We start from the raw sequence: 144,179 nt of genomic DNA on the forward strand, positions 1-144,179 counted from the left end.
TCTGTGTGTGTGTGTGTGTGTGTGTGTGTGTGTGTGTGTGTGTGTTTAGTGGGAGAGAGAGGACCCTGCCCTTATTTGGCAGCATGTCATTGTAGGGTTTAAATTGAATATAGTTAGACTGGTTGACTGGATTAGAGCCTGTGTTTGTGTGTCCCTCTGTGCATTTCTGTTTCAATATGCCTCCATATTTGTAATTTTGTAAGTTATTACTATTCTGCTAAATCATAGTATTTCTGGTACTTTTCGGTACTTGTGCTAAATACAGTATTTCTGCTAAATCATACTATTTCTGCTTTTCATAAGATTTGTGCCTAATATAGTATTTCTGCTAAATTATAGTATTTGTTCTTTTTATAGGATTTGTGCCTAACATAGTATTTCTGCTAAATTATAGTATTTCTGCTTTTTATACTATTTGTGCCTAATATAGTATTTCTGCTTTTTATATGATTTGTGCCTAATATAGTATTTCTGCTAAATTATAGTATTTCTGCTTAATATACTAGTTCTGCTTTTTATAGGATTTGTGCCTAATATAGTATTTCTGCTAAATATAGTATTTCTGCTTTTTATAGGATTTGTGCCTAATATAGTATTTCTGCTTTTTATAGGATTTGTGCCTAATATAGTATTTCTGCTTTTTATAGGATTTGTGCTTAATATAGTATTTCTGCTAAATTATAGTATTTCTGCTTTTTATAGGATTTGTGCTAAAACATAGTATTTCTACTAAATGTAGTATTTATGCTTAATCATAGTATTTCTATATATTTCTGCCAGGTCCCCAGGCAGCCAATCCTCTGTGAGGACTGAGACATTAGAATTTTCAAATCAGGGCCTGCACGGCTTCCCAGCCAATCATATATGTGTCCTGAGGCATTCAAATTTGCATATTGGGGCCTTCATGGCTTCTAAGCCAGCCAATCATATCAGGGCTGAGGAATTCAAATCCACAAATCAGGGCCTGCACGGCTTCCCAGCCAGCCAATCATATATGTGGCCTCAGCCATTCAAATTTGCATATTGGGGAATTCGTGGCTTCTAAGTCAATAAGTCATCCATGTCATATATCTCTAAAAATTCATATGTTAATGATAAATTGTAAACACTGGAAGATTCCACCATCTCTTCTGAACAAAACGGTGTAAGAATGACCGCTCTAGCCCCTACGGTTAGGAAATTATGGTCATTTGTTTGAGGGGAGTCGTCACTATGAGAAATAGACTGCAATAATCCTGTGCCTCTCTGTGCTGCGTGTGTAAAAAGATGCACCTTTTTTGGCGGGAAAACGTAAACAGCCACTGGGATTGGTGGATTTAAATTCGGCAGCTCTCTCCCTCTGTGTCTGTCTGTGTGTGTTTGTGTGTGCGTGTTTGTGTGTGTGTTTGTGTGTGTGTGTGTGTGTGTGTGTGTGTGTGTGTGTGTGTGTGTGTGTGTGTGACAGAGAGAGAGAGAGAGAGAGAGAGAGAGAAAGCCTTTTAATGGGATGATCTCATTGTAAGATTCAAATTCAATATATTTACACTGTTTGACTGAATTGGATCTTGTGTGTGTGTCTCTCTGTGCATGTGTGTTTCCTCATGTGTGCATATTTGTAATTGTGTGGCTGTCATAAATTTTTTTTGCAGATTTTTGTCATTTAACTAGTATATTTGAGTGAACCTCAGCATGTTCAGCATTTTTTCAGCTGTCCATTTTGCTTTTCCAATTTTTCTGTTTAACTTATTACTATTGTGCTAAATCATACTATTTCTGCTATTTTATAAGATTTGTGCTTAATATACTATTTCTGCTTTTATAGGATTTGTGCTTAATATAGTATTTCTGCTTTTTATAAGATTTGTGCTTAATATAGTATTTCTGCTTTTCATAGGATTTGTGCTTAATATAGTATTTCTGCTAAATGTAGTATTTCTGATTAATTATAGTTTTTCTACTAAATCATAGTACAGTATTTCTGCTTTTTATGGGATTTCTGCTTAATATAGTATTTCTGCTAAATTATAGTATTTCTGCCAAATTATAATATTTGTGCTAAAACATAGTCTTAATTTAAAATTACAATATTCATAGTTCATCACAGTGTCTCTGGTAAATCACAATATTTCTGCTCTGTTGTACTATTTTTCTAAATCATAGTGTTTCTGTAATGTTTAAGTATTTTTGGCTAAATATATTCTTTCTGTTATCTTATACTATTTCTCCTAAATTCTTGTATTTTTGAGAAGTTATCATGTTTCTGGTAAGTTACAATATTTCTGCTAAATTCTGCTATGCTATTGTATTTCTGCCAAGTATTATGTTTCCTCTAAGATATTGCAGTTCTGCTAAGTTATTCCATTTTAGCAAACTTCTTTTGCTTCTGCAAAGTTTTTACAATTTCTGCAACTTTTCAGCTTTTTCAGCTACTTTTTGCATACAGCTTCAGCTTTAAGCATCCACACTGCATTTTCGCAGGAAATGCAAATTTTTCTAGTTGTGTGGATGCTTTAAGCATCCACACTATTGAGTTCCTGTTTCTCTTTATTCTTTATTGTGTGGATGCTTAAGCATCCACACTATTGAGTTCCTGTTTCTCTTTATTGTGTGGATGCTTTAAGCATCCACACTATTGAGTTCCTCTTGGGACTTCCGTACACTTTTTGGCACTTAACTACTTCCGCAATTTTCAGCCGATTTTCACCGTTCAAATTTTAAACTATTCTGCTATTTCTGCTAATGTGTGCTATGTCTTTTGGTATTTTTCACTATTATACTTTTTAAAATATTAAGCTTAATTTGTCCCATTGAAATGAATGGGAAACTTCTGCAATTCTGCTAAAATTTGCTTGTTTCTGAAACTTAACTACTTCCTCATATTTTCACGTAGAACAACCATTCAAACTTTAAAATGTTCTCAAATTATTGGGCTATTCAGGTATAAATCAGCTTTTTCAAATCTTTTACCGTTTTACTTTTATGCCTCTTAAAGTTTTCAGTTGCACAATTGTGATTTTTCACAAAATACATGCGTTGTTATGGTTGCTATGCACTTGGCTTCCAGTGTGCCACTGAAGGTTTTGCAGTCTTCTCTTCATGTCCGAACAACTTCTTGCTACTTGCTCAATTTTCACTCAACTTTCACAAATTATACATCAAAACGTAGGTATTTTTGCTGGCTTTCCGAAAATGTCACTATCATTGTTGTGAGATTTATAGAATTTTGCCAAATCTCCTCAGACCAACACAAAGTCGCAAAGCTCTCCATAGAAAGTCAATGGAGAGCTTGTTCAAAATCACCGCTTGATTTCTGTAATGAGAGGCATATTCGAATCGTCATATCTCCTTAACGAAGCAAAGTTAAGACATAAGGCTTGTCCCAGTATATCTTCAGACACTCCTGACGCTCACAATTCAAGAATTATTTTCTCACCTATTACTGTTCTGAGATGAGTTAGACTTGTTTGAGGGTAGGAAATTCGTCCTTCGCTCAGATTTCTTCAGATTTCAAACTCTGGAAATGAACCACTTTTTTCTCTCGTCATATCTTTTTAATGGATTTCCACAGAGACCTGAAAATTTCCATGATTGTTCACCAAAGCCTGCTGTCTCATACAGTGAAAGAATGATATCGATACTCCAAATACATTTAGAGTTAGAAAGCGTTGTTTGAGGGAAAGTCAAGGCAGTTTTTGCTTTGCTCTACTCAGTTATGGTGCATTAGAAGTCAAATATCTTTAATAATTCATATTTTAATGATAAATTGTCAACACTTTAAGATTCCCCCATCTCTTCCGAACAAAACGGTGTAAGAATGACCGTTCTAGCCCCTACGGTTAGGAAATTATGGTCATTTGTTTGAGGGGAGTCGTCATTATGAGAAATAGACTGCAAAAATCCTGTGTCTCTCTGTGCTGCGTGCACCTGTTTTGGCAGGAAAAAGTGCACAGGTTCTCTGATTGGTGGATTCAAATTCAGCAGCTCCCAGGCTGCTTGACTGAGCTAGAAACTTACTTCTCTCTCCCTGTGTGTGCGTGTGTGTGTGTGCGTGTGTGTGTGTGTGTGTGTGTGTGTGTGTGTGTGTGTGTGTGTGTGTGTGTGTGTGACAGAGAGCGAGAGAGAGAGAGAGAGAGAGAGAGAAAGCCTTTTTATGGGATGATCTCATTGTAAGATTTAAATTCAATATATTTGGACTGGTTGACTGAATTGGATTGTGTGTGTGTGTGTGTGTGTGTGTGTGTGTGTGTGACAGAGAGCGAGAGAGAGAGAGAGAGAGAGAGAGAAAGCCTTTTTATGGGATGATCTCATTGTAAGATTTAAATTCAATATATTTGGACTGGTTGACTGAATTGGATTGTGTGTGTGTGTGTGTGTGTGTGTGTGTGTGTGTGTGTGTGTGTGTGTGTGTGTGTGTGTGTGTGACAGAGAGAGAGAGAGAGAGCCTTTTTATGGGATGATCTCATTGTAAGATTCAAATTCAATATATTTAGACTGGTTGACTGAATTGGATCTTGTGTGTGTCTCTCTCTGTGCATGTGTGTTTCCATATGTGTCCATATTTGTGATTGCGTGGCTGTTATATATATATTTTTTTTTTGCCGATTTTTTTCATTTAACAAGTATACCTTGGCATGTTCAGCATTTTTTCAGCTGTCCATTTTGCTTTTCCAATTTTTCTGTTTAAGTTATTACTATTGCGCTAAATCATAGCATTGCTGCTGTTTTATAAGATTTGTGCTAAATATAGTATTTCTGATTAATTATAGTTTTTCTACCAAATCATAGTACAGTATTTTTGCTTTTTATAGGATTTTTATAGGATATTTATATTGCTTAATATAGTACTTCTGCTTATTATAGGATTTGTGCTTAATATAGTATTTCTGCTAAATGTAGTATTTATGCTTAATCATAGTATTTCTATATATTTCTGCCAGGTCCCCAGGCAGCCAATCCTCTGTGAGGAATGAGGCATTCAAATTTACATATCAGGGCCTGCACGGCTTCCCAGCCAGCCAATCATATCTGAGGGATGAGACATTCAAATTTACAAATCAGGGCCTGGACGGCTTCCCAGCCAGCCAATCATATATGTGGGCTGAGGCATTCAAATTTGCATATTGGGGCCTTTGTGGCTTCTAAGCCAACAAGTCATCGATGTCATATATCTCTAAAAATTCATATTTTAATGATAAATTGTCAACACTTGACGATTCCCCCAACAAGTCATCGATGTCATATATCTCTAAAAATTCATATTTTAATGATAAATTGTCAACACTTGACGATTCCCCCATCTCTTCTGAACAAAACGGTGTAAGAATGACCGTTCTGGCCAATACAGTTAGGAAATTATGGTCATTTGTTTGAGGGGAATCCCCACTATGAGAAATAGGTCGTGTCCAAATTCATGGGCTGCATCCTCCTGAGGCCGCATTTGTAGACCGATTATTTCACAGCGACGCGCCAAAGGCTGTCCAAATTCGTAGACTCCTCCGAATGCAGCCGACAAATGCGTCCTCCTTTTCCCCGAATTTGAAGGATGGGTCGGGTGTGTCCTTCGTGGCCTACCATATCCCAGAATTCATAGCGCGGCCCAGCCAAACTCCAGTTTCCAACAATGGTGGCCGCTACTAAGTTTTAAAATTACTCATACTAATCTTTCTGGGTCACAAAAGAAACTTTTAATATATTTTCAGGCGAGAAAGTAGCTGTGTAAACATCAAATATCTGCTCGGTTTATCAAGATATCGCATATTTGCAAAAGTGCTTCGATGTTTTCGGAGACGTCTGCTACCCACCAGCTCGATAGCTAGCCGGGAGCTCGAGGGTTACTGATGCGGCCGAGAACGGCACAACTCCCGGCACATCATTTTCAGATCACCGCGGACTTTCGCTGCTCGAGTTAAACGTAATATATAAGTCACTTAGACAACCTAAAAATGTTATTGTTGGGCTTTTTTTCAGTGTTTTGTTTGTTCGTGAGTAAATCGGTTTGGCTGAGATTAAAGTTATTGGATTAGATTAGATAAAATAAAACTTTATTAATCCCCCGGGTGGGTTCCTCCTTGGTTTTTACACAGCTGACTAAACGTGAAACAGAAAACTGATTAAACAGAAGTGTGAGACGGTCGAGAATTTACACCAGTGTCCTGTTATATTTTAGATAGCAAGGAGCAGACGGCTGAGTTTATTAAACTCCATCGAGACAGCGGTGACGCTAATCAGAAGGCTAGACCGTCCAATTTCATGGCCGTTTACTTCCGGCCTACCCGACCTTCTGAGGACCCGGCCCACGTAGACCACGAAGGCCGGGTCCTCAGGAGGATGCGGCCCATGAATTTGGACACGACCATAGACTACAAAAATCCTGTCTCTGTGCTGCGTGTGTGCACCTGTTTTGGCGGGAAAAAGTACACAGCCTCTGTGAATTCAAATTTAGCAGCTCCCAGGCTGCTTGACTGAAAACATGCTTCTCTCTCCATGTGTGTGTGTGTGTGTGTGTGTGTGTGTGTGTGTGTGTGCGTGAGAGAGAGAGAGAGACCCTCTTTAGGACAGCATCTCATTGTTGGAAAAAATTATAATATATTCAGACTGGTTGACTGGCATAGACCCTCCGTGTGTGTCTCTCTCTGTGCATTTGTGTATACATATTTGATTTTGTGTGTATCTGTTGGCTGTTCCTTCTTGTTTTTTAAATTTATTTTTATTTCTTTATTTTTTTTCACAGGTGAACAACAATTAGTTTTGAGGGAACTTAACCATGTTCCGTTTTTTTTTTTTTTTTCAGCTTGTCATCTTGCTTTTCCAGTATTTTCTCTTAAGTTATAACTATTCTGCTCAATCATAGTATTTGTTCTAAATCATTGTTATTATGCTATATTGTAGTATTTCTGCTAAATCATACTATTTCTACTATATTATATTTTTCTTTCTAAATATAGCATTTCTGCTATATAATTGTATTTCGGCTATGTTATAATTTTTGTGCTAAACCAGAGTATTTGTGCTGAAACATAGTATTTCTGCCAAATGATAGTATTTCTGTCAAATCATAGTATTTGTGCTAAAACATAGTCTTAATTTAAAATTACAATATTCATAGTTCATCACAGTGTCTCTGGTAAATCACAGTATTTTTGCTATGTTGTACTATTTTTCTAAATCATAGTGTTTCTGTAATGCTTAAGTATTTTTGGCTAAATATATTCTTTCTGTTATCTTATACTATTTCTCCTAAATTCTTGTATTTTTGTACGTTTTGCATACAGCTTCAGCTTTAAAGCATCCACACTGCATTTTCGCAGGAAATGCAAATTTTTCTAGTTCTTTATTATTATTCTAGTTGCTTCCGTACACTTTTTGGCACTTAACTACTTCCACAATTTTCAGCCGATTTTCACCGTTCAAATTTTAAACTATTCTGCTATTTCTGCTAATGTGCGCTATGACTTTTGGTATTTTTTGCTATTATACTTTTTAAAATATTAAGCTTTTTTCCTTTAATTTGTCCCATTGAAATGAATGGGAAACTTCTGCAATTCTGCTAAAATTTGCTTGTTTTTGAAACTTAACTACTTCCTCATATTTTCACCTAGAACAACCATTCAAATTTTAAAATGTTCACAAATTATTGGGCTATTCAGGTATGATTCAGCTTTTTCAAATCTTCTACTGTTTTACTTTTATGCCTCTTAAAGTTTTGAGTTGCAAAATTGTGATTTTTCACAAAATACATGCGTTGTTATGGTTGCTATGCTCTTGGCTTCCAGTGTGTCACTGAAGGTTTTGCAGTCTTCTCTTCATGTCCGAACAACTGTTTGCTACTTGCTCAATTTTCACTCAACTTCCACAAATTATACATCAAAACGTAGGTATTTTTGCTGGCTTTCAGGAAATGTCACTATCATTGTTGTGGGATTTATAGAATTTTCGCAAATCTCCTCAGACCAACACAATGTCAGAAAACTCTCCATATAAAGTGAATGGAGAGCTTGTTCAAAATCACCGCTGGATTTCTGTAATGAGAGGCATATTCGAATCGTCATATCTCCTTAACGAAGCAAAGTTAAGACATGAGGCTTGTCCCGGTATATCTTCAGACACTCGTGGCGCTCACAATTCAAGAATTTCTTTCTCACCTATTACCGTTCTGAAATGAGTTGGACTTGTTTGAGGGTAGGAAATTTGTCCTTCGCTCAGATTTCTTCAGATTTCAAACTGTGGAAATGAACCACTTTTTTCTCTCGTCATAACTTTTTGTTGGATTTCCACAGAGACCTGAAAATTTCCATGATTGTTCACCAAAGCCTGCTGTCTCTTACGGTGAAAGAATGATATCGATACTCCAAATAGATTTAGAGTTAGAAAGCGTTGTTTGAGGGCAAGTCAAGGCAGTTTTTGCTTCGCTCTACTCAGTTATGGTGCATTACAAGTCAAATATCTTTAATAATTCATATTTTAATGATAAATTGTTAACACTGGAAGATTCCCCCATCTCTTCTGAACAAAACGGTGTAAGAATGACCGCTCTAGCCCCTACGGTTTGGAAATTATGGTCATTTGTTTGAGGGGAGTCCTCACTATGAGAAATAGGCTGCAATAATCCTGTGCCTCTCTGTGCTGCGTGTGTAAAAAGAGGCACATGTTTTGGCGGGAAAAAGTACACAGGCTCTCTGATTGGTGGATTCAAATTCAGCAGCTCCCAGGCTGACCTAGAAACTTACTTCTCTCTCCCTGTGCATTTTCTTGCTGATTTTTTCATTTAACAAGTATATTTGAGGGACCCTCAGCATGTTCAGCATTTTTTCAGCTGTCCATTTTGCTTTTCCAATTTTTCTGTTTAACTGATTACTATTGTGCTAAATCATACTATTTCTGCTATTTTATAAGATTTGTGCCTAATATAGTATTTCTGCTAAATTACAGTATTTCTGCTTTTTATACTATTTGTGCTAAAACATAGTATTTCTACTAAATGTAGTATTTATGCTTAATCATACTATTTCTGCTTTTTATGGGATTTGTGCCTAATATAGTATTTCTGCTTTTTATAGGATTTTTGCTCAAACATAATATTTCTACTAAATGTAGTGTTTATGCTTAATCATCCTATTTCTGCTTTTTATAGGATTTGTGCTTAATATAGTATTTCTGCTAAATTATAGTATTTCTGCTTTTTATAGTATTTGTGCTAAAACATAGTATTTCTACTAAATGTAGTATTTATGCTTAATCATAGTATTTCTATATATTTCTATATATTTCTGCCAGGTCCCCAGGCAGCCAATCCTCTGTGAGGACTTAGACATTCAAATTTTCAAATCAGGGCCTGCACAGTTTCCCAGCCAATCATACATGTGTCCTGAGGCATTCAAATTTGCATATTGGGGCCTTCATGGCTTCTAAGCCAGCCAATCATATCTGAGGGCTGAGGAATTCAAATCCACAAATCAGGGCCTGCACAGCTTCCCAGCCAGCCAATCATGTATGTGGGCTCCAGGTATTCAAATTTGCATATTGGGGAATTCGTGGCTTCTAAGTCAACAAGTCATCCATGTCATATATCTCTAAAAATTCATATTTTAATGATAAATTGTCAACACTTGAAGATTCCCCAATCACTTCTGAACAAAACGGTGTAAGAATGACCGCTCTAGCCCCTACAGTTAGGAAATTATGGTCATTTGTTTGAGGGGAGTCGTCACTATGAGAAATAGACTGCAATAATCCTGTGTCTCTCTGTGCTGCGTGTGTAAACAGAAGCACCTGTTTTGACGGGAAAAAGTACACAGCCACTCTGATTGGTGGATTCAAATTCAGCAGCTCTCTCCCTCTGTGTGTGTGTGTGTGTGTGTGTGTGTGTGTGTGTGTGTGTGTGTGTGTGTGTGTTTGTGTGTGTGTGTGACAGAGAGAGAGAGAGAGAGAGAGAGAGAGAGAGAGAGAGAGAAAGCCTTTTAATGGGATGATCTCATTGTAAGATTCAAATTCAATATATTTAGACTGGTTGACTGAATTGGATCTTGTGTGTGTGTCTCTCTGTGCATGTGTGTTTCCTCGTGTGTACATATTTGTAATTGTGTGGCTGTCATAAATTTTTTTGCAGATTTTTGTCATTTAACAAGTATATTTGAGGGAACCTCAGCATGTTCAGCATTTTTTCAGCTGTCCATTTTGCTTTTCCAATTTTTCTGTTTAACTTATTACTATTGTGCTAAATTATACTATTTCTGCTATTTTATAAGATTTGTGCTTAATATACTATTTCTGCTTTTATAGGATTTGTGCTTAATATAGTATTTCTGCTTTTTATAAGATTTGTGCTTAATATACTATTTCTGCTAAATGTAGTATTTCTGCTTAATCATACTATTTCTGCTTTTCATAGGATTTGTGCTTAATATAGTATTTCTGCTAAATTTAGTATTTCTGATTAATTATAGTCTTTCTACTAAATCATAGTACAGTATTTCTGCTTTTTATGGGATTTGTGCTAAAACAAAGTATTTCTACTAAATGTAGTATTTATGCTTAATCATACCATTTCTGCTTTTTATAGGATTTGTGCTTAATATAGTATTTCTGCTAAATTATAGTATTTCTGCCAAATTATAATATTTGTGCTAAAACATAGTCTTAATTTAAAATTACAATATTCATAGTTCATCACAGTGTCTCTGGTAAATCACAATATTTCTGCTCTGTTGTACTATTTTTCTAAATCATAGTGTTTCTGTAATGTTTAAGTATTTTTGGCTAAATATATTCTTTCTGTTATCTTATACTATTTCTCCTAAATTCTTGTATTTTTGAGAAGTTATCATGTTTCTGGTAAGTTACAATATTTCTGCTAAATTCTGCTATGCTATTGTATTTCTGCCAAGTATTATGTTTCCTCTAAGATATTGCAGTTCTGCTAAGTTATTCCATTTTAGCAAAGTTCTTTTGCTTCTGCAAAGTTTTTACAATTTCTGCAACTTTTCAGCTTTTTCAGCTACTTTTTGCATACAGCTTCAGCTTTAAGCATCCACACTGCATTTTCGCAGGAAATGCAAATTTTTCTAGTTGTGTGGATGCCTTAGGCATCCACACTATTGAGATCCTGTTTCTCTTTATTCTTTATTGGGTGGATGCCGTAGGCATCCACACTATTGAGATCCTGTTTCTCTTTATTCTTTATCCTTTATTATTCTAGTTGCTCCGTTTCTTTGCCGCTTAACTACTCCCTCAGTTTTCAGCCGATTTTTACCATTCAAACTCTAAACTGTTCTGCTATTTCTGCTTTCGACTGCTATATCTTTTGGTACTTATTACTATTATACTTTTTAAAATATTACACTTTTTTCCTTTAATTTGTCCCATTGAAATGAATGGGAAACTTCTACAATTCTGCTAAAACTTGCTTGTCTTTGAAACTTAACTACTTCCTCATACTTTCACCTAGAAACTCCATTCAAACTTTAAAACGTTCTCAGATGATTGGGCTATTCCTGTGTGATTCAGCTTTTTCATATCTGTTACCGTTTTCATGTAATGACTCTTTAAGTTTTCAGTTACAACTTTGTGATTTTTCAGAAAATACATGTGTTGCTATGGTTGCTATGCAATTAACTCCCACTGCACACTCGTCCGTTCTGAATTTTCTCTTCATGTCTGAACAACTCCTTGCTACTCGCTCAATTTCCACTCAACTTCCACAAATTATACATCAAAACGTAGGTATTTTTGCTGGCTTTAAGACAGTGTCACTATAATTATTGTGAGAGTTACGTTTTTTTCACAATTTGCCTCGAAGTGACACATGGTCTAAAAACTCCCCATTCAAAGTCTATGGGGAGGTTGTGAAACTCAGAGCTGAAATACTGAAACTGAAGGCATTTTCAAATCGTCATATCTCCTTAACGAAGCAAAGTTAAGACATGAGGCTTGTCCCTGTATATCTTCAGACACTCCTGACACTCACAATTCAAGAATTATTTTCTCACCTATTACCGTTCTGAGATGAGTTAGACTTGTTTGAGGGGTGGAAATCTGTCCTCCTCTCATTTTTCAAATTCCGAAAATGAAGCCGTTTCTTCTCTCGTCATATCTCCGCGACGGAGATACAAAGAGCTATGTAAATCGCAGTCAAAGTACACCAAAGTCCGCTGATTCACCCAGTGCAAGAATTATGCTTCTATCCCACCTAGTTTTTGAGTTACACGACGTTTTGTAACTCCAAAAAACGGCGTTTTTCGCGTCTCACCGCGATCTAATTCTGACTCCTCATCACCCTTTTTTTCAAAGCGCCCGCCCCCTTAGAGGTGGCGCGATTGGTAATGACACCGCTCTTCAGACCAGAGGTCGTGGGTTCGATTCCACCTTGGCCCACATGTTTTTTTTTTAACTACAAATTTATACACTATCACAGACCGGTAATTCATATTGATAATTTATTACAATTCTGCAAAGTTTAATGATTTTAGCAGCTTTTCTAATATGGACCTCAGATTCTGGTTAACAGTCTATGGCAGAAATACATACAAGTACACAGCCTGATGAAGCAGACAGAAGCAGTACCTCTGATTGGTTCCGCAGTTTCACCTCTTATCAGCACAAATCTCACCCTCTTCTGCTGTTTTCACCTCTTTTCTGCTAATTTGAGCTTCTGTTCCACAGTGCACTCAGCCTCTTCTGCTGTTTTCATTAGAATTTTAAGCTTTTCCACCTTTTTTCAGTTACGTGAGAACCAGTTTGGCTCAATGAGTAGCTGAAAAATATCAGCCTCTTCTGCTGTTTTAGCAGGATTTCAGAGTTCAGCTTTTTCACTTGTTTTAAGCACAAATTTCAGTTTCTTTACCTCATTTCACAACAAAGTTCTTCCTCTTCACCTCTTTTCTGCTAATTTGAGCTGCTGCTCCACAGTGCACATTTTCCCTCTCATCATATCTTTGCTTGTGACCAGAACTCATTTGGCTCAGAGGGTAGGGCATCTGTCGTGAGACCCGGTGGCAGAGGTTCGAATCCTACCTGTGACAGCTGCTACACATGTGCACTCTGCTTTCTTGACACTCTCCAGTGTGTCATTACACATACAGCCATCTTCAGCAAGCACTTCTGCTTCTACACTTCTTTTCAACTCATCTTTTTGCTTCTTTACCTCTTTTCAGCAGAAATTATTCCTCTTCACCTCTTTTCTGCTAATTTGAGCTTGTGCTCCACAGTGCACTCAGCCTCTTCTGCTGTTTTCATTAGAATTTTAAGCTTTTCCACCTTTTTTCAGTTACGTGAGAACCAGTTTGGCTCAGTGAGTAGCTGAAAAATATTAGCCTCTACTGCTGTTTTAGCAGGATTTCAGAGTTCAGCTTTTTCACTTGTTTTAAGCACAAATTTCAGTTTCTTTACCTCATTTCACAACAAAGTTCATCCTCTTCACCTCTTTTCTGCTAATTTGACCTTCTGCTCCACAGTGCACATTTTCTCTCTCATCATATCTTTGCTTGAGACCAGAACTCATTTGGCTCAGAGTGTAGGGCAGCTGCCGTGAGACCCGGTGGCAGAGGTTCGAATCCTACCTGTGACAGCTGCTACACATGTTCACTGCTTGCATGCACTCTGCTTTCTTGACACTCTCCAGTGTGTCATTACACATACAGCCATCTTCAGCAAGCACTTCTGCTTCTACACTTCTTTTCAACTCATCTTTTTGCTTCTTTACCTCTTTTCAGCAGAAATTATTCCTCTTCACCTCTTTTCTGCTAATTTGAGCTTGTGCTCCACAGTGCACTCAGCCTCTTCTGCTGTTTTCATTAGAATTTTAAGCTTTTCCACCTTTTTTCAGTTACGTGAGAACCTGTTTGGCTCAGTGAGTAGCTGAAAAATATTAGCCTCTACTGCTGTTTTAGCAGGATTTCAGAGTTCAGCTTTTTCACTTGTTTTAAGCACAAATTTCAGTTTCTTTACCTCATTTCACAACAAAGTTCTTCCTCTTCACCTCTTTTCTGCTAATTTGACCTTCTGCTCCACAGTGCACATTTTCTCTCTCATCATATCTTTGCTTGAGACCAGAACTCATTTGGCTCAGAGGGTAGGGCAGCTGCCGTGAGACCCGGTGGCAAAGGTTCGAATCCTACCTGTGACATCTGCTACACATGTTCACTGCTTTCTTGACACTCTCCAGTGTGTCATTACACATACAGCCATCTTCAGCAAGCACTTCTGCTTCTACACCTCTTTTCAACTCATCTTTTTGCTTCTTTACCTCTTTTCAGCAGAACTTCTTCTGATTCACCTCTTTTCTGCCAAATGTTTAGCCTTTTCACCTCTTATTAGCACAATTCTAAGCAGCTTCTGCTAATTTCACCAGAATTGTCAGTCTCTCCACCTCTTCTTTGTAAGAATGAGTTTGGTCCAGTGAGGTGAGTCGCCGCCTTTAGATCAGAAGGGCCAGGTTCGAATCCTGCTCAGGGCAATGTTTTTTGTTTTTTTTCAACTTTTTCAGCTTTTTTCAGCAGAAATCTTCAGCGTAAGGCATCCACACAGCATTTTCGCAGGAAATGCAAATTTTTCTAGTTATTATTATTATTATTTTCCTTTTTCAGCCTGAAATTTTCGCGCGTAACTCATCCCACAGTTTTGACACAAGCTTCATATATGTTATATCATTTTGTGCGGCTGGATCAGGAATGGTGTGCTATGACTTTTGGTGTTTATTACTTCTATAGTTTTTTAAATATGAATATTTTAATGCAAGTTTTTGCCCATTCAAATGAATGGGAACGAACGAAAGTGAAACTTTACTTACTTTGTGGTGTGTTTGCTCACTCACTTAATTTGTGGTGTGTTGGCTCACTCTAGTGGTATGTCCCCGTATTTGGATTACCATAATGACAACAATATGAACGGCGCGCACAGCGTCGGTGCTTTCAGGAACCATTGGAATTCTTAAGGTTGCACGAAGCATTGAATAGTTACGGTAACGGCAAGGGTGTATGCTTGGTGGAAAACTGCATATCCCACAATTCAAAGCACGCCTCTACCAGTCAAACAATGGCGGCTGCCACTTGGTTTAATATATTCCTCTTATTTGTGTTTCTAGGTCACAAAGCAAACTTTTAAGATATTTTCAGGTGAGAATGTAGGTGTGTAAACGTCAAATATCTGCTCGTTTTGTCAAAACATCCCATATTGGCAACAGATTTTTCACGATGTTGGCTAGCTAGCCGGCTAGCGCCGCTTCACTCAAAAGCACCCAGGCTTGGCTTTCAGTGAGGCGTCTCTAACTCCTTTCATCCTCGATAGCTCCGCAAACAGTCTTTGTCTTAGCTGGACTTATTTTTCGTTTATATGGGCCGATGATGCTGGTCGATGAGGAAAAACTAACTGAGTTGTTTGGTGGTGGCTAACGCAGAGCTAGCTAGCCACCGGTATGTGTCTCTTTCCCCTCATATGTTGGGAAAGAAACATGTGAGGCGGCCGCCGATTGACCGGTTTTCAGGTGAGAATGTAGGTGTGTAAACGTCAAATATCTGCTCGTTTTGTCAAAACACCCCATATTAGCAACAGATTTCTCACGATGTTGCTGCTAGCCGGCTAGCTAGTTCGGCCGGCCGGCTAGCCGGCTAGCTAGCTCGGCTAGCTAGCGCCGCTTCGCTCAAAAGCACCCAGGCTTGGCTTTCAGTGAGGCGTCTCTAACTCCTTTCACCCCCAATCGCTCCGCAAACAGTCTTTGTCTTAGCTGGACTTATTTTTCGTTTATATGGGCCGATGATGCTGGTCGATGTGGAAAAAATAACTGAGTTGTTCATATACCGGTGGCTAGCTAGCTCCGCGTTAGCCACCGGTATATGTCTCTTCCCCTCGTATGCGGGGAAAGAAACACCGATCGACCGGTGGTGGCTAACGCGGAGCTCAATCGTGGATAAGGGAAACCCAATGCAGGAGAAGCAGGCGGCTGGTGAACTGAATTTCAGGTAAGACGTTATTAACTGCACTCTATTTGGGTCAGATATAAACCGAGTTTAGGTGTAGTTTATTTTCGTTGTGCTGACAGTTACAATAACTGTACTGCGTGCTAGCTAGCACGACGGAGTTTCTATACAGCTGTGCGCGCTAAGTTACTGATGTTGAACTTTATGACAGCCTCCCCTATTTTCAGGCGAGAATGTAGGGGTGTAAACTTCAAATATCTGCTCGTTTTATCAAGAAGTCCCATATTTTATCAAGAAGTCCCATATCTCTCACGATGTTACTGCTAGCGCCGCATGGCAGCTAGCTGGCTAGGGCGGCTTGGCTGACACCTAGGCCGGGCTGACTGATACCCAGGCCGGCTCACGCTCTCGTTTCACCGCCGCATGGCAGCTAGCCGGCTAGCTGGCTAGCGCGGCTTGGCTGCCGCCCAGGTCGGGCTGGCTGACACCCAGGCTGGGCTGGCTGACACCCAGGCCCGCTCACGCTGTCGTGTCACCCCTAGTCTTTCGTGATGACTCTTGGTTGGCTGCTGGACTTATTTTTCATTTATATGGGCTGGTGATTCAGTATGAGTGTCCGGTGAACTGAATGTCAGGTAAGACGTTATGTATATGTAAGGTAGTGACTGGAATAAGTCACAAGGTGTCGCTGTTGAGCTGCATATATGTTGTAAATTTTAGCAATTTTGACCATTTGTCCTCTGCAGGACACCGTAGTTCAGATTTCTCGTTCGCGTGGGCGCCATCTTGGTTCAGTGTTTACTGTGATGTGCAAAGGTAAGCACTGTCAGTGGCGAACTGCATTGGTTTTGTTTAAAAATAAGTGTTCCACTGTGTAAAATAGCGGTTTGTCATTTAAGCCGAGCATATATTTTGTTTATTGAGAGGTTCATGTATTGTCTGATGAGAGTATGAGACAAAGATATACTTTTCTTTCTTACTCTCATATAAAATATTTAGCTTTTATTAAATAGTTATCTGAATCTTACAACCAAAGTTTGTATAATAATACACAAGATTGGCTGTAGACCATTGTTAATCATTCAGAACACTGTGTAAAAATAACAAAAAACAAAAAGTGAATGAAAAGTGCATAAATATTTATTTTACGTGTTTGATGTGTGTGGCAGGGCGTGGTCTGCAGTGCCGCTGCAGGGGAGGTGGACCCACCTCAGCAGCATCTGCAATCACGCCTCTCAGGTGTAAAGTCTGTGCTCTCTCTGCTTTTTTTTTTTTTTTTTTTGTGTATGTGTCGGGCTGTGAGATGAAAAGCTACAGCCGGCTGTGTGGGTACAGCAACTATGTGTGAAAAGTGGTCCATAACGTAATGCTTCAAAGTGTGTTCATGCAAACATTGTCGGGTCTGCTTATGAACCTCTGCGCACAGCGTCTACAAATTGGGGCTGTACGAAGTCACCTCATCTTTACACAAAACTGTAAGCTGTCATCTGTGAGGCGCGAGCGGTGTTTGGTTTTACCATAGTTCATGGTGGAGAATGGCTGCTCTGCTGAGTTTTGCTCTCTGTAGCCGTTTGAATGGCAAACTATATTGATTAGCGGCGGCATAGGCACACTTAAAATTTCTTCAGAAATTTTCGCTTTCTAGTTATTATTATTATTATTATTTTCCTTTTTCAGCCTGAAATTTTCGCACGTAACTCATCCCACAGTTTTGACACAAGCTTCATATATGTTAAATAATTTTGTGCGGCTGGATCAGGAATGGTGTGCTATGACTTTTGGTGTTTATTACTTCTATAGTTTTTTAAATATGAATATTTTAATGCAAGTTTTTTCCCATTGAAATGAATGGGAAGTAAAAATAAAACTTATCCTGTTGAAACTTCATTTGTGGTGTGTTGGCTCACTCTAGTGGTATGTCGGGAGTAGTACGGCCTGTCTACCCTTATTTGGATTAACGCAATGACGACACTATCAACGGCGCGCGTCTCTCTGCCCCTCCTCCGGGTTTGAATTTGACCTTAGAAGTGACTTCCACGCGTCTCTTCGCCTCCGGTTTGAAATTGATCTTTGAACGTGATTTTCTGAAGTGTTCGGTAAGACAGCGTAAGCTTTGACAAGGTAAGTCCATATCTCTCCCTCTGTTTGAAATTTAGCTTTGAAAGTGATTTTTTTATGCCTGTCTGGACGATTTCTTTGTCTGTCGTGGTCATGTTCGGCACGCTGCTAAAGCTAGCTAGCGGATATTGAGCATAGGTAAGCCTCTCCGGCTTGAAAATGACTTTGAAAGTGATTTTCTGTGTCTGGACGCTGATATCTACAAAATGATGGTGTGGTTAGCACTTGGATGTCACTTTATTCCAGAGGTATCGTTTGTAATTAAAACTTTTAAGAAGCGAAGTGATTTTTTTTTTGTATGTGTATCTTGGCGATCGCATTTCACGCCCTTTGTCTCGGTGGTGGCTAGCTAGCGGATATTGAGCATAGGTAAGCCTCTCCGGCTTGAAAATGACTTTGAAAGTGATTTTCTGTGTCTGGACGCTGATATCTACAAAATGATGGTGTGGTTAGCACTTGGATGTCACTTTATTCCAGAGGTATCGTTTGTAATTAAAACTTTTAAGTGGCGACTGTCGCCGCGTCCAAAACAATAACTTCGTTGTAGCCACGTTTCACACCTCTTTTTCTGTTTTTATAAGGCGTTAACTACAGCAGCCTTTAACACCTCAACTCTTGCTTCAGCCAAGGTAAGTGCCCCCCTTATATTTTCTATGTGTGTGTTCAGCTGATATCTAGAAAATTGGTGTGTTTAGCGCTGGATGCCATTTTATTCCAGAGCCGTTGTTTGTAATTAAAACAAAGAGACAAAGAGGAACTTTACTGTTTGGAAGGGAGTAAAGTTCCTCTTTGTCTCTCAGTGGGACATTTCAACCATACAGTACAAGGCTACATTTCAGCTTTACAAGCCAATCAGTTTGCTAATTGTTCTTGTGAGATTTGTTTGCAAAGTTTAAGGTGTTAAATAGGAGCTGTGACCATCTGGGTCTGCTTGCTGCTGGCATTTTGCCAGAGCCCCAGCAACAAGACCGCCTCCCAGCAACGAGACTGCCTGTCAGCCTTGCAAGGTACCCAATATTCCAATTACTCTATAACAAAACTGTTGTGGGCAACAAGACTGTCTCCTAGGTTTGCAAACCAATCACTTTGCCAAATGTTCTTGTAAGATTTGTTTGGAAAGTTTAAGGTGTTAAGTAGGAGCTGTGAACATCTGGGTTTGCTTGCTGCTGGCATTCTACCAGCGCCCCAGCAACAACACTGCCTCCCAGCTTTGCAAGGTAATTACTTTCCCAATTGCTGTACACCAAAACGGAGTAATTGTCGTGGTCAACAAATCTGCCTCCCAACTTTCAAGGTAATCACTTTCCCAATTACAATATACAAACTGTTATGGAACTTTACTTAACAAAGCCTTAAGACCGGGTAGTGACACTATCAATATGTCTATTTAAAGAAAAGAGAGATTTTTTTTTTTTTTTTGGTTCTTGTAGTCATCTTGTGTATCAGAGGGTTAAAATAAAAAAATTGCTGGTATACATCAGAATTTTTGATTCATTTACTGTTTGTCGATTTACTGCATTGTAAAGTCTTTTGGCTACCGATGCAGCTACCTGGTTATTATGCTTGACTTAAAATGAAAGCTGGGTCTGATCACATGCTTGAAATGCCAACAATTAATATTCTGTTTTTCTGCTGACATTCTACCAGATGCCGAGAAAAAATAAAAGATCCCAGGCACAAAAGAAGCGCTGGAAACCACTTGACCTGGTCGATCCTGCTGTCCCAATGCTCACTGGCCACAACCAAGATGAGGCAGTCAGTAGTTTTCCATCTGACCAGGTAATGAAGATATGGTAGTGATCACAGACAGTTGAACAGTTTTCGAAACACGTTTGAGACAGTTAAGAACACCTACCCATACAGTTTAGGATTGTTTGTTATAATGTCACACAACTGGCATAACAGTGCATGGTATGCAGAGCATTTAAATGAAATGAATGTGTCAGGTCACTTAATGTCTTCTATACCCTTTTTCCCGGGTTAGCAGATAGCACCAGCAAGGTTATCCTTGGAAACACAGGATAGACCCACCTCCTTATGTTCCCCAGGTATCAAGGTAAATATCAAAAAATATTCCTCTATTAAGAATTTACAACAGACAATTACATGTTATAGACATATTCATGGTTACATCTCAGCATTATGCAAACAGCAGGGATTTTTTTTTTTATTGCTTTGTAAGTTTAGTAACCACTACTGTTCAGTATCAAATATTCCATTCTGTTTCAAATCTGTTAGTAGGTTTTATAATTTTGACTAACTGTACATAACCTCTCATCAGATTTCAGATACACGTCCACTAGAAAAACGATCTGTTACCCAACTGGCATACCAGTTCATGCCATGGATTGCATTTTAGAGTGAAATTAATGTGTCAGGTCACTTAATGTCTTAACATTATATACTGTTTTTCCTGGGTTAGCAGACAGCACCAGCCAGGTTGTCCTTGGTAACGGAGAATAGACCCACCTCCTTATGTCCTCCAGGCAGCAAGGTAAATTTAAAAAAACGTCTTCCCCCATTAAGGATTTATAGTGGACAGTTACATTACCATTAAATGTTAAAGACATATGGTTACATGTTAGCATTATGCAAGCAAGAATTTTGTTGTATCCCCTTTGTTAGTTACGTAACCACTACTGTTCCATATTTTCGTTAAAGTTTCTAAAGTTACACTCACTTTCAAATCTCTTAGTAGTTATGCAAACAGCTGGGATTTTTTTTTATTGCTTTTTTATTTTTTATTGTAAGTTTAGTAATCACTACTGTTTCATGTTTTCTTTAAAGTATCCAGTGTTACACTCTGTTTCAACTCTGTTAGTAGGTTTTTATAATTTTGATTAACTGTATGTAACCCATTATCAGATTTCAGACACTCGTCCACCAGCAAAACGAGTCTGGGCAACTGATGATTTCCACACGGCATCAAATGCTCCACTTACAAAGGTATGTCCACAAATGTCTATAACAAATTAGTATACATGTGATCTTTGCTGTATAATCACCGGGGTTGATATTTAGTCTTTCACCTTAAGTATGCTTGCTAACTCGTACTAAATATATTAAAATGTTAGACTAAACATGTACATTTGTAAATTTCTTTCTTCAGATTCCTAAAATGCAGACATCTCAACAACTATTTCTGTCTATTTAGCTATTTCTATATATGTATATATTGTTCAGAAAAAAAACGTTTATACCATTTAATACTTTAAGCTTCACATAAATTGACATCCACAGTGAAAAGCAGTGCAAATAAATACAAACATGGCTTTGTGACACTCATCTTTTATCAAGATGGATGTCACTGTATTCTGTTTCAATCACATTTAACCTCTAACTGAATTTTGTGTAATTTCTTTACAAAATGTAACACAACTATGAAACGTGTTTTTATGGCACATGTACAGAACCATCTGGTTTAATCTGAAATTAGTGAACGAATTACATCTAATTTAAGAGCATCTGAGATCCTCTTACGAATAATACATAAACAGGATTTCCTTTCATATATTTGTATTTAGGCTGCAATTTAGTTGATGTTTGAAGGCCCGCAGCAACCTAAAATAATGTGTTATACTGAAAGAAATTAACTGCTTTGAAAATATGAGGAGCAGAAGGTACAGATATGACCTTTGTTAAAGGTCATTAAAAAAAAAACAGCACTCAAGCAAATTACAGATATCTAAAATATTTGTCATTTTTACTTCCCACCTCTGCTCTCTCTCACTCACTCTCACTGTTCCTGTCACTGTCTTTCTGCCTTTCTCTTTCTGGCATATCTGATGCTGTTTATCTTCAGATTATGCTATACTATGATTGATGAGTGATATAATTTGGATTAATTTGCCTGAACATTGCTTAATTATTTTAACATAATTAAAAATGGTAAATGGCCTGTATTTGTATAGCACTTTACTTAGTCTCCAAGGCTCCCAAAGCGCTTTACACTACGTTCAGTCGTTGACACTTAAAAAAATAAAAACACAACATTTTTCTACATTATTGCAGCAACACTTAAATGTATTTTATTGTTGCTCAACCTTGAAACACATATCAAAAAACAATAATATGTGTCACCTTTGCATTTCTTGATCAGCCTTTCCATGACACAAATGAAGACCTACTGACGGAGGAGCTACAGAGCAACACAGTTCAGCCCTTTTGGAGTGTCAGTGCAACTCATTGTCAGAGTGATGAAAGGTACCCAGAATTCTCTCGAAATCATCAGTGCACATGTAATGCCCTCACATTCCTGGCCTACCTTAATGAGGAATACCAGTTCAACACAGCCATACTTGATAAGGTCCTTGAACAGGGAGATGCACTCTACTGTTGGATTAAAACAAATCTTCTGCAGGAGAAGCGTTATACACACGATCATCTGACCATGGAGGACCTGCCCAAAGAACTTCATACTGACATAAATGTCTACAGTGTGAAAATGGATGACGTAAGTTATGGATATGTGGCAGCAGCAGAGAACAGTCCTCAAAGAACAGAGTGGTGGTTGCCTCTTGCTAGTCGCCTTGTATGTCTGTCAACAGATGTGAACTTTGCTTTGCTCATGGTCTCACCTGAGTGCTTTGCGGTTTTCCGTGACAAATCTGGGAGGTATGGATTATTTGATTCACATTCAAGAAGTGCAGCGGGTTTACGTCAGCCAAATGGAACAGCAGTCATGCTCACTTTCACTCATGTGAATGACCTGATCACCCACCTGCATAACCTTTTTCAAAATCAAGGCAAGTATGCACGATATGAGTTTGTGCCTGTTTCTTTCAAAACAGTCAGCACTCACACGGAACCCCCTGGACAGTCAACTCAGGCAACACCAGGTGCTACAGCTACATCGTCAACACAAAATGATGAACCACAAATCACGAATCCCACTGCGCAAATGCCTGAACCAGAATCAGCCAAAACCCACATGACGATGTTAGACAATACTTTAAACTCACCAGATGACAAAATGGCTAAAACCCCCCGAACAGCAAGAAATGTGAGCAAATTAAATAAACGACGACGTCGGAAAGCTATTCATCAAGCTCAAACAAGTCAGAGGGAGTATGTAAAAGCTAAAGACAAATCTTCAACTGAAGAAGTGGCAAAGAAGACAAACAAAAAAAGACACAACAGAGAACGATATGCCTCCTGTCGTGAATTTCGAATGAAAAGATTACAGGCTATGAAAACTCAATATGCTGAAAACTGTCATTACCGTAAACAAAGACTGTTATCAGCCAAAAAATATTACGCAAATCCTCATATTCAAGAAAAAGTAAAAGCCTGCAAGGTGAAGAGATACCAAAGTGATCGTCATTTTCAACAAAAAATGAGAGACTACATTATCAGAAGATATACTACGGATCCCGACTTTCAAATCAGACAGAAAAAATATGTGGTTCACAAGTACAACACGGATACCAGCTTTAAAACCAGACAGAAGCAATATCTGGTCCAAAGGTACAACACGGATACTGACTTTCAAACCAGACAGAAGCAATATCTGGTCCAAAGGTACAACACGGATACTGACTTTCAAACCAGACAGAAGCAATATCTGGTCCAAAGGTACAACACGGATACTGACTTTCAAACCAGACAGAAGCAATATCTGGTCCAAAGGTACAACACGGATACTGACTTTCAAACCAGACAGAAGCAATATCTGGTCCAAAGGTACAACACGGATACTGACTTTCGAACCAGACAGAAGCAATATCTGGTCCAAAGGTACAACACGGATACTGACTTTCGAAGCAGAATGAAAAAATACATGGGCCAGAAATACAGAGAGGATCATGTCAGAGAAAGGAAGAGTGCATACATAAGAACAAAATATGCATCTGATCCAAACTACAGGCACAAACAGAAAAAATCACTTTATGCCAGGTATCACAATGACTCACAATTCAGACTGCACCATATACAGCGCTGTGCCCAGTACCAGAGACACAAAATGGCTACCACTGCATCTTTTGCCATTTATAAAAAGTTGTGTGCACAGAGAATAAAGAAGAAATACAGACGACTAGTAACACCGTTCCAGCAGGGTCCACAGTCTGAAGCACAGCCCCAGCTTGTAGTGAACAGTGTGATGCAAGCAGCCACATTAGCTTTCCGTGAAGCCATTCAGTTAGGACCCACCCATGTCTGTACAGTGTGCCACAGAACTCTGTTTCCTAATCAAGTTAAACACTGCAAAAGATCAAAGTATGTTACTAATAGTAACATTGTTGCCACTTGCTTGACAGGAAAATTTGTCCATGTTTGTGACAGGGAATGCTCAGCTAATTGTACTTTCCCAAAACAAAGAATGGAAGAGTGGATTTGCTACAACTGTGACAACCACCTACAAAGAGGCAAGATGCCATCCGTCGCAGTAGCAAACAATTTAGCACTAGCAACCATTCCAATTGAACTGAGTCGATTAAATGTACTAGAACGACAACTGACTGCTAAAATTCTCCCGTTTGCAAAAATAATTGCATTACCAAAAGGACAGCAAAGAGCCGTACATGGGGCTGTTGTTTGTGTACCATCGGATGTGGAAACCACAGTAAACTGTCTTCCCAGACCTAACAGTGAAGCCCAGCTCCTGCAGGTACAACTGAAGAGACACATCAGATTCAAAGGTTACCAACACTTCTACACTGTAAACATGAAGAACGTGTTAGCGGGATTATCAAAGCTAAAAGAGATGCATTCAGAATACAAAGATGTATCTATTGATGATGAAGCTACTTTTGCTGATCCCACAAGTAATCAGATAATCGAGACGGAACATGACACTGCTGATGCAGATATTCAAGATGCACTGCCTAGAAACTTCGACCAGCAAATTGTACCAGAAAGAAGAACCACTGAGGATGCAACAGCTGGACTGCTTGAGCCATGTCATGATGTAAACCAACTAATGGAGCCTGAACAGTCAAATGAAGAGCCCTTACAAGATATGGAGAAAGAAAAGGAAGAACTTCAACCTGGTCTTGTTCTAGACACCTGTATGCAACCACCAGATATAGCACAGGACATTTTATCATATGGTGAAGGAATATTTAGCATTGCACCCGCGCAAGGAAATAGACCTGTTGGCTTCTTCTCTGTTCCTAAACTTGAAGCCATGGCCTTTCCTGTGCAGTTCCCAACTGGACAGAACACATTAGATGAAGCCAGACAAGTTAAACTTTCCCCAAGCATGTATTTTAATACACGGCTGTTCTCTGCAGACACACGGTTTGCAACTGACCAAAGCTACCTATTCTTTGCACAGTTTGTAACAGAAACACACATGGCTACAAACAGCATGTCCATCCAATTGCGCAAAGGAAAGGCAATCACCAAGGATGGGCGTAAAATTTCTAACAGAATGCTTCAAAATAAAGAAAAAGTGGAGAAACTGATAAATAACAAAGACGCAACACGCTTCATGAAACTTCTGAGAGGTACTCCAGCCTATTGGGAGAAGGCACTGAAAGACCTACATGCTATGGTCAGACAGTTAGGAAAGCCAACTTTTTTCCTGACATTTTCAGCTGCTGAAATGAGATGGCCTGAGGTTGTTGAGGTCATAAAAACTCAACAAGGTGAACAGGTGGATTTTTCACAACTTGACTGGAACACAAAGTGTGAAATTCTCCGAAGCAACCCTGTCACTGTGATGCGATTGTTTGAAAAAAGAGTCGATGCACTAATGACAACACTGATCCTGTCCCCAGCACAGCCCATCGGTGAAGTAGAAGATTACTTTTATCGAGTGGAGTTTCAGGCCAGAGGTAGCCCTCATATCCATTTACTGGTTTGGGTCAAAGATGCACCTGAATTTGGAAGCGACCTTGAAGACCACGTGTACAAATTTATTGACAAGTACATAACATGTAAGATGCCTGACCAAAACGCCGATCCTGAACTTCACAAAATTGTGTCTGAGGTTCAAGTCCACAGCAGAAATCACTCCAGATCCTGTAAAAAAGGTAATGTGTCATGTAGGTTTGGATTCCCCAAACTACCCGTAGACCAAACAATGATTACTTTCCCAAGCCCAGATGATGATGATGATGATCACAATGATAAGCAGCATAGCACAAGTAAGGAGAAAGGCACAAATGAAAAGCAAAAGAACAGACGAATGGCTCTCGCAAAAAAAATGAAAGAGGCCAAAGAAAAACTCCAGCCATTGAGAGATTTGCTCTGCGACCCAAATTCCTCGTTTGAAGACTTGTCTGAGCTGCTTCACAAATGCAAATTAACTTATGAACAATACTTGGATTGTGTCTTCAATTTAAGCAATGGTCATGTCATCCTCTTACAACGTGAACCTAATGACTGCTGGGTGAATGCATACAATGCAGATCTGCTGAGGGCCTGGAATGCCAACATGGACATCCAATATGTCATTGATGACTACAGCTGCCTGATGTACATGATGTCTTATGTCTCTAAACCTGAATTTGAGATGACACAATTTCTTAATGGCGTCATCCAGGAAGTAAAAAAGTCCAATGTCAATGAAAGAGATGAAATGAAACAGATAATGCAGGCATATGCTAAACACAGAGAAGTCAGTGCCCAAGAATCCGTGGCAAGGACATGCAGCCTGCCACTAAAAAAGTGTTCACGCAGTGTGGTCTTCATACAGACTGATGATGATGCCCTGAAAATGAGTCTCCCGATGAGCAGGTTGCAGAGCATGGCACCAGATGATGAAAATGTGTGGATGTCCGGATTGCCAGAAAAATATGCAAACAGACCCAGAACACCTGACTGAAAGAATGTGTTTGGGTGAATTTGCTTCAGAGTACAGGATTCTCTACGGCCGTCAAACAGAGTCCAAAAATGCCATCCCTCTTTTGAATAACATGGGTTATATTCAAAAAAGAACAAGAGGGAAACCTGCAATAATCAGATATCCTCGGTTCTCAGAAAAGAAACAACCAGAAAAGTTTTATAGCAGACTACTAAAACTTTATTATCCACATCGATCGAATGATGACCTTAAAAACACAGAATACCCCACATCCGAGCAGTTCTACAAAAGTGGACGAAAACATGGTTTTGCAGTACGGCCAATTGTTACCTTTAACAAAAAGCGTTATGAAGGCCATGGCAAAACAATGGAAAGGGCACTGGAACAGATTGAACAACAAGGCCCACTTATCAATGCATGGGACACCTTTGCACCTGAGGTTGAAGTAGATCGTTTAGAGTGTGTGGCCCAACGACAATCCAGACATGACACTGACGAAAATGAAATGGACATTGTTCCTGACTACCAAGTCAGTGGTAGCAGCAGTGGAACCATGCCAGCAATCATAGCACCAAAGCTGAGCCCAGACTTTGTCAGAAAAATGTACCAAAGTCTGAATGAAACCCAAGCATCCATATTCTACGCAGTGCGTGAGTGGTGTTTCAAACTTGTGTGGGGTCACTGTCCTGAGCAGTTCTTTTATTTTGTCTCTGGAGGAGCTGGCTGTGGAAAATCACATGTTATCAAGTGCATATATGAGGAGGCAACAAAGATTTTGCACCAACTCCCCAGATTCCGAGACCAAGCAGACATGTCCTACCCTGCAGTACTGCTGACTGCATTTACTGGCACTGCAGCTTTTAACATATCTGGGAAAACACTGCACTCTCTGCTAAAGCTGCCAAGATCTTTAAAACCGCCTTATCAGGGACTGGGGAATGCACTGGATGAAGTGAGAGCTTCACTTTCAAATGCAGAGATTCTGATCATTGATGAGATATCTATGGTTTCTAAAGACCTTTTTGCCTACATCCACTGGAGACTTCAGCAGATCAAAGGAAACAAGAAACCTTTTGGTGGGATGTCTATCCTTGCAGTAGGAGACTTTTACCAGCTGCCACCCCTTGGAAAAGCCAAACCACTCTGTGTGTACGAGGACAATGTCCTTGATCTCTGGAAAGACTATTTCCACATGGTCAACCTGACAGAAATCATGCGACAGAAAGATGATCATTCTTTTGCTGAAGTTCTGAACAGGATAAGAGTGAAGCAAAAAACAGATTCTCTTGAAGCCGATGACAAAGCCTTGCTCACACAGGCTATCCATGACATAAAAGACTGTCCATCTAATGTATTACACATTTATGCTACAAACAAAGAGGTCGACAAACACAATTCAGCAACTGTAACTGCTCTTCATTCTGATATCATAAATATTCAGGCAGAAGACTACAGAAAAGACCCACGAACGGGTGAGATGGTCCTCCTGGCAGAAATGATGAAAGGCAACAAAGGAGATTTACCTGATAACATACAAGCTGCACCTGGAGTGCGTGTTATGATTATCAGAAATTTGGATGTTGAAGATAGGCTTGTTAATGGGACATTTGGAACAATCACGAACATTGTGACAGCCACACAGGATGGACCAAAAACTGTGAATCTCATTGGACTCACGCTGGACAATGAAAATTCTGGGCAAAAATTTCGCAGAAAAATACAAGGATCCTCAGACAATCTTGTGTATATTGAGAAATGTGAAGAATGCACAAGTAAAAAAGGAGTGGTTCGCAGGCAATTTCCAATGAAGTTGGCCTTTGCATGTACAGCTCACAAAGTACATGGCATGACAATGGAATCAGCAGTAGTATGCTTGAAGCGTGTTTTTGAACCTGGAATGGCCTATGTTGCACTCAGCCGCACAACCTCACTTAAAGGACTGTACATCACAGACTTTGATGAAAAGAAAATCTATGCTGATCCTGCCATCACAGATGCACTCAAAAATATGAGACATGCATCATTTGAGAATGCAAGACCACTGTTGCAATTCTTAAAATCAGTAGATCCCACAGTCCCCACGTTGACAATTATCCATCATAATGCACAAGGTCTCCCAACTCACATGGAGGACATGAGATGCCACCATGAACTCAGCCTTGCTGATGTTTTATGTATAACAGAAACACACTTGTCTGGATCATCGGTTTCTCCCCGCTTCCAGCTGGAACAATACAACATGGCCACACGCAACAGACACGTCTCTTACACAAATCATACAGACATGGCAAAGGTAAATGGCGGTGGAGTTGCAATTTACTACAACACAATTCTTACATCAGAGTCCCGAAAATACCTGCAAAATGTGACTGACCTTGAATTTGTTGTTGTCAAGGTTGAATCGCCAGTTACAGCTTTGATAGCAACTGTATACAGGCCACCAAATTACAGCCATGTGAGGTTTTTACCACAAATGCAATGTCTTTTGGACTCGTTGGAAATGATGAATCACCAACCAATTATTGTTTGTGGAGACTTCAATGAGGACCTTATGAGCAGAGGAAAAAAACCCATCCAAGAACTGTTGCAGTCAAGAGGATATGCACAACTGATTACTGCTGCAACTACCGAAAAACACACATTGATTGATCACATTTACATATCACAGCCATACGCCTGCCTCCAATCAGGTGTTCTGAATACATATCACAGTTATCATAACCCCATTTATTGTGTTATTCACTAACACAAAATGACTGCAAGGGTATGAGGGATATGGACTTGCCAAGTGTCACTCCCTATTGGCCTACTCTCGGCTAGAAGTCATACAGATGGACCTAAATATGGATATCAGCATCTACAACAAGAAGTACAGGTGAGTCCTCTTGTAACATTCTTTAATGTACTTCTATTTTATTAATTCCTATACACTCTGAACCGAATTTGTTGAAAAATAAAGTCAATCATGTTCTCTTATACGCAGACACAACAGAACACCAGCCTCTACGTGGTGCGAAGCCTACTGCAACCAAAACGTGATCTTCATGTCTTTGCGACTGAGCACATTGAAGAGCTGACCAGAAACGTGAACAGAAAAACTGCAACTGCACCTGATGGGATCCCTGCCATAACAGGTAATTGTATTTTTGTTTCTTTCTTTATATTGTAACATTTGATATTGATAGTGTTTGAAACAAACTATAATCTCATCCATTCATTAAGTCATCCATTCATTCATAACTCCTCAGATGTGTTCTGTCCAGTGAAGGCAGTGGAGAAGCCCTACACTGATGTTGAAACTGTGCCACTCTTCTAGAAACCAGCTACAAGGATGGGCAGGTATAGTGAAATTAAAATGCATCTTTTGTTCAACAGGTTTATATACAGTCAAGTGATCAAAAGACACCAGTATTAAACCCATTTAAGCCAACTATACGCTTTGATTGGAACTATATACAGGCCACCAAATTACAGCCACATGTGGTTTTACCTCACATGGCAACTTACTTAATCAAAAGACACCAGTATTAAACAAATTTCTCTTTTTTACTTCCTTTTTAATTTAGTTTTGGGTTATTTAGTTCTAAAGTTACATTTGTTTTTGCAATTATTTATTAGAACATCATGACTTGCCAGTTCGCTAACTGAAGACCTGCACTTTGTGATGTCTCTTGTTTTGTTTTAAATTGTGTTTTGCTTTTATCTGTTTTCTAGCTGTTTTTGCAAAGTCAGCCAACCTCTTGCTTCCAAATGACCCTTATCCAGAAGTATCCGTGAATGCCTCATGAGAAGAAACTAAAGTGGAGACCTACCTCTCAGAGAAAAACGCACACATAAGAAAAGCGACCCACTTCAGTACTGGAAAGAACATCCTAATCTGTCTCCCTCTATGGCTGCTGTTGCGATCCCAGTGTGCCCCCTGTAGCTCTGTGGACAGTTTTTGATTTGATTACATCTCACCCCAACCGGTCGCGGCAGATGGCTGCCCCTCCCTGAGCCTGGTTCTGCCGGAGGTTTCTTCCTGTCAAAAGGGAGTTTTTCCTTCCCACTGTCGCCAAAGTGCTTGCTCATAGGGGGTCATATGATTGTTGGGTTTATCTATATACATTAATGCTTGTATGCTTTTCATTTATACTTTTGCCTTACTCTTCGGTTCATAATATAAAGTTACTTGAATGGTTTCCTTTTTCCTTTTTATATTGCTTTGCTGTTTACCACAATCTAAATATCATGTTTAAATGGAATACATTATTGTAAATGGTATTTGTACAAAATATAGTTTGAATACGATAAGATACCTTTATTAGTCCCACAAGGGGAAATTTCATAATTTGCATAATTTTCCCTTTTCACATTAAAATACCTTTGAAATACAAATTGAACACCGCTTAATGGACTTTTTTTTTCTACTAAGAAAACTTACTTTGGTTTACAATCTGTTAAACTGTTCACTTTAAACGACTCAAAACTGTAAAATCTAAATTGTAACTTCTCTTGAACACCTCAGACTTAAACATAATTTCTTTTATATCTATTAACTTCTTTTGTAATGGTGTAACTGGAGCATCTTTCTCTCATCTATGTATGCTGCACTGCATATAGCAGAGATCACAATACAGCTTACTTTTCTTTAACTTGAAAATCAGCTGTATTCAATTTCCCTCCCTCTTGTGGTATAAATAGCAAACTATGCTCATGTTGCATATTGCTCCCCCTAGTATTATAAATGGCAACCTGCACTAATTGCACGACATTAAAGGCAAACTACACTCATTGGCAGTAGCATAGGCACACTTAAAATTTCTTCTGGAATTTTCGGTTTCTAGTTATTGTGTGGATGCTTTAAGCATCCACACTATTGAGTTCCTGTTTCTCTTTATTCTTTATTCTACTTTATTATTCCAGTTGCTTCCGTACACTTTTTGGCACTTAACTACTTCCACAATTTTCAGCCGATTTTCACCGTTCAAATTTTAAACTATTCTGCTATTTCTGCTAATGATCGCTATGACTTTTGCTATTTTTTGCTATTATACTTTTTAAAATATTCCACTTTTTTCCTTTAATTTGTCCCATTGAAATGAATGGGAAACTTCCAAAATTCTGCTAAATTTTGCTTGTTTTTGAAACTTAACTACTTCCTCATACTTTCACCTAGAACAACCATTCAAACTTTAAAATGTTCACAAATTATTGGGCTATTCATGTATGATTCAGCTTTTTCAAATCTTTTACCATTTTACTTTTATGCCTCTTAAAGTTTTGAGTTGCACAATTGTGATTTTTCACAAAATACATGCGTTGTTATGGTTGCTATGCTCTTGGCTTCCAGTGTGTCACTGAAGGTTTTGCATTTTTCACTTCATGTCCGAACAACTTCTTGCTACTTGCTCAATTTTCACTCAACTTCCACAAATTATACATCAAAACGTAGGTATTTTTGCTGGCTTTCAGAAAATGTCACCATCATTGTTGTGGGATTTATAGAATTTTGGCAAATCTCCTCAGACTAACACAAGGTCAGAAAACTCTCCATATAAAGTCAATGGAGAGTTTGTTCAAAATCACCGCTGCATTTCTGTAATGAGAGGCATATTCGAATCGTCATATCTCCTTAACGAAGCAAAGTTAAGACATGAGGCTTGTCCCGGTATATCTTCAGACACTCGTGACGCTCACAATTCAAGAATTTCTTTCTCACCTATTACCGTTCTGAAATGAGTTGGACTTGTTTGAGGGTAGGAAATTTGTCCTTCGCTCAGATTTCTTCAGATTTCAAACTGTGGAAATGAACCACTTTTTTCTCTCGTCATAACTTTTTGTTGGATTTCCACAGAGACCTGAAAATTTCCATGATTGTTCACCAAAGCCTGCTGTCTCTTACGGTGAAAGAATGATATCGATACTCCAAATAGATTTAGAGTTAGAAAGCGTTGTTTGAGGGCAAGTCAAGGCAGTTTTTGCTTCGCTCTACTCAGTTATGGTGCATTAGAAGTCAAATATCTTTAATAATTCATATTTTAATGATAAATTGTAAACACTGGAAGATTCCCCCATCTCTTCTGAACAAAACGGTGTAAGAATGACCGCTCTAGCCCCTACGGTTTGGAAATTATGGTAATTTGTTTGAGGGGAGTCCTCACTATGAGAAATAGGCTGCAATAATCCTGTGCCTCTCTGTGCTGCGTGTGTAAAAAGAGGCACATGTTTTGGCGGGAAAAAGTACACAGGCTCTCTGATTGGTGGATTCAAATTCAGCAGCTCCCAGGCTGACCTAGAAACTTACTTCTCTCTCCCTGTGCATTTTTTTGCTGATTTTTTCATTTAACAAGTATATTTGAGGGACCCTCAGCATGTTCAGCATTTTTTCAGCTGTCCGTTTTGCTTTTCCAATTTTTCTGTTTAACTTATTACTATTGTGCTAAATCATACTGTTTCTGCTATTTTATAAGATTTGTGCTTAATATAGTATTTCTGCTTTTAATAGGATTTGTGCTTAATATAGTATTTCTGCTTTTTATAGAATTTGTGCTTAATATAGTATTTCTGCTTTTTATAGAATTTGTGCTTAATATAGTATTTCTGCTTTTTATAGGATTTGTGCTAAAACATAGTATTTCTACTAAATGTAGTATTTATGCTTAATCATAGTATTTCTATATATTTCTGCCAGGTCCCCAGGCAGCCAATCCTCTGTGAGGACTTAGACATTCAAATTTTCAAATCAGGGCCTGCACGGTTTCCCAGCCAATCATATATGTGTCCTGAGGCATTCAAATTTGCATATTGGGGCCTTCATGGCTTCTAAGCCAGCCAATCATATCTGAGGGCTGAGGAATTCAAATCCACAAATCAGGGCCTGCACGGCTTCCCAGGCAGCCAATCATATATGTGGCCTCAGGCATTCAAATTTGCATATTGGGGGAATTCGTGGCTTCTAAGTCAACAAGTCATCCATGTCGTATATCTCTAAAAATTCACATTTTAATGATAAATTGTTAACACTGGAAGATTCCCCCATCTCTTCTGAACAAAACGGTGTAAGAATGACCGCTCTAGCCCCTACGGTTTGGAAATTATGGTCATTTGTTTGAGGGGAGTCCTCACTATGAGAAATAGGCTGTAATAATCCTGTGCCTCTCTCTGCTGCGTGTGTAAAAAGATGCACCTGTTTTGGCGGGAAAAAGTACACAGGCTCTCTGATTGGTGGATTCAAATTCAGCAGCTCCCAGGCTGACCTAGAAACTTACTTCTCTCTCCCTGTGCATTTTTTTGCTGATTTTTTCATTTAACAAGTATATTTGAGGGACCTTCAGCATGTTCAGCATTTTTTCAGCTGTCCATTTTGCTTTTCCAATTTTTCTGTTTAACTTATTACTATTGTGCTAAATCATACTGTTTCTGCTATTTCATAAGATTTGTGCTTAATATAGTATTTCTGCTTTTAATAGGATTTGTGCTTAATATAGTATTTCTGCTTTTTATAGAATTTGTGCTTAATATAGTATTTCTGCTTTTTATAGAATTTGTGCTTAATATAGTATTTCTGCTTTTTATAGGATTTGTGCTTAATATAGTATTTCTGCTAAATTATAGTATTTCTGCTTTTTATAGTATTTGTGCTAAAACATAGTATTTCTACTAAATGTAGTATTTATGCTTAATCATAGTATTTCTATATATTTCTGCCAGGTCTCCAGGCAGCCAATCCTCTGTGAGGACTTAGACATTCAAATTTTCAAATCAGGTCCTGCACGGTTTCCCAGCCAATCATATATGTGTCCTGAGGCATTCAAATTTGCATATTGGGGACTTCATGGCTTCTAAGCCAGCCAATCATATCTGAGGGCTGAGGAATTCAAATCCACAAATCAGGGCCTGCACAGCTTCCCAGCCAGCCAATCATGTATGTGGGCTCCAGGCATTCAAATTTGCATATTGGGGAATTCGTGGCTTCTAAGTCAACAAGTCATCCGTGTCATATATCTCTAAAAATTCATATTTTAATGATAAATTGTCAACACTTGAAGATTCCCCCATCTCTTCTGAACAAAACGGTGTAAGAATGACCGCTCTAGCCCCTATGGTTAGGAAATTATGGTCATTTGTTTGAGGGGAGTCATCATTATGAGAAATAGACTGCAATGATCCTGTGTCTCTCTGTGCTGCGTGTGTAAAAAGGATGCACCTGTTTTGGAGGGAAAGAGTGCACAGGCTCTCTGATTGGTGGATTCAAATTCAGCAGCTCCCAGGCTGACCTAGAAACTCACTTTTCTCTCCCTGTGTGTGTGTGTGTGTGTGTGTGTGTGTGTGTGTGTGTGTGTGTGTGTGTGTGTGTGACAGAGAGAGAGAGAGAGAGAGAGAGAGAGAGAGAGAGAGAGAGAGAGAGAGAGAAAGGCTTTTAATGGGATGATCTCATTCTAAGATTTAAATTCAATATATTTAGACTGGTTGACTGAATTGGATCTTGTGTGTGGGTCTCTCTGTGCATGTGTGTTTCCTCATGTGTACATATTTGTGATTGTGTGGCTGTAATAAATTTTTTTGCAGATTTTTGTCATTTAACAAGTATATTTGAGGGACCCTCAGCATGTTCAGCATTTTTTCAGCTGTCCATTTTGCTTTTCCAATTTTTCTGTTTAACTTATTACTATTGTGCTAAATCATACTGTTTCTGCTATTTTATAAGATTTGTGCTTAATATACTATTTCTGCTTTTATAGGATTTGTGCTTAATATAGTATTTCTGCTAAATGTAGTATTTATGCTTAATCATACTATTTCTGCTTTTCATAGTATTTGTGCTTAATATAGTATTTCTGCTAAATTTAGTATTTCTGATTAATTATAGTTTTTCTACTAAATCATAGTACAGTATTTCTGCTTTTTATGGGATTTGTGCTAAAACAAAGTATTTCTACTAAATGTAGTATTTGTGCTTAATCATACCATTTCTGCTTTTTATAGGATTTGTGCTTAATATAGTATTTCTGCTAAATTATAGTATTTCTGCCAAATTATAATATTTGTGCTAAAACATAGTCTCAATTTAAAATTACAATATTCATAGTTCATCACAGTGTCTCTGGTAAATCACAATATTTCTGCTCTGTTGTACTATTTTTCTAAATCATAGTGTTTCTGTAATGTTTAAGTATTTTTGGCTAAATATATTCTTTCTGTTATCTTATACTATTTCTCCTAAATTCTTGTATTTTTGAGAAGTTATCATGTTTCTGGTAAGTTACAATATTTCTGCTAAATTCTGCTATGCTATTGTATTTCTGCCAAGTATTATGTTTCCTCTAAGATATTGCAGTTCTTCTAAGTTATTCCATTTTAGCAAACTTCTTTTGCTTCTGCAAAGTTTTTACAATTTCTGCAACTTTTCAGCTTTTTCAGCTACTTTTTGCATACAGCTTCAGCTTTAAGCATCCACACTGCATTTTCGCAGGAAATGCAAATTTTTCTAGTTATTATTATTTTCCTTTTTCAGCCTGAAATTTCCGCGCGTAACTCGCCCCACAGTTTTGAGACAAGGTTCACATATGTTATATCATTTTGTGCGGCTGGATCAGGAATGGTGTGCTATGACTTTTGGTGTTTATTACTTCTATAGTTTTTTAAATATTAATATTTTAGTGAAAATTTTCCCACGCTCATGTACCGCAAAGTTTTGACACAAGGGTTACATATGTTATATCATTTTGTGCGGCTGGGTCTGGACTACTATGCTATGACTTTTGGTGTTCATAACTTTTATAGTTTTGTAAATAATTACATTTTAGTGCAAATTTGCCTTAAAACTCCACATCCCACAATGCTTTGCCTTAAAACTCAATATCCCACAATGCATAGCACGCCTCTACCGAGTGAAGCAATGGCGGCCACCATTTCGTTTTATATGTGTTTTATTAGTGTTTCTAGGTCGCAAAATAAACTTTTAAGCCATTTTCAGGCAAGGATGTAGGCGTGTAAACTTCAAATATCTGCTCGTTTTATCAAGAAGTCCCATATTAGTTCTCTCACGATGTTACTGCTAGCGCCGGATGGCAGCTAGCCGGCTAGCTGGCTAGCACGGCTTGTGTGACACCCAGGCCGGGCCGGCTGACACCCAGGCCGGCTGACACCCAGGCCGGCTCACGCTCTCGTTCCACCCCCTAGTCTTTCTTGATGACTCTTGGGTTGGCTGCTGGATTTATTTTTCATTTATGTGGGCTGGTGATTCATTTATTCATTTTAGTAACGGTAAAAACAGTGAAAGGTGGTGGATTGTCCAGATGCTGTTCGATGTGGAAAAAATGACAGAAAGGAGATGGGGAAAAAGAGAGACGCGAGGCGGCCGCCAAGCGACTGGCCCTGGCTTACACCGAGAGCGGTTCTCTGTCTGGTTTCACCCCCCTCACCCTCACGCCGGCGGTACGAGTGTCCGGTGAACTGAATGTCAGGTAAGACGTTATGTATATTTCCGTTGTGCTGACTTTTTACATCAGTTACAATAAGTCATACAGCTGGGTGGGTGCTGTGTTACTGATGGTGAAAACTTTATTGTATTCATAAGGTTAATTATTGGGTTGCCAACCGCCCCGTGCAAACGGAATCGTCCCGCGTTCAGAGAAAATATTACGCGTTTCTTAGCGTTGAATATGGTGTGCAATATGACATTGAGTACAATGCTGCTAAAAGTGCTGTTTTGATATGTAGAACCAAGCAGGATAAACAGCTAAATTTCACTTTGTTTAAACTGGCACAAAAAACTCTTGAAGTTCATAAAAAGGTGAAATACCTCGGTCACTTTATTACTGAGCAAATGAATGATGATGATGACATATACAGACAACGATGTAAGCTCTATGTGCAGGCAAATACTATTGCACGCAAATTCAGCTTTTGTTCACTTCCAGTTAAAGTGGCTTTGTTTAAAGCGTATTGCACACCGCTATATACTGCCCCCGTGTGATCATCTTACAAACAATGTAGCATGCAGAAGCTGCATGTTAAATATAATGATGCAATGAGAATCCTTTGCAGGATACCTAGAAGTGGTAGTGCCAGCCAGATGTTTGTAGCTGTGGGTGTCTGGACTTTTAAAGCACTTTTAAGAAAGTTAATGTTCAATTTTAGAGAACGACTGGATGGTTCGAGTAACAGTATAATTTTAGCACTTACAGATCCGACAGTGAGTGGTTCCCGTTACTCATCCAGTCTCAGAAAGCACTGGTTAAAGTGTTTGTGTACTTATTGATTTATTTTAAGTAATTGTGTTTTATGTATATTATGGTTTTATATTTTTACTAATGTTTTATATACTTATTTATATACATATATTTAATGGTTTATACCTTGTGTTGTGTGTGTGTGTGGGAGTTGTGTGTGTGTTTCTTGTCTTGTTTTTATGGACATGAAGTCTGCCAATAAAGATTGAATTGAGCTGAAAAGGAACACAGCTGGTCCCGTACTTCAGGTAGAATGGAAGAAGACACAAAGCTGGATTTATTCTGTCGTTACTAAGCCTCCCCTGTCATTCTCTCGCCTGTTGCAACTTCAATCGTGAAACTGATCAATGATCGGCTTTTCTCTCGTGTGTTTATTGCGCTAAACAACAGCAGCAGTTTAAGCTTGATCAGCTGTTGTTAGAATTCATTTGATTTTAATTTCTAGTATCAGCTGATGTTTGCTGGAGCCACAGCTGTAAAAAAGGGCTGGTCGAAACCAGGAGATGTCCTTACTGAATCATCAGAGCTGAATTGGTGATGGAGAAACAGGTTTACCTTTTAGGTGACATGAATGAGTTGAAGGGAAGTTATGAACTGTTTCTGAGAGACAACTAACACCAAGCTCCTTTTTTTGTGTAGCTGACAGCTGGCAACTGTGCAGGGGCGGATCTAGCACAGCTTTTGCCAGGGGGCCAGGTAGGGCATTAACAGGGAGAGGGGGACACAAAGATATACTTTTCTTTCTTACTCTCATATAAAATATTTAGCTTTTATTAAATAGTTATCTGAATCTTACAACCAAAGTTTGTAAAATAATACACAAGATTGGCTGTAGACCATTGTTAATCATTCAGAACACTGTGTAAAAATAACAAAAAACAAAAAGTGAATGCAAAAGTGCATAAATATTTATTTTACGTGTTTGATGTGTGTGGCAGGGCGTGGTCTGCAGTGCCGCTGCAGGGGAGGTGGACCCACCTCAGCAGCATCTGCAATCACGCCTCTCAGGTGTAAAGTCTGTGCTCTCTCTGCTTTTTGTTTTTTTGTATGTGTCGGGCTGTGAGATGAAAAGCTACAGCCAGCTGTTTGGGTACAGCAACTATGTGTGAAAAGTGGTCCATAACGTAATGCTTCAAAGCGTGTTCATGCAAACATTGTCGGGTCTGCTTATGAACCTCTGCGCACAGCGTCTACAAATCGGGGCTGTACGAAGTCACCTCATCTTTACACAAAACCGTAAGCTGTCATCTGTGAGGCGCGAGCGGTGTTTGGTTTTATCATAGTTCATGGTGGAGAATGGCTGCTCTGCTGAGTTTTGCTCTCTGTAGCCGTTTGAATGGCAAACTACACTGATTAGCGGTGGCATAGGCACACTTAAAATTTCTTCAGAAATTTTCGCTTTCTAGTTTTATCTACTGTTCTGATTTTATCTGTTTTGATTTTTTTTTACATACTGTTTTGTTTGTTTGTTTGTTATTTAGTTAGTTAGTTTGTTTGCTTGTGTTAATCAATTTTAAATCATGCTTTTTATTTGTTTTTGCTTCTAATGTCTCTGTAAAGCACTTTGAACCACCTTGTTGTTGAATTGTGCTATACAAATAAACTTGCCTTGCCTTGCCTAAAGAAAACAAAAAAGGAAAAGGCTATGAATAAGATAGGAAATAAATATGAAAAATTAAAAAGGGTAAATTTAACTTGGAAGGAATAAAATATAAATTAAGGTTAAAAATGAAATAACTGTACAACACAAATTAGAATGAAGGGTAAATTTAACTGGGAAAGACTAAGATAAAATATATAAATTAAAGTTGAAAATAAAATAACTGTACAACAAAATACACAATATAGAACTATATAAGAATGTATGAAGAAATATAAATAAATATATACACAATAACAGCAGCTGTACAGTATTAACTGGAAATGAAGAATATAGTGACCAGTGTTGTGCAATCCACATTATGTCTTGTGCAGTGCAAATATGCTTAAAGTGATTAAGTGATGAAGTGAAAACAATGTCCAGAAAGTCCAGTGTGTGTGTAAGAACCATATGTGTGGGTCAGTACTGTGTGGTGGTGTGATTGAGAGACCGTATCGCCTGCGGGAAGAAGCTCCTCCTCAGTCTCTCTGTGTTGGTCTTCAGGGAGCGGAATCGCTTTCCTGACCTCAACAGAGAGAACAGTCTGTTGTTGGGATGGCTGAGGTCCTTCACCATCTTCCTGGCCTTGGTCCAGCACCGCCTGCTGTAGATTGAGTGCAGGTCAGGGAGCTCGGAGCGGATGGTGCGCTCAGCTGACCGCACAACTCTCTGTAGAGCTTGACTGTCCTGCATGGTGCTGTTCCCGAACCAGGTTAAGATGTTTCCCGTCAGGATGCTCTCTATGGTGCACGAGTAAAAGTTCCTGAGCACCTTGGAGGGCAGTTGGAAGTCTCCCAAGCGTCTGAGGTGGTAGAGACGCTGACGGGCCTTTTTCACCACGGTGTTGATGTGACAGGACCATGACAGGTCCTGCGTGATGTGAACTCCGAGGTATTTGAAGCTGTCCACTCTCTCCACTGGGCACTCGTTGATGACGGGGGTCTGGTAGTTCCTCTCCTGCTTAGTGCTGAAATCCACTATCAGCTCCTTTGTCTTACTGATGTTTAGAAGGAGGTTGTTCCTCTGGCACCAGTTCTCCAGATTCCTAATCTCCTTCAGGTAGGCCGTCTCGTTGTTATCAGAGATCAGGCCCACCATGACGGTGTCGTCAGCAAACTTGATGATGGTGGTGGAGCTGGTAGTGGCCACACAGTCATATGTGTACAAAGAGTACTGCAGGGGGCTCAGAACACACCCCTGGGGGGCTCCAGTGCTGAGAGTGGTGGAGGCTGAGACATGTCCGCCCATCCTTACTGCCTGTGGTCTGCCAGTTAGGAAGTTGGAGATCCACTGACACATAGATGAGCTGAGTCCCAGATGCTCCAGCTTGGTGGTGAGTGTGGAGGGAATTATGGTGTTAAATGCAGAGCTGTAGTCTATGAAGAGCATTTTAACATAATTCCCCCTTCTAGTGTCCAAGTGAGTGAGTGATGTGTGGAGGAGATGAGAGATGGCATCGTCTGTGGAACGATTTGGACGGTAAGCGAACTGTAGTGGGTCCAGTGTGTCTGGTAGTGAAGAAATGATGAAGTCTCTGACCAGGTGTTCAAAGCACTTCATCACTACTGAGGTGAGGGCTACAGGGCGATAGTCATTGAGAGAAGCAGGGTGGGGTTTCTTCGGGACAGGAACAATGATGGACTCTTTGAAGCATGTGGGGATCACCGACTGAGATAAAGAGACGTTGAATATCTCAGTGAACACAGGAGCTAGCTGGTATGCGCAGTCTCTGAGGATACGACCTGGGATGCCGTCTGGTCCTGCTGCTTTCCTGGCGTTCACTCTTTTGAAGGCTCACCTTACTTCATGCTCGGAGATGACGAGCACGTTTCCGGTGCTGGCAGTATCTTCCTGTCTGCAGCCGTTAGCGCCGCTACCACTAGCATTGTTGGAGTCCTTAGCTGCCCTTAGCTACATATGCTCAAAGGTGTTATTCTGAGCATTGACTGCAGTCATAAGCGCCTCCAAGCTCTTAACCATGCTGCCTTCAGTGAGCCCTTTCTGAGAAGTCGCACCTGTCGTTCCAATCCCAGCGGGCAGCCTTGGGGGGGTTTGAACAGCCGGTTCTGCTTCCTTAATTCTCCGATAAGCCAGGGCCAAGCCAGCTCCAATCAGCAAGAACCCTGTTATCATGGTTCCGAATAGGTAGATATCTTCAGCATCCTCGATCGACAGTCCCGCCAGGGACACGATCCTCTGCCACCGTCCATCGTGTATCCGACAGGGAAAGTCCCCCCAGGGCACTTCGGTTCTCCCGAGCCCAGACTTCTTGTTAAAGGGTGTCAATAGCATTCAGAGACCAGTTGATCAAATCCATAATTCTCTTTTAGGTTTTAGACACAGACTGTGAGAGAGTGTTCCAGGGAAAGTAATACAAAAAAAGCATGAGACTAGACAAGCACATCAGAACTAGCAGGGAAGATAAGGGAGAGGAGAAAAAGTGCGTCCGCCGCCTCCGAGAGCCAAAGAAAAGTTGAACAGTTTAAGAAAAACTTCATAAAGCTGGAGGGCACAGGTCTTGAGGAGATAGGGACTCGTGTAGTTTGGTCCAGGAGACTTGCCTGAGTGGAGTCTCCTCATTTAGCTCTGGACCTGGTCATGAATGAAAGTAACAGGTGGGGAGGGGTTTGAGGACTTTCACATGTCTTCATGCCACTCCACACCTCTCTCATGCGGTTTCCACTCCAGCTTTCTACTGTAAGCCTCTTTGATCTTGCCCTTCAGTAACACCTCAACCATTCTCACCACCTCTCTATTGCCCACTCTGAAGCCCCTCTTCTTGTCACCGAGGAGGGATTTGATTTCCTTAGTCACCCACAGCTTGTTATTTGGGTAAAAATGGACAGTCCATGCTGGGACAATGGATATGTGAATGCAGAAGCTGCAGAAAGGTGTTTAAGAGTGCAACTCTGCATCCTGATCGCAACTCTGTATAGTCAGGTTTTGGGTGGTTTAATAAATTTGTCCAGATTTCTAGAAATGAGAGCTGCTCCATCCAAAGTGCAATAGATGCCATCTCTACCAACAAGACCAGGTTTTCAGACAGCCAGCAATTTAATGCGGCTAACTGGACTCCTGGTCCAGTTCGGGAGGAGACCAAACATAGTTCCAGTGTTACACTAAGAACTCATTTAATTTACTAAAACATAATCACAAGCTGCTGTCAAGGTGAACTGCAAAAACCTCCCTGTCTATTTCTAGTTTGGATAGCTCTGTGCTGTCACGTAGGATTGCATGAAAAGAGCAGCAGGGCACTAGTTGGGTCCAGCTGGATGAGTGGTGTCTTGTTTTTGAAGTGCCTGGCCTTCTATAGCATCAATGCAGTTGTATGCGTCATTTACACAAAAGAAATTAAATTTTGCCAGTGTCATTGTGACATAACTGTGAAACCAAACTAAAGAAAAAACTGAAGGTTGCTGCCACAGTGACAAAAGTATAATAAGGTATTTTATTTATTCATCTAACTTGTTTTATTCACTAGTCTCACTAATTTCACTGGTTAACATAACAATGTAAGCAGCAACTATCTCTGTCTGTCTTTTTGTCTTTTTCTTATTTCTCTTCCGCTAGATTTGCTCGCATACTGTTTTCCTTCTCACTTTGTCTGCTTCCTCTCAGACAGACAGGGCTTTTGGTCTTATTTCCTCTCATAAGAAAAAACTATTAAGAAAAGACATTGGCTTATGAATAAACAAATAGATGGCAGGAGAAGAAAAGAATGGGGGGGCGGGGAAGCACAAGCGATGGGTGAGAAGCATAATAATTGTGTGATTCATCCTCAGTGAACCTCCACAGTCATAGCATAATTACACATGAAAAGCTAAATTTATCGTAGTGTGCTGAGCCTCCTCATTAATTTAAAGCTGAGACAGCCATAGTGAAGGCCTTTTCTAATCCACCCACTGTTTTTCTTTTCGTTTTTTTCTTCCTCTTTCTCCTCCTCTGCCATTCTCTATCTCCTCCCATTATGGAGCATTAAAATGTATATTACCCTCAGAGCTCCATTATCATAAACCACAGAGTCCCTGTGGGGTGGGGTAGCTCAGAAGAATACCACGAGAAAAGGAGAAACAGTGAGTTAGGCTCATTATGGACAAGAAAGGCTCTCATTTACACAGCACTATCTTGGCCCCATGTCCTGCATGATAGCCACCTATTTGTTGCCTAATACCTAATAACCGCTGCAAACTTGGGAGATCCATCTCCTATAATGAGAAGTAGCACGCCTTTCCCACTCAGAAACCTGATTGTGTGGCATCATTAACAATCACACCAACATGCACTAATTGACCGCTGTGTGCTTTTTCTCTCCCTTCCCCCTCTACACCTACTCCTTTTGAATACATATTCACCCTGTAAGACACAAACTTTTCAGTAGTTTGATTTGTTTATATGTTCTATTTGTTTTTCCTTGCTTCCTTAAACTGTAAATCAGAGAAGCAGTGTAGCATGGGGAGCTAATAACCCACCTTCTACATCTGCCTTTATAAATTATGCAGCAAGCCACACTGCAGCTTGTTGTCTGGCAGGACCTATTGGTAAAAGCTGGAAAGATCATTATCAGTTCAGCTCAAACCTGGGTCATAGAGAAGGAAGAGTGGAAACTGTCATTTGTCAGTATTTAAATCTTGAAAAACAGGCAACCAAAGGAGCAACTGTGTGAATTTTGCTTCTTTGTATTAGTCATCATTTCATTTCAATCAGGTTTGGTTTTATGAATGGAAAGAAAGAAAAATGTTATTTACATTAGCTACAACAAAGCAATACTGGTATATTTTTGTCTTTTTTTTCACGTGCTGTAGCAGTAGCAGATTCTGATATAAAAGGCAACAGAAAAAGAAAGTACAAATATTAATAGGAGTTACAATGATAAGTCAGCCTCCTAACAAAGTCACCTGTTTAGGATTATGTATCAAGTTTAGCTTCTTATATAGATACTACTCCATTCTGCTGGTTCCACAGAAGAGGGGCCTGAAAACTGAAGGCTCTGCCTCCCATTCTACTTTTAAATACTCTAGGAACAACAAGTAGGCGTGCAGAGCGAGAGCGAAGTGCTCTAATAGGGTGATATGGTACTACAAGGTCATTGAGATAAGATGGGGCCTGATTATTTAAGACCTTGTATGTGAGGAGCAGGATTTTAAATTCTGGATTTAACAGGAAGCCAAAAAAGGAGAAATCTGCTCTCTCTTTCTAGTCCCTGTCAGGACTCTTGCTGCAGCATTTTGGATTAGCTGAAGGCTTTTCAGGGAATTTTTGGACATCCTGATAATAATGAATTACAGTCGTCCAGCCTGGAAGTAATAAATGCATGAACTAGTTTTTCAGCGTCACTCTGAGACAGGATATTTCTAATTTTAGAGATGTTGCGCAAATGGAAGAAAGCAGTCTTACATATTTGTTGAATATGTGCATTGAAGGACATGTCCTGGTCAAAAATGACTCCAAGGTTCCTCACAGCGTTACTGGAGGCCAAGGTAATGCCATCCAGAGTAAGAGTCTGGTTAGATATCATATTTCTAACAATTTCAGGGCCGAGTACAATAACCTCAGTTTGCTTCCTGCAGTTTAACTCATTGGGGTGTGTTATCTTTTTTCATGGACAGATAGAGCTGGGTGTCATCTGCATAGCAGTGTAAATGTATGCTATGTCTTCTGATGATGCTGCCTAAGGGGAGCATGTATAATGTAATGTACAGCATGTTCTAATCGCTCTAATAGGATATTATGGTCGATAGTATCGAACGCTGCACTGAGGTCTAGCAGGACAAGCACAGAGATGAGTCCACTGTCAGAGGCCATAAGAAGATCATTTGTAACCTTCACTAAAGCTGTTTCTGTGCTGTGATGAGCTCTGAAACCTGACTGAAACTCTTCAAATAAACCATTCCTCTGCAGATGATCTGTTAGCTGTTTGACAACTACTCTTTCAAGGATGTTTGATATGAAAGGAAGATTGGAGATTGGCCTATAATTAGCTAAGACTGCTGGGTCTAGAGATGCTTTTTGAGTAAAGGTTTACTACAGCTAGCTTGAAGGCCTGCGGTACATAGCTGATTATTAGAGATAGGTTGATCATATTTAAGATCGAAGAATTAATTAATGGCAGGACTTCTTTGAGCAGTTTTGTAGGAATGGGGTCTAAAAGACAAGTTGATGGTTTGGAGGAAGTAATTATTGAAGTTAACTCAGAAAGATCAATTGGAGAAAAAGAGTCTAACTTAACATCAATGGTACTAAGAGTAGCTGTAGATAATATTACATCTGTGGGATGATTATTAGGGCCCGAGCACTGACAGTGCGAAGGCCCTATTGTATCTGCTCCGTTTCTTATTATTAGGGCCCGAGCACTGATAGTGCGAAGGCCCTATTGTAATTGCTCTGTTTATTATTATTATTATTATTATTATTATTCCGGCAAATGAATTGGCCGTTTGAGGGCCTAAACATGCTCGAAAACTCATGAAATTTTGCACACGCGTCAGGTCTGGTGAAAATTTACGTATTTTAATGTTGTCAGACATGGCCAGGGAAAATTAGCTCAGTAGCGCCACCTAGAAAATTGAAAAACGCGAGCCCCCGGTATGGGTATGGCCTACAAGTTTGAAAGTCGGTACACCGTTATAACGTTCAGAGTCGAACAAAAAAGTCTATTATGGCAATGTCCTAAACCCAACAGGAAGTCCGCCATTTTGGATTGAAGGTGACATTTTGGCTCTGATTTTACCGTTTCCATGCCTTGTACTTTAACGAACTCCTCCTTGGGATTTGGTCCTATAAACTTCAAATTTGGACAGTGTCAACTACACCCTTGTGCCATGTTAAATTGCGGAGCTTTTGAGTTTTCACAATACCATGAGGCCGTGGCGCCACGGCGAATTTCGATGACTCGCCATGAAAATCTTATTGCCTCTCATTTTGTCATACATTTTCTGACCTTGACCAAAGTGAACACATATGATAAGGCTCCACCCCTGAACATATTTCAACTGCCATATTTGACACCAGGGACAGCGCCACCTAGTGGGAACAGGAAATGTCATGTTTTACACTTTGGGGTACAGTATTGTGATGGGTGACATCTGCAGCCTCAAATTTCTCCAGAAAAGCCTTAAGGAGTTGGTCTTGGGTTACAGTGAAAACTGTGAGTTTTCGCGAAAGGGTGTGACCCCAGCGGCATGGCGAACTTTGATGTCACGCCATGAAGAAACAAATTAGTATAACTCAATGAAATCCAGTCTGATCAGTACCAGACTTTACAGGCATGATGTCAGACCCGCCCTGAACAGATTGATGTGCCCATTGTCGGGAATACGGACAGCGCCACCTACTGGCAACAGGAAATGTCATGGCTTTAATTTTGTTGTACTGATTTTTACAGGTTCATCGTGGCCACCTCAAAAGCGGTGAATATCACCATCAGTCCCTCGTGATGCTTCAGTGCAAAAATTGTGACTTTAAACTGAACGGCGCACCCTGGTGGCAACGCGGTCCACCATGAAAGATGAAGTGGCTTTTGAGGGGCTTGGAAAGTTTATAGAGGCTTGAAAGTTGGCACACACCTCCAAATGTATGAAGGCTTTGTTGTTATGTGATCATTTTCATTGAATAGCGCAAAATGGCTCCACAGCGCCCCCTACAAAATTTCAAAAAGTCAGCCCCAGCTCTGTGTTTCATCTATGAGTCTGAAACCTGGTAAGCTTATGGAAAATATCAAGATGTACAAAAAAGTCTCTTGTAGCAATATCCCAAATCCAACAGGAAGTCAGCCATTTTAAAATTCATGTGTAATTTTGGCGACATTTTCCCCTCTTTTCAGGCTTCATACTTTGACGAACTCCTCCAAGGGATTTCATCATATTGAACCATTCTCCAGTGTGTGGAATCTAAAGACCTTTGTGATGTTAAATTGCGAAGCTTTTTACGTTCAAGGAAACGGGGTGGTCATGGCGGCACGTGGAGTTTCAATCACTCGCCAAAAAGCAGTAATATGCTGTCACTCAAAGACACAAAGTCCAATCTTTCCCAAAGGTCGCAGGCGTGATGAGACTCGAGCTCGGAAATGTTTGTTATGCCCTTTGTCTATAATGGTTAGAGCGCCACCTAGTGGGACGACTATACTCATGGTTGAACCAAATGAAATGTTAACTGGTGGTTAAATGCATGAATTCCATCAATGTGACATCAGATCGGACGTGCTGGTTTCAGGTGTTGGGCATGGCTCGACACGCCGGGGGTGCGAGGGCCCTCATAACGCTGCTTGCAGCTTTAATTATTATTATTATTATTATTCACCCCAAACAAGGGCCTTTTTGAGGGCCTAAACATGCTCAAAAACTCATGAAATTTTGCACACATGCCAGGTCTGGTGAAAAATTTTGTATTTTAATGGTTTTACATATGAGCACTGGGAAATGGCTCTACAGCGCCACCTATGCCTTGTTAAATGCAGCCCTACGACCACATCGTTTGAGCTACATGTATGAAATTTGGCACACATGTGTATCATGCCAAGACGAACAAAAAAGTCAGTGGGCCCATTGACGCAAACCCAACAGGAAGTCCGCCATTTGGAAGAGAATGTGACATTTTGGCTCTAATTTTGCCATTTCCATGCCTCGAACTTTTGCGAACTCCTCCTTGGGGTTTGATTTCATAACCTTCATATTTGGTCAGTATCAACTACACCCTTGTGCCATGTTAAATTGCGGAGCTTTTGAGTTTTCACAATACTATGAGGCCGTGGCGCCATGGCGAATTTCGATGACTCGCCATGAAAATCTTATTGCCTCTCATTTTGTCATACATTTTCTGACCTTGACCAAAGTGAACACATATAATAAGGCTCCACCCCTAAACATATTTCAACTGCCATATTTGACATCAAGGACAGCGCCACCTAGTGGGAACAGGAAATGTCATGTTTTACACTTTGGGGTACAGTATAGTGATGGGTGACATCTGCAGCCTCAAATTTCTCCAGAAAAGCCTTAAGGAGTTGGTCTTGGGTTACAGTGAAAACTGTGACTTTTCGCAAAAGGGTGTGACCCCAGCAGCATGGCGAACTTTGATGTCACGCCATGAAGAAACAAATTAGTATAACTCAATGAAATCCAGCCTGATCAGTACCAGACTTTACAGGCATGATGTCAGACCCGCCCTGAACAGATTGATGTGCCCATTGTCGGGAATACGGACAGCGCCACCTAGTGGGAACAGGAAATGTCATGGCTTTAATTTTGTTGTACTGATTTTCACAGGATCATCGTGGCCACCTCAAAAGCGGTGAATATCACCATCAGTCCCTTGTGATGCTTCAGTGCAAAAATTGTGACTTTAAACTGAACGCCGCACCCTGGTGGCAACGCGGTTCACCATGAAAGATGAAGTGGCTTTTGAGGGGCTTGGAAAGTTTAAAAAGTCTTGAAATTTGGCGCACACCTCCAATGTGGTTAAGGCGTTGTTGTTATGTGATCATTTTCATTGAATATCCCAAAATGGCTCCACAGCGCCCCCTACTAAATTTCAAAATCACAGCCCCTGCTCTGTGTTTTATGTATGAGTCTGAAACCTGGTAAGCTTATAGGAGATATCAAGATGTACAAAAAAGTCTCTTGGAGCAATATCCCAAATCCAACAGGAAGTCAGCCATTTTAAAATTAATGTGCAATTTTGGCAACATTTTCCCCTCTTTTCAGGCATCGTTCTTTGACGAACTCCTCCAAGGGATTTCATCATATTGCACTATTCTTCAGTGTGTGGAATCCAAAGACCTTTGTGTTGTTAAATTGCGAAGCTTTTTACGTTCAGGGAAACGGGGTGGTTATGGCGGCACGTAGACTCTCAATCACTCGCCAAAACGCAGTAATCTGCTGTTACTCAAAAACACAATGTCCAATCTCACCCAAAGGTCGCAGGCATAATGAGACTCGAGTTCGGAAATGTTTGTTATGCCATTTGTACATAATGGTTAGAGTGCCACCTAGTGGAACTACTAGCTAATCATGAATGAATGAGTTGAAATGTTAGCTGGTGGTTAAATGCATGAATTCCATCAATGTGACATCGATCGGACGTGCTGGTTTTAGGTGTTGGGCGTGGCTCGACGCGCCGGGGGTGCTCGGGCCCTCATAACGCTGCTTGCAGCTTTAATTATTAGGGCCCGAGCACTGATAGTGCGAAGGCCCTATTGTAATTGCTCTGTTTATTATTATTATTATTATTATTATTATTATTATTATTTCGGCAAATGAATTGGCCGTTTGAGGGCCTAAACATGCTCGAAAACTCATGAAATTTTGCACACGCGTCAGGTCTGGTGAAAATTTACGTATTTTAATGTTCTCAGACATGGCCAGGGAAAATTAGCTCAGTAGCGCCACCTAGAAAAATGAAAAACGCGAGCCCCCGGTATGGGTATGGCCTACAAGTTTGAAAGTCGGTACACCTATATAACGTTCAGAGTCGAACAAAAAAGTCTATTATGGCAATGTCCTAAACCCAACAGGAAGTCCGCCATTTTGGATTGAAGGTGACATTTTGGCTCTGATTTTACCGTTTCCATGCCTTGTACTTTAACGAACTCCTCCTTGGGATTTGGTCCTATGAACTTCAAATTTGGACAGTGTCAACTACACCCTTGTGCCATGTTAAATTGTGGAGCTTTTGAGTTTTCACAATACCATGAGGCCGTGGCGCCACGGCGAATTTCGATGACTCGCCATGAAAATCTTATTGCCTCTCATTTTGTCATACATTTTCTGACCTTGACCAAAGTGAACACATATGATAAGGCTCCAACCCTGAACATATTTCAACTGCCATATTTGACACCAGGGACAGCGCCACCTAGTGGGAACAGGAAATGTCATGTTTTACACTTTGGGGTACAGTATTGTGATGGGTGACATCTGCAGCCTCAAATTTCTCCAGGAAAGCCTTAAGGAGTTGGTCTTGGGTTACAGTGAAAACTGTGACTTTTCGCAAAAGGGTGTGACCCCAGCGGCATGGCGAACTTTGATGTCACGCCATGAAGAAACAAATTAGTATAACTCAATGAAATCCAGTCTGATCAGTACCAGACTTTACAGGCATGATGTCAGACCCGCCCTGAACAGATTGATGTGCCCATTGTCGGAAATACGCACAGCGCCACCTACTGGCAACAGGAAATGTCATGGCTTTAATTTTGTTGTACTGATTTTTACAGGTTCATCGTGGCCACCTCAAAAGCGGTGAATATCACCATCAGTCCCTCGTGATGCTTCAGTGCAAAAATTGTGACTTTAAACTGAACGGCGCACCCTGGTGGCAACGCGGTCCACCATGAAAGATGAAGTGGCTTTTGAGGGGCTTGGAAAGTTTATAGAGGCTTGAAAGTTGGCACACACCTCCAAATGTATGAAGGCTTTGTTGTTATGTGATCATTTTCATTGAATAGCGCAAAATGGCTCCACAGCGCCCCCTACAAAATTTCAAAACATCAGCCCCAGCTCTGTGTTTTATGTATGAGTCTTAAACCTGGTAAGCTTATAGGAGATATCAAGATGTACAAAAAAGTCTCTTGGAGCAATATCCCAAATCTAACAGGAAGTCAGCCATTTTAAAATTAATGTGTAATTTTTGTGACATTTTCCCCTCTTTCCAGGCACCGTTCTTTGACGAACTCCTCCAAGGGATTTCATCATATTGAACCAATCTCCAGTGTGTGGAATCTAAAGACCTTTGTGATGTTAAATTGCGAAGCTTTTTACGTTCAGGGAAACGGGGTGGTCATGGCGGCATGTGGAGTTTCAATCACTCGCCAAAAAGCAGTAATCTGCTGTCACTCAAAATCAAAATGTCCAATATGTCCCAAAGGTCGCAGGCGTGATGAGACTCGAGCTCGGAAATGTTTGTTATGCCATTTGTCAGTAATGGTTAGAGCGCCACCTAGTGGGACGACTATAATCATGATTGAATGAGATGAAATGTTAGCTGGTGGTTGAATGCATGAATTTCATCAATGTGACATCAGATCGGAGGTGCTGGTTGTAGGTGTTGGGCGTAGCTCGACGCGATGGGGTGCGAGGGCCCTCATAACGCTGCTTGCAGCTTTAATTATTATTATTATTATTATTATTATTCACCCCAAACAAGGGCCTTTTTGAGGGCCTAAACATGCTCAAAAACTCATGAAATTTTGCACACATGCCAGGTCTGGTGAAAAATTTTGTATTTTAATGGTTTTACATATGAGCACTGGGAAATGGCTCTACAGCGCCACCTATGCCTTGTTAAATGCAGCCCTACGACCACATCGTTTGAGCTACATGTATGAAATTTGGCACACATGTGTATCATGCCAAGACGAACAAAAAAGTCTGTGGGCCCATTGACGCAAACCCAACAGGAAGTCCGCCATTTGGAAGAGAAGGTGACATTTTGGCTCTAATTTTGCCATTTCCATGCCTCGAACTTTTGCGAACTCCTCCTTGGGGTTTGATTTCATAACCTTCATATTTGGTCAGTGTCAACTACACCCTTGTGCCATGTTAAATTGCGGAGCTTTTGAGTTTTCACAATACTATGAGGCCGTGGCGCCATGGCGAATTTCGATGACTCGCCATGAAAATCTTATTGCCTCTCATTCTGTCATACATGTTCCGATCTGGACCAAAGAGCACACATATGATAAGGCTCCACCCCTGAACATATTTCAACTGCCATATTTGACATCAAGGACAGCGCCACCTAGTGGGAACAGGAAATGTCATGTTTTACACTTTGGGGTACAGTATAGTGATGGGTGACATCTGCAGCCTCAAATTTCTCCAGGAAAGGCTTAAGGAGTTGGTCTTGGGTTACAGTGAAAACTGTGAGTTTTCGCGAAAGGGTGTGACCCCAGCAGCATGGCGAACTTTGATGTCACGCCATGAAGAAACAAATTAGTATAACTCAATGAAATCCAGTCTGATTAGTACCAGACTTTACAGGCATGATGTCACACCCGCCCTGAACAGATTGATGTGCCCATTGTCAGGAATATGAAGAGCGCCACCTAGTGGGAACAGGAAATGTCATGTCTTACACTTTGTTGTACTGATTTTCACAGGTTCATAGTGGCCACCTCAAAAGCGGTGTATATCACCATCAGTCCTTGATGATGCTTTAGTGCAAAAATTGTGACTTTAAACTGAACGGCGCACCCTGGTGGCAACGCTGTTCACCATGAAAGATGAAGTGGCTTTTGAGGGTCTTGGCAAGTTTATAGAGGCTTGAAATTTGGCACACACCTCCAATGTGATGATGGCTTTGTTGTCATGTGATCATTTTCATTGAATATCCCAAAATGGCTCCACAGCGCCCCCTACAAAATTTCAAAACCACAGCCCCAGCTCTGTGTTTTATGTATGAATCTGAAACCTGGTAGGCTTATAGGAGATATCAAGATGTACAAAAAAGTCTCTTGGAGCAATATCCCAAATCCAACAGGAAGTCAGCCATTTTAAAATTAATGTGCAATTTTGGCAACATTTTCCCCTCTTTTCAGGCACCGTTCTTTGACGAACTCCTCCAAGGGATTTCATCATATTGAACCAATCTCCAGTGTGTGGAATCTAAAGACCTTTGTGATGTTAAATTGCGAAGCTTTTTACGTCCAGGGAAACGGGGTGGTTATGGCGGCACTTAGAGTTTGAATCACTCGCCAAAAAGCAGTAATCTGCTGTCACTCAAAAACACAATGTCCAATCTCTCCCAAACGTCTCAGGTGTGATTAGACTCGAGCTCGGAAGTGTTTGTTATGCCATTTGTACATAATGGTTAGAGCGCCACCTAGTGGAACGACTAACTAATCATGAATGAATGAGTTGAAATGTTAGCTGGTGGTTAAATGCATGAATTCCATCAATGTGACATCACATCGGACGTGCTGGTTTTAGGTGTTGGGCGTGGCTCGACGCGCCGGGGGTGCGAGGGCCCTCCTAACGCTGCTTGCAGCTTTAATTAGGGCCCGAGCACCGAGAGTGCGAAGGCCCTATTGTATCTGCTCCGTTTCTTATTATTATTATTATTATTATTATTATTATTATTATTATTATTCACCCCAAACAAGGGCCTTTTTGAGGGCCTAAACATGCTCAAAAACTCATGAAATTTTGCACACATGCCAGGTCTGGTGAAAAATTTTGTATTTTAATGGTTTTACATATGAGCACTGGGAAATGGCTCTAGAGCGCCACCTATGCCTTGTTAAATGCAGCCCTACGACCACATCGTTTGAGCTACATGTATGAAATTTGGCACACATGTGTATCATGCCAAGACGAACAAAAAAGTCTGTGGGCCCATTGACGCAAACCCAACAGGAAGTCCGCCATTTGGAAGAGAAGGTGACATTTTGGCTCTAATTTTGCCATTTCCATGCCTCGAACTTTTGCGAACTCCTCCTTGGGGTTTGATTTCATAACCTTCATATTTGGTCAGTGTCAACTACACCCTTGTGCCATGTTAAATTGCGGAGCTTTTGAGTTTTCACAATACTATGAGGCCGTGGCGCCATGGCGAATTTCGATGACTCGCCATGAAAATCTTATTGCCTCTCATTTTGTCATACATTTTCTGACCTTGACCAAAGTGAAGACATATGATAAGGCTCCACCCCTGAACATATTTCAACTGCCATATTTGACATCAAGGACAGCGCCACCTAGTGGGAACAGGAAATGTCATGTTTTACACTTTGGGGTACAGTATAGTGATGGGTGACATCTGCAGCCTCAAATTTCTCCAGAAAAGCCTTAAGGAGTTGGTCTTGGGTTACAGTGAAAACTGTGACTTTTCGCAAAAGGGTGTGACCCCAGCAGCATGGCGAACTTTGATGTCACGCCATGAAGAAACAAATTAGTATAACTCAATGAAATCCAGTCTGATCAGTACCAGACTTTACAGGCATGATGTCAGACCCGCCCTGAACAGATTGATGTGCCCATTGTCGGAAATACGGACAGCGCCACCTAGTGGCAACAGGAAATGTCATGGCTTTAATTTTGTTGTACTGATTTTCACAGGTTCATCGTGGCCACCTCAAAAGCGGTGAATATCAACATCAGTCCCTCGTGATGCTTCAGTGCAAAAATTGTGACTTTAAACTGAACGGCGCACCCTGGTGGCAACGCGGTTCACCATGAAAGATGAAGTGGCTTTTGAGGGGCTTGGAAAGTTTATAGAGGCTTGAAATTTGGCACACACCTCCAAATGGATGTAGGCTTTGTTGTCATGTGATCATTTTCATTGAATAGCGCGAAATTGCTCCACAGCGCCCCCTACAAAATTTCAAAAAGTCAGCCCCAGCTCTGTGTTTCATCTATGAGTCTGAAACCTGGTAAGCTTATGGAAAATATCAAGATGTACAAAAAAGTCTCTTGGAGCAATATCCCAAATCCAACAGGAAGTCAGCCATTTTAAAATTAATGTGTAATTTTGGCGACATTTTCCCTTCTTTTCAGGCTTCATACTTTGACGAACTCCTCCAAGGGATTTCATCATATTGAACCATTCTCCAGTGTGTGGAATCTAAAGACCTTTGTGATGTTAAATTGCGAAGCTTTTTACGTTCAAGGAAACGGGGTGGTCATGGCGGCACGTGGAGTTTCAATCACTGGCCAAAAAGCAGTAATATGCTGTCACTCAAAGACACAAAGTCCAATCTCTCCCAAAGGTCGCAGGCGTGATGAGACTCGAGCTCGGAAATGTTTGTTATGCCCTTTGTCTATAATGGTTAGAGCGCCACCTAGTGGGACGACTATACTCATGGTTGAACCAAATGAAATGTTAACTGGTGGTTAAATGCATGAATTCCATCAATGTGACATCAGATCGGACGTGCTGGTTTCAGGTGTTGGGCATGGCTCGACACGCCGGGGGTGCGAGGGCCCTCATAACGCTGCTTGCAGCTTTAATTATTATTATTATTATTATTCCGGCAAATGAATTGGCCGTTTGAGGGCCTAAACATGCTCGAAAACTCATGAAATTTTGCACACGCGTCAGGTCTGGTGAAAATTTACGTATTTTAATGTTCCCAGACATGGCCAGGGAAAATTAGCTCAGTAGCGCCACCTAGAAAAATGAAAAATGCGAGCCCCCGGTATGGGTATGACCTACACGTTTGAAAGTCGGTACACCTATATAACGTTCAGAGTCGAACAAAAAAGTCTATTATGGCAATGTCCTAAACCCAACAGGAAGTCCGCCATTTTGGATTGAAGGTGACATTTTGGCTCTGATTTTACCGTTTCCATGCCTTGTACTTTAACGAACTCCTCCTTGGGATTTGGTCCTATAAACTTCAAATTTGGACAGTGTCAACTACACCCTTGTGCCATGTTAAATTGCGGAGCTTTTGAGTTTTCACAATACTATGAGGCCGTGGCGCCATGGCGAATTTCGATGACTCGCCATGAAAATCTTATTGCCTCTCATTCTGTCATACATGTTCCGATCTGGACCAAAGAGCACACATATGATAAGGCTCCACCCCTGAACATATTTCAACTGCCATATTTGACATCAAGGACAGCGCCACCTAGTGGGAACAGGAAATGTCATGTTTTACACTTTGGGGTACAGTATAGTGATGGGTGACATCTGCAGCCTCAAATTTCTCCAGGAAAGCCTTAAGGAGTTGGTCTTGGGTTACAGTGAAAACTGTGACTTTTCGTGAAAGGGTGTGACCCCAGCAGCATGGCGAACTTTGATGTCACGCCATGAAGAAACAAATTAGTATAACTCAATGAAATCCAGTCTGATCAGTACCAGACTTTACAGGCATGATGTCAGACCCGCCCTGAACAGATTGATGTGCCCATTGTCGGAAATACGGACAGCGCCACCTAGTGGTAACAGGAAATGTCATGGCTTTAATTTTGTTGTACTGATTTTCACAGGTTCATCTTGGCCACCTCAAAAGCGGTGAATATCACCATCAGTCCCTCGTGATGCTTCAGTGCAAAGATTGTGACTTTAAACTGAACGGCGCACCCTGGTGGCAACGCTGTTCACCATGAAAGATGAAGTGGCTTTTGAGGGGCTTGGAAAGTTTATAGAGGCTTGAAATTTGGCACACACCTCCAAATGGATGAAGGCTTTGTTGGCATGTGATCATTTTCATTGAATAGTGCGAAATTGCTCCACAGCGCCCCCTACAAAATTTCAAAACCACAGCCCCTGCTCTGTGTTCTATGTATGATTCTGAAACCTGGTAAGCTTATAGGAGATATCAAGATGTACAAAAAAGTCTCTTGGTGAAATATCCCAAATCCAACAGGAAGTCAGCCATTTTAAAATTAATGTGCAATTTTGGCAACATTTTCCCCTCTTTTCAGGCACCGTGCTTTGACGTACTCCTCCAAGGGATTTCATCATATTGAACCAATCTTCTGTGTGTGGAATCTAAAGACCTTTGTGATGTTAAATTGCGAAGCTTTTTACGTCCAGGGAAACGGGGTGGTTATGGCGGCACGTAGAGTTTGAATCACTCGCCAAAAAGCAGTAATCTGCTGTCACTCAAAAACACCATGTCCAATCTCTCCCAAACGTCTCAGGTGTGATGAGACTCGAGCTTGGAAGTGTTTGTTATGCCATTTGTACATAATGGTTAGAGCGCCACCTAGTGGAACGACTAACTAATCATGAATGAATGAGTTGAAATGTTAGCTGGTGGTTAAATGCATGAATTCCATCAATGTGACATCAGATCGGACGTGCTGGTTTTAGGTGTTGGGCGTGGCTCGACGCGCCGGGGGTGCGAGGGCCCTCATAACGCTGCTTGCAGCTTTAATTATTATTATTATTATTAGGGCCCGAGCACTGACTGTGCGAAGGCCCTATTGTATCTGCTCCGTTTCTTATTATTATTCACCCCAAACAAGGGCCTTTTTGAGGGCCTAAACATGCTCAAAAACTCATGAAATTTTGCAGACATGCCAGGTCTGGTGAAAAATTTTGTATTTTAATGGTTTTACATATGAGCACTGGGAAATGGCTCTACAGCGCCACCTATGCCTTGTAAAATGCAGCCCTACGACCACATCGTTTGGGCTACATGTATGAAATTTGGCACACATGTGTATCATCCCAAGACAAACAAAAAAGTCTGTGGGCCCATTGACGCAAACCCAACAGGAAGTCCGCCATTTGGAAGAGAAGGTGACATTTTGGCTCTAATTTTGCCATTTCCATGCCTCGAACTTTTGCGAACTCCTCCTTGGGGTTTGATTTCATAACCTTCATATTTGGTCAGTGTCAACTACACCCTTGTGCCATGTTAAATTGCGGAGCTTTTGAGTTTTCACAATACCATGAGGCCGTGGCGCCATGGCGAATTTCGATGACTCGCCATGAAAATCTTATTGCCTCTCATTTTGTCATACATTTTCTGACCTTGACCAAAGTGAACACATATGATAAGGCTCCACCCCTGAACATATTTCAACTGCCATATTTGACATCAAGGACAGCGCCACCTAGTGGGAACAGGAAATGTCATGTTTTACACTTTGGGGTACAGTATAGTGATGGGTGACATCTGCAGCCTCAAATTTCTCCAGGAAAGCCTTAAGGAGTTGGTCTTGGGTTACAGTGAAAACTGTGAGTTTTCGCGAAAGGGTGTGACCCCAGCAGCATGGCGAACTTTGATGTCACGCCATGAAGAAACAAATTAGTATAACTCAATGAAATCCAGTCTGATCAGTACCAGACTTTACAGGCATGATGTCAGACCCGCCCTGAACAGATTGATGTGCCCATTGTCGGAAATACGGACAGCGCCACCTAGTGGCAACAGGAAATGTCATGGCTTTAATTTTGTTGTACTGATTTTCACAGGTTCATCGTGGCCACCTCAAAAGCGGTGAATATCACCATCAGTCCCTCGTGATGCTTTAGTGCAAAAATTGTGACTTTAAACTGAACGGCGCACCCTGGTGGCAACGCTGTTCACCGTGAAAAATGAAGTGGCTTTTGAGGGGCTTGGAAAGTTTATAGAGGCTTGAAATTTGGCGCACACCTCCTTTGTGCTTAAGGCTTTGTTGTTATGTGATCATTTTCATTGAATAGCGCAAAATGGCTCCACAGCGCCCCCTACAATATTTCAAAACATCAGCGCCAGCTCTGTGTTTTATCTATGAGTCTGAAACCTGGTAAGCTTATAGGAGATATCAAGATGTACAAAAAAGTCTCTTGGAGCAATATCCCAAATCTAACAGGAAGTCAGCCATTTTAAAATTAATGTGTAATTTTTGTGATATTTTCCACTCTTTCCAGGCACCGTTCTTTGACGAACTCCTCCAAGGGATTTCATCATATTGAACCAATCTCCAGTGTGTGGAATCTAAAGACCTTTGTGATGTTAAATTGCGAAGCTTTTTACGTTCAGGGAAACGGGGTGGTCATGGCGGCATGTGGAGTTTCAGTCACTCGCCAAAAAGCAGTAATCTGCTGTCACTCAAAATCAAAATGTCCAATATGTCCCAAAGGTCGCAGGCATGATGAGACTCGAGCTCGGAAATGTTTGTTATGCCATTTGTGCATAATGGTTAGAGCGCCACCTAGTGGAACGACTAACTAATCATAAATGAATGAGTTGAAATGTTAGCTGGTGGTTAAATGCATGAATTCCATCAATGTGACATCAGATCGGACGTGCTGGTTTTAGGTGTTGGGCGTGGCTCGACGCGCCGGGGGTGCGAGGGCCCTCATAACGCTGCTTGCAGCTTTAATTAGGGCCCGAGCACTGACAGTGCGAAGGCCCTATTGTAATTGCTCTGTTTATTATTATTAGGGCCCGAGCACTGACAGTGCGAAGGCCCTATTGTAATTGCTCTGTTTATTATTATTATTATTATTATTATTATTATTATTATTATTATTATTATTATTCCGGCAAATGAATTGGCCGTTTGAGGGCCTAAACATGCTCGAAAACTCATGAAATTTTGCACACGCGTCAGGTCTGGTGAAAATTTACGTATTTTAATGTTCCCAGACATGGCCAGGGAAAATTAGCTCAGTAGCGCCACCTAGAAAAATGAAAAACGCGAGCCCCCGGTATGGGTATGACCTACACGTTTGAAAGTCGGTACACCTATATAACGTTCAGAGTCGAACAAAAAAGTCTATTATGGCAATGTCCTAAACCCAACAGGAAGTCCGCCATTTTGGATTGAAGGTGACATTTTGGGTCTGATTTTACCGTTTCCATGCCTTGTACTTTAACGAACTCCTCCTTGGGATTTGGTCCTATAAACTTCAAATTTGGACAGTGTCAACTACACCCTTGTGCCATGTTAAATTGCGGAGCTTTTGAGTTTTCACAATACTATGAGGCCGTGGCGCCATGGCGAATTTCGATGACTCGCCATGAAAATCTTATTGCCTCTCATTCTGTCATACATGTTCCGATCTGGACCAAAGAGCACACATATGATAAGGCTCCACCCCTGAACATATTTCAACTGCCATATTTGACATCAAGGACAGCGCCACCTAGTGGGAACAGGAAATGTCATGTTTTACACTTTGGGGTACAGTATAGTGATGGGTGACATCTGCAGCCTCAAATTTCTCCAGGAAAGCCTTAAGGAGTTGGTCTTGGGTTACAGTGAAAACTGTGACTTTTTGCAAAAGGGTGTGACCCCAGCGGCGTGGCGAACTTTGATGTCACGCCATGAAGAAACAAATTAGTATAACTCAATGAAATCCAGTCTGATCAGTACCAGACTTTACAGGCATGATGTCAGACCCGCCCTGAACAGATTGATGTGCCCATTGTCGGAAATACGGACAGCGCCACCTAGTGGCAACAGGAAATGTCATGGCTTTAATTTTGTTGTACTGATTTTCACAGGTTCATCTTGGCCACCTCAAAAGCGGTGAATATCACCATCAGTCCCTCGTGATGCTTCAGTGCAAAAATTGTGAGTTTAAACTGAACGGCGCACCCTGGTGGCAACGCTGTTCAACAGGAAAGATGAAGTGGCTTTTGAGGGTCTTGGCAAGTTTATAGAGGCTTGAAATTTGGCACACACCTCCAAATGGATGAAGGCTTTGTTGGCATGTGATCATTTTCATTGAATAGCGCGAAATTGCTCCACAGCGCCCCCTACAAAATTTCAAAACCACAGCCCCTGCTCTGTGTTTTATGTATGAGTCTGAAACCTGGTAAGCTTATAGGAGATATCAAGATGTACAAAAAAGTCTCTTGGAGCAATATCCCAAATCCAACAGGAAGTCAGCCATTTTAAAATTAATGTGCAATTTTGGCAACATTTTCCCCTCTTTTCAGGCATCGTTCTTTGACGAACTCCTCCAAGGGATTTCATCATATTGAACCATTCTCCAGTGTGTGGAATCTAAAGACCTTTGTGATGTTAAATTGCGAAGCTTTTTACGTTCAGTGAAACGGGGTGGTTATGGTGGCACTTAGAGTTTGAATCACTCTCCAAAAAGCAGTAATCTGCTGTCACTCAAAAACACAATGTCCAATCTCTCCCAAACGTCTCAGGCGTGATGAGACTCGAGCTAGGAAATGTTTGTTATGCCATTTGTCAGTAATGGTTAGAGCGCCACCTAGTAGGACAACTATAATCATGATTGAATGAGATGAATTGTTAGCTGGTGGTTAAATGCATGAATTCCATCAATGTGACATCAGATCGGAGGTGCTGGTTTTAGGTGTTGGGCGTGGCTCGACGCGCTGGGGGTGCGAGGGCCCTCATAACGCTGCTTGCAGCTTTAATTATTATTATTATTATTATTTCGGCAAATGAATTGGCCGTTTGAGGGCCTAAACATGCTCGAAAACTCATGAAATTTTGCACACGCGTCAGGTCTGGTGAAAATTTACGTATTTTAATGTTCTCAGACATGGCCAGGGAAAATTAGCTCAGTAGCGCCACCTAGAAAAATGAAAAACGCGAGCCCCCGGTATGGGTATGACCTACATGTTTGAAGGTCGGTACACCTATAAAATGTTCAGAGTCGAACAAAAAAGTCTATTATGGCAATGTCCTAAACCCAACAGGAAGTCCGCCATTTTGCATTGAAGGTGACATTTTGGCTCTGATTTTACCATTTCCATGCCTCGAACTTTAACGAACTCCTCCTTGGGGTTTGATTTCATAACCTTCATATTTGGTCAGTGCCAACTACACCCTTATGCCATGTTAAATTGCGGAGCTTTTGAGTTTTCACAATACCATGAGGCCGTGGCGCCATGGCGAATTTCGATGACTCGCCATGAAAATCTTATTGCCTCTCATTCTGTCATAGATTTTCTGACCTTGACCAAAGTGAACACATATGATAAGGCTCCATCCCTGAACATATTTCAACTGCCATATTTGACATCAAGGACAGCGCCACCTAGTGGGAACAGGAAATGTCATGTTTTACACTTTGGGGTACAGTATTGTGATGGGTGACATCTGCAGCCTCAAATTTCTCCAGGAAAGCCTTAAGGAGTTGGTCTTGGGTTACAGTGAAAACTGTGACTTTTCGCAAAAGGCTGTGACCCCAGCGGCATGGCGAACTTTGATGTCACGCCATGAAGAAACAAATTAGTATAACTCAATGAAATCCAGTCTGATTAGTACCAGACTTTACAGGCATGATGTCAGACCCGCCCTGAACAGATTGATGTGCCCATTGTCGGGAATACGCACAGCGCCACCTAGTGGCAACAGGAAATGTCATGGCTTTAATTTTGTTGTACTGATTTTCACAGGTTCATCGTGGCCACCTCAAAAGCGGTGAATATCACCATCAGTCCCTCGTGATGCTTCAGTGCAAAAATTGTGACTTTAAACTGAACGGCGCACCCTGGTGGCAACGCGGTCCACCATGAAAGATGAAGTGGCTTTTGAGGGGCTTGGAAAGTTTATAGAGGCTTGAAATTTGGCACACACCTCCAATGTGATGAAGGCTTTGTTGTTATGTGATCATTTTCATTGAATAGCGCAAAATGGCTCCACAGCGCCCCCTACGATATTTCAAAACATCAGCCCCAGCTCTGTGTTTTATGTATGAGTCTTAAACCTGGTAAGCTTATAGGAGATATCAAGATGTACAAAAAAGTCTCTTGGAGCAATATCCCAAACCCAACAGGAAGTCAGCCATTTTAAAATTAATGTGTAATTTTGGCAACATTTTCCCCTCTTTCCAGGCACCGTTCTTTGACGAACTCCTCCAAGGGATTTCATCATATTGAACCAATCTCCAGTGTGTGGAATCTAAAGACCTTTGTGATTTTAAATTGCGAAGCTTTTTACATTCAGGGAAACGGGGTGGTCATGGCGGCACTTAGAGTTTCAATCACTCGCCAAAAAGCAGTAATCTGCTGTCACTCAAAAACACAATATCCAATCTCTCCCAAACGTCGCAGGTGTGATGAGACTCGAGCTAGGAAATGTTTGTTATGCCATTTGTCAGTAATGGTTAGAGCGCCACCTAGTGGGACGACTATAATGATGATTGAATGAGATGAAATGTTAGCTGGTGGTTAAATGCATGAATTCCATCAATGTGACATCAGATCGGAGGTGCTGGTTTTAGATGTTGGGCGTGGCTCGACGTGCCGGGGGTGCGAGGGCCCTCATAACGCTGCTTGCAGCTTTAATTATTATTATTATTATTCAGGCAAAACAAGGGCCTTTTTGAGAGCCTAAACATGCTCAAAAACTCATGAAATTTTGCACACATGCCAGGTCTGGTGAAAAATTTTGTATTTTAATGGTTTTACATATGAGCACTGGGAAATGGCTCTACAGCGCCACCTATGCCTTGTTAAATGCAGCCCTACGACCACATCGTTTGAGCTACATGTATGAAATTTGGCACACATGTGTAACATGCCAAGACGAACAAAAAAGTCTGTGGGCCCATTGACGCAAACCCAACAGGAAGTCCGCCATTTGGACGTGAAGGTGACATTTTGGCTCTAATTTTGCCATTTCCATGCCTCGAACTTTTTCGAACTCCTCCTTGGGATTTGGTCGTATAAGCTTCATCTTTGGTCAGTGTCAACTACACACCTGGGCCATGTTAAATTGCGGAGCTTTTGAGTATTCACAATACGGTGAGGCCGTGGCGCCACGGCGAATTTCGATGACTCGCCATGAAAATCTTATTGCCTCTCATTTTGTCATACATTTTCTGACCTTGACCAAAGTGAACACATATGATAAGGCTCCACCCCTGAACATATTTCAACTGCCATATTTGACATCAGAGACAGCGCCACCTAGTGGGAACAGGAAATGTCATGTTTTACACTTTGGGGTACAGTATTGTGATGGGTGACATCTGCAGCCTCAAATTTCTCCAGGAAAGCCTTAAGGAGTTGGTCTTGGGTTACAGTGAAAACTGTGACTTTTCGCAAAAGGGTGTGACCCCAGCAGCATGGCGAACTTTGATGTCACGCCATGATGAAACAAATTAGTATAACTCAATGAAATCCAGTCTGATCAGTACCAGACTTTACAGGCATGATGTCAGACCCGCCCTGAACAGATTGATGTGCCCATTGTCGGGAATACGCAGAGCGCCACCTAGTGGCAACAGGAAATGTCATGGCTTTAATTTTGTTGTACTGATTTTCACAGGTTCATCGTGGCCACCTCAAAAGCGGTGAATATCACCATCAGTCCTTCATGATGCTTTAGTGCGAAAATTGTGAGTTTAAACTGAATGGCGCACCCTGTTGGCAACGCGGTTAACCATGAACAATGAAGTTGCTTTTGAGGGACTTGGAAAGTTTAAAAAGTCTTGAAATTTGGTGCATACCTCCAATGTGATGAGGGCTTTTTTGTTATGTGATCATTTTCATTGAATATCCCAAAATGGCTCCACAGCGCCCCCTACAAAATTTCAAAACATCAGCCCCTGCTCTGTGTTTTATGTATGAGTCTGAAACCTGGTAAACTTATAGGAGATATCAAGATGTACAAAAAAGTCTCTTGGAGCAATATCCCAAATCCAACAGGAAGTCAACCATTTTAAAATTAATGTGCAATTTTGACGACATTTTCCCCTCTTTTCAGGCACCGTACTTTGACGAACTCCTCCAAGGGATTTCATCAGATTGACGCGATCTCCAGTGCGTGGCATCTAACGACCTTTGTGATGTTAAATTGCGAAGCTTTTTACGTTCAGGGAAACGAGGTGGTCATGGTGGCACGTTGAGTTTCAATCACTCGCCAAAAAGCAGTAATCTGCTGTCACTCAAAAACACCATGTCCAATCTCTCCCAAAGTTCGCAGGTGTGATGAGACTCGAGCTTGGAAATGTTTGTTATGCCATTTGTCAGTAATGGTTAGAGCGCCACCTAGTGGGACGACTAACTAATCATGATTGAATGAGATGAAATGTTAGCTGGTGGTTAAATGCATGAATTCCATCAATGTGACATCAGATCGGACGTGCTGGTTTGAGGTGTTGGGTGTGGCTCGACGTGCAGGGGATGCGAGGGCCCTCAGAACGCTGCTTGCAGCTTTAATTGGTAATTTTTTCTCTAATGATAAAAATTTTATTTGTGAAGAAGTTCATGAAGTCATTACTAGTTAACGTTAAAGGGATGGTTGGCTCAACAGAGCTCTGACTGTTTGTCAGCCTGGCTACAGTGCTGAAGAGAAACCTGGGGTTGTTCTTATTTTCTTCAATCAGTGATGAATAGTAAGATGTTCTGGCTTTGCGAAGGGCTTTCTTATAAAGCAGCAAACTATTTCTCCAGGCTAAATGATGATCCTCTAAATTTGTGACACGCCATTTCCTCTCCAGCTTACGAATCATCTGCTTTAGGCTACGTGTTTGAGAATTATACCACGGAGTCAGGTACTTCTGATTTGAGATCTTAGTTTTCACAGGAGCTACAGTATCCAGAGTCGTACGTAGTGAGGAGGTGAAATTATTAACAAGATAATCGACCTCTGTTGGAGTAGCGTTCAGATAGCTGCTCTGCTCTGTGTTGGTACAGGGCATTGAAGATGATAACAGTGGGTGGATTATATTCTTAAACTTAGTTACAGCGCTTTCAGAAAGACATCTACTGTGATAAAGTCTACTCTCCACCGCTGTGTAATCAATTATTGTAAATGTAAATGTTATCAGGAAATGATCAGACAGGAGAGGGTTTTCAGGAAACACTGTTAAATGTTCAGTTTCTATGCCATATGTTAAAACAAGATCTAGAGTGTGATTAAAGTGGTGGGTGGGTTCTTTTACATTTTGAGAGAAGCCAGTTGAGTCTAATAACAGATTAAATGCCATGTTGAGGCTGTCATTTTTAGCATCTACATGGATGTTAAAATCACCCACAATAATTATTTTATCTGAGCTCAGAACTAAATTAGATATAAAGTCTGAGCAATCAGACAGAAACTCTGTGTAAGGCCCAGTTGGATGATAGATGATAACAATAACATAATTGACTTCAGAAGGAAAAAGGCAGAGATCCAACCACTATTCATTAATGGGGACTGTGTAGAAAGGGTGGCAAGCTTCCGCTTCCTCGGAGTCAACATAGAGGAGAACCTTTCCTGGAGTGTGAACACCTCCGAGCTGCTGAAAAAGGCCCAACAGAGACTGTACCCCCTGAGAATTCTCAGGAGGAATAACATCACACAGAGACTGTCCTTCTACAGAGCCACCATTGAGAGTGTTCTAACCTACTGCATATGTATTTGGTACACTAGCTGCACAGGGGCTCAGAGTAAAGCACTCCAAGGGATCATTAACACCGCCCAAAAGATCACTGGCTGCCCTCTCCCCACACTGGAAGTTCTACACAACATCCACTGTTGTAAAAAGGCCCAAAACATCATAAAAGACACCTCACATCCTGGCCACTCCCTGTTTGAACTGTTGCCCTCAGGCAGACGGTTCAGGGCAATCAGCGCAAGGACTAATAGACTCAAATACAGCTGTTATCCAACTGCAATAACACATCTGAATACTACAAAAAAAAATGTCCATCACGCCACTCTTGTGTTAATCTATGCACGGTCTGAAGCATGTATGGGGGAATGTATGTGAATGTTTTACTGTTACGTCTTATTAGTATTTTAAGTACCGAATTTCCCGGACTACAGAGTGCACCTGAATATTAGCCGCACAAGCTAAAATCAGGGGAAATCCTGTTTTGTACATACATTAGCCGCACCTGACTAAAAGCCGCAGGTGTTTCAATGTTGACTTATCATATGTAAGAGAATATGCACAAAGCAAATTGTCAGGAAAGAGATGGCTGTTTGGAGACACACCCCTTTTTTTAATATTTTGAAAAACAAGTTATGGGTACATATTTGCATAACTTTTTAGGTATATGTACAAGTAGCGGTAATTACAAGTACGAAACATGTACTGTGCTTCATAAATGAGTCGAACACCCTCAGAAGGGCCGTGGCGGTGTCCTCCTCTCCATCATGCAGCAGTCCAGCCCTTCGAAATCCGTTGGTGATCGTGGATGTTTTCAAACTTTTCCACGCTGTCAGAATCCACTGGTGGAGTTGGGCATAACTTGCTTTTTGCAAGTTTATCGCCGCTCATCATCCACGCCTCCCACTGAACGTGTAGCGCTACTTTGAAGTTTGTTTTTCACACTACTAGTACGGCACTACGTTGCCTGGTGGACGGAAATGTGACCAACATACCACTCTTGAACCCCGATCCTTCCGCCAGGCAACGTAGTGCCGTACAACAGCGGAACAAACAAAACAAATCCTCTTACGATATCACAAAAATCATGGACAATCCATAAAAAAGCCGCACCTGACTAAAAGCCGCAGGGTTCAAAGCTTGTGCAAAAAGTAGCGGCTTATAGCCCGACAATTACGGTATTCTATCTATTTTATATATTGAATTTTATTGTTTTAATTATATTTTGATATTGCTAGGGATGATGCAATGATCGGGGACCATTCTTAATTTTGTTGTACCTGTGACAATGACAATAAAGTTTCTGATTCTGATTCTGAAGTAAGACTGGTTTCCGAGTTTTACAGCTGGGGTGGACAAGGCTAAGCATCAGGCTTTCAAATGAATTAAAAGTCTGTCTTGGTCTTTCATTAATTAATAGGCTGGTGTGCCGCCATGGTCACCACCCATCTTGAGGAGTTTGCCCCCTCACATATACTAATGTGCCACAAACAGGACTTTAATACCACCAACCATTCCCATTTTATTACAGTGTATCCATATAAATGGCCCACCCCGTAGAAAGCAGGAGCACTAGATGCAAGACAAGGAACACAAAGGAGGCCCAATGACAAAACGGGCCTGAAACATGCTGTTGGGGAATTATATAATATTCTTAACCACTTTATGAAAGAAGTTTCCAAAACCAAATTTGTTTTAAGTTGCAAATAAAAATTTCCAGTTAACTCACTCAAATACTTTTTCTGCATCTAGAGACAGTACAACGGAGTTCATTTCCACCACTGAGCATCTTAAAAACGTATATATAGTTTAGATAATAAAGTATAATGTAAGTGTTGGGGTGGCTGTAGAGCAGGTCATCTACTGATCGGAAGGTTGGTGGTTCGATTCCTGGCTTCCCCTAGTCTGCATGCCAAATATCCTTGGGCAAGATACTAACCCCAAATTGCTCTCCGATGCATCCATCGGAATATGAATGTGTGTGAATGTTAGCTATGAAGCACTTAGAAAAATGTGCTTGTGCGAATGGGTGTGAATGTTGTGTAAAGCGCTTTGAGTGCTCAGATGAGTAGAAAAACACTATATAAGAACCAGTCCATTTACCATGAAGTGAAATGACACTAGTCAATTGAGCAACATTTGCAAATTAGTTTACTAGCTAAAGTTAGCATTACTAGCGGCCAATAGCTGTGTATTTATCACACACAGATGAAATATCTCAATTTTCTCCAATAAAAGTCAAACAAATGACATAAAATAAAGATTTTCTCTATTTCAGTCACTTAGCTGCTACTGTCATGGTTACCGTATTTTCACGACCATAAGGCGCACTTAAAAGTCTTAGATTTTCTTCAAAAAGTACGGCGCGCCCTATAGCGCAGTGCGCCCTGTGTGTTGTAAGGAGGACGTAGTAGAGAACACCATGAGAATGCTAAAGGGTGAAGTGTGGGCGTTGATCGTATATACCGGACAATCGCACATACCTGTATAAAAGGAAAGGTATGTGCATTATGTGGAACATCGTTGTTTTAACAACCCTGAAAATGGCAAAGAGACACGCTTATGAAGCACAGTTTAAACTGAAGGCCATCAGCTATGCGGAGGAACATTGAAATCGAGCAGCGGCGAGAGAATTTAAGAGTAACGAATCGATGGTTCGCAAATGGAGGAAGCTAGAAAACAAGCTCCGGCAGGTCAAGAAAACGCAGCTGAGTTTCCGCGGACATAAGGCGAGGTGGCCCGAGTTGGAGGAAAGACTCGAGCGGTGGATCATCGAGCAAAGAATGAGCGGGAGAAGCGTTTCGACGGTCACCATTCGGCTAAAAGCAGTTTCGCTAGCTGAAGAGATGAACATTGAACATTTCCAAGGAGGTCCGTCTTGGTGCTTTCGTTTTATGAAACGGTGCCATTTTTCCATCCGGACCAGGACTACGGTAGCGCAGCAACTTCCAGCGGATTATAAGGAAAAGCTGGCCATCTTCCGCTCCTACTGCAGCAAACACATCGGCGACAAAAACATCCAGCCCAGCCACATCACAAACATGGACGAGGTCCCGCTCACTTTTGACATCCCGGTGAGTCACACTGTGGAGAAGAAGGGGACCAGCACGGTAGCGATACGCACAACGGGGTATGAAAAGTCTTCTTTTACTGTTGTGCTTGGCTGCCATGCTAATGGACAGAAACTGCCGCCTATGATGATTTCTAAGCGAAAGACTTTGCCTAAAGAGAAGTTTCCAGCAGGAATCATCATTAAGGCAAATGAAAAGGGCTGGATGGATGAGGAAATGATGAAAGAGTGGCTGAGGGAGGTGTATGTAAGGAGACCAGGTGGTTTTTTCCACGCATCACCATCGCTCTTAATCTGTGACTCTATGCGTGCCCATCTCACAGCCGATGTGAAAAAACTAGTGAAACAAATGAACTGTGAGCTTGCTGTCATTCCGGGAGGCCTGACAAAGGAACTCCAGCCGCTGGACATCGGTGTGAACCGGCCGTTCAAAGTAAGGCTGCGAGCGGCCTGGGAGTGATGGATGACCGATGGAGACCACAGTTTCACCAAGAGTGGAAGGCAGCGGCGGGCGAGTTACGCCACAATTTGCCAATGGATTGTAGATGCTTGGGCTAACATGTCTGCTGGCACTGTTGTTCGAGCTTTCGCAAAAGCCGGCATCATTTCCGAGGAGCCGCACGGCACGGAAAGTGACTCTGACAGTGAAGAAAGTGAACTTGGCATGTTTGATGGAGATTTAGCGCAGCTGTTCAATTCAGACACAGAGGATGAGGACTTCGATGGGTTTGATGATAAAAATGTGAGTACCAAACTTTGTTTTGCTCCTGCTTTATTTTTAAATACGCACACTTGTATGCTTGTGTGTTGTTGATGATGACGATTACTGGTAATAAAAATGTGAGTACCAAACTTTGTTTTGCTCCTGCTTTATTTTTAAATATGCACACTTGTATGCTTGTGTGTTGTTGATGATGACGATTACCGGTAATAGAAATGTGAGTAAGGTACCGAACTCAGGTTTGCTCCTGCTTTCTTTTTAAATACGCATACGGTACTTGTATGCGCCCTATAATCTAGTGCGCCTTATGTGTGTGTTAAATACAGTAATGGCACACATAACTGAGACTGCGCCTTTTAGTACAGTGCGTCTTATGGTCGTGACAATACGGTACTAGGCAGCAGCAGCAGCAGCAGTGTTTTGTAGGCTTGATCGTTCAATCTAACAGCGCCTCACTTAGGGTCTTAGCGGCCTTCATGGTAGACTGTGTCCTTCAAAGGATGCAGCCCCATTTAGACACAGTCTACGTATCATTGATTAAAAAGCACATTACCTTGAATCCTTTTTTCACAACACAGATTAATCCCTTTGCTTGTTTTCCACAGGTCTCGGTACAATCCTTTACCTGTTTTGGTTTTTGTCACTTCTGCAGTGATTCCATTTTTTTCTGTTTCCATTTTGTTTGAGTCCACTTCCTTTGTGTTTCATGTGTCTTGTAGTGTTTTTATATTTTCTGGTGCTTTTTTGAGTTACTGTGCAGTTGGCCACTGAGGGCCAACATACTTTCACAAATCATAGTGATTATTTATAAAACATTATAAAACATAAAATTATCAAATGTGTAATATTATCAGCCTAGAAATAAAAACATTTTAAAAGAGTTGTGTTTCGTAAAACATTTATTTTCTAATCTTGGCTTATGACCACGAAATCATCCTGGTTATCAACTGTGGAGCATTTTGTTTTGATGGCAGTTTTCTGTTGCACGTCACATTTGATCCCAAAGTCTGTACTGTTTGATGGTTCTCAGAGGCGTTAGTGTTTCATATTAGCCTTATAATTACATATTTTGGTCATTTATGTGAAAAATGTTTATTTACTAATACATAACAATATAACATTTCATATATTTCTACAAGCTCTGATACTTGTGTTTCTGTGTTTAAATGTATATGATATGTATGAACCTAATATGGTGGATGAACATGTCGACAGCTTTGCTTTTAAATGGAATGATTTGTGTATCTGGGTCTGCAGAGTTCTGAAATCATATGGATGTTATTTACAGTGGGGCAAAAAAGTATTTAGTCAGCCACCGATTGTGCAAGTTCCCCCACTTAAAATGATGACAGAGGTCAGTAATTTGCACCAGAGGTACACTTCAACTGTGAGAGACAGAATGTGAAAAAAAATCCATGAATCCACATGGTAGGATTTGTAAAGAATTTATTCGTAAATTAGGGTGGAAAATAAGTATTTGGTCACCTCAAACAAGGAAAATCTCTGGCTCTCACAGACCTGTAACGTCTTCTGTAAGAAGCTTTTCTGTCCCCCACTCGTTACCTGTATGAATGGCACCTGTTTGAACTCATCATCTGTATAAAAGACACCTGTCCACAGCCTCAAACAGTCAGACTCCAAACTCCGCCATGGCCAAGACCAAAGAGCTTTCGAAGGACACCAGGAAAAGTATTGTAGACCTGCACCAGACTGGGAAGAGTGAATCTACAATAGGCAAGCAGCTTGGTGTGAAAAAATCAACTGTGGGAGCAATCATCAGAAAATGGAAGACATACAAGACCACTGATAATCTCCCTCGATCTGGGGCTCCACGCAAGATCTCATCCCGTGGGGTCAAAATGATCATGAGAACGGTGAGCAAAGATCCCAGGACCACACGGGGGGACCTGGTGAATGACCTGCAGAGAGCTTTGACCAAAGTAACAAAGGTCACCATCAGTAACACACTACAACGGCAGGGAATCAAATCCCGCAGTGCCAGACGTGTTCCGCTGCTGAAGCCAGTGCATGTCCAGGCCCGTCTGAAGTTTGCCAGAGAGCACATGGATGATACAGCAGAGGATTGGGAGAATGTCATGTGGTCAGATGAAACCAAAGTAGAACTTTTTGGTATAAACTCAACTCGGCGTGTTTGGAGGAAGAAGAATACTGAGTTGCATCCCAAGAACACCATACCTACTGTGAAGCATGGGGGTGGAAACATCATGCTATGGGGCTGTTTTTCTGCCAAGGGGACAGGACGACTGATCCGTGTTAAGGACAGAATGAATGGGGCCATGTATCGTGAGATTTTGAGCCAAAACCTCCTTCCATCAGTGAGAACTTTGAAGATGAAATGAGGCTGGGTCTTCCAACATGACAATGATCCAAAACACACCGCCCGGGCAACAAAGGAGTGGCTCCGTAAGAAGCATTTGAAAGTCCTGGAGTGGCCTAGCCAGTCTCCAGACCTCAACCCCATAGAAAATCTGTGGCGGGAGTTGAAAGTCCGTGTTGCTCGGCAACAGCCCCAAAACATCACTGCTCTCGAGAAGATCTGCATGGAGGAATGGGCCAAAATACCAGCTACTGTGTGTGCAAACCTGGTAAAGACCTATAGTAAACGTTTGACCTCTGTTATTGCCAACAAAGGTTATGTTACAAAGTATTGAGTTGTATTTTTGTTATTGACCAAATACTTATTTTCCACCCTGATTTACGAATAAATTCTTTACAAATACTACCATGTGGATTCATGGATTTTTTTTTTCACATTCTGTCTCTCACAGTTGAAGTGTACCTCTGGTGCAAATTACTGACCTCTGTCATCATTTTAGGTGGGGGAACTTGCACAATCGGTGGCTGACTAAATACTTTTTTGCCCCACTGTAAGATGAATGTTCTGATCCCAATAGTCCTCTGCTTTGGCGTTGGGATAATTGAGGCAGATCACAAGAATGTGGCAATGCAATTAGACCGACATGTTGACATTTAATGTCAATTTAATTCCAAGAATAATCAAAATAGTCTGATGGAATTTAATTTTAATGTGTAAATTTATGTGCTTGTAAAGTAGTCCATTATTTTAAAAGAAGGATGAATGTTCTATTTCTTTGAACACCACTTGCTATATTATTATATTATATGAAGGGTTACTGTATTGCGTTATATTTCAAGTCTTCACACAAGAACCATAGTGCAAAGGAAATTAACAGGGTTCATGTACAGCTAGACACTAACTGAGCATTCAGGCAGTTAGCTTCACTGTAAAACTGCCACCTCTTTGTTATTCGATGTAGTTCTCTCTGTCTCTGGTCTCCCACAGTGTTGGACAGTCTGTCTGCCCTGAAGTCTTTATTAGTGCTGCTGGCTTGCCAAGCAACAGCAGGGGTAAGCAGAATCCTGCACTGCTCCTATTCTTTTCTCCCTACCATCTGAAATCCTCTTTTCTGCAAACTCCTCCATCTTCCTCGACCTGCCCTCAGTTAGCCAGTTCCTTCTGCTGTCCATCATTTGTTCTGCCCTCCATGCATCTCTATTGACTACCTGCAGGTACATGCTCAGCAGGAAAACATGTTGCTCTCACCTCTTCAGACACCAGAAACACCTGTGGGTCTGTGTGGGTCGCTACAGTGCCTCACAGCAGGGCCTCCTGGATAAAATACTTGTGTTTGGTTCATGTGCATCACACTGTGAGATATAGACAGAAACATGGCTACTCTCACCCTATCTTTGAGCTTCATCCACTGACAATAATCATCTCTTGGAGCCCCTGATATATAAACAATATCACTGGTTTATGAATACCTTTTTTTTGTTTAGAAATAAAAAACATAAAAAAATGTTTGGCCTTAAATGTCGGCATATGATGCACACCTAATACATATAATTTGTACTGTAGAGTTAGTCTGAATGTGCATTTTTTTTTGCGTGTGTGTGTGTGTGTGTGTGCATATTTGTAAATGCTATTAATAAATGAAAAAAGAAAACAGATCTTGCTCCTCCATTTGGTGTGAGGAATGTAAAGAAGCTTTACAGTTTGTGAGTCAGTATTCAGATACATAGACCTACACAGATTTCAGTTCAATTCAATTCAATTCAATTCAATTTTATTTATATAGCGCCAAATCACAAAAAAAGTCGCCTCAAGGCACTTCAGTTCAGGGCAGAATTTTCGAAGGATGAAGGTGAGCGTGTCCCCACAGCAATCACCCAACATTTAGCAATGAGATGAGACTGCAAGAAAATATTTTGCTTTCTAATGTCAATTTATCCATCCATCTAAAAGTAAATCAGCTGACTGGTGAACATTGGTGGACATTGTTCTAATTGTGCTATTAATTTATGCAAATTATCACTGTCCTGCTATCCTACCAGTCCATTGGCCAGTCCATGCTTGTAAAACTTTGTGGACAATTTTTTTAAAGCCGTATCTGTGCCAGTAAATTGACAACTTTTAATCAACTCTACCAATTCTGTAAGGAGAGTGGTCAAATATCCAGCAACAATGATGCTATAAGCTGATAGCTAATAAAAGCATCTGGCTGAGACTGTATGCATACTTTGTGGGGGATTCATTTAATGGTTAAAAAAACTGAATTAGGTGCAAAAGTTTTTAAAATGTATGCTATATAACAATTCCATCCTGGAAAAAGAACAGCCCAAAATTCCCATGATATTAATGCCCATTCTGACCACTACTATATGATTAGATTTTGTTCAAATAAAAAATAAAACAAGATTATCTCTTCACAGTGACAAACCCAGGAGTTTTTATGGACTGTAAACCTTCCTTTGAAATACATAAAATTTCAGTTTTCCTTGATATCCTCCCTCTCAGCAGAGACATGTGTCTGGTCATCTAAGCAGGCCTACTCTGTGTCAGCTGGCAACTACCCTTCCCCAAACCTAGCCTTCCATTCTTTTTCATCAAAGGCAATACACACTGTTCCCGCTAACCCCCACTGTGTTTGTCTACATGGGTGAGTCATACTGGGTTTGTGTCATCGCCACCCCATTCCCTTTCCCTCCCTCCTCCCTTAGTCTGACTACAGGCCAGCAGTACCCTTTACACTGCAGGTGAGCTGTCACTGCCTATCTGAGCTGACAAACTGACCTGCCACGAATAGACTGAACTCCACTGTTTGTGCGGGCAGGTGTGAATGTCCACCTGAGTGTATGTATCATTAAATAAAATCCATATAGACTCAGTATTTAAGCTCTCCAAATTTTGCATTAATATTCCAAAAGACAGAAAACAACAACAAACCTATTATTATTACTTGTTGTTATTAAAAACTTCTTACTACAACAACTCTCATTCACCCAATCAAATCTCTCTCTCTCTCTCTCTCTCTCTCCCTCTCCCCACACAGGACCCCCAGAGGGACACGGTCGAATGCCTTCTCCAAGTCCACAAAACACATGTAGACTGGTTGGGCAAACCCCCATGCACCCTGAAGTATCCTCGAGAGGATAAAGAGCTGATCCAGTGTTCCACGACTAGGATGAAAACCACATTGTTCCTCCTGGATCTGAGGTTCGACTAACGGACAAAAGCTCCTTTCCAGCACCCTGGCATAGACTTTCCCAGGTAGGCTGAGGAGTGTGATTCCCCTGTAGTTGGAACACACCCTCCGGTCCCCTTTCTTAAAAATGGGGACCACCACCCCGGTCTGCAAGTCCAGGGGTACTGCCCCTGATCTCCACGCAACTTTGTAAAGACGTGTTAACCAAGCCCTACAACATCAGTCTTCAAGAAGCCTTCAGGAACTCGGGTGGATCTCGTCCACCCCAGGGCCTCTGCCACCAAGGAGTTGTTTAACTGCCTCAGTGACCTCGCCCCAGGAGATTGGCGGGTCATCCCCTTCGTCCCCAGACTCTGCTTCCACCACGGAAGGCATTCCAGTGGGATTGAGGAGGTCCTTGAAGTATTCCTTTCACTGCCCGACAATTTTCTCCATCGAAGTCAGCTGCACTCTCCCCGCACTATACACAGTGCAGGTAGAACACCGCTTCCCCCTCCTGAGTCACCTGACGGTTTGCCAGAATGTCTTCCAGGCAGTCCAAAAGTCCTTTTCCATGCCCTCCCATACCCGAGTTTTTGCTTCAGCCACCACCCGCACCGCGTTCCGCTTGGGCTGTCGGTACCTATCAGCTGCCTCTGGAGTCCCACAGGCTAACTATGCCCAGTAGGACTCCTTCTTTAGCTTGTTGGCTCCCCTCACCTCTGGTGTCCACCATTTGGTTTAGGGATTACCTCCACGACAAGCCCAACTACCTTGCGGCTGCATCTCAGTGCAGCAGCTTAGGCAATGGAGGTGCTGAACATGGACCATTTGGACACAATGTCCCCAGTGTCTTTCGGAATGCTGTTGAAGCTCTGCTAGGGGTGTGAGTTGAAGATCTCACGGACTGGGGCCTCTGCTAGACATTCCCAGCACACCCTCACTGTACGTTTGGGCGTGCCAGGTCTGTCCAGCGTCCTCCCCGGCCACCTGATCCAACTCACCACTGGATGTTATCAGTTGAAAGTTCAGTCCCTCTCTTTACCTGAGTGTCCAAAACATATAGCCTCAAGTTTGGTGATATGATTACAAAATCGATCATCGACCTGTGGCCTAGAGTGTCCTGGTGCCACGTGCACTTATGGACACTCTTATGTTTGAACAGTCCAATAACAAAACACTGCTCGGATTCAGGCCGTTCCTCCCAATCACGCCCCTCCAGGTCTCGCTGTCATTGCCCATGTGAGCATTGAAGTCTCCCAGTAGGACAACAGAGTCCCCAGTTCTTTTTATTCTTTTACTGGACAGAGAAAACGCAACTCAGTTGGTAAAAATATTTATAATTATTTTATTCAATCATTACTTTCTGGAAAGGGATGTGCACGAGGCTAAACCCTCTGCAGATCTGAAGCAAACAAATTTCCCACGTGTGGGACTAATAAAGGTTATCTTATCTTATTTAGCCGGATGTTATTTCGGCACTCTTACGTCACACACAGTTTCGATCAAATAAAACTTCTTTACCTCTGCCCTTACGTGATGTGTGTGTTTGTGTGTTGCTTAGTTTTTTCTTCCGGGCCGTTTTTTCTTCTGGCTTGAGTGAACGCTGGTGCGCCAGGCTGCCACGCCTGGCTGCCGCTACTCATCGGTACATTTTCTATTATTTGGATTATTTGGATTCAGATTTGAATGAACAGGGACATTGACACTCAGGACCAGATGGATCTCTGATCGACGTCAGAGCTGAATGTGTTCTCACGTCTTCTTCTCAGTGAGCTGTACTAGCTTAACTGTTTGAGCTATTTTAGCCTACCTGTTCGTCGTTCCGGCCGGCTCGGCTCCTTTTCCTCCACATAATCGAAGATGTGGGCCAAGATATTCCTGAACTGGTCGGCACTATTTTGGATTCTCCTGACGCTCATCTACCATCCTACGGCTGGAGTGCTCCGCTATACAGCCACTGAGCTCCTGCGCCTTCGCGGGTAGCTGTCGCTCCTGTCACCGGCGGAGCTCCACTACCACCCAGACATCACTTTCCAGCCTCGCCAGAAATACATCCATCGCGGGTCCCGCAGGATTTTCCATAACTCCATTGGAACGAAATCGTTTTGGTCTGCTACTCGACGCCCTTGCAGGAACACTGATCAGGCTGTCAACCACCGATCTCTAGCCCACCTGCCCAGGGCACCCACCACGATTAGCAAAAAAAAAAATACTCCACTCAACTTCGGTCTTCTAAACATCCGTTCATTGACAAATAAGGGACCTCTCATCCAAGACCTCCTATCTGACCGTAAGTTTGACTTTTTCTGCTTAACTGAAACCTGGCAACAACCTGATGACTTTTCTCAGCTAAATGAATCTACTCCTCTGGGGTTTGTTTACTTTTCAACACCCCGCTGCTCAGGTCGTGGGGGTGGTCTCGCGATCTTCTTTCGCCAGCACTTGAAAGTCCATCCATCCATCCATCTTCATCCGCTTTGTCCGGGGCCGGGTCGCGGGGGCAGCAGCCTAAGCAAAGAGGCCCAGACCTCCCTCTCCCCAGCCACCTCCTCCAGCTTATCCGGGGGAATACCAAGGCGTTCCCAGGCCAGCCGAGAGATATAATCTCTCCAGCGTGTCCTGGGTCTGCCCCGGGGCCTCCTCCCGGTGGGACATGCCTGGAACACCTCACCCAGGAGGCGCCCAGGGGGCATCCTTGTCAGATGCCCGAACCACCTCAGCTGGCTCCTTTCGATGTGGAGCAGCAGCTGCTCTACTCTGAGCCCCTCCCGGATGGCCGAACTTCTCACCCTATCTCTAAGGGAGAGGCCAGCCACCCTTCGGAGGAAGATCATTTCTGCCGCTTGTATCCGCGATCTCGTTCTTTCGGTCACTACCCACAGCTCGTGGCCATAGGTGAGGGTAGGGACGTAGATCGACCGGTAAATTGAGAGCTTCGCTTTTACACTCAGCTCCCTCTTCACCACGACGGACCGGTGCAGCGTCCGCATTACTGCAGCTGCAGCCCCAATCCGTCTGTCGATCTCCGGCTCCCTTCTCCCATCACTCGCGAACAAGACCCCGAGATACTTGAACTCCTCCACTTGGGGCAGGAACTCATCCCCGACCCGGAGTGGGCACTCCACCCTTTTCCGGCTGAGAACCATGGCCTCAGATTTGGAGGTGCTGATCCTCATTCCCGCTGCTTCACACTCGGCTGCGAACCGTTCCAGTGCGAGCTGGAGGCCCTCACCCGATGAAGCCAACAGAACCACATCATCTGCAAAAATCAGAGATGAGATTCTGAGGCCACCAAAGCGAAAGCCCTCCGCCACTTGGCTGCGCCTAGAAATCCTGTCCATAAAAATTATGAACAGAACCGGAGACAAAGGGCAGCCCTGGCGGAGCCCATCACCCACCAGGAACGAGTCCGACTTATTGCCGGCAATGCGAACCAAGCTCTTGCAACGGTTGTATAGGGATCGAATGGCCCATAGCAATGGTCCAGACACCCCATATTCCCGCAACACCTCCCACAGGACACCCCGAGGGACACGGTTGAATGCCTTCTCCAAGTCCACAAAACACATGTAGACTGGTTGGGCAAACTCCCATGCACCCTCAAGTATCCTGGAGAGGATAAAGAGCTGGTCCAGTGTTCCGCGACCGGGACGAAAACCGCATTGTTCCTCCTGTATCCGAGGTTCGACTAACGGACGAACTCTCCTTTCCAGCACCCTGGCATAGACTTTCCCAGGGAGGCTGAGGAGTGTGATCCCCCTGTAGTTGGAACACACCCTCCGGTCCCCTTTCTTAAAGATGGGGACCACCACCCCGGTCTGCCAGTCCACAGGTACTGCCCCTGATCTCCACGCAACATTGCAGAGGCGTGTCAACCAGGACAGCCCTACAACGTCCAGAGCCTTCAGGAACTCGGGGCGGACCTCATCAACACCAGGGGCTCTGCCACCAAGGAGTTGTTTAACTGCCTCAGTGACCTCGCCCCCGGAAATTGGCGGGTCATTCCCCTCATCCCCAGACTCTGCTTCCTCCTTGGAAGACGTGTCAGTGGGATTAAGGAGGTCCTCGAAGTATTCCTTCCACCGCCTGACAATTTTCTCAGTCGACGTCAGCAGCGCTCCGCCAGCACTATTCACAGTGCAGGTAGAGCACCGCTTTCCCCTCCTGAGACGTCTGACGGTTTGCCAGAATCTCTTCGAGGCAGTCCGAAAGTCTTTTTCCATGGCCTCTCCGAACTCCTCCCACACCCGAGTTTTTGTTTCAGCCACTGCCCGAGCCGCATTCCGCTTGGCCTGTCGATACCTGTCGGCTGCCTCCGGAGTCCCACAGGCTAACCAAGCCCGATAGTTCTCCTTCTTCAGCCTGGTGGCTCCCTTCACCTCTGGTGTCCACCATTTGGTTCGGGGATTACCACCACGGCAGGCACCAACCACCTTGCGGCCGCAGCTCAATGCAGCAGCTTCGGCAATGGAGACGCTGAACATGGTCCATTCGGACTCAATGTCCCCAGTCTCCCTCGGAATGCTGTTGAAGCTCTGCCGGAGGTGTGCGTTGAAGATCTCGCGGACTGGGGCCTCTGCTAGACGTTCCCAGCACACCCTCACTACGCGTTTAGGTGCACCAGGTCTGTCCAGCGTCTTCCCCCGCCACCTGATCCAACTCACCACCAGGTGGTGATCAGTTGACAGCTCAGCCCCTCTCTTTACCCGAGTGTCCAGAACATATGGTCGCAGATCTGCTGATACGATTACAAAATCGATCATCGACCTACGGCCTAGAGCGTCCTGGTGCCACGTGCACTTATGGACACTCTTATGTTCGAACAGGGTGTTCGTTATGGCCAAACTGTGATTAGCACAGAAGTCCAATAACAGAGCACCGCTCGGGTTCAGATCAGGGAGGCCGTTCCTCCCAATCACGCCCCTCCAGGTCTTGCTGTCATTACCCACGTGAGCATTGAAGTCTCCCAGCAGGACAACAGAGTCTCCAGGTGGAGCACCTTCCAGCACCCCACCCAGGGACTCTAAGAAGGCTTGAAAGTCCTGCCAGTTAATGTTGATACCTTTAGTTCTCTAGAGGTCCTTGCATGTGAGCTGATTGGACCCATTCCCACAATCATAATAATAATAATAATGGATTGTATTTATATAGCGCTTTTCGGGGCCCTCAAAGCGCTTTACAATTCCACTATTCATTCACTCTCACATTCACACACTGGTGGAGGCAGCTACAGTTGTAGCCACAGCTGCCCTGGGGCAGACTGACAGAAGTGAGGCTGCCATATCGCGCCATCGGCCCCTCTGGCCATCACCAGTAGGTGGTAGGTGAAATGTCTTGCCCAAGGAAACAACGACCGAGACTGTCCGAGCCAGGGCTCTAACCGGCAACCTTCCGGTTACAAGACGAACTGACAACTCTTTGAGCCACGATCACCCATAGCTACTGTATATCGCCCCCCCAAACCTAACCCTGTCTTCCTCAGTGACTTTGCTAATCTACTAACCCATCTTTCGTCTCTCTCCCCAAATGTTAACTTGGTGGGAGATTTCAACATTCACATGGATAATAATGACCTTCTGCTCATCAGAGACTTTTCCTCCTGTCTCGAAGGTTCTGAATTTAAACAATTTATCGACTTTCCCACTCACTTTAAAGGACACATCCTGGACTTGGTCTGCTGTTCTGGTCTTACTCCCTCGAATCTTTCTGCTACTGAAATCCCCATAACTGACCACTTCCTCCTTTCATTTAACCTCACTCTCTGCTGCTTTTTCACCAAGCCAACCCGTCTCATCTCGTTCCGCAACACGAAGAACATTGATATGGACATTCTCAATACCAGTTTGGACAATGATCAGATTCCGGACTTCCATTCTACTCCTGATGATTTGTTGTTATATTATAATAATTGTCTACGCAATGTCCTTGATTCTCTGGCTCCTGTAAAAACCCACTCTGTTTCCTTCGCTCGCTCTGCTCCCTGGTTTACCTCTGACCTCCGAGCTTTGAAGGCCAAAGCTCGGCAGCTAGAGAGTAAATATAAGAAATCTGGTTTAACTGTTGATTCAGAAATCTATAAATACCATGTACTTCAGTATAAAGACTCCATCAGCAAGGCCAAACAAAGCTTCTACTCTGGTATTATCAGTTCTTATGAGGGTAATGCAAGTACTCTGTTTTCAGTTCTCAACAAACTAATTCAACCCCCCAATGCTTTACCACCACACTTCTATTTGTCTGAAACCTGCAACTCCTTGATGCTGTTCTGGACTACAAAAATCAATAACATCCACCAGCAACACAGATCAAATGTTGTGTCTATCCCCTCTCCAGAACCTTTTCTCATTTTTGAGCCGTTTTCCACTTTTCATCTTCCTGATTTATCCGATATTTCCGAGTTCATATGTAAATCAAAGCCTGCCACATGTCATCTTCACCATGCCCACAGGGCTTGTGAAATCCTGCCTCTCTACTCTACTCCCACTCATCTCGGCTATCATTCACTCTTCTCTCAACACCGGTATCGTTCCCTTCTTATTCAAAACTGCTCTAGTCACTCCTATATTGAAAAAACCTTCTTTAGATCCTAACAACTTTAACAACCTCCGTCCGATTTCCAATCTACCCTTCATTTCTGAAAATGCTCGAAAAAGTGGTTGCAGCTCAACTTCATGTACACCTGGTTAATAATAATATTAAAGAGAGATTTCAATCTGGTTTTTGCTCATGTCACAGTACAAAAACTGCTTTACTTAAAGTCACTAACGATCTTCTAATCGGAGCTGACTCTGGTCTTCTCACCATTCTCGTCCTTTTAGATCTGAGCTCAGCCTTTGACACCATCTCTCACTCTGTACTTCTAAAAAGACTTTCCTCTCTCAGCATCTCTGACACACCCCTCGCCTGGTTTCAATCATATCTCCTCGACCGCTCACAGTTTGTTCAACTAACATCATTCCGCTCTCGTTTATTCCCCGTCACCTCTGGTATACTCCAAGGCTCAGTTTTAGGCCCTCTTCTCTTCATATAATATACATCCTCCCTCTAGGTACCATTTTCCGCAAATTTGATCTTCAGTTTCACTGTTTTGCTGATGACACCCAGTTATATCTCTCTTGCAGACCTGATTCCTCCCTCCCACCTTCCTCCCTTTCAGAATATCTATCTAAAGCTCAATGAGGATAAAACTGAGATCCTCCTTATTGGCATCAAATCCAACCTTTTGAAGGCGAACCATTTCTCACTCACCATCGATAACTCCCCAGTTTTCCCTTCTCCTCAGGTTAAGAGCCTTGGTGTCATCCTAGACAGTTCACTTTCCTATAAATCTCACATCAATAATCTCACCCGTTCTGCCTACTTCCATCTACACAACATTAACAGATTGCTTCCTTCTCTTTCCACCCAGTCTACGTCCATTCTTGTCCACAGTCTTGTTACCTCCCATATTGACTACTGCAACTCTCTTCTGCATGGTCTCCCCCAAAAATACCTCCATATGCTTCAACTGGTTCAGAACTCTGCTGCTCGCATTATCACCAGAACCCCTCCTACCAGCACATCGCCCCTGTTCTTCAGGAACTTCACTGGCTCACCGTGAAATTCCGGATAATATTCAAACTTCTTCTGCTCACCTTCAAGGCCATTCATAACCTCGCTCCTCCTTACCTTTCTGACCTGTTAACCACCACCTGTTCTGCCCGTTCACTTCGTTCTTCTTCTTCTATCCAGCTTGCTGTACCTTCCTTCCGCCTCACCACCATGGGAAGCAGAGCTTTCAGCTGCTCTGCTCCCAGGCTGTGGAGCTCTCTGCCCCCAGAAATAAGAAACACTGGTTCTCTCCCCCAGTTTAAATCCCAACTCAAAACCCATCAGTTCAAATCTGCATATTCACTGTGAATCCACTGTTTGTTAATTTTATCTTGTGCTTTTTGTTTTATTGTTCTTATTTTGTCATTGTTTTATTATGTGTTTGATCCTATTGTAAAGTGTCTTTGGGTGACTTGAAAGGCGCTCATAAATAAAATTTGTTATTATTATTATTATTATTATTATTATTATTATTACTTCCGCTTTTTCTGTCTGCATCTGTTTCCTGTTCTTAATATACTGCACAAGACTTCCAGCTCCAGTCTGGCTAAGCAATTGGCTTGTGAGTCAAAGCTGGCCTGTTATTAAAATACATAAACAAAATAATCAGAAAATAAGCACTAAGAATATCTATCTATCTATCTATCTATCTATCTATCTATCTATCTATCTATCTATCTCTCTCTCTCTCTCTCTCTCTCTCTCTCTCTCTCTCTCTCTCTCTATATATATATATATATATATATATATATATATATATATATATATATATATCAGGACCGGTTCCCTGACCGGAAGTCGAAGGGAACAAACCCTCTTGTCCACTGGGAGAAACCCCAACATACCAGCAGCAATCCGAGGGGATACCTAGATACCCACCCCAGCCTGCCGCCTCTCACCAGAAGCAACTCCAGACTGATAAAGATCTCTAATTTGGATGGTTGAAAGAGTTTTCATACTTCATTTTCTTTCATTCCATTGCTTTTCTTTAGCTTTCTATTTAAATATAGCTTCCCTCTGCTGTTGGAAACTGGCAGCTAGGTTTTCACTATGCAGACTAAGCCAAAGACACAAGAAGAAAATATTTTGACAATAGGCTTTGTCAAATTTGGCTTGAGATTCCTTCATCGCCTTGCGCAGCAGACCATTAAATTAAAGCTGTGCTTGTGTAAATTCTTTTCACTGCTCATGTGATTGACGTTCTGTTTGAAAGTAAAGCAACAATAAAAACACACAGACCACGATGTGGGCTTCATAGATAATTGGCAAACTTTCTGGAGGAAAACTGGTCTTGTTAGGAGAGACAGCATCCATCCCACTTTGGATGGAGCAGCTCTCATTTCTAGAAATATGGACAAATTTATTAAACCCCACAAAAATATGACTATCCAGAGTTGGGACCAGGAAGCAGAGTTGCAGTCTTACACGCCTCTCTGCAGCTTCTCTCCTGTTACCCCCCAAAAACCCATCTCCACAGAGACTGTGTCAGCTTCCAAAAAGACAACAAACAAACTAAAAACCAGCAACAAACAACTTAAACATAAAAAATCACAAAGAAAGAACAATACAGTATCCACATCTGAACCAAAGAGTAAAACAGTGAAATGTGGATTAATAAATATTAGGTCTCTCTCATCAAAGTCTCTGTTAGTACATGACTTAATAATTGATCAACAATTCCATTTACTCTGCCTTACAGAAACTTGGTTGCAGCAGGGTGATTATGTTAGTTTAACTGAATGAGCACCCCCGAGTCATTCTAACTACCAGAAGCCTCGTCCACCCCAGCTGTAAAACTCAGAAACCAGTCTTCCTTGTTATCATCTTTCGTCCACCTGGGCCTTACACAGAGTTTCTGTCTGATTTCTGAGACTTTTATCTGATTTAGTTCTGGACCTGTATTACTTTGTACTTTAAGTTCTGCAGTAAAGCTGTGTTTTAATTTAAATTTAATTCACGAGTCCTGCATTTGTGTCCAACTCCTGCCTGCTACACAGCCAGCTTTGACATTTTTTGGCTCCAGACATCTAAAAGATACACTGATAAAAGCTATTTTGGAGAGAGGTATATATAATCTATGCAAATCATGTAAAATTTACTCTATTATTGCACTCAGCCAAGGAATTATAAAGTAATGGGTTAATTATACCCTTTTCCTAACAGTAACAACATTACATTAAAAAATGCAGTAAAATATACCCCCAAACAATGAGTCTTATGTTCCTAATTGCGCATGCGCCAGACCGCGCTTTTTGACCAAGCGGGACAGCAAGCAAATTCTAGGTCCTCTTTCCGGGTTCCAACGAACCCGATCGAACCACAGAAGTGAAGGTAAGCTATTTACACAGGGTGAATAATATATAATAGCATATGCAAATGGTAATTTTTGAAGTAATGAGCTATAACACTTCACTTGTATTGCTTACGTCTGTGTAATGCACCATTACTTGAAATAAAACTTTGAATCTGCTGCTGTCTGTTAACCGTCTAGACAACTGCCGGTAAGTTGCAATGGTGCGCCTTTTATCAGTCAGCATGCATGACCAGTCCTGGACAGGTAATTGGAACGCTGAGGTTGTGTCCAAATTCATGGGCTGAATCGTCCTGAGGACCCGGCTTTCGCGGGCTATGTGGGCCGGTCCTCAGAAGGTTAGATAGGCCGGATGTAAACCTATGTTTAACCAGAGTAGTGTAAGATCTGAAAATGATGTGCCGGGATTGTGCCATTCTCGGCGGCTCTAGTGACCCTCGAGCTCTCGGCTAGCTATCGAACTGGTGGGTAACAGACATCTCCGAAAATGTCGAAGCACTTTTGCAAATATGCGATGTCTCGATAAACGGAGCAGATAGTTGCAGTTTACATACCCACATTCTCTCCTGAAAATATGTTAAAAGTTTATTTTGTGACCCAGAAAGAGTCATTTTAAAAGTTAGTAGCGGCCGCCATTGCCGTAAACTGGAGTTTGGCTGGGCCACGCTATGAATTCTGGGATATGGTGGGCCACGAAGGACACACCCGACCCATCCTTAAAATTCGAGCAAAAGGAGGACGCATTTGTCGGCTACATTCGGAGGAGTCCACGAATTTAAACAGCCTTCGGCACGTCGCTGTGACGTAATCGGTCTACAAATGCGTCCCCAGGAGGATGAAGCCCATGAATTTGAATCACAGTCTTTGCAAACTACTTTCCTGCCTTGATGAAAAAGAAAATGGACGTCAGACAATTTATTTTGAGAAATGAGAGGGGCAATCCTTAAGTTGTGGTGGCTCTGCTTCTGGGTCAACACATAAAACAGGTAAACAAACTTAAATCCTGTATGTCTTTGAGGTTCTATGAACATTGGGCAGATCATTCCCAACAGTCGTGTTTTAAACTCTTAAAAATCAGCTGTTGCTTCTGTCTGCATCTCTCCATTGATCTGTAGCTCCTCATCATCGTGGAGCGCTCACTGAAGATCATCGTAGAGTTCAGACGCATCACCAGTTTCGTTGGTGGAGACATTCGTGCTGAAACTTGATGAGTACACACCAGGTCTTTTGCAGCTTATGCCTGCTAAAGAAGGAGCTGCTGGTTCGAAGATGGTACCTCAGCTGGACAAATTGAAGGACGCATGTCATTTGACTTTTTTCACAAATATGTAATCATGGAGGGCCGCAGTGGGTAGCAAGAAGGTCCTGGGTTCAAATCCTGGCCCAGGGTCTTTATGTATGGAGTTCGCATGTTCTCCCTGTGCATGTGTGGGTTCCCCCCAGGTATTCCTCCCACAGTCAGAAAACATGACTGTTAATTGGTTAATTGGTCTCTCCAAATGTTGGTGTTAGTGTTCTGTTCTATGTATCCATATTTTTGATAATGTACATGCACAGAAACAAGCTCTTAGAGTTTCTGTATGTGCTTTTGGCTTTTAAAATGGACTAAGTGGCCTTTGAAAGTGTTGTCTGCATTAGCTGTTGTGTTGCACTTTATTCTGTGTTTTTATGGAATAAAACCATTGTGATGATGAACCATCTGAATGTCTTTTTTGGGGGGTACATTTTACCTTATATGAATAGGTAATGTTTATCAATATAATATCAATGATAATAATAAAATTTTATTAGTAATTATATAATTAATTTTACCTAATTTCAATGAGTAAGTAGCTGTTGAATATATGCGTAAATATGGGGTAAATTTTACCCAATTTAATTAAGTATTTCATAGCTTTTTATTGAAGCTATTTTATACACAATATATTGACTTAAATCTACCCCAAAAAAGTCAAATTGTTACGTCAGATTTATTGGGTAAATTCTATAGATGACTTCTTACACAGTGAACACACAGGAAATAATTACGCATGTTAAATTCACATTTGTGTGGAATGTATACATTTTTAGCACATAGGGAAAAAGACATGATAATAAAAACAGTATAGAGTGGTTCTATAGTGTAATGGTTTATATATTCACCTAACAAGTGAAATATCAAAATAAACAGTACATACTTCAAATTTGACATAAAGGCCACACATGTTGTGTCTCCCTAAAGGCTTTATCCTTTTGCTTGTTGTTGCAAAGAAAATCCAACTTTTGAATAACAGTCAGTGCAAAGGCAGCACCATTGTTTTACATTGCTAACCAACAGTCACAACAAATTGCTTTCCTTTGCAGAAAAGTTTTGTGTATTTAAAAACAGATTTTTCCCAGTGCTACGGCCCCCATGCTGAGTTAAATGTAGGCATTTATTCTCCAACTGAATTGGGCCTGGAGATACGCTTTCATTAGGACTGTGATTAGCATAGTGCTTGTTACTACTGGGCCTGTTAGCAAAACAGAGCTGTCTGTCTGTCTCTACATGTTCCCTCATTACAAGCAACACAGAAAACAGCCGTAGAGTGGAGTTATATGAATCACAGGCAGGACACACAGGTTATAGCTCAAACTGTTTAATGGCTTGAGAAAAGAGTGATTGCTGATTTTAATGCACCTCAGCTAATAAACAACTAGGAGAAAGACTGGCTGATGTGTGGTATTTTTATCTCCTGTGTCGAGTAGCTGGTAACAAGAGTGAGAAAGAGAAAATAGTTCAAAACGTTTACTGGAAATGATTCACACGAAAAATCTAAATAGAAAGCTGGAGGAATCTGAAGAAAGGTTGTGGTGCTACATGGTGTTTCCTGGGTTTAATCATTTTTATCTGTCATTGGTTTGTGCAACAAAGTTAAGCATGGTTTAAAGAGGTCATACATGATAACGATGCCGTCTACTGAAGTAGCTTTTAATAAGTTTCCTATTTTCGTTCACCGAAAGATACTGAAACACCTGAAATTAAGTGGAAAAAATTGCTTGCTTGCACATAGTTAGGATTAGGGATGGGTACCGGTGTTCGGTGCCATGATGGCACCGGTTCTGACATGAACGGTAGTAACCAGACCGAAAAGCAGCGCACATTTCGGTGCTTTATTTCGGTGCTTTTTTTCCTGAGCTGTGATACACTTCTAGCCAATCATTTTACGTTTCCGAGGATAGTAGGCGGGGCCAGGTACGTACGTTCTGTTAGAGCAGAGCTACAGATTAAAAATGCCCAAGGCGAAGCGGTCAAAAGTCTGGCTGTACTTCATAGCAAAATATGCAAACTCAGCAGCCTGCAACAAGTGCTTTAAGCTGATACTGTGATACTGTCAAAGGAGGTAACACCAAGAATCCGATTAAACAGCTGGCGACGCATAGCGTTTTTTTTAAAAGCCCAGAAATGCGCCGTATTTGATAGCTTGCTGCGAGACCTCACACCGTGCACGTCGGGTGGGTTGCCAGTTATCGGACCCGGAGCAACATCCCCCAAAAACCCGAAGAATAGAGTCCTGGCCCCTAGCCCTGCCAGTGTAGCAGAAATGATGAGGATGATGATGCAGCAGCAGCCGTTCTTCTCTGCGTGAGTAGCTTAATGTTGTTCGTGTGTAATTTACGTTGAGTAGGCTAACCACGTTATTACATTAATGCATGTAAGGTGAACTAGCAAACATCATCATAGCTACATGCGGCTGTCTTCTTGTTTGATGGCAGATACTCCCTTCACCCTGGCCAATAGGGCTAAAATGACCAAAGAAAAAGTGGGAAACAGTTAAACATGAGAGGGTTTAAGTTTGTGTTTTTTCCATTGTTTAAGCACTGCTTCCAGCCAAGAGTGATGCCATATATGCCACATAGCTGCAGAAAAGGCACACATTGTTATCTTTTTACAAAAAAACCCAGCTGAACATGAGAGGTTTTTGGACAAAGTTTGTGTTCTCCATTCTTTAAGCACCGGTTCGAGCACCGTTTAAGCACCGGCACCGTTTCAAAAGTACCGATTTGGCACCAGTATCGGATAAAACCTAAACGATACCCATCCCTAGTTAGGATACTGGAAAAAAGGAATGTTCTGTTGTGTTTGCAATCAGTGATAAGATCAGATCAATGTCACACATGGTGGATAATGCTGTGGTTCTTGAGACATACAGAGTTTTAGGTCATTGATATGAGGTCATGTACGATAATGATGCCGTCAACTGAAAGTATCTTTCAATAAGTTTCCCATTTTCATTTTTTTAAACTCTTCTGCTGTTCTGAGGTACGTTAACTTTGATCTGACATTAATATGCCTGTGATGATAGACAAAATGCAGAATCAGTAGCCTTGGAAGAAGTTTGTGCTTGGAGAGTGCTGCTTTCAGGAGTTATGCCAGTCTATGACCAATTTCAAATCCCCTTTATCCATCACTTTTTCCCAGTAGACCGCATTTGTTCATCATAAACCCAAAGGCTGGGAATTGAAAAAGGACAAATCTTAAATACATTATGATCAATTAATACAATTAAAAATCTTTATTAGAGTGCTTCTGTAACACTTCTGGAGTCGTTACAGTATACTAGGACCAGTTAGGTTCGACTACTAGAGCAGTAATGAGCGTAGCATGTAATAAAGACCACAGACCAGTAAATACGTTTAAATTGCCGGCTTATTATTTTGTGAAGACAGAGAATAGACAGTTATAGACACATTACATAAAACATTCAACATCACACATTTAAGGAAAACAAGATATTTTCTTTCCCCTTTTTGTTCAGTATGTTCTGTTAGTTCATCCTATTTATCTCAAAACCTTTTATTTGGCTTTAGAAAGATGTTATCTTCAACCTAGGTTATTGTTTTATTTATTTCAAGTTCTAAGTTCAAGTTTATCCTTTGATCTATTTGCATTAACACTGTGTTATTTTAAATCAAGTTCAGTTCTTTAGGCCCAAGATTTAATTTAATCTTGGTCTAGGTTCACTATTAATCCTGGAATTGCTCTGAATGATTATCCAGTGCTTTGAAAGTCCGCTGTTCTTTTGCAGAGGTGTATGAATTAATCCTACCAGTTTTTTTTAGCGAAAGAGCTCAACGTCCAGCAGGATCAAACTCCGATTCTAGCTTGGCATTTCCCGATCCAAACCATAATGGCCTACCATAACAACAAGATAAAGTGCATAAACATTCGAAAATAACACACGGGTAGCCCTTAAATAACAGTAAAAGTCAGTTTTTTCCAGCTTATTTAGCCGTAAATGAAGTGACGCCAATATCGCGCCCTGAAACACCGTCAAAGGCCTTTGAAGTACAGCCTGTGTGTCGGTTAAGCACGAATCCACCGTTTTTAACATAAAACAACATAAATCTGCTACCTTGGCTCTCCATTTGCATGAAATGAGCAATATAATACAACAAAACATTTCTTGCATGAAATAAAGTACAATTTCTGAACTCACCAAGTCCCGTTCGGTTATGTTTACAACGTCACCAAGGCAAGGACAGGTCGGAAAAACAAAAATACATTCTCCAGAGCACAAAAATGGCTTTATGTAGATTTCTGGCTTGTTTTTACTATTTTTTCACTCATTTAAGCAGCAGCTCTGCAAGGACTGTCTGCATTTCTCTCTCTCCAGCATCAAAAAGAAGGAACAACTCGACTGGGTGTGGCTATCACAGGAGTCACGCTGCAGCGTGCCCTTTCACAATAAGAGTCTTAACACATATTTTAGCCATTTTACCTGAATTAACATAAAACACCATGAATTAGCAAGTTCTGTACCCTTTTAACATGTTTTTAAACACAAACGAAATCCTATAACATGAATTATATCATTGCTGATGTTTTTAATGAATTTTCTAACCATTATGATCTATTTATTGACTATTTATCACCTGTAATATTTTTCTTATGACTGTTTTTACTAACAGGCTTTTATTTATTGATAGCTGTGTTAACCAGGGTTACACTTATATAAGTCTACAGTCTGCACATAAACATTTTACTACGTTCATACTTCAGGTGTGGATTGAACAGACTTAGGGTATATAACATATTAGCAGGTTCTGGCTGAGACTAGCCGGTAACATGTTTATTTTTAACATTTGCATCATCTGCATCATTTTGTTTTGTTGACTCATTTCAGAACATTCACATATTGTGTTGCTACAAAGGGAATTATGGGATTATCTTCTTTCCTTTCATAAACAATAGTCCAGTGTATCCTCTGCTAAATCATAATGCCATAACATAATAAAGTTAGCTTTTATACTGTTATTTAGAGAATTCGAATAGCTCTTTTTATGGCTGCCATGCAGATACTTCCATGTCTACTAGCTTTATCTAAAGTAAAATGTGCTTTAAAAAAACTCATCAGACTTAGAGACTGTCTTGAAAACTGCACCATTTTAAATTTTGAATTGTGGCCTTTCAAAAGTGCAATCATAACAGTATATATGGCAGCTCTGGTACTCATGTGTAGGCTACATGTCAAAGATTTCTGTTAATAGGAAAATTGTACTTAGTAGTCAGTATAATCTTTTAATGATATAAGTTTGCATATGGTAGAATGCTGCATGTAATCATTTGTGTGTAGAAGTATATAGTTGGTGGCATATTGAAAGAATGTCTCATCCTAGGAGGTCTGTAACATTCTAGGGTGTTCACCCCCACATCCTAGGAGCATGAGAGAGGTCGTACCTTGTCTTATTGTTTTACGGTAGGATTAACGTAGCTATGTCAGTTTCAGTTTAAGTGCTTTTTTACATATAGATGAACTGTTGGATTTTCCAGACCAGCAGGTTAAGGGAAGTCGTTTATGGGGCCACACTCTGCCCCCCCCCCCCCCCCCCCCCACACACACACACACACACACACGTACGTATACATCCACATTCCAATGTAAGGAACAAATGCTCACTGAAGTATAAATAAAGACAGGGGCAGTTTCTCAGCGCGAGTCTCAGTCTGGAGACTGCCCTTGCTAGCAAGAAGTTCTGTGTGTTTCTCTTCTCTGAGTCTTTACTGAAGAAGTGTTTTAGAATATATTTCTTAACAATTTCTACCATTCTCTTGTAGGACACGCATCTTTCAGCTACTTAAGTCACTCACATGTTGTTGAGAGAAACACTGGAGACTGTTGAGTAATTAGCTCCTAATTTACTCTTTTTGTTGTGCTGTCTCTTGCTGCTTCTTCTCCCTTTTACTTTCTAAGCACACAAGCTATTGCTGCCCCTCTATGAAACCATATGTACGACAGGATTGGCATCCAAATTCAATATCTCAGAGACCATTTATTTAAAAGGAGAAAAAAAAAAGAAAATAAACAGCTTTAATGTTCCACACATACAAAACACTAAACAAAGGCTGAAACGAGGAATACTAAAAAACATGCACAACCATGACAAATGAGGGATGGCAATGAGACAGCTTGAGGGTGTTGATGAGGTGAAGCAAACCAATAAGAGTCACCAGTGAGGACAGCTGAATCTAGGTTACAGATATAAAATTAAACACTTGATTATGTTAGTGCAGTTTGGTGAGTCATTAAGATATACTAATGAAATGATACTTATATCACCGACATTTCTTTAAAAGGGACAATATTACACAGTGAAATGAAAAGTTTCTGTTCCATTCTAAATAGCACCAAATGACAACAACAGTTGGCTCTGCCCTTTATATTTAGTGATAGTAAAGACCACATAAGAAATTCTGATGTTATGCATTTAGAGATGGGAATTGATGAGAATTTAGAAAAACTACATTTAAGGAAATGAATTGCATGCTGTGGGTCAAATGTTTGTGCGTGTCTATGCATCTTTGTTGTGATCAGTGTTGGAGACATTACTTTAAAAAGCAATCATTACACATAGTACATAGAACACTTTTCTTAAAATTAATGCAGTACATTACTTAATTACTCCCAGGAAAACATAATTCATGTCACGCCGAGTCACCCTGCGACAGACTGGCTGTCATGGTCCTGGGTCTTTTGACCCAGCGTTTTAAGTTTGAGTTTATTTTGTTCATTAGGTTATCTAAGTTCATTTGGTTATTAGACTCCTTGTGTTTTCTTCCCCTGTATTTAAGCTTCCCCTCACCCTTCGTGTTTCATGCTGCGTGTCTTATGTTATCAAGTTTGTATTATTATGCCTAAGTGTTTCTAGTTCTTATTATTTCCCCCTCGTGTTTCCAACCATGTTAAATCTCCCCTGCTCTTCATGCGTTTCATGTCTGTGTCTTCCATTGTCAAGTTCTGGTTGTCGTGTCTAAGTCTGCATGTTTCCTGTTTTATTTTGAAAAGGGGTCTTGTGTTCTGTGCTCATGCGGTTAGTTTTACTCTTGCCTGTGCATCATTATGTTTATCCTAGTCAGCTGTTTCCTCATGTGTCTCCACTTCCCCTAATCACCTGCTGTGTATTTAAGTCCTCTATTTTCAGTGTGTGATTGTCAGGTCGTCTGTTGTCCATGCCATGCCTCCAAGTTTCTTGTCTAGGTTTTTCTTATTTGTTTGTTTAGATTCCCCAGTTTAGGTTTGTGTTAATTTTGCTTCAGTTTGCCTTGCCCTTTGTTTGTACCTTTTCTACCAGCCATATTAAACGGCTCACCTTTTGTTAACATTCAAGTTTTGTTCCCTGTTCCTTGGAGTCTGCATTTTGGGTCCTTTTTTCAATTCATACAGTCTGCCCTCGCCAGATTGTGACAGAACGACCTGACCATGCTGGACCCAGCGGACATTTATTTCAGTGACTTTGTTGAATTCATATGATACCGATACCGATACTTTTGAATAAATAAGGTGGGTGCGTCATTAAATTGCTAAATCTCGATGAAGTTTCATGACCTTACGTGTTTTTTATGGAACGCCAGGACTGCCATAATGAATTAATTAAATACACCTTTAAATAATTAATTAAATGTGGCAATAATTAATTACAATGGGAAATAATTAATTAAAATGGGAAATAATTCATTAATGTTTTTGACACATTTAATTAATTATTGCCACATTTAACTAATTATTTAATGGTATATTTAATTAATTCATTTTGGCACAGTGTACTCCTTCAGGTCTCACCATGAAATAATTTTATCTGTCAACCTCACCCATCAAACTCAGGGGGCGGGGTTAACGCTGATCGAGTCAAAACCATTGCTTTGGTCTGGTGGCCATTGCTTTTAGCACGCAACAACCGGCATGTGGAAGCTAACAGAACTAAACTTTGAAAAACTCTGTTTGTGTGTCACCAAATACCGTTTTAATATTTTTTTAGTAGTGGTTTATTTTTCAGATTTCTGGTCGGTTTGTCAAGATACAGCCTCTTTGCAAAAGTGCTTCAATGATTTCAGAGATGTCTGCCCAGTCTCATGGCAAAGCGTGGGATAGACCCGTTCGTGTCAGAGGTTGTGTGTGGAGGCGTGGAAGAGATGACCCAAACGCAGGACTCACGGTGCAGAAATGATGAGGATTTATTGGAGTGGGTGAATGAACAACGCAGGAACGGCAGAACTGACTAGCTGACTGAAAGACTGAGTGGCTGGCTCAATAACTGAGCACTATTCTGATTCTGATTCTGATTCTAACGGGAACGACGACATAACATCAATGAAACGACAAAGAACTGGTGAAACCGAGGAACTTAAATACACAGGTTGAATGATGATAATGATTTGAAACAGGTGAGTACAGGGCTGAACATAATCTGACTAATGACACGGGAGACAAGCTGACACGGGGAAAAAACAGGAAGTGAGAACATTAATGTGGCGAACTAAACTGAACATGAACAAACTGAAATCACTGGGTCAACGACCCAGGAACCCTGACAGTTCGCCTCGCAAGCAATCGAGCTGTTATTACCACCAATGACACTGACTCATTTTACTGAGGTTATATTTATCAGGTTTTTATTTCCTGATGTTCTTATGTGTCCTATGTGTTTCAGTTGCCAATTTTGAATTAAAGCTAACATTAAAAACATGTTTAAGGAGGAGAGAGAGCAAATAAATTGGATTAACATCTGATCTTTGGGTTTTTGTTCAGTAATCAGCGTGACCTGTGTATAAACGCATAAACGAGATAACGTTGGTGTTTCCATCATGTAGTAACTAACATCCAGAAGTCTGCATGATGTGTTTCATAGTTTGTAACAAGCCTTTGACAGGTAAACATAACATGACCGAAACACCAATAAAAAAAAAGAGAGAGAAAAAAAATCACACAAATCATGTGTTAACCTCATTTATTTTTACATTTATTTTTAATTTTAAAATTCTAACAGATAGCTGGTGCTTACAATACACTTGAATAACTATTCAAAAACAGATGATGTAATGTTTGTGTCCAGGTTGCAGACTTCATGATGAACACGCTGTTGCAAACTCTGCTCCTCTCGGTTGAAATGCGCCTTCTCTTTCCTCTTTGTATAAAACATTTTAAAAGTCAGTTTAATCTCAAAATTCACTGTTAAATCCAAAACACACCAGATAAAGAAACGCGAATGGTTCAGTATAAGACACATGTGCCAGTGAACCATTAAACTTCAGTAAAACTATGCAGTTATGAAACGTAACTTTAACCTCAGCCAAACCGATTTGCTCAGTTGTAAATAAAACAGCGAAGTAAACGTGACCCGACAGACAGAACCTGAGTGAATGAAGTCCAGTGGAATATGTAAACAAACCGGTTAATGTGACCCCCCCCTCCCCCCCTAAAAACTAACAAACAAACTAAAACAAAACAAAACAAAAAAAACAGTTAAGCTGGAACACCGGGGCTGTGAGCTCAGTGCACTCTGTCAGCTGACTGTTAGCAGAGCTAGTGACATCTCTGAAAACATCTGAGCACAAACATGTTCTGTTGACAACCTGACCAGACATGTGAAGATTACGCCATGACATTTGTAGCTAAAACACTGTTAAAAGTGTAGTTGGTGACAGAAAAACGGGATATTTTACTTTTGCACCACCATTGCTGCCTGTGATTTAGAATTCATTCTGGGATACCTGGCTGCCCCAAGTCCACACAAGCAATCGATTATCTAGGATCGACGTGTCTTGACTTACTTTGCACAACAACCAATCAAATTGTCACGGCGACGGATGGCCGGTACTGAATAGGACCCAGGTGCAGGAACCCAGAGCGGAGACGGTAGATGATTTAATAGTTTATTACGGTTAAGTGCAAGGGGAACAAAAAAAGGGAAACGTGGCAAAGACAGAAAATGACGAGACGTGGAGCCTTGGTGTGGCGTGCCCAGGGGAACGTGGCTAGGGCGAGGGAACGAGGCCTGAGAAGTGGAACGGAGCTGAGTGGGGAACAGTCACACTGAGGGGAGAGGATATAGAAGTTAGGCAGGTAGTGAAGGCAGCTCAGAAGTGGCCAGTATAAGAGCAGCAATTCTTACTTTGCAGTTAGGGACCTGGAGTGTTTGAGAGGGGGATGATGAAGATCCAGGGGAGGCTGAGTGGCGTGGAAAGGCTGACCTGAGATCCGGGGCTCCAGATGGAGTGTGATGGCAGGAGGGCAGGCAGGTGAGGCACAGAGGGATTTCCAAAATGATCACTAGGTATTCCGAGTCCGGAGGTGGAGTGAGCCAGGGTGGGTACAGCGACTGTAGCACAAAAGAGTCTTAGTTAGTAAGATGAATCACAGCGAGAACTTGAAACACAAGACCTGTTACCAACATGGGTTGATGACGAACTGGCAGTGAGTGAACATCGATGTGTGGTTTAAATCCCTCTGGCTTGATAGCCTGCAATAGGCTCCAGGTGTGCAGGAGCTGGAGTTGGCCCTGCCCAGGGGCGGATCCCAGGTCAGTTCAGGAGCCTAATGGAAACTCCAGCCACCCACCGTAGACCATGACACAAATGTTAGAGAAGCTGCATGGGCAGCGTGAACCCCGCCCACTTAGTTTGATGGGTGAGGCTGACAGATAAAATTATTTCAAGGAGAAAAATGAAGGGGACAAAAAGTAGTGGATCCTGATCCCGAGGACTTGGCCTTTCCTCAGTGTACCTGCACATCTCAATTAGAGCATCAGTGAAAGTTGTCTGATGGTGCTGAGATGCTAGGACTTTAGAGTCAAATTCTTCCCATATCCAACCTTTTGCTGCCAGTGAGGATGAAGCAGCCCCTCCAGATGAGCTTGAGGTAGTTTCAGGAGTTGGGCAGAGCTGGTGGCAGGGCTGTGGGCAGAGCTGGGGGCAGAGCTGGAGGCAGAGCTGGTGGCAGAGCAGGTGGCAGAGCAGGTGGCAGAGCTGGGTGCAGAGCTGGTGGCAGAGCTGGGTGCAGAACAGGTGGCAGAGCTGGGGGCAGAGCTGGTGGCAGAACAGGTGGCAGAGCTGGATGCAGAACAGGTGGCAGAGCTGGATGCAGAACAGGTGGCAGAGCTGGAGGCAGAGCTGGATGCAGAACAGGTGGCAGAGCTGGGGGCAGAGCTGGTGGCAGAGCAGGAGGCAGAGCTGGTGGCAGAGCTGGAGGCAGAGCTGGATGCAGAACAGGTGGCAGAGCTGGGGGCAGAGCTGGTGGCAGAGCAGGAGGCAGAGCTGGGGGCAGAGCTGGAGGCAGAGCTGGTGGCAGAGCAGGTGGCAGAGCAGGATGCAGAACAGGTGGCAGAGCTGGGGGCAGAGCTGGTGGCAGAACAGGTGGCAGAGCTGGGGGCAGAGCTGGTGGCAGAGCAGGAGGCAGAGCTGGGGGCAGAGCTGGTGGCAGAGCAGGAGGCAGAGCTGGGGGCAGAGCTGGAGGCAGAGCTGTGGGCAGAGCTGGTGGCAGAGCAGGTGGCAGAGCTGGATGCAGAGCAGGTGGCAGAGCTGGGGGCAGAGCTGGTGGCAGAGCTGGGGGCAGAGCTGGTGGCAGAACAGGTGGCAGAGCTGGGGGCAGAGCTGGTGGCAGAGCTGGGGGCAGAGCTGAGGCAGAGCTGAGGCAGAGCTGTGGGCAAAGCTGGATTGATCCGCCCACCACTAGAAGAAGGGGCTGTGGCATGTGCAGAGGTGTGTAGAGTCACTATAATGAAAGGAGACAGGGATTCAGCTGGGTTCCAGTGATTTACAGTAAGTATGATTGAAGGAAGGAATACTTCAAGGGCGTCCTTAATCCTGTGGTGGAGTAGTTGTCCCTCTCCGTTTCCTCTATTGAAGACGTGTCAGTGGCATTCAGGTCACTGAGGTAGTTAAACAACTCCTTGGTGGCAGGGCCCCTGGGTTGGATGAGGTTCGGCCCGATTTCCTGAAGGCTCTGGAGGCTGTAGGGCTGTCTTGGCTGACATGCCTCTACAATGTTGTGTTAAGATCAGGGGTAGTATCTCTGGATTGGTGGTTCCCATCTTCAAGAAGGGAGACCAGAGTGTGTGCTCACACTATGGGGGGATAAGACTCTGCAGCTTCTCCGAGAAAGTCTATGCTAAGTTGCTGGAAAGGATGAAGAACAATGCAGTTTCTGCCTCAGTCGCAGGACACTGAACTCTTTGCCCTCTTTAATAATTAATGGTGCATGGGAGTTCACCCAAACAGTCTACATGTGTCTTGTGGACTTGGAGAATGCATTCGACTGCGTCCCTTGGGGTGGGCATGTCCCACCAGAAGGAGGCCTCAGGGCAGACACAGGAAAAGCTGGAGAGATTATATCACGCGGCTGGCCTGGAAAAGCCTCTGTTCCCCCGGGTAAGCTAGAGGAGGTATTTATTCTTCTTTCTTTAGTAGCAATATGGATCAGCATTACCATTTGGTTGTACTATTGTAAAAAGTATGACTGTGCAACCACAATAAAGAATTAAGGGTTAGGGTTAGTTAATCATTATTGGCTTCTCTTCACTGGCTCCCTGTTAGCTCCAGAATCATATTTAAATCCTTATCCTCAGGCCACACCTTAGCTAAAGACCTCATGATGCCGCATCATCCCAGTAGAGCACTTCCCTCTCAGACTGTAGGCTTACTTGTGGTTCCTCCCAGGATATTAAAAAGTACAATGGGAGGCAGATGGCTGCTCCTCCCTGAGGCTGGTTCTGCAGGTGGTTATTAAAAGGGCGTTTTCCCCTTCCCACTGTTGCCAAAGTACTTGTTCCCAGGGGTTTGACAGGTTATTGGAGGATTATTGTAGGGTCTTTACATTGAAATATAAAGTGCCTTGAGGAGACTGTTGTGATCTAGCACTATATAAATAAAACTGAACAGAAAAAAAAATGAATTGTTGAAACGTTATTACATTTTACACAGCAAGCCAAAAAGTTTCAGAATTGGATTTACATCACAGAGCATGATAGCATGAAAGGTTTCCTTATCTTTCTTTGGAGCAGCAAAACTGAATCACTCTGTTAGGGAACTAAGTGCTGCAAAGGCTGGCCAGTACTGTCCATGATGGAGAACAGTTTGTTCAGCGACTTCCTCTCCACAACAGTTTCAGAAGTGTAGCCAATCATGGGGCCAGATTTCCTGATCAGTTTTTCTGCTTCAGGAGCCACGTCCAAGGCTCCTGAAGAACACCAAAGCAAAGTACAGCGCACTCACCCCAACTTCTTTTTTTATATAAATACAGGAAGGTTGGCAGATATGCTGGAGAAAGAAGTGCTGTACATGGAGAAAACACCGGTCCCCCATCTGGACTCACTGAACAACAAAAAAGGGAGAACAAGCAAATAAAACATGACCACTTTTTAAATTCCATTCTTTCGCTTAGTTGACATGTGGGTGCCCTCCAGAGGCCAAAATATGTATCAGTCATACAGGTCTGATTCCAGGCTGCATCTTTGGTTTTTATATGTGTATGTGGAAAGAGCAAAAGTAATGTTCTTGACACCCTGTAAACATGTAAATGTATGATGCATTTCCATGTTGACGAAACCATGTCTCGATTTTTCCACTATTGTGGAAAAATCTCTTGGCTTTAGCCAATTTACAGGCTTTAATTAATGTGATTAGTTGATTGATTGATTGATCATACTTTATTCATCCCGAGGGAAATTGGGTTAAGGCTGCCAGCCGTGCCAGCACCGTAGTTCAGTTAGTTTATACCTAAGTGTTGGTGCGCAGAAAGAAATGGTATCTTGTTCTGTGATTTTGCACTATATGAATAAAATTGAATTGAAATAAAATTGAAAATCAGAAAATCAACTAAACTGAATCAATTTTATGGCATACGTTTTCATGACCGTTGTCATATGTACAAAGACGGTGCAACTAAAATTTTGTTTGTTTGTTTGCTTCAGACAAAGGTGTCATGGGACTCACGAGGAAATAGTAACCAACCAGACATTTCTCATATTTCTGGTGGCCTGATGTTACTAATCACTCACTTTCTTATAACGTAACTGTTAATAAAATTCCTATATTGGGTTTCAAATGTCCTCGTACAAAAAAACATTAAAATACAGGCAAAAACAAAAAACAAAACTGGCATTGCTCAGGAGTGTTTCAAGACAGGTGGTGGACCCCCAAATGTCAGCAGTGTTGAGGAGTAACGGAATACATGTACATGTATTTGAAATTCAAAATATGAGTAACTGTATTCCGTTATGGTTACCGTTTAAAAAGGTGGTATTCCGAATACAGTTATTTTGTTGAAATAAATGGACTGCACCGCGGTCTTTCCCTGTTTCATATGTTAGGCTATGCCCTCTCTGTAGCATCCCTGGCTGAATGATGGTCTCTTATACTGATGCTTCAGAGAGGTTTTATTGGAAAAGTTTTCATTGAAACATTCAGTGAAGACACTGTAAGAGCTAGGAGCAAAACAAAACCAACAATATTACTACCATAACATCAGAATATAAAGGAAACAAATTTCTCCTGCTCACATATAGCATGCACATCTAATTCATATCACTCAATTCACTATCTCTCACTATTCACTGGAGAGGCATCTCATAGTGACCATGGCGTTCATGTAAATGCTTTCCTTTAGCATACTCAGGAAGAGGATGTCATCTTGAGACACTGTTCTGCTGTCCTTGCTGATGTCCTTAAAGTCAGACTCAAGTACTTTAATGACATCAGATGGAGTCACTGGAGGAAGCTCTTTGACAGTTACTCTAAGGCATATCTTGGCAACTGGAGGAGATTCAAGGTGAGGTGGTGAGCAGCCTATGATGCTCCATCCTAGGTCTGTGCGGACTGCATAAGGTTCATTATCCCTTCCTAGGATGACCTGTCTTGGTCCTAGTGCCTGTGAGCAGTTATAGCCTATTAGAAGACCAACTTCACAGATAATGTGGCAGAATGTCATCTGCTATTGCTTTGAGGTGATTCCAGTGCCTTGCCGTTTCACTGGTAGGAATGTGCCTTCGATTCACTGGTATGAAGTCTTTGGTATAGGTGGGAGGGAGATCAATGAGAATTGTGGAGATATAGCCTCGCATTCTAAAACCTGAGACTCTTCCACTGTGTGTTACTGTGTCCTTTCCAATAATGGTGGTTAGCTTTAGCCTTACAGGATGCGTCTTGGTAGTCAAGCTAGAACTCTTCGTCAATAAACACAGTGTCACTCTGGGTGTCAAGCAGAGCATAGACAAGCCTTTCTATCCCTGGGTTGTTGGAAGAAGAAACCCAGATTGGCAAAATCATGGATGTAGTTGTAGATGTGTGCTCAGTCTCTGTATTGAGAGACAATGTGGTAACTGCTTCATCTGTGTTCTGATTAGGGGCTAACACAGCATTCATGTTGGAATATCTGTCGCCATGAAGGCAAGTTGGGTGTCGTCCCTTACAGATATCACATAAGTGTCTGTGGTGACTAGGGATGGGTACCGGTATCCGGTGCCATGATGGCACCGGTTCTGACATAAACGGTAGTAACCAGACCAAAAAGCAGCGCACATTTCGGTGCTTTATTTCGGTGCTTTTTTTCCTGAGCTGTGATACACTTTCTTCTTCCTTACATTTGTATTGGCGGTTGGCAAACAACTGAAAGGTACATTTAGCAAGTGGCGCCGAGTATGGCAGCCTCGTCGCGAGCTCCCCCAAGCAACAGCTTTTTTCTGTGTTTAATTTTACTTTTCCTTCATTTTTTCGCGAGTAGCACATGTCTCCTTTTGTACGACCGACAAACCTTACTGGACATAAAAGACGGTCTTTCTTATAACTTTCCGGAGTTCAAGTTTTGCAACACGGACGCTCCGTTTGCAGACCCCCCATTCATCTCACCTGAGACGCCTTTGTTCTCTGGCCCTGGAGGCCGCAAACGCCGACGCAGAGGGAGAAGATCTGGCGTTCTGGTTCGACTGAGACGGCGCACTAACAGACCACCGTTACCCAGTTTATTACTGGCTAATGTGCAGTCTCTGGAGAACAAGCTGTGCGAGCTTCGGGCACGGATCTCATTCCAGCGAGAGATGCGGGACTGCTGCGTGATCTGCCTCACAGAAACCTGGCTATCGGACAAGGTACTGGACTCCGCAATACAACTACCGGGGTTCTCCGTGCATCGCGCGGACAGGTCACAGGATCTTACTGGGAAAAGCAGAGGCGGTGGTGTGTGTTTCATGATCAACAACAGCTGGTGTGGTTATGCGAACGTGCACCCGGTCAAATCCTTCTGCTCACCGGACCTGGAGTGCCTGATGATTAAGTGCCGGCCATTCTGGCTACCGAGGGAATTTACAGCAGTGATTATTACGGCTGTTTACATACCCCCACAAGCCGACACTGACCGAGCACTCAGGGAACTGTACAGCACGATCAGCAGTGAGGAAACCGCACACCCAGAGGCGGCGTTTATCACAGCCGGAGACTTTAATAAGGGAAACCTGAAGAAAGTCTCACCCAAACTCCACCAACACATCCATTTTAACACCCGTGGAGATCGGCTACTCGACCACTGCTACACCTCTTTCCGGGATGCGTACAAAGCCCTCCCCCGTGCCCCATTCGGCCAATCAGATCACCGCTCCATCCTGCTCCTGCCCGCCTACAGGCAGAAGCTGAAACAGGAAGCTCCAACCCGGAGGGCGGTGCACTGTTGGACGGACCAATCGGAGTCTGCGCTGCGGGACTGTTTTGATCACGCGGACTGGGAAATGTTTCACGTGGCTGCTAGGGACATTGATGAGTACACAGACTCAGTCTGTGGATTTATCAGGAAATGCGTGGAAGATGTCGTCCCATCCAGAACAGTTAAATCCTTCCCAAATCAAAAACCCTGGATTAACGGAGATGTTCGCGCGGCACGGAGCACCGCCTTTGCCTCCGCGAACACATCGGACTACAAACACGCACATTACCAACTCCGGAAGACGATCAAAGCAGCCAAACGTGAGTACAGGGACAGGGTGGAGCAACAGTTTAACAACCCTCGGAGTATGTGGCAGGGACTAAACACGATCGCAGACTTTAGAGGGAAAACCAGCACACCGCAGACCACGGCCTCTCTGTGTGAGGATCTAAACGTATTCTACGCTAGATTCGACACAGCGAACACCATGAGACCGGACAGTGTGTGCACCGCGGATGACGTCAGTGCGCACACTGTGTCTGAGGAGGATGTGCGGAGATGCTTCGGGAAGGTGAACGCACGCAAAGCTACTGGTCCGGACGGGATTCCCGGCCGCGTCCTCAAGTCATGCGCGGCTCAGCTGGCTGGAGTGTTCACGCACATCTTCAACCTTTCCCTCTCTCTGTCTGTAGTCCCAGCCTGCTTCAAAATGGCCACCGTCGTCCCTGTACCCAAATTCTCCACCATCTCCTCACTGAACGACTGGCGACCTGTAGCCCTGACCCCCATCGTAAGCAAATGCTTCGAGAAGCTGGTCAGGGACTTCATCTGCTCTGCACTACCCGACTCACTGGACCCTCTACAGTTAGCATACCGCCACAACAGGTCCACTGATGATGCCATAGCCTTGACACTACACACTGCCCTGTCAAACCTGGAGAAGAGAGACACGTATGTGAGAATGCTGTTTGTAGATTACAGCTCAGCATTCAATACCATCGTTCCCTCGAAGCTGGACAGGAAACTGCAGGATCTAGGACTGAGCAGGTCCCTCTGCAGCTGGATCCTTAGCTTCCTGTCTGACAGACGCCAAGTGGTCAGACTGGGCAGCATCACCTCATCCCCCGTCACACTGAACACTGGTGCTCCACAGGGGTGTGTACTGAGCCCTCTCCTGTACTCACTCTACACCTACGACTGCACAGCCACTAACAACTCCAACATCATTGTGAAGTTTGCGGACGACACTACAGTGGTGGGTCTTATCACCAACAGTGATGAGACAGCTTACAGGGAGGAGGTCAGCGCCCTGACCCACTGGTGTGAAGACAACCATCTCACCCTCAACGTCGCAAAGACAAAGGAGTTGATAGTGGAATTCCGGAGGTGCAGAGAAGTACACACCCCCATCACCATCAACGGCGCTGCTGTGGAGAGAGTGAGCAGCTTCCGGTTCCTTGGTGTACATCTGGCTGAGGATCTTACGTGGTCAGTACACACAAACAAAACAGTGAAGAAGGCGCAGCAGCGCCTCTTCTTTCTCAGGAGACTGAAAAGATTCGGCATGAGCCCCCGCATCCTCAGGACCTTCTATCACTGTGCCATTGAGAGCATCCTCACTGGATGCATCACCACCTGGTATGGCAACAGCACCGCCTACAACTGCAAAGCTCTCCAGCGAGTAGTGCGGTGCTCTGAACGGATAATTGGAGGTGAGCTTCCCTCCCTCCAAGACATCTACAGGAAGCGCTGCCTGAGGAAAGCGGGTAGGATCATCAAGGACTCCAGTCACCCCAGCCATAAACTGTTCAGACTGCTTCCATCAGGAAGGAGGTTCTGCAGCATCCGGTCCTGAACCAGCAGACTGAGAGACAGCTTCTTCCATCAGGCCATCAGACTGCTGAACACTTCATAGACACCTCAGCTTCACTACTGGAACTTTAACATTATGCACTCCATACTGTACAGTAATGCCACTGTTTTGCACATGTCTGACTCTGTATATTTGTATATATTTTATTTATTGTTTACTCTATTTAATTTGTAAAATATGTGTACACACACACACACACACACACACGTAGAAAAATATTTAGTATACACATCCAGAAATGCATCTACTATTATATATTGTACATATATTTATTAGTTTCAGATGTAGCCATTCTTGTATTTTGCTTGTTTACATTATTGTATTTTGCACAACTCTGTTGCTTGTGAAGCTCGCACACAAGAATTTCACTCACATGTGCTGTACCAATGTACCTGCACATGTGATGTGACAATAAAAATGATTTGATTTGATTTGATTTGATTTACCGCCACCAACTGGTATGGAATGATACACTTTGGATTCTAGCCAATCATTTTACGTTTCCGGGGATAGTAGGCGGGCCCAGGTACGTATGTTCTTTTAGAGTGGAGCTACAGATTAAAAATGCCCAAGGCGAAGCGGTCAAAAGTCTGGCTGTACTTCACAGCAAAAGATGCAAACTCAGCAGCCTGCAACAAGTGCTTTAAGGTGATACTGTGATACTGTGCAAAGGAGGTAACATCTCGAATCTGATGAAACACCTGGCGATGCATAGCGTTTTTTTTTAAAGCCGAGAAATGCGCCGTATTTGATAGCTTGCTGCGAGACCTCACACCATGCACATCTACTGCGGGTGTGGTGCCTGTTATCGGACCCGGAGTTAGCAACATCCCCCAAAAACCCGAAGAGGAGAGTCCTGGCCCCTAGCCCTGCCAGTGTAGCAGAAATGATGAGGATGATGATGGCAGCAGCAGCCGTTCTTCTCTGTGTGAGTAGCTTAATGTTGTTGGTGTGTAATTTACGTTGAGTAAGCTAACCACGTTATTACATTAATGCATGTAAGGTGAACTAGCAAACATCATCATAGCTACATGCGGCTGTCTTCTTGTTTGATGGCAGACACTCCCTTCACCCTGGCCAAAAAGGCTAAAATGACCAAAGAAAAAGTGGAAAACAGCTAAACATGAGAGGTTTTTGGACAAAGTTTGTGTTTTTTCCATTGTTTAAGCACTGCTTCCAGCCAAGAGTGATACCATATATGCCCCATAACTGCAGAAAAAGCTAACATTGTTATCTTTTAAAAAAAAAAAAAAAACAGCTAAACATGAGAGGTTTTTGGACCAATTTTGTGTTCTCCATTCTTTAAGCACCGGTTTGAGCACCGTTTAAGCACCGGCACCGTTTCAAAAGTACCGGTTTGGCACCGGTATCGGATAAAACCTAAAGGATACCCATCCCTAGCGGTGACAGTCTTTAACATTACGGCCTGGTTTCAGACAACCATAGCAGAGTTTGTTTTCCCTTACATACTTTCTTTTCTCATCCAGAGGCATTCCTTTAAACTCTGGACAACTATGTAGGCAGTGTTTGTTATCATGACAGAACATACAAGGGGGCTTTAAGCTGGTCTTGATTGGTACGTTTTTCCCATTCTCTGTAAGTGTCTGTGTATGGATAACAGTAGATTTATTTTTCTTTCTTTCAGATGATGTTTCTCTGCAGGTAAGTCTGATGAACGTAATGCATGGAGGGAAGTTACTGGGATTACAGGCAATCTCTGCTTTTAGTGACATGAAGTTGAAAAAGTCCTGAAAAGCTGGAAATTCCAGTCTATCCTTCATAAACTGGGTCACCTTGCGGTTCCACCTTGAAGCTGCCCACTCAGGTAACTTTTGGACCAGCTTTTGATTCAAATCAAATTCAAATCAAATTCAAATTCAAATTTTATTTGTCACGTACACAGTCATACACAGTACGATATGTAGTGAAATGCTTGGACAACTGCTCGTGACCTAAAGAGAACAAAAAAGGAAAAGGCTATGAATAAGATAGGAAATAAATATGAAAAATTAAAAAGGGTAAATTTAATTAGGAAGGAATAAAATATAAATTAAGGTTAAAAATGAAATAACTGTACAACACAAATTAGAATGAAGGGTAAATTTAACTGGGAAGAATAAGATAAAGATAAATATATAAATTAAAGTTGAAAATAAAATAACTGTACAACAAAATACACAATACACAATATAGAACTATATAAGAATGTATGAAGAAATCTAAATATAAATAAATATATACACAATAACAGCAGCTGTACAAGTATTAACCGGAAATGAAGAATATAGTGACCAGTGTTGTGCAAAACCAAAGTCCAGAAAGTCCAGTGTGTGTGTAAGAACCATATGTGTGGGTCAGTACTGTGTGGTGGTGTGATTGAGAGACCGTATCGCCTGCGGGAAGAAGCTCCTCCTCAGTCTCTCTGTGTTGGTCTTCAGGGAGCGGAATCGCTTTCCTGACCTCAACAGAGAGAACAGTCTGTTGTTGGGATGGCTGAGGTCCTTCACGATCTTCCTGGCCTTGGTCCAGCACCGCCTGCTGTAGATTGAGTGCAGGTCAGGGAGCTCGGAGCGGATGGTGCGCTCAGCTGACCGCACAACCCTCTGTAGAGCTCGTCTGTCCTGCATGGTGCTGTTCCCGAACCAGGTTAAGATGTTTCCCGCCAGGATGCTCTCTATGGTGCACGAGTAAAAGTTCCTGAGCACCTTGGAGGGCAGTTGGAAGTCTCTCAAGCGTCTGAGGTGGTAGAGACGCTGTCGGGCCTTTTTCACCACGGTGTTGATGTGACAGGACCATGACAGGTCCTGCGTGATGTGAACTCCGAGGTATTTGAAGCTGTCCACTCTCTCCACTGGGCACTCGTTGATGACGGGGGTCTGGTATCATATGATTGTTGGGTTTTTCTCTGTATCTATGAAGCGCCTTGAGGCGACTTTTGTTGTGATTTGGCGCTATATAAATAAAATTGAATTGAATTGAATTGAATTGGTAGTTCCTCTCCTGCTTAGTGCTGAAGTCCACTATCAGCTCCTTTGTCTTACTGACGTTTAGAAGGAGGTTGTTCCTCTGGCACCAGTTCTGCAGATTCCTAATCTCCTTCAGGTAGGCCGTCTCGTTGTTATCAGAGATCAGGCCCACCACGACGGTGTCGTCAGCAAACTTGATGATGGTGGTGGAGCTGGTAGTGGCCACACAGTCATATGTGTACAAAGAGTACAGCAGGGGGCTCAGAACACACCCCTGGGGGGCTCCAGTGCTGAGAGTGGTGGAGGCTGAGACATGTCCGCCCATCCTTACTGCCTGTGGTCTGCCAGTTAGGAAGTTGGAGATCCACTGACACATAGATGAGCTGAGTCCCAGATGCTCCAGCTTGGTGGTGAGTGTGGAGGGAATTATGGTGTTAAATGCAGAGCTGTAGTCTATGAAGAGCATTTTAACATAATTCCCCCTTCTAGTGTCCAAGTGAGTGAGTGATGTGAGTGATGTGAGTGAGTGATTCTCCTCACAGTCATTCAGAATGTCCAGCCCTTTAATATGAGGCATGGCTTGCTGTGGCATGCATGTAGGAAGTCGGTGAATGCTGTGAGTGTTTGCATCCTTTGAGTGGATCTTTGACCGGCTAGCTAGTTTTTCTCTGAAAGCTCTCTGCAAGACAAATGGTTGACCGTACCTGCTATTAAGGCGATCCCATGCATCCTTATACACTTCATCATCCTCTCTGTAAAAGATATCATCAAGTGTCTTTTGTGCAGGGCCTCCCACATATCTTCTCAAATAATGCAGTTGGCATTGGAAGTCTGTTAATGGCTATGCTGTCTTGTACTGCTTGAGCTAAGTGGGACACATTTGTCTGTGGAGGTGAAGCTGGAAATCTCGTGAGATGCTGAACTGGGGCCGGAGACACAGCTTGATGTGGGTAAGATAAGATAGAACTTTATTAATCCCTCGGGTGGGTTCCTCTGGGAAATTCGACTTCCAAAAAGCACAGCAACGACCGAAGTTACAGTTACAGAATTGTTATATATATATATATATATATATATATATATATATACACACACACACACACACACACACACACATATATAAATACAGAGACAAATATAAATAAAATATACAAAGGGGATAAATAGAATAAATAGGAATAAAAAATAAAATACAAGTGAATTGCACATTTCAAGTATTGAGTCTATTGCACTGTTGACTATTTACAAAAAGTATTGCACAAGGTATTGTACAGTGAGGTGAAGAGGCACTACAGCTTAGTTGTTCCCCCCTCCTTTGTCCTCCTGTTTCCCCTCCCTCTCCCCTCCAGAGAGGAGTTAAACAGTTTGATGGCGTGTGGGACAAAGGAGTTTTTAAGTCTGTTAGTTCTGTGCATATGGTCCTGGTTCCTTAGTTTGCTGTTAGCAGAGTACAAGCTGCCCTCCTGCATTACTTCATGGTTGTAAATTGACAATCTTGCTTGTGCTGCTCTTATATCCTTTTCAGCTCTTAGTCTTTCTAGTTCATGTTTTTGAGCTTCAAGATCCCTTTTCTGTTGCTCTACCTAGAGCTGGATCCTTTCTCTTTTTTTTCCTTCCTCCAATAACTCATATTCCGCTTCCTTTGCTGTTAATTCTGCTGCAGCATCTGCTCTTTTTACTACGACAATGGAGTCTATAGTGTGTTTACTTAGAAGTGAGACTGGGGATCCATATATGGAATGAACATAGTCTCTGTTAAGGAGCTCGCGAAGGCGTTCTTTGACTGCTTCACTGTCACAGTCTTCATCTATGCCTGATATTCGTTCATATGCAATTTTAATAATTTCCTTTGTCACAGCCTCACATGCATCAACACGAAGTCTCATTTCACTGGATGGTGTGAGGTGATCTTTGATTTGTACATAAATGTCCGTAACATCATTCATGCATTTCAAGATATCAATGAGAGCTGCGGTTTCACTCTCTGGGATGTCCAGCTTTAGCTGATTTCTTGCCTTACGTGCCTGGATCTTCCATTGATCATAAAGGTGCATGAGTTGCTTTTCCTTTTTGTGTGCCTCCTCTCTCTGAAAGGCAAGCATCTTCCCCCTAGGGTTTCGTGCACGATCAGATCTTCAAAGTTCCTCATTCTCGCTTGCTTGACAGACATCCTTTATCTGATCTGAGCCTTCTGCTTCTGTAGGTAATATCTGAGATGCTTCCATTGTGAGTGTCACATTTAGATCATCACAATGAATCCTTCTTCTCTCATCATAGACTTTAGCAGTCAGGGGAAACTCATGAGGCTGAAGCTCTTACTGTAGCATCACTGGCTGAATGATGGTCTCTTATAATGATGCTTCAGAGAGGTTTTATTGGAAACGTTTTCATTGAAACATTCAGTGAAGACACTGTAAGAGCTAGGAGCAAAACAAAACCAACAATATTACTACCATAACATCAGAATATAAAGGAAAAAAATTTCTCCTGCTCACACATAGCATGCACATCTAATTCATATAACTCAATTCACTATCTCTCCTCACTAGCTTACAACTACACATAAACTCTATTACACAACATTTTGATTGCACATAACTTATTCCATTAAAGGAAACACTAACAAACCTTGTGCCACTGTTAGCCAGTTACTAATTTGCACAGGAAACGTACATATTTTTCACTTTAAGGCACACCATTTACCATATCGTAAATCGAGCGTTACTAACAAGCCCTTTAACGGTTTATTGCACTAGTTTCCTGTTTCAAAATAAAAGCACGGATTTCAAAATAAAACTGAAGTACCTTTCAAACAAACATACGTTAAAATTTTACCAAATTTAAATGTCATTTACACTCTCTATTTTTCATAATTCCACGCCGGTGGAAACCCAAACAAAACACGCATTAAGTATGGAGGACCACAAGAGCCACGCGCATCGAAATAAAAAATTCTGCGCTTGATTAATTAATTGTAGAATAAAATCTGCATTTGTAAATTCATTTTTGAATTCAAATTTAATGAACTGATTTTTAAAATGCTTTTTAAGTCTTCATTTCAAAAATCTTTTTCGAATTGCACTTTAATAAACTGCATTTCAAAATCCATTTCCCTTTCCTGTTCGCTCAGGGATTAACATGTGGATTAGCAGTTGGATTAACAACTTCATTTTAAATATCCTGCTGCTATTCAAATTAGCCAAACCGTGGGATGTAAGGAGCTCTCTGATTGGTTGGTCAGACACAGGCTGTCTGCCAGCCTGGATTTTTCTAGCTCATAGCTTCGCCCTGCTAAGAAGCCTGTATGCTTGTACAAAGGCGGTTCAGCCTCGGGATTTACACTCGGCTCGACACGGATATGTGAAGAATGAAGGGACCCTGCAGCGAAACGGAGAGCCCAACCTCTGACTTAGTCCCTGTTTATGCAGTCTGACCACCTGTGAAGGTAACGTGCTAACGTGGCTAACACTAGCATCACAGCACGTAGCCCTGTTATTTTAAGGTCATCTTAGCTTATGGAAATTTTACGTCGCAGCTGTACGAGCTAGCTACGTGTTTTGTAAGCTGCTGTGCTCTTCACAAATAAAGCTGGAAGCAGCTCAGACTATTAGAACCAACACTGAGTCCTGTTACATTTATACAGCGTTAGAGCAACGGCTGCAGCCTACAGCCTTTAAACTAGCAATTAAAATGCTGACAGTAAACTCGTCAGTCCAGATGTTACCACATTACTTTGTGATACTTAAGAGTTAAAACAACTGAGACAGGCTGATTAAAATAACAGCTGTCAGTTCTCTCATTCCTTATATCAAGACTGGAGATCACACTACTGATTTCAGTTCATTTAATATGTGAGTGCACAGATTCATTCTCAACTGGACATAAACGATGATCAAAGGTTGTATATATGATGAAGTCAAATCCCAGCCTCTAACACAGTGCGCTGAATCTTAGCTTTGAATGTCTAGTATATTCTAATCTGATTTTCACAGAGGTCTTAAAGTAGTTAAATCACTGCTGATAGTCTGGTTCTTTATATTTTCACGTTTTTGTGTCTGTAGGGCTGTTTGATGACGATTTGGACTCCTGGGAGATGAGGACACACCCACATCTGTTCCATACTGCAGCCATGGATGGTGTTACGGCTCTGAGTCAGCTTTGGGCCATCAGACGCACACACTGGAAAACCAGCACCTGGACTTCATGCAGGAGAGACGGCCTCAGTGATTTAGGTTCATAAGCAAGTTCAAACATTTCTGGCCTCTTATCAAACAGACATCAAGATGGCGCGGCCACGTCCAGACGCCTTCCTGACCGCTCCGCTCCGACTATCCACTTTTCTTGTTTTTTACTTATTTTTTGCTCTGGTTTACATCCCAAAATCCTCTAGTCTTATAGTATACGACAGTGGATCACTTGGACACTTTTAAACCTGACCCTTCCTGGCCGCCACAGATTCTACGCGGCGCGGAGAACAACAAAGGACGGGCCGCTCATCCGAGGCGCAGAACAAAGAAGCGCCGGGGAAAACGCGCTGGTATTAGGAACAGACTGAGACAGCAGGCACATCGCGCACCACTGCCCAGTATCCTACTGGCCAATGTACAATCCATGGAGAAAAAGCTCGATGACCTAAGAGCAAGGGTCACCTTCCAACGTGACATGAGGGACTGCAACATTCTGTGCTTCACGGAGACATGGCTGACCCCCACCGTGCCGGACCAGGCCGTAACTCCGTCGGATTCATTCTTTGTGCTCCGCGCGGACAGAACGGCAGAGTCGAACAAAACCAAAGGTGGAGGAGTGTGTTTCATGGTAAACAGAAAGTGGTGTGATGCCAGGAGCATTTCTACTCTCTCCAGCGGCTGCTCGCCACATCTGGAGTTCCTGAGCATTAAGTGCCGCCCTTTCTATCTGCCCCGTGAGTTCACCTCAGTCATCGCCACGGTGGTCTACATCCCACCCCAAGTGGACACAGGTATGGCTTTGTCCGAATTACATGATGTGCTGAGCTCGCTTCAAAACAAGGACCCGGGCGCAGCCCTCATTGTAGCAGGAGACTTTAACAAAGCGAACCTCAGACAAGTCATGCCAAACTTTTACCAGCATGTCTCGTGTCCAACGAGAGGGGATCGGATTTTGGATCACTGCTACACGCCATACAAGCAGGGTGTCAAGGGTCGCTGTGTGGCAGGCAGGATCATGACACAGGGCTACAAAGCGGTCTCACACCCGGCTTTTGGGAAGTGTGACCACAACGCCATCTTCCTCATTCCCCAGTATAAACAAAGCATACGGAGGGAAGAAGTAACCACGAGGGAGGTAAAACGGTGGACTGCCCAATCAGAAGCTACGCTACAAGACGCACTCAACGACATAGACTGGGACATGTTCAGAGCATGCGCAGTCGACATCAACGAGTTTACGGAAGTAGCAGTATGCTTCGTCAACATGCTAGCGGAGGAGATTATCCCCACTGCGAGAGTCACCACATTCCCAAACCAGAAACCGTGGATGGACAGATCGATCCGCACTGCAGTAAACGCCAGGACCGCCTCCTACAACGCGGGTCTCGCCACTGGCGATATGAGCGCCTACAAAGCGGCCTCATACGGCGTGCGGCGCGCGGTGAGAGATGCCAAACGCCGGTACCGGGAACGTGTGGAGTCCCGCTTCCACCAGGGCGACACACGGAGTATGTGGCACGGACTACGCACCATTACGGACTACAAAGCCAGGGACACTGCGCCGATCAACGCCGACTCTGCATTCACCAACGAGCTGAATCGGTTCTACGCCCGTTTCGAGGTTAGCCAGGCGGCTAATGCTATCTACCGCCTGACTACCGAGGACAGTGACGTCATCAGCGAGAGACCGGTGACCAGCATCGCGGAGCATGACGTCCGAGCGGCACTGAGGAGAGTGAACACAAGGAAAGCGGCGGGGCCAGACGGCATCACCGGCCGTCTGCTGCGCTGCTGTGCTGACCAGCTAGCAGGTGTGTTCACTTACATCTTCAACGAGTCCCTGGCGAAGTCTGTGGTCCCCACATGCTTCAAAAGATCCACCATCATCCCTGTGCCCAAGAACAGCAAACCCTCATCCCTGAACGATTACCGGCCAGTTGCACTGACCTCAGTAGTAATGAAGGTGTTTGAGAGGCTGCTGAAGAACATCATCTCCTCCATCCCAGACACCACAGATCCGCTGCAGTTTGCCTACAGATCCAACAGATCCACAGAGGATGCCACCGCCCACGTCCTACACACCACTCTCAGCCATGTGGACAAGAAACAGGGTAACTATGTGCGAATGCTGTTTGTTGATTACAGTTCAGCGTTTAACACAATAGTGCCCTGCAGACTGTTCACAAAGCTGAGGGATCTGGGACTTAACAGCCGTCTGTGTGCATGGGTGTTGGACTTCCTCACTGGCAGAACTCAGGTGGTGAGGGTGGGCAGGTGCTTCTCCAACAGCATCACCATCAACACAGGAGCTGGTGGTGGACTTCAGAAGGGGTCAGCACAGAGACTACAAGCCCATCATCATCAATGGAGCTCCAGTGGAGAGGGTGCAGTCCTTCAAGTATCTTGGTGTCCACATCTCCTCAGACCTGACATGGGCTGCCCACATTCAGGTCCAGACCAAAAAGGCTAGGCAGCGCCTGTATCACCTACGACAACTGAGGAAGTTCAGGGTCTCTCCAAAGATCCTCAGGATTTTCTATACAGGCGCTGTGGAGAGCATCCTCACACAGAACATGACATCGTGGTTCGGGAACAGCTGTGTGAAGGACCAAAAAGCTCTCCAGAGAGTGATCCGTACAGCAGAACGCTGCTGCAGGATTGCTCTCCCCCCGCTTCAGGACACCTACACCAGGAGATGCCAGACTAGAGCAGCACAGATACTGAAGGACCCGTCCCATCCTGGCAACAAACTGTTCCAACTTCTGCAATCTGGTAGAAGGTTCCGCATCTTCCGGGCAAGGACAGAGAGACTCAAGAGGAGCTTCTATCCCCAAGCCATCCGTGCCCTAAACACACACACCCGCCCTCTCACATCATCTATAATTGACTGAGACAGGACTCTCTTCCAAACACTCTAAACCAAGGCACAATGTACATTTCAAATTCCTTTAATTTTAAATATGTTTATATTGTCTATCCTGTAAAATAGTCAGATGTCTATTCATATTAATGTACAGAATTCACCTGCTTGCTGCTACTACTGCACATTCACCCAGTGTATATACTATATGTAGATATATATAATGTTCTTCCTCTACACCCCCCCCCCCCCCCAATTTTTGCACATGTCGAGGAGCGTGTCGGGCTACATTTCACTGTGTGTTATACTTGTATAACTATGCATGTGACAAATAAAGAACCTTGAACCTTGAACCTTGAACTTAGATTTCTTAATCTTAAAAGTAAATGCATTTAAAGCAGGAACTGCACACCTAGCCGTCAAAAGTTTGGCAGCATGAGTACTGTAAAGTTTTGTAGGGTCCTTGTTTAAAAATTCCACAAGCACCACATTTGTCATATAAAGTTCCATTTTGTACAGTACATTGTTGAAATTATAAACTATATATTCTAGTTGTCCACTTGTCAGTAATTTTTGAGTAAATGGATGTCAGTGATAAATCAGTGGTGATTCACCTGCAAATGTTTTTAACAAACTTTATTTTTGTCATGGTCCGTGGTCCTGTGTCTGTGGAATGCGTGATGCTCGGGTAGCCACACCCCGGGCTGGGCCATCACCGGCACACCTGCTCTCCATCACGGTGACTACACAAGGATCTACTTAACCCAGCGCTGACGGATGCTCCACGCCAGTCCGTTAGTCACCCCCACAGTGGTAACTAGACTTCCACGAAAGCGTGCATTCACTTCTGGTTAGAACTGTGTTTAATCCGCCTACTTGTGTCCAGGTTTCGACTCGGCGTCTGCCACCTGCCTGTCCTCCGGCTCAACTGGATCACTCGGTGCATCTTCTGGCCCATTCGCTATCCCCACGGACTTCCTGCTCACGGACTGCCACACTTCCCTCCCGAGCTCCCACGGTCCGTTCTATCGTAAGCCCCCTACTCTAACTCCGTCCTGATGTGTTTTCCCCGCTTCCCGGCTCCCTAGTAATCATTTTCCCTTTCTATTGCAGCCTCCCACGGTCCCAATCCTGGCTTCCTCATGTCATTGTTTCCCCGGGTTTTTAGTTTCTTGTTTTTGCTCCCTAGTTTTCCCGGGTCGCCTTTCGTAATTACAATAAAGTGTCTTTTTCTGTTAGCGTGGAGTCTGCGTCTGGATCCTTTTGTGCACGCACACCGCGGCGCATGACAGTACGGACTGGCCAGAATGGATCCAGCAGACCCAATACGTTCAGCTATTAATAAGCAGGGTGCCATGCTCGGCCGACACGATCAGTTACTTTCATCGCTTCAGGATCAGTATCACGAGCTTAGCGAGAAACAGGGAGAGATGCGCGCTAAACAGCCCGACCCGGCATACCGCTGCGTGACGTCTCCACCGCCGGAACCCTTCCACGGCGGATTGGACCAGTGTGGGGGGTTCCTTTTTCAGTGTACCCTTTTCTTCAGTCGCTCGCCACTCGCCTTCCCCACTGACGCGGCCAAGATTTCCGACTTCGTGGGACTGCTGAGGGGAAGGGCGTTGGCGTGGGCTGAAGCCTATTTATCTTCTAACCCGATACAAAGCTGTGACTTCAATGACTTCCTCGAAGAATTCAAAGCAACTTTCTCTCCGCCGGTTTCCGAGGATGATGCCGCTCAAAAGCTACTGGCGCTCCGCCAGGGCCAGCGTAGCGTTGTTGAGTATTTAGTGGAGTTTCGCACCGCTGTTGGCTGTCCCGATTCGGCCCTAAGGGGAATTTTCCTGCGCTCCCTGAACGATCAAATGAAAGATCAGCTCGCGTTTCACGAGGCAGCTAAATCATTCGAGGATTTGATGTCACTCGCCGTAGAATTGATAAGCGTCTACGGGAGAGAGAGGCCGAATGGCGGTCCAAGCCACCGAAACCCGTGTTGCACCCAGAACTCCGCGTGTCACCGCCCCTGTCCCCATTTAGCTCTCCAGCGGCGTGCGCTCGCTCACCGTCTCCTCCTCCGCCGGAGCCCATGCAGATCGGGCGCTCTCGGCTCTCGCCGGAGGAAAGGGAACGCCGTTTTCGGGCTGGGGACTGCTTATACTGTGGGAAGCCGGGACACCGCATCGCCAGCTGCCCGGTTCGCCCAAACGGACCAGCTCACCGGTAGGTTCGGGGATACGGGTGGGCAGCACATTGAATGCTATTAGACCCCGATTGGTTGTGTCCGTTGCCATAGTAACCAACAAAAAGACTGTTACATGCTGCGCATTAGTGGATTCTGGGGCGGAGCAGAATCTCATAGATGAGAAGCTGGCTAAAGAGCTGGAAGTACCACTCACTCTGTTGGAACCTCCCCTCCCTGCGTCAGCGCTGAATAAACAAGTGTTTGCTTACATCATTCATCAGACTGCGCCTGTGAAATTAGTCACTTCCGGGAATCATAACGAATCGCTTTCATTCTTTACCTTCCCGTCTCCCGACACCCCGCTCGTGTTAGGTTACCCGTGGCTGCAAAGACATAATCCCCACATTGATTGGGCAGGAAGCAAGATCGCCAGTTGGAGTTTGTTCTGCCTAGCTAATTGCCTGAGATCAGCAGTTCCCGCTCCACCAGCTAACCTGACCCCACCTGTTACACAAGCACCTGACCTTTCCTCCATCCCACCCGAGTACCATGACTTACAGGAAGTGTTTAACAAGGACAAGGCTTGTTCTCTGCCACCTCACCGCCCCTATGACTGCGCCATTGACCTGCTATCTGGAGCCCCGCTGCCCTCCGGCCGGTTGTACAACCTGTCTCGCCCCAAGAGGGAGTCGATGGAAAACTATATCCAAGAATCACTCGCGGCCGGTATCATTCGACCCTCTTCTTCCCCAGTAGCTGCAGGCTTCTTCTTCGTGGGGAAAAAGGACGGTTCGTTGCAGCCGTGCATTGACTACCGAGGCTTAAATGACATCACTGTAAAGAACAAATACCCTCTTCCTTTTTTTTTTTTTTTTTTTTTTTTTTTTGCCTGTCCCGTTTGGCTCTTTTGCCATCAGAATTGTTGTCTAAAGGCAAAGAAAGATGCCCAACAGATTTAATTTACCAAATTGACCATCCCAGCCTTGCCGTAATGGTCCATTTGATTGACCTTTTATTGTTTATTTTATTTTCACTTACTGAATACGGGACAGACTTGACTGGGGGAAAGAAGGGGAGAAAGAAAGAGGGAAAGAGAAACAGCTGAGAAGAGGGACGGGGGAGAAGGGCAAAAAACATAAACCAACAGAATGAGCAGAAAAAAAAAAAGAAATAAAAAATGCATATATCAATCACCTGGATCACCTGCTGAGAAAGAAAAAAGAAAACAAGCAGAAGAGAACAAGACTAATAGAATAAACAGCATCACAATGATATATGGGAATATGACAGTAAATACTAAATATTAAACATTATTGTGCAGCACATAAGATCAACAGAACACAGTGTGCTTTGAGGTAGGAGCCAAAAAGGGTGTAGTTTGTGGGTGTGATCACCCGTGTGTACACCTGTGAGCATGGACGCAGCCGCGGAGCAGAAGCCAGGGGGAGTTGCAGTGACGCGCCCGTGAGCTCCGCCGGCAGCCAGCCGTGCCTGAGTGACCGAGCCCCAGGCCGAGAGGCCGGGGGCACCCCACCTCCGAAGTGGCCCGAGCGAGCCCCAGGCTCCAGGCCCCGATAAGCGGCCGTCAAGGAGTGAGCCGGTGTGTACCTGGACGCCCACCCCCGGACACAAAGAACCACCAACGCACAGATGTCTGAGGGAGTCCGCCACTGGCAGGGGAAGTGGTGGTAGGGGGAGATAGGCCTCCAAACCTTGGAGGGCCTGAGATGTCCCCAGAGAGGTGGCGCCTGACACCCAACCTGACATATAGACACAGAAATACAGGCACACACATATACAAACATCCATTCCCACCCTCATGCTCTCATATGGACTTACTCCACACTCAACCAACGTGGAGACAGACATAAAGAGACGCTGTACACACGATCACACTCCCCAAGCGTACTCTACAAACCGGGTCTAGGTACCCTTGCCCCTGGAGGGGTGAACTGCACCCAGACCCAGGTGGTGTTACCCTTTTCCCTGCGGTGGGGGGAGGCAGACCGCCCCGACTCCGCAGCAGCAGGGAGGCCCCACACTCCAGACCGCAGTCGGACGGCCAACTCCTCCTCCTAGCCCCCCCGCTCCAGCAGGTCGCAGAGAACGGGGGGGAGAGAAGACTCCAAACCTCCCTCCACCCGCTCATTGTAGTGTTGATGCATGTGTGTTCTAAGGTGCATTTAAAACCCAGGAGGGCATGGAGCTACCTGCCATAGAGCAGCAGGTAAGCGCATGGTCCCTCCTGCTAGCCCTCAATGTCTACGTGTATTTAACCTTGAGAGGTGGGCAACGACACCAGGGGTGGGGTGTACACCCTGATGGTACTTTGGATTCCGTGTATCGTGCCCACCCCCAAGATCCTATATGTATGTGTAATGAGAGTGTGAGTAATGTGAATGTCTAAGTTGTGGGATAAAATTGAGGCAGAGGCAGCCAGAAGGGGACAGGGGGGGGGGAGGATAGCCTCCTCTGCACCCTGGTGACATACCCCTACTCCAAGGTCCTGCATGTGTGGGTGGTTGTGGTGGAGCGGGAAGAGGGAGGCAGCTGGAGATGGGGAGGGAAGGAAGGGAGGGGCAGGTGACCCCTCCCTGGGGCCAGCTCCCCCGCTGACCCCAGTAGGCACCCCCATACTCCGCGACCCGCCAGGGAAAGGGGGCCCAGGCCCATCCAGACCGGGGCCCAGTGCAGCAGCGCCTCCTGGCCCCACAGAGCCCGGGACAGTCCACCCAACCCCACCACAGAGAAAACTGCACCCACCCCACCATCCACTCATCTTCCAGACTACATAAGACAATAAACACCCAGGCTGAGATCTTCCTCCACCTCTCCTGTATCTCCCCCTCCTGCAGAGAGAGCTCCCGAGGAGAGGAAAGCTCCTGCAAGATGTGACAATCTCCCCCACCAGTTGAAGAGCCCCCCAGGTGGCTCGATGCACCGGCGGCACCCTGCTCCAGGGGTGGGCCCCCATGCACCCACCCGCCCACAACCCCGGCAACACACCAACCAGGACCCAAGCCCCCGAGGCTCGGCCCGGGCCCCAGCCCAGAGACGGAGCGCCCCCAGAACCTCACGCCCATCCCGGACCCACCCAGGGGCAGCCAGGCTACCAGGTCAGTAACCCACGTCCGTCAGCACAGACCCTCCCCTAGCCCCGCTGCACGCAGCCGCGAGGAAACAGTCACCTGAGAGCCAACAGAGCCCCTAACCGGACATGACCGCTACCCCGGGTTGAGCCCCCCAAGGAAGATGCCTCCGGGGAACCCCCCCGATGCCCTAAGCCTGTCCCTACCCCCACACCATTCACAACAGTGAAGGCGGGACCAAACTATGACCCCCCACCCCCACTAGGTGATGGAGCTGATCAAAGGAGCCCAGAGCAATTGATCTGATGTGGTGGCAGAGGCTGTATCAAGACTAATGTAATCTAATAGATAATTTCTATATTGGTTAGAATTAAGATTATTTTTATTTTTCCAGTTCATGAGGACTGTTTTCTTGGCTATGCATAGGGCAGTGAAAACCATATGGGCGATATTCTTTTCTGAAGTGACATTATCTAAGCTGCCCAACAAACACACTAAGGGGGAAGTTGGAATGTTACATTTCAGACACTTCGATAAGTCTTCACATATCTCGCGCCAAAACTTCTGAACTGGTGGACAGAACCAAAGAGCGTGGATATAATTGTCCGGTGAATTGGTTTGGCAGTGTGAGCAGTTGTTGGTAGACGTAAAGCCCATCTTGAACATCCAATGACCTGTATAGTGCACTCTATGTAATATTTTGTATTGAATTAATTGAAGACTGGGATTTCTAATTTAGATGAAAGGTTTTTAAGCAAATCTGAGACCAGAAGTTTAGGTCTAAGTTAGCTGATAAATCCGCTTCCCATTTTGCAATAGGAAGTGATATTGATTCACCTGTTTTAGAAAGCATTCTGTATATTTTGGATAGTAATTTGGGGGTTTTAAGAGTAAGAAATTGAACCGCACTTGGTGGTGTTTGTAGTTCAACTTGACCCGGTTTAAATTTCTTTTTTACTATGGATTTAATTTGTTGATATTCTAAAAATCTTTTCTTGTTGATCCCATATTGTGTAACTAGTCTGTCAAATGAAATAAATTCTGTTCCTTCTAGTATATGTTCTAAATATTTGATTCCTTTACCACTCCAATCTGAAAAGTTTATCATATTATTGTTTTGTAATATGTCAGGGTTGTTCCAGATAGGTGTACGTTTGCATGGGATTAATGAAGACGCCGTCAATTTTAGAAACTCCCACCATGCTGTCAGAGAAGAGCTGATGTTGATGCTTTTAAAGCATTCATGTCGTTGGATGTTTGAGCTGATAAATGGTAGGTCTGAGATCTACTGAGATCTACATCTAGCCAAGGTTCATCTAAGAGGGTATGTTTTAGCCATCCTGAGATAAACTGAAGCCTGTTGGCTAAGAAGTAGTGCTGAAAGTTAGGCAGTTCTAGTCCTCCTTTATCCTTGGTCTTTTGTAGTGTTTTTAAGCTTATACGTCGGGGTTTATTTTTCCAAAGGAATTTGGACATACATGAATCTAGAGATCTGAACCAATCTTGTGGCGGTTTAGTTGGGATCATTGAGAATAAATAATAAATTATTTTTGGTAAGACCATCATTTTTATAGCGGCAACCCTTCCCATGAGTGATATGGGTAGACATTTCCATCTAGCCAGATCATCTTCTACCTTCTTTAAAAGTGGGATATGGTTTAATTTAGTTAGATCTGCAAGCTTGGGAGAAACATTAATACCTAAATATTTTATATTTCCCGATTGCAATGGTGTAGAAGAGGAATTATGGAGGGAGCAATTAATCGGTAGAACTGTAGATTTTGACCAGTTAATTGAGTAATCTGATATTCTTGCAAAAGAGTTTATCAATTCAATCACCCCAGAGATATTGGTTTGTGAATTTTGGAGAAAGAGTAACACATCATCCGCATAAAGGCTGATTTTATGTTCCACGTTCTTGCATTTTATGCCCTTAATTACTGAATTCTGTCTAATTGCTGCTGCTAGTGGTTCAATAAAAATTGCAAACAGTGAAGGGGAGAGTGGGCATCCCTGCCTGGTGCCCCTCAAGAGACAGAAGCTGGAGGATGTCTGGTCATTTGTTCTAACACAAGCTGTTGGGGAATTATATAATATTTTTAACCAGTTTATGAAAGAGGATCCAAAACCAAATTTGTACAAAGTTGCAAATAGAAATTTCCAGTTAACTCTGTCAAATGCTTTTTCTGCGTCTAAAGAGAATATTGTAGTTTCTAGGTTTTTACTGTATGAGTAGTCTATCAAATTAAGTAATCTACGTGTATTTGTTGATGGGTGCCTACCTTTTATGAAACCAGTTTGGTCAGGATGAATTAAGAGGGGGGTTATTTTCTCCAGTCTCTTTGAGAGAGCTTTGCAGATTATTTTAAGGTCTACATTTATAAGGGATATTGGACGATAGCTTGAGGGATATACAGGGTCTTTGCCTGGTTTTAGCAGGAGATTAATGTTTGCAGAATTCATATTTGATGGAAGTCTGCCCTTTTCTTTAATTTCCAACAACGTTCTGTAGAAAACTGGTGCTAGAATCGACCAGAATTCTTTGTAGAATTCTGCAGGAAAGCCGTCTGGACCTGGAGCCTTATTATTGGGCATACTTATCAGGGCTTCCTGGAGTTCACCTGGTTTCAGTGGTGAATCCAGTGCCATTGCTTGAGTGTCTAATAATTTTGGAAGAGTTATGTTGTCCAAAAACTGATCAATTTCTTTTTTAGATGGGTTTATTTGTGGTGAATACAACGTTTTATAGAAATCCCTGAAAATGTTGTTTATTTGTATCGGATCATATATTGTGTTCCCAGATGAATCTTGAACAGCACATATAGTTGTTTTTTCTTTATTTATTTTTAGCTGGTTTGCTAGAAATTGACCGGATTTATTACCATGTTCATAATTTTGTAGGCGTAGTCTTTGTACTAAGAATTTTGTTTTTTTATCAATTATCTCATTCAATTCTAGTTTTGTTTTGCATATTTTGTTCAATGTTTCCTGATCTTGGTGGGACGCGTAGGCTTCTTCTAGTGATTTGATGTTTTTTTCTAATTCCTGAATATTTTTGCTTTCTTTTTCTTTTTATGTGATGAGAAAGAAATTATTTTACCTCTCATCACAGCTTTCCCTGCTTCCCATAGAACAGAAGCTGATGTTTCGGGAGTGTCATTATAGTCCAAATATGAAGTCCACTCTTTTTAAAAATATTTAATAAAGTCTTCATCTTTAAGTAGTGATATATTAAATCTCTCATCTTTGGGGAACTGGTCATTCACGCTGAAGTCCGTTCCTTTTAATTCCCTGCCGCGGCTTTTCACATGTTGCTTTTGTTTGAAGTGGCCAAATTTGGCCACGATAGGACGTGGTCTCCCGGCCGTAGCCCGAATGGGGCCGAGGCGATGTACCCGATCGAAGACGATGTTCTTCACAGTGTCCTCCGGCAGCTTCAGGTGGGACAGCCTTGCATCGAAACTGGACAATCGCTTGTCGATTGACTCCAGTATGTCAGCAATATCTTTGCCGGCTGGCGATGTTGAGCCGGGGGAATCTGCCGGGCGTTGTCTTTTCGACGACGGCGTCTCAGGTTTGGCCGGGGAAGCTGCACACTGGGTCTTCTTCATCACGAGATCCTGAAAGCACTGATCAATATAATCTTGGAGAGTCTCTAAACTCTCCTCATTGTTCTCCAGGGTGTTGGAGATTATTTAGACAAATAGTGTTAGTTATAAGACAATTGATAAGTGTATTTGGTAATACTGAAGTTTAAATGAATTTGTTCAAATCTAAACTACCATTTGCTTTAATTTTCCGCCAAAATCTCCGGCGTCTGACGTCAGTTACAACATGAGTCGCTTACCTTGTCCGTCACTTCCGTCACTTACCTCTACCGCCGTCACTTACCTCTACCGCCTCATATGTTCTAAGTCTGTTCCTGTTCCAAATACCCTCTTCCGCTGATTAACTCTGTTTTTGGCTCTCTCCAGGAAGCCACCGTTTTCACGAAACTGGATCTGCGAAATGCGTACCATCTGGTCCGAATAAGGGAGGGGGACAAGTGGAAGACCGCTTTTAACACACCACTGGGCCACTTTGAGTATTTGGTTATGCCATTCGGCTTAACAAATGCCCCTGCGGTTTTTCAAACTCTAGTGAACGACGTGCTTCGAGACTTCCTGAACGTGTTTGTTTTTGTATACTTGGATGACATCCTCGTTTTTTCCAGGACCGTGGAGGAGCATCGCATTCACGTCCGGAGCGTCCTGCAACGGTTACTGGAGAACAGACTGTTTGTCAAAGCAGAGAAATGAGAGTTCCACGCCTCATCAGTTTCCTTTTTGGGCTATGTCTTAGCAGGAGGACAGGTGAAGATGGACCCAGCTAAGATCAAGGCGGTTCTGGAGTGGCCCGTCCCGGATTCGCGGAAGAAGCTTCAATGCTTTCTCGGGTTTGCGAACTTCTACCGACGTTTCATCCGAAACTACAGCCACGTTGCCGCGCCTCTCACACGCCTCACTTCTTCTAAGGTACCTTTCACCTGGCCCCCGGAGGCCCACACAGCATTATTTGATTTATTATTTATTAATTAATATTCACCAAATTAAAAGCATTGTTCACTACGGCGCCCATTCTACTCCACCCCGACACCACCAAACAATTCATCGTTGAGGTGGACGCGTCCGACACCGGAGTCGGGGCTGTTCCTCTCAGCGGTCTGGGCCTCAAGGTAAGCTCCAGCCATGTGCCTACTTCTCTCGCCGGCTCACTCCTACTGAAAGAAATTATGACGTAGGCGATAGGGAGCTCTTGGCCATAAAACTTGCCTTGGAGGAGTGGCGCCACTGGCTGGAGGGAGCCGAGCAGCCTTTTCTCATATGGACGGACCATAAGAATCTGATTTATCTTAGGACGGCTAAAAGGTTAAACTCCCGCCAAGCCCGCTGGTCCCTGTTTTTTACCCGCTTTAACTTCACTCTCTCGTATCGCCCAGGTTCACGGAATGTCAAGCCAGATGCGCTCTCTCGTCAGTACTCCCCAGACACGGAAACATCGTCACCAACCACCATTCTCCCCCCAACCTGTGTGGTGGGCGCCCTCTCCTGGGATGTTGAGGAGGTTATCTGCCAGGCCCTCCCGGGAGACCCTGATCCTGGTACCGGACCGCCTGGACGGCGTTTTGTCGCCGCTGCCGCACGTGGAGCGGTAATTCATTGGATCCACACTACACGTTTTTCATGTCACCCTGGCGTGAGTAGAACCATTGATCTTCTCAAACGACATTTCTGGTGGAAGACTTTAAGACAAGATGCGAGGGAGTACGTGGCTGCCTGCACCGTTTGCGCCCGCAATAAATTATCCACTAAGCACCCAGCGGGCCTGCTCCACCCGCTCAGCACGCCTCACCGGCCTTGGTCTCATATCTCATTAGATTTCGTTACAGGTCTTCCTCGTTCCTCGGGAAAGAGCGTCATCCTCACCATCATCGACCGGTTCTCTAAAGCCACTCACTTCATCCCACTAACGAAACTACCCTCTGCCTCTGACACAGCCCAAGCCCTAATTGAGAACGTGTTCCAGCTCCACGGTATTCCCCTTGACATCGTCTCAGACCGAGGCCCACAGTTTACTTCGCAAGTATGGAGGACCTTTTGTTCCATTCTGGGCGCGAGAGTTAGTTTAAGCTCGGGTTTCCATCCGCAATCTAATGGCCAGACTGAGCGGGTTAACCAGGAGCTTGAGGCTGCGCTACGTTGCGTAGCGTCCCAAAACCCCACCTCCTGGGTCACCTATCTGCCCTGGGTTGAATACGCACACAACTCACTTGCCTCGTCTGCCACTGGTTTGTCCCCGTTCGAGGCCTCCCTCGGTTATCAGCCTCCACTTTTCCCTGAAAATGAACTCGATCTCGCAGTCCCCTCCGCACAGCATCATCTCCGGCGCTGCCAGCGGGTCTGGCTCAGGGCCCGCCAACCTCTCCTGTGGACGAAGGAACAGCACACACGCCATGCCAACCGCCGTCGCACCCCCGCCCCCGAATATCGGCCGGGGCAGAAGGTCTGGCTAGCTGCCAAAAACATTCCGCTGCGTGTGTCCTCCCGAAAACTGGCCCCCCGCTTCATCGGCCCGTATGAAGTTGATGCGGTTGTTAACCCAGCAGCAGTTCGGCTCAAGCTCCCTGTTTCCTGGCGCATACATCCCACGTTCCACGTTTCCCAGGTCAAACCTGTCCGCCGCAGCCCGTTGTGCCCTCCGTCTGGGCCCCCTCCTCCCGCCCGGCTTATCGCCGGTCACCCGGCCTATACGGTCCGGCGGATCTTGGCTGAGCGCCGGCGTGGGCGGGGGTGGCAATTCTTGGTGGACTGGGAGGGGTACGGTCCTGAGGACCGCCTCTGGGTTCCGTGTTCCTTCATTCTGGTTCCGTCCCTCGTCGCTGACTTCCGCGCTTCTCTCCGCAGGCCGCAGTCCAGTCGGTCGCCTGGGGGCGACCGTTGGGGGGGGGGGGGGGGGCGCTGTCATGGTCCGTGGTCCTGTGTCTGTGGAATGCGTGATGCTCGGGTAGTCACACCCCCGGGCTGGGCCATCACCGGCACACCTGCTCTCCATCACGGTGACTAGGATCTACTTAACCCGGCGCTGACGGATGCAGTTCGTTAGTCACCCCCACAGTGGTAACTAGACTTCCACGAAAGCGTGCATTCACTTCTGGTTGGAACTGTGTTTCATCCGCCTACTTGTGTCCAGGTTGCGACTCGGCGTCTCCCACCTGCCTGTCCTCCGGCTCAACTGGATCACTCGGTGCATCTTCTGGCCCATTCGCTATCCCCACGGACTTCCTGCTCACGGACTGCCACACTTTCCTCCCGAGCTCCCACGGTCCCGTTCTATCGTAAGCCCCCTACTCTAACTCCGTCCTGATGTGTTTCCCCCGCTTTCCAGCTCCCTAGTAATCATTTCCCCTTTCTATTGCAGCCTCCCACGGTCCCGATCCCGGCTTCCTCGTGTCATTGTTTCCCCGGGTTTTTAGTTTCTTGTTTTTGCTCCCTAGTTTTCCCGGGTCGCCTTTCGTTATTACAATAAAGTGTCTTTTTCTGTTAGCGCGGAGTCTGCGTCTGGATCCTTTTGTACACGCGTGCCGCGGCGCATGACAGTTTTTTGTAGAATTTATCAGCAGCTGTGGAGAGATGCATTTGAATATCTTCTGGTTCCACTTTTCCTAACCTGGAAGCTGAGGATGGCTGATTCCTGACAAAGACACACACCTCCGCGCTTATCATGGGTGTTTCATCCTCCGTGAGCAATTCGAAAACGAGAGAGCAACGACCACTCATTAAGACCAGCCAGAAATCTGGCCCTTTTTGGCAGCTGTGGAAACTTCCAATAAGAAAGTTTGCATTCTTAGAACAATGCTGGTCATGTGTGATGTGTCATCATATGAGGATATTACATTTTGACTTAATTCTGCTCAATTACGTGTTTTGATCGTTGATCCAGTATGGCAGCTTTGTGTTGTGCTGCAAGTTAAAACCCATTGTCCTCATGAGGACAGCATCTAACAACTCTCCTTAAAAAAGTCGATGGACTTTAACTGGACACAATGGTTTCCAGTGGGAGATACATTCATCACTCATCCGTCACACTGGAGAAGTCACCTGGATGAGTGATAAAACAATTTTCCATGGAAAATCCAGAGGAACTAAACTTTGTTGTTGTTTCTTTGGGCTCAATTTCAGCCTCAGGAGCATCTGTCAGAAGAAAACTGTTTTGCCAATAATCAGATAAAAAGATTGTTGAACCAGGTGGTATTCTCTGGAGACCAAAACTGAACTCAAACAGTGAATTGACATTAGACTGGAATTCATAAGATGAATAGAAATACTGCTGAAGCTGAATGATTCATTCATATATGATTTTTTTTCTCCAATTCACCAGGTCTCTAAAGTTCAGTATGACTGTGGCACATGATGCAAAATAATAAATACAGAAGAATAAAAACTTTATGTGAATAACTTTACTCTTCTTAAAAATAACTCATAAAACAAGTAAAATAATAATAATAATAATAATAATAATAATAATAATAATAATAATGGATACTTTATTGATCCCCATGGGGAAATTACTTGTTTTTCTCTGCATTTGACCCATTCACTCAGTGAAGCAGTGGGCAGCCCACTAAGCAGGCGCCCGGGGAGCAGTGTGTAGGGACGGTACCTTGCTCAGGGGTACCTCAGGGTAGCCGTTAAGTGGATTCGAACCGCCGACCTTCCGATCATGGGGCGAAAAGTACAAATGTGTACAAGTTAGAGACTTTCTCACTAGGTTTACACTCTTTTGGAGTGATTTTAATTGTGTGTTAAAGAGAAAGAGATTAGAGGTAAAGTAGAGGATGCAGAGTCCATCATCACTGAGGGTGTCTCTCCTGCATGAAGTCCAGGGGCCCGTTCTTCGTACCTCGCTAAGTAAGTTAGCTGGATTTGATTGTTGACGATTTCGCGTGATCTTGGATCGTTCGGTTCCCCGAAGCTCATCCGGGACTTGCTGTCATAGCAACAGAGCCATAAGCGTAAACCTGCTCGGGAGCAGGTTTACTTTATGTAAACAGGATTAGATCGCGGCCACGCAGGTATGTCCGCTTCATTTATACGAAAGCAACAGCGATATTCCACCACTGTTTCACCATAAATAAATAACATCAATGTAACTAAAGACAATGCAGCACTTGATCCTTTTATTGATGTCACACAGATACATACAGGTCATTTCCTAAAAAAGGGAAATGTACTATTAACATTCTATCACATGTATGTGATTATTACAGATGTAATTCATATTTCAGAGTAGCAATTGCAAATTACTTTGTGTAATCAAGATGAGAGACCACGGCTATAAAAGCGAAGGTGGATTTGGGAAGCCTGTCGCAGCCATGTCCTGTCCGTATACGCGAGCCACCCATTGCGGAAGGTGCAAGATTGATAAGGAGAGTTTTCAGAATTCAGCGTATATTGCGGGATAGACAGGATCCTTTAGCTCAGCGCGACAGTGTGCTCATAGAGAGATATCGATTTTCCCGTGAGGATATTATTTACTTAACCAACTTGTTGACGAGGGGGTGCAGGACCACCACCTGTCTTTTTTTTGCTCTGCCCTTTTCTTGGTTGCTGTTATAAACAAACAGATCATTCCAGGGTCTCTTTTCAAGAGACGAAAAGCAATATAAGTGATAAATATTACCATTCTGTAGAATATTCTTATATTTCACTTTTACCTGTTCCCATGTTCTAGTGGGTCCTGTTGTGGCTCTAATGTGAAAGGGGATATAATATAACATATTATAATATAATATAATGTAATATAATATTGGATAATATAGTGTGATATGATAAATCTACCCTACCGCCTACTGGTGTTGGCCAGAGGGGCCGATGGCGCGATATGGCAGCCTGGCTTCTGTCAGTCTGCCGCAGGGCAGCTGTGGCTACAACTGTAGCTGCCTCCACCAGTGTGTGAATGTGAGAGTGAATGAATAGTGGCATTGTAAAGCGCTTTGGGTGCCTTGAAAAGCGCTATATAAATCCACTCCATTATTATTGTTATTATTAAATTACTTACGAGTTTAATTTGTCAGCAACTTTCTGCCAGCCCTCTCTCCCTGCTTTTGCAGCCTTTGCAGTGTTCCCTTGCGTTCTGATTAAACTCTGAAACTCCTGAAATCCCTCACTCAAGAGTTCTTGCTCTGCTGCCGAAAAATACCGAGCCGAGCGCGCTCCGTCGACATTTTCGCCGACCAATCAGAGGGTTGCCGATCAATGTTTCCACTATCGATGCATAGCCCCTTTTACGACACCCAGTGATGTCACATTACTGCGTCCAGCTGTACTAATCGTCAACAGCAGGTGTGTTCGGGGAACCGGATTAGCGAGCTCACGGTTAGCGCGATGGTTTGGTCTTGGATGTGTCATTTGATCTTGGATGTAGTGAGCGACGTTCGAAGAACGGGCCCCAGGTGCTGGTTTTCCAGTGTGTGCGTCTGATGGCCCAAAGCTGCCTCAGAGCTGTAACACCATCAATGGCTGCAGTATGGAAGAGATGTGGGTGTGTCCTCATCTCCCAGAGGAGTCCAAATCGTCATCAAACAGCCCTACAGACACAAAAACGTGAAAATATAAACAACCAGACTATCAGCAGTGATTTAACTACTTTAAGACCTCTGTGAAAATCATTTACAGTATATATCACAGAATTTAAGGCCTTTAAAATCACAGAGCACACAGAGAAAAGTACTAAACTGAATCAATTTCAGCTTTTGTTTTTCATGTTGTATATTGTATTATTAATTAATTTTCATTATCTGTATCTTTACCACACATTTGCCACACAGGTGTAGATACTGTAGGTTCGGTGAATGCTGAAATTGCACTGATTAGAATATAATGGACATTCAAAGCTAAGATTCAGCGCACTGTGTTAGAGGCTGGGATTTGATGAATTCATCATATATACAACCTTTGATCATCGTTTATGTCCAGTTGAGAATGAATCTGTGCACTCACATATTAAATGAACTGAAATCAGTAGTGTGATCTCCAGTCTTGATATAAGGAATGAGAGAACTGACAGCTGTTATTTTAATCAGCCTGTCTCAGTTGTTTTAACTCTTAAGTATCACAAAGTAATGTGGTAACATCTGGACTGACGAGTTTACTGTCAGCATTTTAATTGCTAGTTTAAAGGCTGTAGGCTGCAGCCTTTGCTCTAACACTGTATGAATGTAACAGGACTCAGTGCTGGTTCTAATAGTCTGAGCTGCTTCCAGCTTTATTTGTGAAGAGCACAGCAGCTTACAAAACACGTAGCTAGCTCGTACAGCTGCGACGTAAAATTTTCATAAGCTAAGATGATCTTAAAATAACGGGGCTACGTGCGGTGATGCTAGCGTTAGCAATGTTAGCACGTTACCTTCACAGGTGGTCAGACTGCATGAACAGGCACTCAGTCAGAGGTTGGGCTCTCCGTTTCGCTGCAGGGTCCCTTCATTCTTCACATATCCGTGTCGAGCCGAATGTAAATCCCGAGGCTGAACCGCCTTTGTACAAGCATACAGGCTTCTTAGCAGGGCGAAGCTATGAGCTAGAAAAATCCAGGCAGACAGCCTGTGTCTGACCAACCAATCAGAGAGCTCCTTACATCCCACGGTGTGGCTAATTTGAATAGCAGCAGGATTTTTAAAATGAAGTTGTTAATCCAACTGCTAATCCACATGTTAATCCCTGAGCGAACAGGAAAGGGAAATGGATTTTGAAATGCAGTTTATTAAAGTGCAATTCGAAAAGGGTTTTTGAAATGCAGTTTATTAAATTGGAATTCAAAAATAAATTTACAAATGCACATTATATTCTACAATTCATTATTCAAGCACAGAATTTTTTATTTTGATGGGCGTGGCTCTTGTGGTCCTCCATAATTAAAAGGCTCTAATGCCTGGGTCTCAATCTCGCAGCCCATGTCACCCCTACTTGCGGTACGCATAATGACGTGATGAAATATTTTTTTAATTAGTATTCAAAAATGATTTAATATGAAGGCAATAAGCAGAGTGTTACAAGGCATAGTCCTATAGAATGTAGTCTCATGGGCAGTGTAGTCCGTGCTGCAGGGAGAGTGGACTGCCATACCCATTATGTGTCTGCAGTATTGCCAACTCACACCTCTGGTGTGGATAAAAATGTTGTGGTAGTGTTGTTGCTCAGGTATGATTGGATGAAGATGTTTTTCCATTCATACCAACTATCACCTGTCAAGGTCTGTGTGGAGGGAGGCATGAAAGGACCCAAAATACAGACTCAAACGTAGAGGCCAGGCTGAAACTTAAAATGGTGGCTTTATTGCTGCACACTGGAAAAACTAAACTAAACTAAACTTGACAATACAAAATAAACTTGGCAAGCTTTGCAAACAGAACACACAGACATATATGAGGGAGGACGCCACACTGAGCACAGGAAGACAAAGGACTTAAATACACACATGAGGTGATCAGGAGAAGTGGCAACACATGGGGAAACAGCTGACACACATGAACATAACGACATCACAGGGGAAACGTAAAACTAATCACAATGAACACAGGACTTCTTTCAAAATAAAACAGGAAACATAATGAAACGCAGACCTGACAACACGAACTTAACAAAAGACACGCAGACATGAAACACATGAAGGGCAAGGGAGACTTAAGGGTTAGGAAGACACAAGGGGAATCTAATAACAAAGAACTGAAATAACAACCCAGGCATAATAGGAATGAACTTAGAAAACATAAAGGACTTAAACATAAAAATAAACTAAAACTCAAAATGCTGGGTCAGAAGACCCAGAATCGTGGCATCACCAGAGAGTTCCACTGTGTTGCTGCTTCAAAATAAGCATACAAAACGGAGTTCTGATAAATTCTGAGTTGAACCTTTCCAGTGTGCCAAGAATGTTGGAGAATTCAACGATGGGAGTCCCTGTGCATTTATTAAGAACTGTTATGATGATTCTTCTACACCTCAGCATTTTCTTCAGAAGTACACTGGGAATATGACATCTATCCATCTATCCAATTTCCTCAGGGAAGTTCCCAAATTCCAAGACAACACGTTCTCACTCCCGAGGCAGTTCAGCCTGTGTCATTCAGTACCTCTCACTCTTGGACTGCAACAGGTTGCACAGGCTGCTGGAGGGAATAGGGGCACCAGAAAGGTGGAGGCAGACGTGAAGCTTTATCTTTACTAAATACTTCCTGTAAATTAAATCTTGATATCAGGAGGAGGTGAGAGCTGAGGAATATGAGTGAGGGTTAGACTGGACCAACAATAATATTAAGTCCTTGAGTTTGTTCTATCTGGCTATGTGAGGGGTGTTTTTCCAACCATGGGAAGCCAAGAATCAAAGGTGTGTCAGGAGAAGTGAAGGTGTAGAATGTGATGGTTTCCTAATGATTCCTGGAGGCAACTAAATGGACAGGTTCAGTCTGAGCATGCATGACCATGGCAAACACTTGATTATTTAAAGGCGTGGAAGGAATGGTAGGGTCAAGAGGTTACAGGGGCAGGGCCAGTTGTTTTGCTAATTTTAAATTAATGAGATTCTGCTCTGCTCCAGAGGGCGATGAGGGTGTAAAGGGGCTGAGAGACTTGGTTATAACAAAGCATGAGTGGGAGCAATAGTCTTAGCGAGAGAAGAGGAGTCGCCCACCCACACCCCAAAACTACTGCTGGGGAGACTTTGGTCGCATGAGACAACAAGTGAGAAATTACATTAGGCATATTTGGGCTTTCAATGTCGCCCTTGTCCATTCTGTCACCTCCTTGAGATGATAGCCTCAATGAAATACACCCAGGGTTATGTGGTCCCTGGAATGGTTCACTTTCTCTGTTAAGGCTCAGCTGTGGGGGGGAAGTGTCTTTTGCACATATTCCATGTTCTTTGCGGGGCCTTGGAAGTCTTTATCTTTATCTCCATATGTTATCCGTAACCTCGATGGGTACAGTAACCCGTAGCGGATTCCCTTTCGGCCTCTTAACAAACACAGGTATCATCTGATCTACAGGTTCATTTCATGGACACTCTGTGAAGAGAGGAGCTGAGCTCTCAACTGATCAAAACATGGTGGTGAGTTGGATCAGGTACCACGGGAGGACGCTGGACATACCTGGCATGCCCACATTTATTGTGAGGGTGTGATAGGAATATCTGGCAGAGGCATGAGATCTTCTATCACCACCTCAACAGAAATTCCAGATCATTTCAAGAGAGACTGGACACACTGAGTCTGAATGGACACTGTTCTGCACGTCCATTGCCAGAGCAGCTTCACAGAGCTGGGGCTGCAACGTTGAGTGCCTGTTTTCAGGCTATGCTCTCAGCCAGAGAAGGATGGAGTTCTCCACATGGAGAAGCAACTCATCCCTGGCACAGAGTGGGGAGTTAATCTAACTCAGGGTCCTACTCATGAGTGAAAGCAGAGCAGTGGGAGACTGACAAACGATTGGTGCCACATCTGCAATGATGTAGGCACTGCTGTTATGAACAGGGAGCTGAGTGTAAAAGCGAAATTGTCAGTTTACAAGTTGACCTATATTGTCAACCTTACCTCACCAAAAGCTGTGGATAGTGAAAAAGAATGGAATCGGCAACATGCGTGTTATGAAAGAATTTTCTATGACTTGTGGCTAGGCTTGCTTTTGGTGATAGAATGAGTTCACTATTTGGAACCAGTTGAAGTGGCTGCGCTATAAGATTACTCAGTGTCGACTACCACCAATCACATTGTACGTTATATTGCGCTGATCACTTGCTCCTTACATTGCACCTGCTCCTTTATATGGCTTATATTGTATGTACTGTATCTCACAAAAATGAGTACACCCTTCACATTTTAAATATTTTTTTATATCTTTTCATGGGACAAGATTGAAGATATGACACTTTGTTATATAAGCTGTAGACTGACTACTTTACATTGTATCAGTGTAAATTTGCTGTCCCCTCTAAATAACTCAACACACAGCTATTATTGCCTAAACCAGCGGTCCCCAACCCCCGGGCCTTGGACCGGTACGTGAGTCGTTTGGTACCGGGCCGCGAGAGTTGAGGCACAGGTGTGAAATGTTTAGTTTTCAGGGTTTTTATCAGTTTTCAGCGTTATTTTGTTATCGTTTTTATCGTTAACTCTGTTTTCCTGGGTCTTTTCACGTTTGTTATGAATAAATCTTCTTTTTTTCAGTACCGGTATTAGTTTTATTTTGTTGTATTTATCCGCGACACCTTAAAGGTTGGTCCATGAAAATAATGTCGGGCATAAACCGGTCCGTGGCGCAAAAAAGGTTGGGGACCGCTGGCCTAAACCACTGGCAACAAAAGAGAGTGAAAATGTCCAAATTGGGAGGGAAATCAGGGAGGGAAAATGGAAAATTGTGCCCAATTTTCCATTTTCCCTCCCTGATGTCATGTGACACATTAGTGTTACAAGGTCTTAGGTGCAAATGGGGAACAGGTGTGTTGAATTTGGTGTTATTGCTCTCACACATACTCATACTGGTCAGTGGAAGTTTAACATGGCACATCATGGCAAAGAATTCTCTGAGGATCTGAAACAAACAATTGTTACTCTGCATAAAGATGGCCAAGGCTATAGGAATACTGCCAACACCCTGAAACTGAGCTGCAGAACGGTGGCCAAGACCATACAGCAGTTTAAAAGGACAGGTTCCACTCAGAACAAACCTCGCCATGATCGACCAAAGAAGTTGACTGCACATGTTCAGCGTCATATCCAGAGGCTGTCTTTTGAAAACAGATGTGTGAATGCTGCCATATATCGTACACTGCATCACATGGCTGTCACCCAGAAGGAAGCCTCTTCTAGAGATAATGCACAAGAAATCCCACAAACAGTTGCTGAAGACAAGCAGACTAAGTTCATGGATTACCTCTGGTCTGATGAGACCAAGAGAAACTTGTTTGGTTCAGATTGTGTCAAAGACGTGTGGCAGCAACCAGGTGAGGAGTACAAAGACAAGTGTGTCTTGCCTACAGTCAAACATCGTGGTGGGATGTCATTGTTTGGGGCTGCATCAGTGCTGCTGGCACCAGGGAGCTACAGTTAACTGAGGGAACCAAGAACGCCAACATGTACTGTGACATACTGAAGCAGAGCATGATCCCTCCCTTCAGAAACTGGGCCACAGGACAGTATTCCAACATGATAACAACCCCAAACACACCTCCAGTGCTTTGCTAAATAAACTGAGGGTAAAGGTACTTGACCGGGCAAACATGTCTCCAGACTTAAACCCTAATGAGCATTAGTAGGGTATCCACAAATGGAAGGTGGAGGAGCGTGAGGTCTCTAACATCCACCAGCTCCATGATGTCATCATGGAGGAGTGGAAGAGGATTCAGTGGCACCCTGTGAAGCTCTAGTCAACTCCATGCTCAATAGAGTTAAGGCAGTGTTGGAAAATAATGGTTGCCCCACAAAATATTGACACTTTGGGCACAACTTGGACATTTTCACTTAGGGGTGTACTCACTTTTGTTGCCAGCAGTTTACAAATTAATGGCTGTATGTTGAGTTATTTTGAGGTGACAGCAAGTTCACGTTGTTATAAAAGTATGTTATGCAATATGTTTAAAGTAGCAAGTGAATAAGTATAAGCGAACCCGTTGTAAATACTAGCAATTCTACATCAATTACTCTCATGTCACACAGTGCAAGTGTCTGTGAAAAGTGAATACTGAAAACAGGAAACTTCAAGAACTCCAGTCCTCAACCGTGGCTATGCTCCCATGTAAACAACATTCCACTCCTGATACCTAATGAAGACAAAAACACACTGAGATGACTAGGCTATCCTTCTTATAGCGAAGGTTTTCCAAACAGCAGATGACGACTGTACTGACAAATTTGACTCAAGAATCCAGCGCCAACTATAGCTCAACCACACTACTAAATAGGGAGCTCCTGACGAGGCCGCAGGTGGTGATGGCTGACAACTGGCAGGTGTGGCTGCCTCCAGTGTGGGGACACTTCTGGGTTGCAATCCCTCGGTGACCAAAACATTCGGGAGTGCAAACGTAAATCACACCCACACCCACAGGGAGACAGGGAAAAAGGCGGGAGAACAACAAAACACCACACATGGAAATTGACCTTATTTACACAGACCCCCAGGCAGGAAGATCAGTGAGGATTGCCAGCCCGGGTAAACACAAAACATCTACACAAAGCACCCTTGGTCCCCACACCCAGGCCCATGACAGAAACCATTGCAATCAAAAGTTTAAAATGACTTCTGCTTGACTTCACCTACATAAAAGTATTAAGCAACTTTTCATCAGAGTAATCTGTGTGACAACTTCATGTGACTGAAAAAAATGCTCCAGCATTAAAAAAACAAAAACTAAACAAACTTCTATCTATGTTCCTTCTTCCTCCTTTTTCCTTCTAATAACTTTTGCTTAGACATTTATTTCATCAACTTCAGGAGGAAAAAAAACCCCCTTTTTTCCCTTCAAGTATGTTATTTTCAGCTTTCATGTGTCACAACATGTAATATAATAAATGTCACTGACAACAGATGTAGTCAGGACGTTTAGAAGAAAAATTACTTTCTTAGCCGTGCTGTCGCTAAGGTAACTGGCTCATGATAAATGTTGAAAACCTTTAAGCACATCTCAGGCATCAATTTAGCTCTCAGAGTCTCACTGGATTAAAAAAAAAAAAAGCTTTACCCACGCTTTCAAGTTACAGCACTGTCTTGTTCTTCTTCATATCCCAGCACTTTTAACATAACTTATAACATCAAATAAAAACTTGATATCTACTGCGTCTTATCAGTCATAACACAAAACTGCATGCTAGTGTAAAGAGAAAATTCTTTCTAAAAGAACATTACCTATTTCATCACCAATCAGATTCTTTTATAATTTAGCAATAAACAAAGTACAATTACAATGTTTGTTTTGTTTTTTATAAACAAGAACAAAAACTAGGGGGGAGATCATCCATTGATCCAGAAATCCATTTTCTGCCATTTATCCAATTCAGGGTCAGGAAGGTGGGGAGGGTGGTTGAAATAAAGGGAATACTCATTTAATCACTTTTAAGTTATTGCATACTCATTCTGTGATCTTTGCAGCTACTGACAAAATTTAGATTGAGGACTGTGCGTGCAGGACACTAACGAGATGAATGTTAGAGGTGTGAAGGACCTCATATTTTGTAGCTGGAATGTGGATGAAGTAACTAATCTGGTCAGAAGAGAGGGAGGGTTCTGGCTCATTTAAAGTCCTTAACATCAGAGATCATAGTCCTACAAGAGACCTAACTTGTAAATAGCCAGGATGCCAGGTTACAAGCACGGCGGATAGGTGACATTTATCATTCTTTTCAATTAAAGCAAAAGGTGTGGTGATTTTATCACAAAAAGATGTGTAATTTTAACAAAAGAAATTGATTGTTAATGGCATTATCGTATGTGGAGATCTCCACAAACTCTCTCTGAAAAATATGCTCCCAACATATTTGTCTTACAGCTGTAGTGTACATAGTATGTATGAATTAGGTAGTAGGTGAGTAATACCTAAGAAAATAACATGCTCTGAAATAACAGACTGTTCCTTGAGTTATGCATGGAAAAATGTATGTGTGCAAGCCTTTGTGTGTTGTGTGCTGCTATACTCAGGCAGTGGTGTCTGTGATCGGACCTGAGTGGATTAATAGGTGGCAGAGGGGGCGACAGATGTGTGTTTTGTGAGTAGCTGCAGTACTCCAGAAAAGGCCTCACCTGATAAAGCTGTCTCTGACAAGGAAGGAGAGGGAAAATGAGAAGAAGCCAAAAGTGGGAGGTGGAGTAATATGGATGGATGGACTGAGGAAAAGATGAGTGCTCGGAGGGGATTAAGATGGAGTGAGAAGGAGGAGAGAGGATGCCAGAGGGCAGAGTAGACAGCAGTAGACATAAAGGCTAAGCAAAATTGGGAGAGAAGTGAAAAAGAAGAGCCAATTACACATTAAAGGAAGTACAAAGGTGAGGTGGAAAAGAGCAGTATAAGGTAGAACACCTTTGTATTTTCCCTTGTTTAACTGGGGATTGAAGGGTTTCAAAAGTCATCATGTTTTCCTGTTTCTTACTTTGAATTTGCCGAGAAAAGTTCAGCATTTTTAAATTTGGCCAGTTCACATAATTTTAGTATTTACAAGTACTTCAAGTAAAGCAAGTTCAGCACTTCTTGCCTTCACTGTGAGAAAGTTAGGAAACTTTTCAGTTAAATTTGAAGGTCAAATCTGACCTTTGAGCTTGCTATGAAGAGTGTCTGGGAGGAGCTCATAATAGCCTGTTTTATTTTTTCCTCTCATTCCTTCTAACTGAAAAGCAGTGTTGGTTTTCTCGTCACCCACGACAGGGATTCCTATGGTTTCCTGACCTTCAGCTACCCCAGCCGTTGCCCATAAAACTAATTTTCTCACAATCTCCAGTCTCTGACAGATAATCTGTCTCCTCAGTGTGATAATCAGGCCTAACCTAGTGTCTGAATAATTCCTTGATGCGCTGTGTACCAATCCTGCTCTCCTGTTCTTAGTTCCTCCTTTGTCAGCTGAAGCATTCCCATTGTTTCTTCCAGTCAATTCTCATTCACCTCTCATTCTCATTCATCCTCCAATGACACTGCTCCTCAGATTCAGACCAGTGCCTTATCCATCCCTCTGGAAGAGTTTCTCACTGATGACAACTAAGTCTCCCATTCTCACTCTTTTTTCACATTGCTCTGTGGGAACTGTGGATGCTGAATTTGTTTTTCTTCTTTGCTCTCAGTGGACAAATTCTGAAGACACCCAGGAGAAACCAATGTGCCCTTCCCCCAGATACTCCAGCAATCACATCATATCTCTTGTGTAAAAATAAACTCTGTCAAAACTTTTATTGTGTGTTTGTTTATTCTGCAATTGGGTCCATTTTGCCTATTGACCTCCTCTACATGGATTACATCAATCTGCATGCCAGGAGTGAATGAGTAATTGATTCAATACCACTAAGATCGACAGCAATGACATCAGAATGTCATTTGGACTGTAGAAGTTACATTGGATGGTAACAAAGAGAGGGAAGGTAGTCAGAAATGAGGGTATTTTGCTACCAATTGTTATGGTTATGTTATGGTAATTGTTTTTTCAAGATGGCGCCGAGTATGGCAGCCTCGTCGCGAGCTCCCCCAAGCAACAGCTGTTTTCTGTGTTTAATTTTACTTTTCCTTTATTTTTTCCACGACTAGCACATGTCTCCTTGTGTACGACCGACAAACCTTACTGGACATAAAAGACGGTCTTTCTTATAACTTTCCGGAGTTAGAGTTTTGCAACACGGACCCTCCGTTCGCAGACCCCCCATTCATCTCACCTGAGACGCCTTTGTTCTCTGGCCCTGGAGGCCGCAAACGCCGACGCAGAGGGAGAAGATCTGGCGTTCTGGTTCGACTGAGACGGCGCACTAACAGACCACCGTTACCCAGTTTATTACTGGCTAATGTGCAGTCTCTGGAGAACAAGCTGTGCGAGCTTCGGGCACGGATCTCATTCCAGCGAGAGATGCGGGCCTGCTGCGTGATCTGCCTCACAGAAACCTGGCTATCGGACAAGGTACCGGACTCCGCAATACAACTACCGGGGTTCTCCGTGCATCGCGCGGACAGGTCACAGGATCTTACTGGGAAAAGCAGAGGCGGTGATGTATGCTTCATCAGTTGGTGTGATTATGCGAACGTGCACCCGGTCAAATCCTTCTGCTCACCGGACCTGGAGTACCTGATGATTAAGTGCCGGCCATTCTGGCTACCGAGGGAATTTATAGCAGTGTGTATTACGGCTGTTTACATTCCCCCACAAGCCAACACTGACCGAGCACTCAGGGAATTGTATAGCGCGATCAGCAGCGAGGAAACCGCACACCCAGAGGCAGCGTTTATCACAGCCGGAGACTTTAATAAGGGAAACCTGAAGAAAGTCTCACCCAAACTCCACCAACACATCCATTTTAACACTCGTGGAGATCGGCTACTCGACCACTGCTACACCTCTTTCCGGGATCCGTACAAAGCCCTCCCCCGCGCCCCATTCGACCAATCAGATCACCGCTCCATCCTGCTCCTGCCCGCCTACAGGCAGAACTGAAACAGGAAGCTCCAACCCGGAGGGCGGTGCACTGTTGGACGGACCAACCGGAGTCTACGCTGCGGGACTGTTTTGATCACGCGGACTGGGAAATGTTTCACGTGGCTGCTAGGGACATTGATGAGTACACAGACTCAGTCTGCGGATTTATCAGGAAATGCGTGGAAGATGTCGTCCCATCCAGAACAGTTAAATCCTTCCCAAATCAAAAACCCTGGATTAACGGAGATGTTCGCGCGGCACGGAGCACCGCCTTTGCCTCCGCGAACACATCGGACTACAAACACGCACATTACCAACTCCGGAAGACGATCAAAGCAGCCAAACGTGAGTACAGGGACAGGGTGGAGCAACAGTTTGACAACCCTCGGAGTATGTGGCAGGGACTAAACACGATCGCAGACTTTAGAGGGAAAACCAGCACACCGCAGACCACGGCCTCTCTGTGTGAGGATCTAAACGTATTCTACGCTAGATTTGACACAGCAAACACCATGAGACCGGACAGTGTGCGCACCGCGGATGACATCACTGCGCACACTGTGTCTGAGGAGGATGTGCGGAGGTGCTTCAGGAAGGTGAACGCACGCAAAGCTACTGGTCCGGACGGGATTCCCGGCCACGTCCTCAAGTCATGCGCGGCTCAGCTGGCTGGAGTGTTCACGCACATCTTCAACCTTTCCCTCTCTCTGTCTGTAGTCCCAGCCTGCTTCAAAATGGCCACCGTCGTCCCTGTACCCAAATCCTCCACCATCTCCTCATTGAACGACTGGCGACCTGTAGCCCTGACCCCCATCGTGAGCAAATGCTTCGAGAAGCTGGTCAGGGACTTCATCCGCTCTGCACTACCCGACTCACTGGACCCTCTATAGTTCGCATACCGCCACAACAGGTCCACTGATGATGCCATAGCCCTGACACTACATACTGCCCTGTCACACCTGGAGAAGAGAGACACGTATGTAAGAATGCTGTTTGTAGATTACAGCTCAGCATTCAATACCATCGTTCCCTCGAAGCTGGACAGGAAACTGCAGGATCTAGGACTGAGCAGCTCCCTCTGCAGCTGGATCCTTAGCTTCCTGTCTGACAGACGCCAAGTGGTCAGACTGGGCAGCATCACCTCATCCCCCATCACACTGAACACTGGTGCTCCACAGGGGTGTGTACTGAGCCCTCTCCTGTACTCACTCTACACCTACGACTGCACGGCCACTGACAACTCCAACATCATTGTGAAGTTTGCGGACGACACTACAGTGGTGGGTCTTATCACCAACAGTGATGAGACAGCTTACAGGGAGGAGGTCAGCGCCCTGACCCACTGGTGTCAAGACAACCATCTCACCCTCAACGTCGCAAAGACAAAGGAGTTGATAGTGGACTTCCAGAGGTGCAGAGAAGTACATACCCCCATCACCATCAACGGCGCTGCTGTGGAGAGAGTGAGCAGCTTCCGGTTCCTTGGTGTACATCTGGCTGAGGATCTTACGTGGTCACTACACACAAACAAAACAGTGAAGAAGGCGCAGCAGCGCCTCTTCTTCCTCAGGAGACTGAAAAGATTTGACATGAATCCCCGCATCCTCAGGACCTTCTATCACTGTGCCATTGAGAGCATCCTCACTGGATGCATCACCACCTGGTATGGCAACAGCACCGCCTACAACTGCAAAGCTCTCCAGCGAGTAGTGCGGTGCTCTGAACGGATAATTGGAGGTGAGCTTCCCTCCAAGACATCTACAGGAAGCGCTGCCTGAGGAAAGCGGGGAGGAGCATCAAGGACTCCAGTCACCCCAGCCATAAACTGTTCAGACTACTTCCATCAGGAAGGAGGTTCTGCAGCATCCGGTCCCGAACCAGCAGACTGAGAGACAGCTTCTTCCACCAGGCCATCAGACTGCTGAACACGTCATAGACACCTCAGCTTCACTACTGGAACTTTAACATTATGCACTCCATACTGTACAGTAATGCCACTGTTTTGCACATGTCTCAACTCTGTATATTTTTATATATTTTATTTATTGTTGACTCTATTTAATTTGTAAAATATGTGTATACACACACACACACACACACACACACACACACACACACACACACACACACACACACGTAGAAAAACATTTAGTATACACATCCAGAAAAAAAATTTTTTTTGAATATACTATTATATATTGTACATATATTTATTAGTTTCAGAATTAGCCATTCGTATATTTTGCCTGTTTATGTTATTGTATTTTGCACAACTCTGTTGCTTGTGAAGCTCGCACACAAGAATTTCACTCGCATGTGCTGTACCAATGTACCTGCACATGTGATGTGACAATAAAAGTGATTTGATTTGATTTGACCAGAAGGCAACATGTAGACATTGAGGACAGCTACAAGTACCTTTCAATACTACAGTGTTAAGGTTCAAAATTGAGGAGGGAGAGTACAAACCACTCTTGGTCCAGAAGCTCTTGGTCAAACAATGATTTTAATGAACACACGTGTGGGAAGATACTCTGTACGCCGACAGCAAGTAGTCTTCAACTTAATCAAAGCATGAACAGATATTTTATAGCATCAGGGTTTGATTTACTGCCGCCCCTTCATGCGTCACAGATACATTTTATACATAGATCAGATCAACACCAGAATGACTTTTCACCTAGAAGATCATCTTCTATTTTCATGGCTGGTACTTTCCGTTATCTTAAAGTGAATTGTTCCTCTTTCCTGTCGAGACATAACTAATCACATGCTCTTTGTGTCACCTCTTAACTGTCTGTGTCTCGTCCTCAAATGCTCTTTCTCAATTCACCTGTTGCACTTCTGACCTTTTACCAGACCAGAAGCTCACTGAGACTATGTGTATGTCTTCTACTAAATAAATGTTTTAAC

This window comes from Diplotaxodon limnothrissa, linkage group LG9, assembly GCF_057381915.1.
Source record: "Diplotaxodon limnothrissa isolate DT_005_m linkage group LG9, D_limnothrissa_male_GT1.1, whole genome shotgun sequence".
NCBI classification, from domain to species: Eukaryota; Metazoa; Chordata; class Actinopteri; order Cichliformes; family Cichlidae; genus Diplotaxodon; species Diplotaxodon limnothrissa.